Source organism: Durio zibethinus, chromosome 19 (assembly GCF_047325235.1).
Source record: "Durio zibethinus cultivar Kanyao isolate XHJ-2024 chromosome 19, ASM4732523v1, whole genome shotgun sequence".
NCBI classification, from domain to species: domain Eukaryota; kingdom Viridiplantae; phylum Streptophyta; class Magnoliopsida; order Malvales; family Malvaceae; genus Durio; species Durio zibethinus.
Window position 1 is genome coordinate 7,055,863 of NC_143180.1, and position 144,179 is coordinate 7,200,041.

At 29.6% G+C, this 144,179-nt stretch overlaps 9 protein-coding genes, 1 non-coding gene and 3 pseudogenes across 15 annotated transcripts; 10 read left to right on the forward strand and 3 right to left on the reverse strand.

Annotated features, from left to right (window-relative positions):
• The first annotated feature begins 1,987 nt into the window (after positions 1-1,987).
• On the forward strand, positions 1,988-6,364 carry LOC111310352 (serine carboxypeptidase-like). The gene is made up of 9 exons (XM_022909728.2): positions 1,988-2,349; positions 3,417-3,585; positions 3,767-3,886; positions 4,061-4,204; positions 4,322-4,472; positions 4,689-4,777; positions 5,333-5,591; positions 5,700-5,833; positions 5,931-6,364. The coding sequence occupies exons 1-9, from the start codon at positions 2,018-2,020 to the stop codon at positions 6,054-6,056; spliced, it is 1,524 nt and encodes a 507-aa protein (XP_022765463.2). The 5' UTR covers positions 1,988-2,017; the 3' UTR covers positions 6,057-6,364.
• Positions 6,365-7,112: 748 nt separating this feature from the next.
• On the forward strand, positions 7,113-7,709 carry LOC111309860 (uncharacterized). Its single transcript, XM_022908859.2, has one exon. The coding sequence runs from the start codon at positions 7,227-7,229 to the stop codon at positions 7,608-7,610; it is 384 nt and encodes a 127-aa protein (XP_022764594.2). The 5' UTR covers positions 7,113-7,226; the 3' UTR covers positions 7,611-7,709.
• A 4,086-nt stretch (positions 7,710-11,795) lies between these two features.
• Positions 11,796-13,305, forward strand: LOC111310353 (dehydration-responsive element-binding protein 2A-like). Its single transcript, XM_022909731.2, has 2 exons — positions 11,796-12,012; positions 12,275-13,305. Exon 2 carries the CDS (start codon positions 12,416-12,418, stop codon positions 13,190-13,192), a length of 777 nt encoding a protein of 258 aa, XP_022765466.2. The 5' UTR covers positions 11,796-12,012; positions 12,275-12,415; the 3' UTR covers positions 13,193-13,305.
• A 2,136-nt stretch (positions 13,306-15,441) lies between these two features.
• Positions 15,442-15,532, forward strand: TRNAY-GUA (transfer RNA tyrosine (anticodon GUA)). Its single transcript is given in 2 exon segments — positions 15,442-15,478; positions 15,497-15,532. It is a non-coding gene; the product is annotated as a tRNA-Tyr (tRNA).
• A 1,181-nt stretch (positions 15,533-16,713) lies between these two features.
• On the reverse strand, positions 16,714-18,238 carry LOC111309862 (akuammiline synthase 2-like; annotated as a pseudogene).
• Positions 18,239-18,642: 404 nt separating this feature from the next.
• Positions 18,643-21,772, forward strand: LOC111309551 (tRNA pseudouridine synthase 1-like; annotated as a pseudogene).
• An 11,691-nt stretch (positions 21,773-33,463) lies between these two features.
• On the forward strand, positions 33,464-38,364 carry LOC111309863 (ACT domain-containing protein ACR10-like). The gene is made up of 6 exons (XM_022908860.2): positions 33,464-33,911; positions 34,096-34,317; positions 35,517-35,622; positions 36,581-36,920; positions 37,369-37,650; positions 37,748-38,364. The coding sequence occupies exons 1-6, from the start codon at positions 33,758-33,760 to the stop codon at positions 37,883-37,885; spliced, it is 1,242 nt and encodes a 413-aa protein (XP_022764595.1). The 5' UTR covers positions 33,464-33,757; the 3' UTR covers positions 37,886-38,364.
• A 1,064-nt stretch (positions 38,365-39,428) lies between these two features.
• LOC111310354 (glycine-rich RNA-binding protein RZ1C-like) lies at positions 39,429-44,912 on the forward strand. 3 transcript variants are annotated; one of them, XM_089748504.1, is made up of 5 exons: positions 39,443-39,584; positions 39,703-39,850; positions 41,230-43,230; positions 43,773-44,263; positions 44,524-44,912. In XM_089748504.1, exons 4-5 carry the CDS (start codon positions 43,776-43,778, stop codon positions 44,747-44,749), a joined length of 714 nt encoding a protein of 237 aa, XP_089604630.1. In that variant the 5' UTR covers positions 39,443-39,584; positions 39,703-39,850; positions 41,230-43,230; positions 43,773-43,775; the 3' UTR covers positions 44,750-44,912. The 3 variants fall into 3 exon arrangements, with proteins under 3 accessions (XP_022765467.1, XP_089604630.1, XP_089604631.1); XM_089748505.1 differs by having other exon boundaries at positions 41,246-43,230; XM_022909732.2 differs by lacking the exon at positions 41,230-43,230 and having other exon boundaries at positions 39,429-39,584.
• An 11,633-nt stretch (positions 44,913-56,545) lies between these two features.
• LOC111309864 (protein NUCLEAR FUSION DEFECTIVE 4-like) lies at positions 56,546-58,671 on the forward strand. Its single transcript, XM_022908861.2, has one exon. It carries the CDS (start codon positions 56,661-56,663, stop codon positions 58,530-58,532), a length of 1,872 nt encoding a protein of 623 aa, XP_022764596.2. The 5' UTR covers positions 56,546-56,660; the 3' UTR covers positions 58,533-58,671.
• Positions 58,672-79,994: 21,323 nt separating this feature from the next.
• Positions 79,995-82,083, forward strand: LOC111309865 (protein NUCLEAR FUSION DEFECTIVE 4-like). Its single transcript, XM_022908862.2, has one exon. The coding sequence runs from the start codon at positions 80,030-80,032 to the stop codon at positions 81,800-81,802; it is 1,773 nt and encodes a 590-aa protein (XP_022764597.2). The 5' UTR covers positions 79,995-80,029; the 3' UTR covers positions 81,803-82,083.
• On the reverse strand, positions 82,082-90,327 carry LOC111309866 (flotillin-like protein 4; annotated as a pseudogene).
• Positions 90,328-98,141: 7,814 nt separating this feature from the next.
• Positions 98,142-108,652, forward strand: KTF1 (kow domain-containing transcription factor 1). Of its 4 annotated transcripts, none has more exons than XM_022909736.2 (19): positions 98,142-98,483; positions 99,941-100,185; positions 100,299-100,454; positions 100,545-100,703; positions 100,790-100,873; positions 101,817-101,884; positions 101,972-102,307; positions 102,397-102,448; positions 102,516-102,671; positions 102,771-102,914; positions 103,004-103,106; positions 103,206-103,355; positions 103,445-103,499; positions 103,593-103,657; positions 103,968-104,022; positions 104,799-104,835; positions 105,069-105,129; positions 105,223-105,318; positions 105,413-108,652. In XM_022909736.2, the coding sequence occupies exons 1-19, from the start codon at positions 98,294-98,296 to the stop codon at positions 108,268-108,270; spliced, it is 5,070 nt and encodes a 1,689-aa protein (XP_022765471.2). In that variant the 5' UTR covers positions 98,142-98,293; the 3' UTR covers positions 108,271-108,652. The 4 variants fall into 4 exon arrangements, with proteins under 4 accessions (XP_022765471.2, XP_089604632.1, XP_089604633.1 ...); XM_089748506.1 differs by having other exon boundaries at positions 103,611-103,657; XM_089748507.1 differs by lacking the exons at positions 98,142-98,483; positions 99,941-100,185; positions 100,299-100,454; positions 100,545-100,703; positions 100,790-100,873 and adding an exon at positions 101,408-101,494.
• Positions 108,653-110,902: 2,250 nt separating this feature from the next.
• LOC111309867 (Pectin lyase-like superfamily protein) lies at positions 110,903-117,588 on the reverse strand. Its single transcript, XM_022908863.2, has 5 exons — positions 116,923-117,588; positions 115,701-116,381; positions 115,385-115,601; positions 114,690-114,895; positions 110,903-111,228 (listed from the first exon to the last, which is right to left on the reverse strand). Exons 1-5 carry the CDS (start codon positions 117,051-117,053, stop codon positions 110,976-110,978), a joined length of 1,488 nt encoding a protein of 495 aa, XP_022764598.2. The 5' UTR covers positions 117,054-117,588; the 3' UTR covers positions 110,903-110,975.
• Between the last annotated feature and the right edge of the window lie 26,591 nt (positions 117,589-144,179).

Here is a 144,179-nt window from a genome sequence, read left to right on the forward strand (position 1 = left end):
TAAGAAGTGAAGTTATGATTTGAAATTTATGATTTCGGGATAAAATAAATAAATATCTATTTAATTATTTATTTTTTATAAACATAATTTATTTTATCTTTCTTGCATCATTTTTTAAAAATATTTTATTTTTTCATAGCCATTTTTATAATAATATTAAACACTTAAAAATCTTAAATATTGTTTTTTATAATAATTTTTAAGCACTTTTTAAATTTTATTTTTTGTAAATTAAATTTTTTACAACTACAACAATGCTAAACTAAATCTTAGAGGGATTGATCTTCAAGATTAGCATTTAAATTATGTCTGTACCTAAGGTTTCTCTTCTAATCTTATCTTAGCAAAAATAAATGATCTCGAATTAATCATAATGATGATTAAAATTTATAATTATGATGTATTTATATTTCATTGTAAAAAATAACTATGGATTTTATTAAGATTATTTTCGATTGCAAATGCCAAATGGGATTTTAAAATGGGACAAAACCTAGGTAAAATTTATGGACAAAAACGTTTAAAATATGAATTTTTTTAATTTTGATCATATGATAACATCTTTAATTATATTAGATAACTTCTTGTATTTATTAGTTGAATAGTAATTAATTAATGGTATTAAGTTTGGTTAGCTTAAAATTTAGTATTGCATTAGATGTCATCTCAAATTCTTTTCACCAACTTCCGAAAATCAATCTTATTATCTAACTTTACAAGAGAATTTGAATTGATTAACAATTTTAATTTAAAACAAAGGAATTAAAAGAGTTGTACAAAAAAGAATGATGAAAGAAAGAGATATGAAAGAGAACCGAAAATCATGTGGCGTGCACTCTTGCTCTAACGGTGGGCCTCTTTACACGTAATCTCTCCTCATTTCCTTTTCCTTCCTTCACCCCGCAATCTGAAGCGACAGTGACAATCCGAATTAAAAGAAATAAAAATTAATATTAAAAATAATTCTTAAATTATAATAAAATATTTAAATTTTAAATATAATTAATATAATAATTAAATTATAAATTTATTAATTAATATAATATTTATTTTTAATATAAATAATTTTAAATGATGACATGATAAAATAAATTTTTTAAATATAACATTATTTAATAAATTTAAAATTCAGTAACTTATTTTAAAAAAACCCTCAATCAAAAAAATTATTAAAAAATTTTATGTTATTAACTATAAATAAATCTAACCAATATAAAAAATTGATATATTAACACACAAAGTCACATTTTTCATTAGTAGGATAAATTTTTTAAATCCATATCTATTGATATCAATTTTTTTATTTAAAAAAAATTCAAATTTTTTATATTTGAATGTTTAATTTAATTGTGTATGCATGATTCATGTTGATTAGAATCTTTTTTAATTAACAAATTATTAAATATTATTTTTAAATAATAATTGAATGAATCAATTAAAATAAATATAAGTACATAAAAAATTTGAAGGAGTGATTTTACTTGGTTAATTGAATGTATAATTAATATGGTAAAAATGATTTAATTTATCATATCAATTTATTTTATTATTTCACTCTAAACAGAAAATAAATTAATAATCGTTTGAATTCTATGGTATTTTCAATATGATAAGATTAAATTTTTATATTTTTAATTAAATTTAAATGTAAATTTTAATAAAATTAAATTAATATAAATTTTTTATTAATTTAAATTATTATAATTATAATAATTTTTTTAATCGTAACTATAATAAATTTTATTATTATCTTTAATTTCACGGCGTATATAAATATAGCTTTTGTATAAAGTGAATTTAATTAATTTACACTTAATGTCCAAAAAAAAAATCCTTTTCAAAGTTCAAATCTCCGATAAATCCAACTACTATTCCCCATTAAATCAGACCGTCAGTTATCGGAACTTTGTGTTTTTTGGTTTTTTTTTTTTTTTTCTCTCTCTTTCTCTCCCTATATAAATTTTCATTTCTCCTACGATTTCTTTTCACTTCTCTCAGATAGAAAAATACCCCAAAAATGGCGAAACCGAAAATTTTATGTCTATTTTGCTTGTCCCTTCTTTTTCTCATTTCGTATTCCGCTGCCGCTTCCCCCGTACTAGACGACCTACGTCTCGCCGGATCGAGTTTTCCATCTGTGCATGCAAAGAAGTTGATAAGGGAGTTGAATTTGTTTCCTAAAGAGGAAGTCAACGTCGTTGAAGAAGGCCGACTTTCGTTACCGGAGGGTTCGAAGCTGGTGGAGAAGCGGTTCAAGTTCCCGAATTTGGAAGCACCTGGTGGGGTTTCCGTTGAGGATTTGGGTCACCATGCTGGGTATTATCAGCTTGCTAATTCTCATGATGCCAGGTATTTGGATTTTTTTTTATTCTTTCTTTCTTTTTTGATTTTAATGAGGTTTTTTTTTTCCTTTGATTCGGGAAGGGGTAGATTCGAACGATGCTTTTTGAGTAGGGGATCAAGCACCGATCACTGAGTTAAATGCTTGGCTTCATGGGGAGATTTTAAACGCCCTTGAATTGTAGTTATTTTTTTATATTAATTGGTGAATGAGGTGATTACTTAGCTTTTAGATGGCATTGTGGGTTTTTGGGATTTAATAATTCAAAGTTTCAAACCGATGAATTGGAGAATGAGGTGATTATTCTCTTTTATAGGTGAAATTTTGGATTTTTAATTGGATTTTTTTTTTTGTGGGGAATTAGGCAAAATTTTTGCTTGATTCCTATTATTCATGGTTAAAATTAAATTATGAAACTTTTCAAAGTGTCTTTGTTTTTCGATAATTTCATTTGGCCTCTCGGGTTGAATCTCAAAATCCTTGAATGTTTTCGGTTTCTGGGTGAAGTTCTGTATGTAAATTCTCCCGATGCTTGGTAAAATCAAAACACTTCTTTTTTTTTTTTTTTTTTTAATTTTCTTAAAACTGTTTCCTTTCTATTCTCAAACACCCTAGTCTTGCATAAATGTCTGTGCAGTTAAATGTTTTAGTCAGTGAATTTGGTGATTTTACATGTTTTATGGAGGTTAATGGTTGCCATTGGTATTTGCTTTTGTTTTTTTTTTTTTTTAAATATTATCTGCATGTACAAGACAATCACTGGATTTATTAGTTTAAGAATCATATTTTTCGATCATGTTTTCCAGATTGAAGCTTTCTTGTCACGCTACTAGATTAATTAAACCTTAAAACTGTACATACATTCTTCATTTCATGTTCTATTATCAGTTTATACGGTCAATGATTTTTTTTCCTAGTTTTCAATTATTTTTCTGAAATGAATGAAAAAAATTATTAACTACCTTTCCAGTGGGTTTATCATAATTTCTAAAGTGCTTACTTGGTAGATCTGTCCCTTGCTTTTCAACCTCTAAATATTACTTATATTTCCCTTTTCAATTTCTGTTTTTGGCAGAATGTTCTACTTCTTCTTTGAATCACGCAATAGCAAAAAGGACCCTGTTGTAATCTGGTTGACTGGAGGGCCAGGGTGTAGTAGTGAATTGGCTTTGTTTTATGAAAATGGCCCTTTCACCATTTCTGATAACATGTCTCTTGTCTGGAATGAGTTTGGTTGGGACAAGGTACTTGTCTTTTTGATATTCTTCCTTCTTTGGTATTTGGCGTTTGGCCAATTAATTATCACCTTGAATTACAATTAATTTCTTATCTTTCTGAAACTATGTAATATTACAAAGTTTTAAGTTCTAGATGCTAATATTGATGTACTTCTTTTCATCTTTCCTCTTTCTTGGTTGTGTTTAGGCATCAAACCTTCTATATGTGGACCAACCTATTGGTACCGGCTTTAGTTATAGTTCTGACAGAAGGGACATTCGTCATAATGAAGAAGAAGTTAGCAATGACCTATATGACTTCTTACAGGTTAGTCTGTTTACCATTGCATCTTATTTTGGAAGAGGAGGAATTTAGCATAATTATTTACTGTTCACTGAACAATTATTCTCAATATTGTTAAAAGTGAATAAGCGTAATTCATTATGTTGGGGAAAAATGAATACATTTGTTGTTTTGACTGGGCTCTTTTCATTATGTTAGGCATTCTTTGCAGAACACCCTGAGTTTTCAGAGAATGGCTTTTATATAACTGGAGAATCATATGCTGGGCACTACATTCCAGCTTTTGCTGCCCGAGTCCACCGAGGAAACAAAGCTAAAGATGGAATTCATATAAACCTAAAGGTGTGTTACTCATTATATGATGTCAAGCTTCTACATTTTATTTTAGTAATTTCTCAAATTTACAACTTGTTTGGAATCAATTCACTTTGCTTACTTCAACTACGTTGCGGTTAACAGGGATTCGCTATTGGAAATGGCCTGACTGACCCTGCAATCCAGTATAAAGCTTACACAGATTATGCTTTGGACATGGGGGTAATTAAGAAAACTGACTATGATCGTATCAACAAGCTGGTTCCAGTTTGTGAAATGGGAATAAAGCTTTGCGGTAATTTTTCATCTGAAATGGCTTCCTCTTTCTTATGATCATTCTCTACATTTTTACCTCTGTTGTTTCAAAATTCAAAGCCTTGATATATTATTTGATGCTTTTTTTCTTTTTAATTTTGCATTATAATTTAAAAGATATATAACAGATTGAATCATTTCTGCTTATCTCCTCAATGATTTTTCTTTCTGTTTTTTTTTTTTTATTTTTTTTCAGGCACTGATGGTACAATTTCTTGCATGGCTTCTTATTTTGTCTGCAATACCATATTCAATGGCATCATGGCACTTGCTGGTGATACAAATGTAAGATGATTTTTTTTTTCTTAATTTTAATTGGTATCTTGTTCAGGGAGAGCCATGGCTTGTCAATTTTTTTACTTTATTATTTATTCAGTTATTTGCTTTGCTCAAGTAACACGTTAAAATTACCTTTTAATGCTTAGAAATACATTTTGTGAATTATTTGCATAAACGGTTGTGGTCTTTCTTGTTTTGGCTGTAATATCCTGTGTAGTAGAATGTGCTTCTTTTCCTGGCATTATCAAACTTTGTATAAAAGATCTGGAGAAAAGTTTTTGTGCAAACAATGTAATTTGCCTGATTAGAAAAGAGAAAGAAAAACAGTTTATTAATGATAGAGTAAGGCCTGAAATTGGTCTTCATTTCATTGATATTCTTCTTTCTTCAGAATTTTTTCTTTATGAGCAAAGGATATGTAGAAAATTTTTTCCCATTGTTAAACCATGTACTAAGAACAAACTCTTTGCTGTGAATAAGCTGTTGAGAAGTCATCTGCGTCTTGATACCTTATGATTTTTTGGATAAAATTTGAAATGCCCCGATGTTTTCTGTTTGCAGTACTATGATATTAGAAAGAAATGCGAGGGGAGCCTTTGCTACGACTTCTCAAACATGGAAACATTTCTGAACAAGAAATCTGTTAGGGATGCCCTTGGTGTTGGGAATATAGACTTTGTGTCCTGCAGCCCTACAGTGTATCAGGCCATGATGGTCGACTGGATGCGGAATCTCGAAGTTGGCATTCCTGCTCTCCTTGAGGATGGAATAAAGCTTCTTGTATATGCTGGGGAATATGATCTCATCTGCAACTGGCTTGGTAAGTACTTTCTGTTTCATGAGTTAGGGATAAGCGCATATTATACCAGATACATCTAGCTAATTTCTTTGTCAATTTGTATGTGGTCATGTTACTGTACGTGAACAGGCAATTCAAGATGGGTTCATGCAATGCAATGGTCTGGTCAGAAGGAGTTTGTAGCATCACCCGAGGTTCCTTTTGTAGTTAATGGCTCAGAAGCTGGAGTCCTGAAAACTCATGGACCGCTTGGTTTCCTTAAGGTCCTCTCTACGACTCTACCAATGTTATCTGTGTCTTTAATCTAGCTATATCGAATAGTTTGCAGTATGCTGAAATAGCTGTCTGATGATCTAACAGGTTCATGATGCGGGTCGCATGGTTCCGATGGACCAGCCCAAGGCAGCATTAGAGATGTTGAAAAGGTGGACTAAGGGTTCACTAGCTGAAGCTTCTGGTTCAGAGAAACTGGTTGCTGAGATGTGATTTCCATCACTCTCACTGGTTGCATTCAATGTAGTTGGCCTTAGAATGGGAATAACCATAGTAAGGCATCTCCATTGTTTCTGCATCAACCCCCTCCCTCCAAAAAAAGAGTTTCTTTGAATGCCTGTAAATATTTGCATGTGGATGCAATAGAATCCTGGTTATCTTGGTTTTTTTGAAGATTACCTACAAAAAGGAATCAAGGAATTTGTACTTTTCTTGGCTTCTTCTTCTTTATGTAGCTGGTTGAGCGTATGTTTAATAAGTTTTTTGTTTAATAAATAAATACATTGATTTTTGTTTAATAAGTTTTTGCTGAAGAGTTATATTATATTATATATATATATATATATATATATATATATATATGAAGTTGAGAAATTATTCATAAGCGGAACCTAAACACTCCACGGTGAGAATAATAAGGTTCTACAAGTTGGATTAATAAGGTAACATATTTCTTAAGAAGTATATTTAAAAAATAAAAAAATTAATTAAAAAAGAAATGAAATGTGTCAACTTTTTAATCTAATATATAAAATTAAAAATTTATATTGATAGTATATTAAATATTAATTTATATGTTAAAAATTATTTACTATAAAATTAATTTGAGTTTTTGAATTTCACCTGAAATAGTTAAAGCTTGGCAGCACCACCCATGTTAAGATTGGTGAAGCAAATAAATTTAGATATTTAAATTATAATTAATTTTGAATATTTGAGTGCAAAATTAAATCCAGTGCAATTAGAGAGTTGGTAAATTGGGAGGCTTGGCTTGGATATTTTGGGTCTTATTTTGATTAAAAAATTTAAATTATTTCAAATTTGTATTTCTATATTTCACAATTGAATTATTTCAACTCAAATAATTTCGAGTTAAAATTATTGAATTTTAGCTTAATACCCAAATATAATTTGTTATTGTTCTTCACCAGCTGTGCCATAGAATAAATTTTAGTCTTTTGTTATCTCAATTAAAACTTTTTCGTTGATTAAAAATTGAGAATTAAAACAAAAACGAAGAGTCGTGTGCTGCACGCGCGTCTGATTAAAATAACAAAAAAAGCCCTTTATATTGCAATTCAATGACTCATTTAAACAGAACGCCGGTTTCATTAAAAAAAAAATCTATATATTATAGAAATTGAACGGCGATAATCTCCAGCGATGGCTCGACCGACGGCGACGAGCACAACAAGCAGATCATCATCATCATCAACCTCCTCCGTGACCACCACCGTGACGATCGAGAACTCCTCGGGGTCCTTCTCCTCGTCGCGACCTCAAGAAACCCTCGTCCTCGAACTACGCCCTAGGAAAAAGAAAGTAACGTGGGAAAAAGGAACCGTAGACAACGAGTTCATGAACAAGAAAAGTTCCAAGATCTGTTGCGTTTTCCATAAAGAAAAGCCTTTCGACGAAGACGACAGTGATGATGACGACCATGATCATCATCATCATCATCAACATCATCAACATCATCATCGCCATCCATCCAACGGCCATGATTCTTCCAAGGATGTCTGCAGATCCAGCAGCAGCTGCACCTGATTTTGTTTTGAGTATGTTTTTCTGACAGTTAATTATTGATGTAATGAATAAATTTTCATGAAATTAAATTAATATGATTAATTAAATTTGATAGCTAAAGATGAACTTAACCGCTAAGTTACTGCTGAACTGGATTGATGTTTCCCTAATGTTTCGGGATGACTTGAGAGATTATCTGCTTATAAAATCGTTTTCTTCTGATTGATGACATAAGATGAGATAACCCAACTTTCCAAAATTTATTTCTGCTTACTGCTTAGTTGAGTTTGTCCAAGAATTCCAGCATCAGGAGTCAGGACTAAAGGTATGCTTCATAGCTCTGTTTTGTAATACGCATGTTGAATCTTCTGTCCTTTTAGGATACAATACAAAGCTATGTAATTTGCCTGACATTGTTTTTAACTGCTATGTGAGTGTCTGTTCATCTATTTCTTTTTCATTGCTTTTTTTATTTTTCCCTTGACAGACTCCACTTTTCCTCTAGCTTTTGTTTTTTCTGCTATTGATGTAGTGGCAGTTTACTGATCTATTGAGAGGGGGGGGGGGGGGTGCTGTTGGTTTTAGAGAGTTAGAGACTGAGTGAGAGGACTATAGATGGAGGGAGGGAGGAGATATGGAGATTGGAAAAGGGAACAGGGCCAACGGTGTTAGCTAAGTTGGTAAGATTCAAATACTTCGCTTGTAAGGTTTAGATTCGAGTCCCACTGCCAACAATTCTCCTAGGTGGTTAGGTGGGTAATTTGTAAATCCAATGTAAGTTATCCCTAAAACCTATGATGTGTCCTGGCCCTGAAATGGGAAAGCTTCTCCTAATCCTAAACTTTTTTAGTACCAATGAAAGGGGAACAGGGGATGTGGATTGAGGAATTGGTCGTCTGTGAGAGAGGGGTTAGAAAGAGATGATAACAGATCAGTAAAAAAAGGAAGTGTATAACAAAAAGGAGGAGGGTTAAGTGGAGATGTGTAGCTGTTAAAATGTGGAGGGTGGACTGGTGAATTGTTAGGCCGAGGGAAAGGAGAGATCAGAAGGTTGAGAGGATGGGAGTAGGCAGTCATGAAATGGCATCGGCGGCATATGGGGTGGAGGCCAGATTTCATTGGAGGGGTTTGCTGGTTCGTGGCTTTGGTGACAAAGGCTTGTTGATGGGTGTTGGGCGGCAGGGAGAATAGTGTTTGGTAATTTGGAAAAGGTGAGTGCAAACTTTGAGAGGAATGGGACTGGGGCTTGGAAATGTGCCATTCATCAGAGAACGTTTGCATTGCAGTGGAAATGATTAAGAAAGATTAGGAATTGGATATTGAGCTTTGTAACTTTGTTACTTTGTAATCTTAAGTTCAATTTGGATGAGTTTTAATTGGCACTTGAGCTAGACAAGTATCAGTTTAATGGCCTTTAGATTTAGTTTCGACTCAGCAATGCAATGTTTTTCGAATTTCAGTATCATTTTTTGTTTTATTTTGTGCTGATTATTTAAGATCTTTTTCTCTCATGCCAGCAGATGAAGGTTCCAATAAATTGTTGTATTTTTAATGAATTATTTTCAACAAATTGAAGTTCAGTTATCAGAATAAGAATTTTGTGAAAATTTAGCCAGTATTCTTGTATATAAAGTGGCCCAAATTTTGTTTCCAATAACACATTAACACTCAAAACTTTTGTGGTTTTCTCATCAAGGATTTCATAGGAAATTTTGCAGCCATTCTTATGTAAGTTACAAATAAGAAGAATTTTCTATAAAAACTTTTTTTAATTTATTATTTTATTTTTCACCCTTGCCCTTTGATTAATGCCTAAATAGCTGAATCTTTGAATGTACAAATAAGATGAAATTTCTATAAATTAATTATGTTATAATTGGTATTTTATGTTTTAATAATTTATCAAATCGTTTATGATTTAACTTTTTACCATTTATTTTCTTTACAAAATCCCACAATTATTCATAAAAAAGTCTCACTCTATAATGTAAATACGAATTATTCATAAAAGGGCTGACCCTATAATAATAAGGGTAAAAGGCCAAATTTATTGCTTTACTTTTCTTTGGGCAAATTTTATAAGTCATTTTTAAGTAAGTTGGTTTTTAATACAACATTTTTTATAATAAATACAAAATGACAAAATTAATAAAAATAAGGGTTATGATATATATATATATATATATATTTTTTACTAAGTAAATCTTAATTTTAAAATTTGAATATCATATTTATTGAATATAATTTTTTAAAAATAAATTTATGAATCAACTAAATTTATGAACCAACTGAATTAATTTTAAATTTAAAATGTTCTTTTGGTGTTCATTATTGTTTGTCTGATATTAAGTCCAGGTATGAATATAATATTAAAATTGCACCATTTCAAAAAATCAATGGTAAAATTTGATCACAAAGCTAAGTAGAGTAATAAATTTGGCTTTTAAACCTTCTTTCATTAAAAAAAATAAAGGTTAAATTTGATATGCAGAATTAGTAATTTTCAGTTAAGATTTGGGCCGGGAACAAAAAAATATCCATCTAAATTTACGTGGCCTTGCTAGCGATTTTTTGGGAATTCTAAATGCACCTCAGTTAATGTTATACCCATCCCACTTTTATATATACCTCTAAAATTTAATTTTTATTTTCTTATTTTTACTAAATATACCTCATTCCTTGATTTTTATTTTTTATTCCTACCATTTCATTCTTTTTCTCACTGCAATTCCTAAAATCGACTTTTTAAGAAATAAATATTCAAGAAGTTTTGAAAATTTTCGAAAATAAATATTCAAGAAATTTTAAAAATTTTTAGATATTCATTTTCGAAGAGCTCAAAACTTTTCAAATATTTATTTTCAAAAAATTTCATATCTTCTTAGATATTTATTTTTAAGAAGACTCAAAGTTTTTCAAAAATAAATATCCAAAAAAATATGAGGTTTCTTGGATCTCCATATTCGAGAAGCTCGGAGTTCTTAATTTTTTAGGTAAGATAAATCCATCAATAGGGACCTTTAATCTTTTGGTCATTAAGTATTAACGGTTCAATAATATTTGTAATATTTTTATAATTTTAATAGATGTGCATTTGAGAGAAATTACTAAAAGTGAAAAAACACTCGTGTAAATTAGTTACTGTACATGTACGATGGAACATGACTTCCTCATTGCACATGGTGCAATAACCACTTGCACAAGTGCTCTTCGCAAGTAACGATTTCTTTCAAATACACGTTTGTTAGAATTGGATAAATATTGTGACCATTATTTATCAGACAATACTTGGTCGATGATTAAAGGTTTTTACTATTGGATTTATATATTTCATATGTCAAATTTTGAACAGCCTATGCTAATAATATCAGTAGCAGATTGACAATTTTGACATTACCTAATTTTTCGATCACCAATTCTTACTGTCAAATTTATCAACTTATTAATGATATTTTTCAGTAACCTTAATATTAAAGATTTTAATTTTCTTATTATCAACGTTTATAATTAAATAATTTTTAAAAAAAGAATTATGTATTCTTAAAAATAAATTTCCTAGAGTTATACTGTATTCTCATAAATCTATTTTTGATAAAATAATGTAAGTCTTGGAAATAAATTTTCAAGAAATACGTTTTGTTTACAATAATTTATTTTCGATAATTATGTTATTTTCTTCAAAATGAGTTTTTAAGAACATAATTTAACACTGAAAATTTATTTTTAAAAAATATGAGATGATTTTTAAGTATAAAGTTATTGAGAATGTTTTTATTATTCATTAAGGGTAAAATTGATACTTGATATATGAATATTTTTGAAAAAAAAAAATTGGTGACTACTTAGAAGCCCCGTGTTTTCTTCTTTGGTCGGTCTGACCCATATTATTTTGTAACGAAAAAGTCCATCCCCAGCTAACTAACAGTCAAAGTCTAATATCTGCTAGCTAGTGGCAAATTCGAAATTGATGAAGAGAGCAAAAAAGGAAACCAAATCCTTCATAATTCCTTCGATACCAAGTAAACTAGGATAACTAGATAGGTTTGAAGAGATTTGGGTGAAACGTGGCAGATGTCTCCTGGTGACGAAGCATCCTAAAGACACTAAATCTGCCACGTCATCTACAAAAGTTATAAAAAAAATAAAAAAATAAAAATCTCAGAACAGAAATATTTAAATATCCTCTTAGACATCTCCGACACGTCTTCCACTCTTCTCTTCCACATTACTTTGTTTCTGGCTCTCTGTTTCCGGAAACTACAAAAGTAGAGTTCTCTTTGAGAATACAAAACAAAAAAACAAAACCCCAAAATTTTTTTCCAGGAAATTAGAAATCCAGTGTCGTAGGTTAATAGAGAAAAAGCTCAAGAAGGAACGATCTTGTCTTCTTGATCCTTCTGGCTCTTTTTTTTTTTTTGGACAGGTTCGTTTTTAGTTACTTTATTTCTCTTTCCTTTTACTCTCTTTTCATTTTTTTGGTTTTAGTTTTAGGGTTGTTTGAGTTTTGTTGTTAGATTTTGGGGGTTTAAGTTTGGGGTTTAGTTTGGTGCTGTAAGTTTCTTTCTTACTTGTTTTCCAAGAAAATAAAAAGAAATGTTCGGTTTTGGTTTTGCTTGTTCTGTTTCTTTTCATTACTAGAGGTTATTTTCGATATTGATAGTTTTTTTGTTTAATTCCAAATGCAGATTCTTGGGTTTGAAAGCCGTCTGAGTTGCTCTATTTTTAACTTGTAATTATCAAGAGGATTTCAAATACCTTATTTCTTTATTTACTGCATTGTTGCTTGCAAATTCTTCCATTGATATAAATTTGGAGAAATTGAAGACATGGGTTTTGTTGGTGATCAAAATCCAAAGGTGGGTTCATCTCTGTCTTTAGATTCCACAAGAAAAAAGAAGAGACGAGATGGTTTATCAGTTGATGATACTCTCAAGCTCTGGAGTGAAAATCCTGAGGCCAAACAAGCCAGTAAAGCGCCTGCCAAGGGCTCGAAGAAGGGGTGTATGAAAGGGAAAGGAGGGCCTCAAAATCAGAAGTGTAACTACAGAGGTGTTAGGCAGAGGACTTGGGGTAAATGGGTGGCTGAAATCCGAGCGCCTAACGGAGGGAAGAGACTTTGGCTTGGTACTTTTCCTACTGCTTTTGAAGCTGCTTTAGCTTATGATAAAGCTGCCAGGATGATGTATGGTGAGAATGCAATCTTGAATATGCCTCATGTTTCGGATATTTCGGAGGCTACTACTACTTGTACTGGTTCTGACTCCATTGCTGCTGCTGCATCAATCAACTCTGAAATTTGTCACAAATATGTGGGTGGTGAAAGTGAAACAACAAGGATAAACGCTCAGCTTCTTCCTGTTGATTCAGAAGCCCCATCGACCAGTGTCGCAATGATTTTGGAAGGGGATGAAATTCAAGATGCGAGTGATGTCAAAGCTGAAGTGAATACAGAGGCAAAACCTGAAGATGAGTCTATGAAGGAGGCAGATTATAGCTGGATTGACAGAATGGAGTTCGTTGAAGACATTCTAATGGATTTTGGAGGGAATCGTTTTTTAAGCGAGGAAGAGTGTTTTACTTATATAAATGAGCTTATTGGTTGAATTGTATTTTAGAGGTTTACATTTGATATGAAATTGTCAGTGTAGAAATTTTTCCCAAAGAAAAAAAAAGAAAAACTCATACAAAAAATCGCTTCAATCCCAAAAATCTTCTATTCTGAACCCACAATGAAATTTTTCAAGAAATGTATTCGTTTGCCCACCATTCCGTTAAATTTTAGTTAAAACATGGAGTTTAGAAATATCAAATAGTTACAATAGAAAAATGTGAGAATAAATCGTTTTCAACTGATAATGATCGATATAAATAGATTCAATTTGATAAAATCGGATCAGTTAATTTGATTTTAGTAATGATTGATTAAGTAAAATATTAAATGATTAATTTGATTGGTTTTTAATTTTTAAAATTAATAATTAAATCAATTAAATTGACGGATCTTGATTTAAAATTATAAGAGTTTTTTTTGTTAGAAAATTATAAAAGAAATTTTATTAAATAAATTTTTTTATAAAATTATTGTTCAAATTTAATTTTTGTTATCGAATCCACGGATCATATTTTAATTAAATTATTTTAAATTATTAAAAATAAATTATTTCAGTTTTTTTAAAAGAAATTAATTAAATAAGTTTTTAACTTTTTAAAATCCAATCTGCAAAATACAACTGCATATTTTTCTTTATTAGGAAAAAGACGGTTGAAAATGGTTTTAATTGTTATATATATTAAACGCTTTTCAACACCAAAACAAAACTAAATATGAGTATTTTTTCGTTGGTTCAATTAATTTTGAATTGAATTATCTAAAATTTAATTAACATAATTATATTATTTTATTTTTATTAATCAAATTGAATTTATGAATTTTAAAAATTAATCGACTAAATTTAATTTAGTAGGTTCAATTAATTTTTTCGTTAACCTAATAATAAATACATTTAAATTAAATTATATTTTAAGCTATTAATTTCTCATATTTTAAATAAATTAAATAAAATTATTCAACTAAATATTCAAACACCAAAATATTATGTTAAAAACTGTCCCAACTTATAAAATTAAATAATTTATTTCATATATTTTTCATATTATATTGGATTATATTATATTTCAGGTAAGATTTTGGTTAATTGAGGTTTTTAAATCGAATTAAACGAAAATTGAAATTTTTCTAAAATTATTTTCATTAATCAATAAAAATTAATTAAATAATTGATTGATTAATTGAAGTAAATAGCTTTGATCGATTAATTTAATCAAAACCGAATTGTGAACACTCCTAAAATTAAATGTTTATGATAGTAGTATCCTTATCTGTTCCAACTCTTCCTCATCATCATCAGCACCCTCCGGTATCACCTCTTCCTGTAATGCCTCAAAGAGATGTAGTTTATTTTAGCCTTTTGCTATTTTACAACAATGAAAAAAATTAAAATAGTCAAATAATAAAAATAAATTATAAATTATAAAAAAATTTATATTTACATATCAACTAAAATAATTTAATTTATTAAAATTTATCAAAATCAATGAAAATAAAATTATATTATTTAATATTAAATTTAATATAAATAATTATTTTTAAATGTATCATATTTTGATATAATTAAAATATACCGATTAATACAATCACCTTCGCATCGAGTTAACAACATTAAAATAAACTTCTATGCAAGTGAAGTGAAATCATTGGAGCCTTTGCATTTGTCCATCCCTCAAAATTATGTTTTCTATCATTATTTATTATCAACCAAAATTTGTGCAAAATTTTCTTTTCTTTTAATATCTTCTTCATCAATAATTTAACACGTTTAGATTTCTTTTTTCAATTTTTTTTTGAACTATAAAATTGTTATATACTAAATTTGGTAAATTTGACTTTCCATTGATTCTTTATTCTTTATTTATGTATTCTTTTTGTGGGTTAATATATTTGCATTTTTACTGTTTAGCAAAATATGCACATGCTAGGAAGTAGACAATTATCCAGAGATAGTTGCTTTTGATTATATTACTTCTTAATTAATTTGAGTTTTGATTTTCCTAATTAAATTTTTATATCAAATACTATATGTTATTATATTCTTTACTCATTGATATTGTAGAGATACATATTTTTAATTTTTGAATAATTTTTTGTATTTTATGAATAAAAAATTAAAAATAATGTATTTACTTTCATTAATAATTTTCATGGCATAGTGCGAGTTTCTATCTAGGAACTAGTAGTTTTTTTCCTTGTATTTCCGTTTAATTAATTATTTGTAATGTCATCAATCGCAACAAGCCGACCTTAGCTCAGTTGGTAGAGCGGAGGACTGTAGTGGGCTTCCCTCATGGCTATCCTTAGGTCGCTGGTTCGAATCCGGCAGGTCGGATTTTGCAGCCTTTTCATTTAGGTTTTTTCTTTCTTTATAGGAAATGAATATTGTTAAATGAAGTTGATTTTTTTTAAAAAAATTTTAGTACTCAAATAAATCTTCAAACTTTATTTTATAAAACAAACAAGCTCTCAACTTTTTATTACTTGAAATTAAAATTATAATCTTTTATTTCATTGTAATTCTACCCATTAAAGCTTTAAAATGGATGAATAATATTTAATTAATCATTTTTAAAATAGCATTGTTTCAAATATTTATAATTCAAATTCATTCAAATAAATCTAAGTAGGTATTTTTTATAAATTAAATTATTAAATTAAAAAACTTTTAACAAAATTAAATATTCTATATTGTCAAGAATTTAATTACAATAAAAAAAATTATAGCCTTAATTTTATACTATAAAAAATCATAAACTTATTTTCATTTTTAGTAAAAGTTGCAAGGCTTATTTGAGTATTTTCTTTTTCTTGTAATAAAAGGGGCGTAACTAATCATCAGGAGGAAACACCAGTCCAGCCACACATCTTAAACTCTTAACTGTGGGAATGTTCATCTTTCCTCCGAAATCCCATGTATGAGAAGCAAAATGTTTCATGTTCCCTTGTGTACGATCCTCTCTGGAAACATGGATGACATGATGAAATCAAGCACAAAGGGATAACCTAGTGGGATTTCAAACGGCAGAGCTAGGAAGCCAGTTTTCAAGGTACCATCGGTACCATGTCGATGACAACTTTCTTGTCTTTTTTTTCAAAAGATCAGAGAACAGCAAGCATGGGGCAGGAAGTCAAGATGTCAATAAAGTTCTCATGTGCACAGTAATATTAAAATACTCTTTGAGCTGTGTTTGTACAAAGCAAAGTAGCACGTAAATCTCAAATAATACACAGCTCAAGCCATTTACAGCCCAAATGCCTACCAACTGTTTACTGCAACCAATAGTGGAATGAGGTTTGATGACCCCAAAAAAGAGTAAAATATGCTGTATACACCAAGAGAAGGTCCTTTTTGTTTTTCACTTTCCATTCTTTATGATTGGTTGTTTTGAAAAAGTATGAAAAGAAAACAAGGGATTTTCAAATCATCCCCAATTTTGGATGAAATCAATCCCCTTAGTCACGTTCATCAAATGTATAAATGACATAATGTGGATATAAATATGCAATGGAACATAAAAACTATTTATAAACACTATTACTGATAATAGGAGCGTTGAAGATAGTTGACAACAATGCTTAAAATTATCTGAAAGATTCATGCTAATTGCTGAAGTCTTGCTAGCTAGAGTTAGACCATTATTTTAACAGATTAATACTTTATATTAAGCAAAGTGGCAAAAACTATAATTAACTGACAGTCACAGGCTTGAAATCTTCAGGCTTGGAGAAGCAAATTTCACGAATTCAGGATCTTTTTCCAATACTGACATTCTCTTTTCATCTGAGGTTATCCAAGCTTCAATTCCTTTGCCACACTTTGTTTCAACAAAAACAGTGTGGTTCCTGAATGCAGTGCCGACGTTTCCAAACAGACCAAACCATTGTGGAGTTCCTCATCCGAAATCTACTTTGTAAAAACCAAGATTGCACCAGCTGGTGAAGCCAAAAATATCCGGTTTTTCCGACAAAAACATGGTTTCCAGCTGGTTAAAATACTCAGCTATGGATTCAACCCTTGCTCACCCTGTAAAGAATTCAAGTATTCGTCATCGAAAGCCGCAACGGATTCTCTCATCGAGTCAACAAATTCGGACAACTCTGTGCCTGTCTCAGCTAGACTTGTAGCACAACTTGCCCACCAAAAGAGATTTCCAATGGAATTATCCAATATATTAAGCTTCCTTCTTGGTCTCAGGCTCACAGCTTGAACTAATATAGATGGCTTTTGGGATCCTGATATCTCCTTAGATGCCGCCATAGAACATTTCCAGATAAAACCTGATACAGCTTGAATCCGTGATGGTATAGCCTCATGTTCCCGTTTATCCATGGCCCTCAGTTTGGCAATTACTTTGGCATCAAATGTGAATCTCTTTGTAATGTAATTAGCTGCGGTGAACCGGAAGTTTTCCATCATTGACAAGTAATTCTGTGGCATTGGACTTCTTGTTGGAAAGATCAACGATGCCTCAGGTAAACTAGGTATCCAACATTATGATGGGATCCTCTACAGATTGTACTCCAAAAATCACCTCAAAGAAGACCTGTTTGCACATCAGTAATCTTGTGAGACATTCCAAGGCCTAATGCTATCCCACAACAAGCAAATATGGTCACTTGACAAACCAAGAGTGGAACCTCATTGTTCAGTTCCTTGGTGAAGGGCTGGCATGGGAGCAATTTGTTCAATGACTCAATTTCATAATGCTTGAGAAACTCTGATAAGCGACAATTGGCTCGAGCTGATAAAAATGGAACACCTTCATCGAAATGATCGATGAACATGTTATCTTTTATCCTACCCGATAATGGATACAAATCATTGAGGGTCTCTGAAAGAGATCTCTTTAGCTGAGTCAAGATCATGGTACTAGTGAAGTTGGTTTCACTCAAGGAGTAGAATGTGATAGTTGTGGCATAAGTTGTGGGAATGAGCTGATCAAAGAGACTAATTTTGAAAGGCTTGAAGCGATGGATTTCTGGTGAAGATGGTTTGATGATTTCTCTTGAAAAAAATTTGAACTTCTAAGTTCAACATTTTTCAGATATAATAGAACTCTTTACTAAAAGTGTTATTGTGAAGCTATATATATAGAATATATATATATATATATATAGATAGATAGATAGATAGCCTATATACTCTAAATTAAAATCAGATTGAGAGAGGTCCTAGCTACTCAGTCGAAAGTTAATGCCTTCAAAAAATTAATCATAAGATATGACCATTCATCAGTGCAGTAAGCAACATTATTCAAATATAGATAAGATGATGACCATAACGGTATGGTTATTTTGCCAACTATTTAATTTAGCAGTCTTGAATATTAGGGCAAGGGGCATTGAGCAGGAAAGAGGTGATTGGAAAGGATAATCTTTTCACTATACATATATTGGCTGATCACAGCTCATGGAATTTTAATAGCTAAAAAGTCTGATGAGATGCTCAGAAGTCTGATCAAGCACCTGGTGCTCCGCAGCCCTGATCAAGTTCTTGGCAAAGATCCCAAGGCAGTGCATATATTCCTCCCTGGTAGAGTAGTTCTTCCCATACGTTTCCATGAAAAGTTGGAACTTATTATCAATGTAATTTCTTGAGAATTTCCAGTTGAGAGTTGGGATATTGAGATTGTCAGTGACTTGGAGTAAGGTTGGTTCTTATGGGTTTCAAGGAGAGCTAAGCACAGAGAAAGGATTAAGTTGCTGGTTAAGATAAGAATCAAGCTTTTCTCTCCTTTCATTTTCATTCTTCTTCTTCTTCTTCTTGGAGTTTCGTTTAGCACCGTTTTGCTGTAATGATTTAAAAGGGGTTTTGTTGAAGCAGGACACTTAGGGTTAGGCATGATAGGCAGGTGTCGAAGGCTTCTTACGTGCATGCGATGCATGGGTGCCTCGTGTTGTGGTGCCAGAACCTGCTAGAGTAGTTTCTTGCGTTCCTTTGGTCGTTCCTTTTTCTCTTATTCTAAGCTAATTGTTTGGAAACAGTAGTAATTGTTTTTTGCTAAAAACCTGCTAATTAGATCATAATTCCGGAATTAGATATGACATATATTTAATTCACGTCATGTAAAATATTCATAGTTATTTTTTTTATATTAAAACTATTTTAATTTTCATTAAATTTATATATAATTTTTATTAAAATTTAAATTGTATTTTTTATTTTTTATATTATATTTTAAATTATCAAATTTAAATAGAATTAAGTTTATACGATGACCAAAATATCACCTTTATACGATCCTGTTAAACAAAAGCGTTTGTCTCAAAATATGCCATAAAATGTTCATACTGAGAAATGTTGTGTAAGTAGAACTTAAAAAGGTTGAAGAAATACAAAAATGTCATTTTTTGAGTGTTATTTGTTTTTGGGGCAGTGCCCAGCACTATTGAAGTCCATCAAAGATTTTGTAAAACAAAATCTGAACTAGGCTCTTTGAAGATCAGGCTTCACTCGTTAATCCCAAGGGCCAAACTCAATCTCCCCATGCCAGCAGTCCACTACAATGTCCAATCCACCCGCCCACGTCAAAAATGTCGAAACCACCCACCAACCCATTACAATTATTATTAATTAATAATTTTGATAACAAATTATAAAAGTAAAATGATGTTTTAAATTTAATTCCATCTATATTTTCTTAATTAATCAAATATATTAATATTAATTTATTTCTATTTAATTTTAATGATTCAAACTTCCTAATAAATATTTTATTCTATTCTTTTTATTTTTTTATTTTTTACATAATATCAATTGCATTTCTCTTCCATTACATCCATGAATCAAATGTGCCTTAAATATTAAAAATTAAATCATTTTTATAATTTATAAACATGTTGAAAATAAAAAATTATAACGAAAAATTTTTTGGGCCAAAATAATTAGGAAATTTGCAGGAATATTATTGTTGTTATATAATTTATTATTTATATTATATTACATTTATTAACAGTTACATTACAGCAGGTGGAGAGTTCCAAAATGAGGTTACTGATATGGAGGATTCTGGTATATAGAGGATTCTGGGGTTGAGCTAGATAAAGTTGATTTAGAAAAGAAAGCCATGGAGGAAAGGAGTTTTTGTTATGGCGAGGAACAGAAGGAGAGATTTAATAGAATATTGAAGTGGGTCTCACAACTTCCATAACTTCACTACAAGAACGAAAGTTGAAGATCCTGTTGCACGTCGCTATATTGTTTCATTTCAGGCAAACACGGCTATTACTGTTGAGGGCATTGATTTTGTCAAGTGTGAGGTTGTAGGTGAAAGCTTCATGCTTCATCAGTTTTGAAAGATGATTGGAATGGCCGTTTCGGTAATGAGGAATTGTGCTCCTGAGTCACTGATTGAAACTTCATTGCGAAAGTACATAGTTATGTTTTTGCTTGATTGCGTTGCTGTTCTAAATGAATTTTTGTTTTAGTCTTAATATAAATCTTAATAAATTTCAGGAATGTAAACATCAATATACCTATAGCACCTGAGGTTGGTTTGTACTTGAATGAGTGCCTCTTTGAATCATATAACCTAAAATGGAAAGATAGTCATGTAGAGTTGTCTACGAAAGCTTATGTAGAAGAGGCAGACGAATTCAAAATGAAGTTTATATACTCTCATATTGCCTCAACAGAACGTAAGGAAGGAGTTGTGGGCTTATGGTTGCATTCTCTAAACCACAGAAACCATCCTGATTTACGAGTCTGCAATGGAGACATGATGGAGGGGAAGAGTCCTGAGGTGGATAAAAATGCAGACACCAGTGAAGACAAAAGTAATGCTGTGGAAAAAAATGTAGACGCTGGTGAGATATCAAGTGCGTAAGAGTAGAATACGAGACTAAATGAGTAGTTTCATTGCCAAACTCTCTATTTTACGTAATTAATTTTTAGCACGTTATAGTTTGGAACTCTTTGCCTTTTTATTTTCTACTAACTTTTAGCAAGATAGGAAATTTGAAGCTCTTATGGTGCTACTTACAAGGCTTTTCTTTGGATGGAAATGGCGTAGATTCATTTGGTTTCAGTACCAAATTCATCAACATGTCTTGGCCAATTGGATAGTTCTTTTGGATAGGTTGCCAACCAAGAGCAGACTTAGTTCCTGGGGTATGCATTTGGATTTTGTTGAATGCCCTTTCTGTAATCAGGTTGTCGAAACAAGGGTCTGTATTTTCTTCACTTGTGATTATTCAACCAAAAGTAGACTTAGTTCCTAGGGTATGCATTTAGATATTTTTGAATGCCCCTTTTGTAATCAGGTTATCGAAGCAAGGGTCTGTATTTTTTTCACTTGTGATTATTCAGAGTAGCTTTTGGACAATCATGCTTGTAGCATTTATAGGAGAACTGGTGACAAGAATTCTGAATTGCAGTGGGCTAAAGAGAAACTTATTGGAAAAACTCATCCTTTGCCTTGCTTGGAGTTCTTATATTTACCAGTTATGGAGGGAGAGAATAGTAGGCATGCTTTATGGGGAGAAGACGAATTTGATTTCTGTTTTTTGTTCCAGTGTTAACACTGTAAGATCTAGGCTTTTTAAGCTCAGAAATATTGCTGATGATTACTAAAAGGGCTTTATGTAATGCCCGGGGTTTGAGTGACCCTACATTGGCATAGTTTATTGCTGCTGTTTGCGGTCTGGTTTTTTCTTGTATCAGCTGTTTTTTTTCTTTGGCCTCAGCGTTGCTGCTTCTTTACATAATAAAATTCTTACAAAAAAAGGAACTTGTACTTTGAATGTTGACCCTGTCTGATATCAGTTATGTGCATGAGGATGTTTAGTCTTGGAACTTTTTAACTGATCTACCATATACACAACAAGAGAAGAAGATGTTTCATGTTGACCTTGGATTAGGCCTATGATATCTCCTTCTATTCTTTCTTTTTAAAATCCTTTCTTATCTTTTATCTACACCATGGCATTGCAGCAACCAAGTGGAAAGATGACAGCAATGAGCTGTGTGTCGATAATGATCAACGTCCTGATATGTTAATGTGAGCTAATGTTTGTCAGCTGGAAACTTGTTTAAGATCTACTCTTTTTTTTATATTCTCGTGCTCTCATGTTCATGTTCGGTAATCTTCAACCCTTTGATATGCAGTGTTCATGCTCATTCGGGAAGAACTGCCAGTAGAGAGATGATGTTAAGTCTCTTTGCATACAGACTCGTATTCCTACATCAAGGTTGATTATCATGAAATCAGATATGGCTGATATAATCATCATAGTTCTTGAGATTTTGGTTAAAACGAAATTAGTAAGGAGCCCAACTACTCCAAATCAGCTATGTGGCCAAAAAACAGTGATGGTGAATTCTATACTTATTTTAAACCTCAACTTCTTGTTTGCGTATGATGAGATTAATTCAGATGGAAAAGTATATTTGTCAATTTTTTAATTTTACTTGTGAAGTTTTAAAATTTAGATAACAAGTATAACATCATTATATAACTTGTTTATGTTGGGTTTCAATTAGGATTATCTTTCATTGTATAATTTGATTGTAAATAACAACAAAAAAATAAATTTTATATTTATAATTTTAGGATTAATTGTATAAAAAATAAAAATAAAATAAAATCATATTAGATAATAATTTTGAATTTTATTTCGTTGATTATTTTTATATAAATTGATTGTATTATAATTTATTTATATTAGATTTGGATCATTTCAAGTTTGATTCTTTGAGTTTTTTGTCAATTCAAGTTGGGTGGATTCGGATTCAATTGCTATAGAGCTATGTAAACGTACATCGTATCTTGTAAAGCAAAGTGGATGGGAATTGGCAGAACTCATTGGACTGGATAGAGAGAAACTAGACCCACCAACTAAACCTAAAGGACATAGATGTTTCTTCAACTCCATGAATTGATGTTACCCCTACACCAACTAAAATTTGTCTAGCTGCTTGTTTATAGACCATGTCCAAAGACGTTCTGTCCACCTAACCAAGTGTTATAACAAATCAGTTTCAATTTTCTTTTATCATGTATACTTTTGAAAAAAGGGATTTCGAAATGGACGTCTTAAACCACAAAAATACATAAGTTGATGACAATCACAATAATTATAATAATAAAAACTAATATGTACGTCAATCAACAAGTATTACAACATCTATACATCACAACTGAAGTCATAAAGATAAAGCCTAAACATTTACAGGAATTAAAAGGATTAAAGCTAGTTTATTAAACAAAAAAAACAAAGTATCTTTGGGTTTGATATAGCTCTAAACATGAATGTATAGATGAATTGACTTGTGGAATTGACAAAGTCCAATTGTAACGCTAAGAATCAGAAAAGGCGGTCCTATATCTCCTAAGATAGTAGCAATTGGCTTTATTTTCTTTTTCTTTTTCTTTTTTTCACTTTTCTTTAATTTAATGGCAAGATTGACTATTCCAATTGTACTTTTGTAATAGTTTTAATTGCACCATAAATTCATTTAAAAAACAATGCACCATTTTCAAACATCCTTATTTAAGATATCAATTAGCATATTTTGATTTTTTCTTTATACTAGATTCTTATAATTTGAGTTTACAAATAGCTTTGAGACATCTAACAAGGAAAAGAGGAAAAAGATTAATTTATTTTTTATTTATTTTTTTATAAAAATAAAAGTAAATACATTATTTTAATCCTCAAATTAAAACACAAATGTTAAGAATTATTATCTCCCTCAATAATATTAAAATACAAGTTATCAATAAAACTTTTTTTAGAAAACAATTATAAATAAAACTTGAACTTAAAATCATATATATAGAAGAGAATCAACTTTATGTATCCAGCCAACTGAAAAGTAATTTTTTAAAAAGATTATTATTGATCAAATTACGACAAAGATTTATATACTTTGTCAACATTTAAATTTTAATTTTTATATTGTAATTTATTTAAATTTAATTTTTATATTATTTTGATTTGATAATTTTAATATAATTATTAATCCTATCAAATATTTCCTATTAAAAATGTTAATGTAACATTAATTTTGTTAATAAAGTTATTAATTTTAGTGTGGTATTGACTTTATTAGTAAGATAATTTGGATGGATAATATCAATTATTAAATTATACAAATGGTCTATATGCTCATACAAAATTTGAACTTTAGTCGCTTTATTATATTTCATAAAAATTTTATTCTTGTATAAGTGGAATTTGATAATATTGATCAACTAATAATAAAAATCATATTTTTTTGAAATTTTACAAAAATTAGATTTTAATTTTTTTAAAAAAATTAATATTTAAAATTTTTTGAGATTTTCCATATTTTTTAAAATATTAAATTTGATATTTTAAATATCTTAATTTTTTAAAAATCATATTTTATTTTTTTTAAAAAATCAATGTTTTGATTTTTTTAGAAAGTTTTTATAATTTTTTAAAATATTAAATTTATTTTTTGAATTTTTTTGAATTTGATTTGTTAAAATTTTTTTCAAATTTTAATATTTTTATTTAATCAAAATATTTAATTTTATTGTTTTAATTTTTTTGGAATTGTTATAAACATTTTTATATTTTAAATTTGTATGTATTTTAGAAATTTTAATTTTTTTTTTAATTTTTAAAAAGAGTATAAATTTAAAAACTTTTACACACAAATTTTATGTTATTCAAATGAAAGATGAATATGAATCAAAAACTTTTCGTGCTTCGTCATTACTTTGTTTTATTCCAGATTTATATGCTCTTCCACTTTAGATATACCAAATAAAACAAACTTGAAGGACTCGTTTATAATTTTATTTATTTTCATTTAAATATTAAAAAATATAAAATATTTCTAAAAAACAAAAATAATTTTAAAATAGAAAATTATATAAACATTAAAAATTTAAAAACAAAAAATTAAATATTTTGACTAAATAAAAATGTAAAATTTGAAAAATAACAGTTTTCGAAAAAGAATTTTATTTAAAAAATTAAAATATTGAAAAAATAAATTTAACGTTTTAAAAATTAAGAAAAATTCTAAATTATTGAAATATTGAATTTTTAAAAAAATGAAATCATATTTTAAAAATTTTTAACATATGATTTTAAAAGTTAAAATATTTAAAAAATATTAAATTTAATATTTTAAATATATGGAAAATTTTCTTAAAAAAATTAAAATGTTGATCTTTTAAAAAATTAAAATCTAATTTTAAAAAAGCAAAAAAAAAATATAATTCTTATTAGTAATTGGACTAATAGTATCAAATTCAACTTGAACAAGATTTTTATGAATTTTACTATACTATGAAGGCTAAAATTCAAATTTAATATGAGTATAGGATCCATTTATATAATTTGACAACTAATTTCACATATTCACGTTATCACATCAGTAAAATTAATAGTTACATCATTAAATTAACAATTACATCAATATTTTTATGATAAAAATTTAATGAAATTAGTGATTAAATTAAAATTATTAAATCAAAATAAAATAAAATTTAAATTTATATGAATTACAGTATAAATATTAAATTTTAAATTTTGGTAGATTATAGGCACCTCTAATATAATTTAACCATTATTATTTCATGTATTATAGACAAAATTTTTAAATTTTATAAATAAAATTAAAAATATCATTATATTTTTATTATATTAGTTTTTTGAATTTTTAAATATATATACTTAAAAATATATATGTCGGACCGAGATAATATATTTTATTCCCTAAACCCCTTTTTTTACTCCAATGTTATTTTCCTTCCTGCTGAAAAGTAATGTCTTATATCTTTGCAAGAATATGCTAAACTAGTAACAAGTGTGTATCAAAGTCTTGTCTTATGTCACTCTTGTTGTTGAATATGACTTCAAGCAACTTGTTTCACTTGATCCTAATTTACTTGATGCATGATTTGACAATGTCCAAAAATAAATCTAATTTATTTTATGATTTGACAACTTTTTCGAGAGATTAAATCTAATTATTTGAATATTGCTTTTGCTTTGTATGTCACCTAGATATTTTTAAAATTTTAATAAAAATTAAAGAAAAATCCAAAATGAAATCAATTTAACTTTACTACGTGATATTAAAGATTAAAATAAAATATTAAAGATGATTAAGAATAGAATTTACTCATACATACACTTGTGCATATGAAATGTGATAATTCTTTTGTTGAGTTTAAAAATTTCATCTGTGGTATATAAGATAATTTTATTATGTATAGAATAGATAATAGAACATGTGAAAATAATTTAATTTGGTTTGTGAAATTTAAAAATAAAATTAATACAAAATAAAAAAATAAATCAGATTGAGAATCCAAAACTTTGTTACAAATTACAATTAATTAAAATTTTTTATAAAAATTAAAGAAATCTGTTTAAATTTATAATTTTTTTTTAAATCAATGCTACGAATGATTCAAAATTATAATAAAATTTTGAATAAAATATCTAAATTTTAAATATTTTTAATATGATACGTAAATGTTAAATTTATTAAGTAATGAACATTTTACTATAAAATTATTAAAAATTAAATTTTAATCATTAAAATTAAAAATTTAAGATTTTATTAATATATTAAGAAGAATATTAACAAAATTTATAAGTATTTAGTACCCATTGTATAATAAAAAATTCAAATAATGTTGTATCATTTGCCTACAACTGAACCCAACCTAGGTCTCGCTAAGAAAAAAGTCAAGTGAACAGCTTGACGTGGCAGATTCTGATTTCCGGTGCAAAATATGAATGCTGAGACGAATTCATCGAATATTCTCTAGTTCTTAGTGAAAAAGCACGTGCTGGGACAGCTTATAAAGATATCCCACGTGGCGAAATCTTAAGGGATAAGATTTATGGGAGCTGATCGTTAGGTGATCAGAAACTTACCAAATTTACCGTCAATTTATCGCGATAATTATCCAAGTTATCCGGAAACGGTAACATGATGGTATTTTATTCTACGAGTTTTGGAAGTAGCATCGATTTTTATGAAGGCTTTAAAAACTCGCCGTTTTGGGCCGTCTAAATTGTATTGACTCTTGATTATTGACCCTCTTTTTTAGTTAATTGTTTTTTTTTTTTTTTTACAGTTTATAAAAATTGATTTGATTTTAAAATTTTATTTATTTATTTGAAATTTAACGAGATTTAGTTTTAAAATTAACAATCAAATTTAATCAAAATTCAAGGGTTTACCGTTTTTAAACAGTCTAATTTGTCTTGATTGTAAACAACATTTTATTTTTAAATATTTATTTTTATTATCAATTTGTCTCCAAAGTTATTATGTTACTTTAAAAAAAAATACATAATATGATCTATGGCAGAGAGGGTTGATTCATTAATTTATTAAAGTGAATAAATTTAATATAAAATTAAATTAAATTTATACATGATAAAATTTAAAATTTAAGATTTCAAACCATCGTCGTTACTATTAAATGACGGTTTCATTAGCTATTTGATTTTGCTTATACAATGTAATTATTAGAACAAAGCAATTACTAAAAGTCTCAAACTAAACTTGGGGATTGTTGCTTTCCATTGAGCGCCTCAAATCTCTTCAATAGATAGTAAAATTTTGTTAACAAAACGTGTCAATTATGTGATATTATGACAATAATCAATCCTCAAATAATTTCAATCCCGGTTTGGATGAAGTTATGCATCAAACACCAGATATTATTCGGGAATAACGAAGATGACATATCAACGGAAAGCTACTTTACTACTAATAGTACCGGTCACTTGTAGGTTTGATGTGTCCTACCCACCATTCCTCGTTGAAAAGGAAAGAAAATCATATTTTACCTTAATATAGATCTTTTAGATTTATACAAATATCTTGGCTTAGAAGTGTTCAACGGTTCAAGGTCCCCCCTATGGACCGCTATGAATCGATGAGTTTATATCTAACATAGGTAGGTGAAATTTAATGGGTAATTTATGATCCAAAAGTTTTAAGACCGATATTATTAAAGTGATTTTTGAACTTAGATATTTTATGCACCTGCTTCAGATCAAAGAATCAAATTAAATGATCAAATCATATGATTGAATTATTAGACCGAAAATAAATATAAAAATTATGCCTCTTTGCTTTAGCTTTAGCGCTCCTTGACAAATAGCTTGCTCTTCCAAAGCCAGCTTTCCAATTGCTAAACCTTGATAGATTACCTACTAACTAGTTAAAATCAAGTTTCTTTATATCCTTGTAGCTTCTCATATTCATTGTTTTGTTTGAAATAATTAATTTGGCAACTATTGGCTAGTGTCCTAATTGCTTGAGATTAAATAAGTTAGTAAAGATGTGTTTGGTATGTAAGATTATGATAATATATTATAAAATAATATTATGAATAAAATAAAATAAAATAAAATAATATTATTTTATATTATATTTAATATGTACAATAATTAAAATAAGATAATTTATTTATTGATTAAAATTATTTTTTTAAAAATTTATGTAATTTAAATTATTAATGTAATTTTGAAGGATATAATAAGATATATAAATTTAATTCTATAAATTAAAAATAATCTTCTCTACTTTGAGATGATTGAATCATTTTATACTAAAATATGATTAATTCTCTTTATAATATTATAATTTTTTTTAGATATAAACTAAATATAATATAAAATAATTATCATTATATCTTATCCATTTTCTATACACTAAAAATAATATAAAAGATTATCCAAGATTAGAAGTTTTATTATCTAAAATAAAGAAGCATCATTCTATTTATACTAATTAAGTTACTCCTTCAATTGCAACAATGAGAGACTACCTAACAAGACTGCCAAAGCAAATGAAATGGATAAGTTTTCCTTTTATGTTGTAAAAGGGATAATTACTAATTTAAGAAAAAAATTAATATAGGTCTTAGAGTTAAAAGATAACAAAAAAAAAAAAAAGTCGTGGTTTAGCTAATTTGACTCATGACATGACCTTCAAAAGATAGTATTTAATAAGTTTACTATTTAAATTTCAATATTTACTCATTATTCTTAATATTTACAATCTATTTCTTTATTTTCAAATTATGATTTTTTTAATAAAAAAATAAAAAAAATAATATTTTCTTAGCTTTATATGTCAAGAAAATCAAAAGCTAGTTAGAAGGCTGTTTATGTCACTAAACTAAAGCTAGTTTGGGAAGTAAAATTGAATGATTCCCCTGTTACAATCTCATCCTAAATCTTTATTACTTTTAATTGCAAAGATTCAATTGTTTTTTTTTTTTTTTTTTTTTAATTATAGCAAAAATTTTGTATTGATTTAATCAGTTAAGATCGTTATTTTCGACGAAAAAATTTTAAATTTGAATCATATTAATGATCATTTATTGAAATTATTTTGAATGTATGATTTATAATTATTTATCTTAAATTATCAAATACTTAATTTAAAAATTGAATAACTTATTTACCGTGAATTTTTTTTCTTACTAAAAAAAAGTGAAAAAGAAGAAAATAAATTGAGCAATATACTGTGTATAAAATTTAGGAAATTATTTATGTTTGTTTAATACTTATATTGGAGACAGCTTGGCACCATTATCCAATTCAAAACTTCAATTATTAAGATTGTTTTTGTGGGAAAGAATATTCATTTTACACGTGATTAAATTCAAACAAAATCTAGAAAGATATTTCAACAATTAAATTAAATAAAAGTGGAGTTTATGGAATGGATGAAATGAAAGATATCTCTTGCTGTATTACTCGAAACATAGTGAAATTTTCCTAATGTACAAGTAAAAACAGTCACCAAAAGTTGTAAATTATACTAAAACTTTTTCTTTTTATTTTTATTGGGTAAATTATACATTTAATAATTAAAGTTTTTGATATTTTTTATTTTGTTTATCCAACAATGAAAATTTATTATTTGATCATAAATATTGCTAAAATTTAATTTTTTGATCACTCAATCGTTAACCTTTAATAACATATTGATATGGCATTATCATATTATTTAACATTCTTACGTGACGTTGTACACCATCTTACATGCCATGTGGCATTCTAATTTTATTTAAAAAAATCAGATATTTAAATAAAGTTAAATTACATATTTAGTCACTTAATTTATCAAAATTTTTATTTTAACTATCCAACTTTGTAAAGTTCACAATTTGATCACAATTTTTTTTTTAAAATTTAATATAATAAATTGTTTTATTATTTTTATTTATATTGAAATTTATCTTGAGATAATACTTAAATAAGGCTTCAAAATTTATACAAAATAACAAAACTATCTCTTTACCCATTTTTTTTATATTCTCACTTTATCCTTCAATAATTCATAAAATTATAAAACGATCACATTATCTTTTTATTTTATATAATTTTTTATTGATTTTATTTTTTTTATTTTTAATTAAAAATGTCTTTATTTTATTTATTTATTTCATCTAAAAACTTATGATATTTTATTTTTCATCTATTAAAAATATATAAAAATATTATAAAATAAATTTTAATATTCTACAATAATTATGCATAAAGTTTGCTCAATACTATTTCAACTTTTCCTTACAATACTTTTAAAATAGTTCTGCTCAAACAATATTTTTTTAATAGAAGCTTCGGTAGGGTCAAACAGACATTGAAGACACGTAAAAATCGAAACATTCATAATAAAGATTAAAATATTAATAAATTTCATAAATATTTTTGATCAAATTATGAAATTTTCACAATTGAGTAAATAAAATAAAAATTAGTTTTTAAAAAGTTAAGTAGGCAAAACTGTAACTTGATTTATTTTAATATCTGAAATTTATTTTTTTTAAAATTATAATATTACGGAGTGTGTTAGATGATATGATAATGTCATGTGGTTAATGCCCGTTACTTAGTTGATAATCTTTCATAGCTCAGTGATAAAAGATAAAATTTTTAAAATATTAATAACTAAATTATAATTTATTATAATTAAATGATCAAAATAAAAGATTATTAAAATTTTAATAACTAAACATATAATTTATCATTTTTTCTTATTATTGAAACTAAAGTTTAATTTAATGCAAAATCATATCCATTTTTTTTTTTTTTAAGAAATCTTTGTATTCTTTTCTATTTATTCCAAAGGAGGACTTATCTCTTAAGGAAAAAAAAAAAGGAATTTGTAGAAAAAGTTGTAAAACTTATAAGACGAAGAAAAGGACAAAAAAATAAAATAAAATAAAGAGCATAACATTTTTTTTTTATAAAAGCTTCAGTCGAGTCAAACAAATCTTTAAAGAGACATAAAAATCGAAACGTTTATAATGGAGATCAAAATGTTAATAAATTTCATAAATAGATGATCAAATTATGAAAATTTCAAAATTAAGTAATCAAAATAAAAATTAAATTTTAAAATGTAAAATAGATAAAGTGTAACATAATTTATATTTATATCGAAAATTTATTGTTTTAAATTATAATGTTACATTACGTGTTATATGACGTGATAATATCATATGATTAATGTCTAATAATACGATAATACCATGATAGCTAATGGGTAGTCTCTCACAATTTAGTGATAAAAGAATAAATTTTTAAAATATTAATAATTAAATCATAGTTTTTTATAATTAAATGATCAAAATAAAAAGTTACAAAAATTTTTGTGACTAAATATATAATTTATCTTTTTTTATTGTTGAAACTAAAGTTCCATTTATTATAATTTTTTAAGAAATCTTTGTATTATTTTCTAAAAGAGGACTTACCCTTTAGAAAAGTTGGAGATTTGAAAAAAAATATTAAGTAATTTTGAAAAGAGATCTACTACTTAAATTTGGAATCTTAAATCTTAGAAGATGTGAAAGGGACAAAGAAAATAAATAGCATTAAGCATACAAAGTAATGGTAGTTGATATTGAAAAGCAAGAAAGGATTATAATAGAAGAAAAGGCTAGAAAGCTATTTAATAAAAAAAAAATTTTGTTATTACTCAAAAAAGAAAACAAATGAAAATAAAAAATTGTCACCTACCTCCACCCAATTACCAACCCTTGCAAAACTCCCATTCTTTTGGTTTGGTCTTTGATCTCTCTTAAAAAAAAAAAAAAAATTCTAATACTTGTAGAAAATTTCCTTCAAATATTGGTTTTTTTTTTTTTTTTTTTATAAAAGTTTTAGCTTATATCTATCTTTTTTTTTAAAAAAAATTTTTATAAAGCAATTGTTCCCCTCACTCTTTATTTTTTTTGGAATTATGCTACTTGTGCATTAATTTTGTTTTAAATATTTATATTTTTGGACATGATATAGAATTATTAAAAATTTCAAAAATATGATTTATCAATTTATGGATAAATCAATTGTTTATTAAACGAAAAACCACAATCAAATCAATACATTATTACCACATCTTACAAAATAAAGTATTAGAATATCTTTAATTACCAAAAAAATTTGAAATAAAATAGGTAAGAAAAACATTATTTTATTTATTTACTATTTTAGAACATCCAACATTCTAGATTTGAATGACAATTATCAAACCAATTTAGGAAAATTTCAAAATGAGCAATGGTATAGATTATAACAAGGATCATAACTAATGGTGACTTTTTTTTTAATGAATATTTCTAAACAACTCAAGGTATAAATTTTTTGATATTACAAATACAAAAAAAACTATAATTATAATTGAATATTACATCCATATATAAAGAATTACTAAATAATTAATTAATAATTGTGATTGTTAATCATAGAGTTAATCTCCAAAGACATTTAAAAATAAAATCAAAATGTCTTTTGTTGGTCAAACTTTAATTCAATTAATTCATCAATTATTTTTAAAAGATTAAAATTCTAATATATCCATCCCTTTCTTCATTGATCTGTTTTGTAAAAAAAAAAAAAAAAAAGCATTTTGAATAGTGAGAATTTGATATTTTAAACATGTAATTGTTATGTATGAAATTTTTAAAATAAAAAGTTAGAAGAAAAAAAATAATTTCGAACTATATTTCCCAAAATAAGTCTCCACTTACCTTAAAAAATTTTTTCTATCTTTTATTCTGATTATGGATTGAAAAAGGAAAATCAAAAGTGAAGAAATCGCATTGACTTTTGAAGAGTCGGAATCAAATAACAAAAAGGCAAGTGTGAAGATTCAGCTGAAGCAGATCTCACTTGATCAATAAACCCCACATTTTAAACTTTAAAAATATAAAAGAAAATGAAAAAAATTTCCATTTCTTTTCTGTCTTTGTCAACTATCAACAATAAATAGGAGTAAATAAATGCCTTAAAAACTGGCGAGAAATTGAAAAATGCAAAGAAAAGAAAAGAAAAAGGAGAAACACAGAAAGTGAACATAATCTCTTTTCTCTTCTTTTCTCAGATTCTGTCTTGTCTTTTGTTTCTGTTCACTCTTTTTGACGGAATCTCCAATCCGTTTGCCTCAAAGCTGAGCAACAAGAGGCAAGGAAAAGGAAGCCCTTTTTTTTAGCCAAAAAAGAAAGAAGAAACAGAGCAAAAACAGGGCAAAAACAGATCAGAGAACAGAGTGGAGAGAAAGTGAAAGAGAAAAGAAGAAAAGGGGGGAAAGATGGACATTTTGAGAGAAGATGTTGTAGTGATAAGTCCAGCAGAAAAAGCAGGGGATTCCACTGTGATATCAGTGAATTGCCCTGATAAGACTGGGTTAGGCTGTGATTTGTGTAGGATTATTTTACTCTTTGGTTTAAGCATTGCTAGAGGAGGTAAGCTTCATTTACTCACCATTTTTTTTTTCTTTTTGGAGTTGTAGCAAAAATATAACTGATGGGTCATTGTGATTTTCTTTGTTTTTGATCTTCATGGGAATTTATAACTGGTTGATGGTATAAGGGATTTGGAAGTATAAGTCAATAAGTGATTGTCTCTTTTTTCTTTTTTGTGAATTAGATTTTTCAACAGATGGGAAATGGTGCTACATAGTGCTTTGGGTGGTTGGGAAAACAAAAACACGGTGGGATTTACTGGAAAAAAGGCTATTGGAAGTGTGTCCATCATATTTTTCAACATCTGGGATCAACTATTACAGATATGCAAACCAGCAGTCAAAGCCATTGAATGTGTTTCTTCTGAAGTTTTGGTGTTCATCTGATAGGAAAGGACTATTACATGGTAAACTTTCTTTTATTATATTTAGTTATTTATTTTTTTGGGTACAAAGAGGGGCACAGCACGGAAATAATGGGAAGGATTTGAAGTCTAGATCGGCTGGATGCCACATTTTATATTTAATCTTTAATGAAGGAAAATTTGCTGCCAGATTTAGCAATTGGTTAGCCATCTTTAATTTAATTGTTATACTGGTATTTGTTTTGGAATTATTCTGAACATTGGGCATTGTTTTGCCTCATTGCTTAATGTCTAAAGTGAGATTTGGTCCTCTCTTTTAGATGCATGATGATAGAACAGAAGGATTTTTGCAGCTAATCCAGTTGTGCTGCAATTAAGAAAAGTTACTTGATTAAATTGAGATGGATTACCTTTTGTAGTTGTTTATTAACTGGAAATATGTTCATGAGAATGAAGTATTTTTGAGAAGGATTTTTCTCTTTGGGATTTATTTTGCCGTTGGATTAAGATTGTAGGGTTAATTTTATTGTTTTCCAAGATGTTAAAAAAGCCAAAATTCATGGCAAGATTAATGGGAATTTTATGAGTTTTGATGAAAAGCAATATGTAAGTATTAAAATGTGGACTTTATTTCAACCTTGTAGCTGGATCTGGGGGAGAGAAAGGAAAAATAGGAATTTTTAAAAGGATAACCTATGTTGCTCTGATTCTTCATTTTCCTTGAAGTACCTGTGTCCGACACATATCCAGATGTTATTATGGGGGTAATGTGGAAAAACTTGGAAAAAATTGAACGTACCCTTGTCAAAAACATATTCGTATCCAACACTCACCCCCCAAGTCCGAAAATAGGGATCAAAATGACACGTGAGCAAATTTTTTTAAAGGGAAACAGGTATCGCTATGACTCTTCCCAAAACAACCAGCCTCTTAGACTACTTTACCAATCTGTTCCTCTTAATGAACTACCCCTCATAGTCAAGTGATTTATTCACTCTTTTAAGCAAGGAGGTCCATAGTGGGAAGCACAGCTACATGTCCTCTAGCCTCTGCTTTTTTTCCTTTTAAGTTTATTTTAAATAAGTCAATTGCTTTTCCTTGCTTAATTGCTTATGGTTACTGTGCCATAATGGAGTGTGGTTGTTGATTTTTGAGATTCATCAAGAGTTCTGTTGTGTTTATGGTAATTGGTATGTCCATGTCTTTTAGTTAATATAAATTTCCCTTTTCTGTTTCCATAGATGTAACTCGGGTCCTTTTTGACCTGGAGCTTACGATAAAGAGAGTGAAGGTATCCACCATTCCAGATGGAAAAGTGATGGACCTCTTTTTCATCACTGATACCAGGTTTGTCAGCCTTGTGAACTTTTTGTTTAACTTGAAAGTTGTAGTTGATCTTCTTCTTCAATTTTCCTTTTTGCACTGTAGCTTGGTTCTTTTAGATCTATTTGATTGTTCAGTACATATAGGCAAACTTAATAGAGTATTTGATTATTAAGGGTGTAAATCTTTTCACAATGGTTTCTCCACAACCAGCATCAGCTGGCTGGGGGATGATGTAATTCTGATAAATGGCATGTGCTTTCATGATAATAGAGTACTTGGTTATTGAGGGTGTGTCTTGATTCGATCCGGCTTCATTACATCTTTAGTTTCACTACTGCTTTGTATCCCTGATGTTGCCATATGACTATATCCCTAAAGTTATACTTGATCTTTCTTCATTAAATTCAATGGAACCTTTTATAATTCATTGCATATGAACCTTAAATTGATGATATTTTGTAGTTAAAGAAAAGATTTTATTAATTAATGCATTGGACCTCCGAGTAGGACTTTTTATATAAATAAAAAAATTCCCTTATGTGTAATTTATCTAACATTAAGAGGAATAAAATTTATTTTGATGGATGAGATAGAACCACTTTGCTGTCTGTGATGGAGTGAAAGTGTGTTTCAATATTAGGAAAGAAGAGAAGATATTTGCATAGCTTCCAGTATCACCCCTGAACTCTCCTGGAACTTGTACCATTATGTCAATTGTCAGGGGCAATGTATGCATTTGCTGTTTCCTGATATATATTTGTGTGTGTCATGTACTGAGACTTAAGCTCCAGCTAGAACTCCCACTAGTCTCTGAGAGAACCTTGGGCCTGGACTAGCACATGGCTGTGACATGTGCAGGTGTGTCAATGGTAGATTGATAAGCAAAAAATTTGACATAGCTGCCGGAACATGCTATATAAGAGAGAGATTATTGAAATGCCATTTTAACTTGGTTCTTTTCCCCTTTTTTATAATTTAGGGAGCTTCTTCATACAAAAGAACGACAGGGTCAAACAATTCTTCACTTGAAAAGTGCACTAGGTGATATATTGGAAAGTTGTGAGATTGAATCAGTTGGCCCAGAAATAACTGCATGTTCACAAGGCACTTCATTTCTTCCTTCTGCAATCACAGAAGACATGTTCAGTTTAGAGCTGCCTGCTGAACGATATCCCGGTGGATTACTTGCCTCAAACCCCATATCAATTACAGTGGATAACACCCTTAGCCCTTCCCACACGCTTATTCAAGTCCTCTGCCAGGACCACAAAGGTCTAATATATGATATCATGAGAACCCTCAAGGACTACAATATCCAGGTATATATATCTTAAAATATAAACTTTCGTATTAAAATTTTTTTCTTTTTTGCATTTCTGAGCCTCTAAGTGCTGTTCTTTGTATTTGCTTACCATGGGTAAATCTGAAGAAGGAAAGCCATGATAAGTTAAATGGTCCATTCCTTGTCATTTTTGATGGGTTTATGCTTTAAAATTGCATTATATTACCTTCTGAAAATGCTTGAAATTTCATTTAGACATTGTAGTTCCGTGTTCCATGATGGAACATGGTCATAAAGGGTTGTATCATAACTGCAAAAGGTTCCAAGAATATATTGCATGTCTTAACACTTGCAACCCTTTCTCTGATCTCCGGCTGCGATCTCTTTTGTAATAATAATAATAAAAAAAAGACTGTCATTTAGTTTCTCTTTGATTGCCCAATTACCTATAGATGATCCCTTTAGAAATTAATATTTCATATCAGGTTTCTTATGGAAGATTCTTTGCGAACGGAAAAGGTGGGTGTGAGTTAGACTTCATAGTTCAAGCCGATGGCAAGAAGATTGTTGACCCCAAAAAGCAAGATGCATTATGCTCTCGTCTGAGGATGGAGCTTTGGCGTCCTCTTAGACTGGCAGTGGTGAGCCGGGGCCCTGACACTGAGCTACTTGTAGCAAACCCTGTTGAATTGTCCGGCAGAGGCCGGCCTCTTGTTTTTCATGACATAACCCTTGCTCTCAAGAATCTCAACACCCAAATCTTTTCGGTATTAGCCTCTATATCCATCATTATTGTTTGTCATAAGTGATTGTTGCCCCCAATATCTAACTGCAATTTTGGGTTTTTACCTTCAAATTTCCCAGGTTGAGATAGGGAGACACATGATCTGCGATCGCGAATGGGAAGTATACAGGATCCTACTTGACGAAGGAGACAGTTATACTGTGCCAAGGAATAAGATTGAGGAGGGTGTTAGAAAAATGTTAATGGGATGGGAATAGATTAAGATCAGTAAATCTGCCTAGAAGCCTTCAGCTCGCCATAGCCAGTGTACAGCATATCTTTTTTAGTCTTTGTTACTAGCTAGATATCAGCGGTAAGTTGGAAAGTAGCCTTAAAAGAAATGAAAAGATGTTTTCCTTCTCAAAAAAAGGAAAAGAAAATTGCCAGGATTTTTTGTTTCCCCTTTGTGCATAGCCGAGCAGTTGAAGCTCCAGGGTTCAGTTTATGTGATCAAATATAGCAGCAATTACTTTTAGAACAACCAGACGAGGCTGGATGTAGTTCGGGATAGTAGAAAGGATTGTAAGTGCTAAGATTTAAAAGTCGTACGGTCAGTGGCTTCCAAAATTGAGTGTTTTGGTAGAAAGCAAACTCTTCGTAACTGGTGGAGTGAACCAATTCAACGATGTCTAAGAATTTCATGTACTAGCCAGTAAATATTTTATTTTCATATTGAAATGAAAATGCATTAGGGTTGAAAAAGAATCAAGAAAATTAAAAATTGATTCGAATTATTTAGTTTAATTTTTTTATTCGATTTGAATTAATTTTAGATATTAAATATATATATTATATTTAAAGCGGATTTTAAATTGAAAAGTAAAAAATTAAAAAAAATCAAATCAAATTAAATTATATATTTTTATTAATTTTTAGATATATTAAAATTGTTTTATATATAAATCTTTTTAAATATATTAAAATTTTATTAAAATAATTTATAAAAAATTAAAAAATTTAAATTTAAAAATCGATAAATTAAATTGAATTGATAGAATTCAATTAGGATTGGATTAATGTCAAGAGGCTAGCTTGGAATCGGATTAAATTTTAAAAATTTATAATATTATGCATTATAAAAAAATAAAATCAAATTTGATTCGAATCGAATTATTATCATTTTTAATATGTATTTTCACTTTTTGTTTAATAATAAAAAAAGTAAAAATGAAAACTAAAAACATTTAATCAAAATTACTAAATAACTAAAATAAATTAAATAAAAATGATAAAGCTACATTGAAGTAAATCATGCGTTTTCCTGTGTATAACACCATGTTTGCCTTAAGTAAATTTAAAAATTTTAAATACGACATAATTGTATAATAAAAAAATAATATGATTTAAAATTTTAATAAAAATTATATGTAGATTTGATAAAAACTATAAGAAGTGTGTATTTGGTGTGTTGATACGAATTATAAAAATATAATTTTGATGCTTTGCATATGTTTGACACAAAATAAATAAATATAAATATGTAAATAATTTTTGTATTTTACATATATTTAATAAAAAATAAATATATATAAAGGGAGAGATCAACTTATACAAAAAAAAATTATATTTTTTTAATTATTGATTTTAAGAGATCCAAAAATGAGATTAAATCTTTTTTTTCACTTATTTTCTCATCTTTTACATATATTAAAATTAGTTTTGTATTAATATAAGTTTATTATTTCCTTAAATATAAATATACAAATTATTGGATTCCTAGGAAGTACAGTGGCCAGTCCATAACATAAAGGCTCAATCTTCCTCTTACAAGTATTGTACCTTTAGGCCCATTCCTAAAAAGTACAACAACCAAGGGGAAAATCTTTTTACCCTTTCATAATTGTCTAGGGTTTCTCATAAAATTCCCCCCCAAAAAAAGTTTTCAGAATTTCACTGAAACACCAAAAGCCAACAGAGGTAGACCAAAAAACAATTTTCTTCCCTTTTTTTTCGTGGGAAAGTTAGGATTTTCTCAGGAGACAAGCAGACGTTTTGTTATATTTTAAAGAATTTTCTTTATTCTCTTATTTTGCAGGTTTTTAAAGAAAGAGAAAAGGAATTTTACGTGAGGGATGGCGGGGAAAGAAGAGAACCGAATATTTGTGGGAGGATTATCATGGGATGTCTCGGAACGAGAGCTTGAGCATGCGTTTAGTCGCTTTGGCAAAATCCTTGAATCGCAGGTACCCTTATTTTTTTAAAAAATTAAAATAAAATGTTTTCCTTTTCTTATTTCTGTCTTTTTTTTTTTTTTTGCATTATTTTTTATTGCCTAGAAAATTGAAGAGTAATTGAGAAATTAGCTAGTTTTGAAGTTTGTGGGAAAAAGGGTTGTTGAATGTGCCTTCACTTTGGTTGAATATTCTATTTTTAGTTGTTGAATTTAAGTTATTTCAGTGCTTAGGCAAATTGGTTTTCTTTGGTTCTTCTTTTTTTTTTTGAATTGTATTGTGTTTAGTTTCAATATTGAAGTTTGTGTTGGAGCTTTTATATCATTTTAGTTTCAAATTGGGTTTTGTCATTTTAAGTGATACTATCATTCTCAAAATTCTAATTTTGGGTCTATGATTTTGATTTACTATGTTCTGTATGTGAGAATTTTCTTCTCAAGTAGGTCAATTGCAGTGAATTGCTGAATTTGCTCGGTAACTTGTATTTTTGTCAAGTGAAAAAATAGGTGCATCTAGTTGTTGAACATGGTCTTTCAATATTTTATTTTTTGGATTTGGTTGAAAAAGAAAATGAAAAAGTTTTGGTTTTTCTGCATCTAATTTTTGAAGTGCATGTCAAGTATGAGTGCAATTCTCTTTATCTTCTCCTTTTTTTTGTTTGACTTTCATCTCAAAAGAAATTGTTTTTGTAATTATTCAATCTTGTTTTGTTCTATTGTTGGTGTCAGAAACTTGTGCCCTGGACATGCTTTTCAAAAGTGAACAGTTTTCATAGAGCTGGTGTTTCATAACCTTCATATACTTAACACAATGTATGCAGGCAAAAACTCAGACTTCAATCTTTTATCTAGATTTACGTGACTTTAATATATTCACTAGCACAAGATTTTAACACCCAGTTGAACTTTACTTTTTTCCTTGCCTAAACTTGGTTATGTGAATATTATTCCTGTATTTAACCCAAAGCATTAACAAGATTTGTAACAATAAAAGGCAAAAGAGAGAACTAAACTATTGAGAAGCGAAACTCATATTTTGCCATTATTGACACTTCTTTGACTATATTTTGTTACTTTTCTTTTTTTTAATGATATGTTGCCTCTTTTTTGGAAGATGGTTATCATGTCAAACTCTCCTTGATAATTTAAACATGCCACCATAACAAGTCTCTTATCTATGTTTTACACAATTGTTGCTGATAGAGAGAAACTGCTTGCATATGTCAATTGTAGAACCTTTTTTACAAGCTTATGTGATATTGGGCTGTAACTAATATGTTTGTTTTGCTTTTCTTTCTCTTTTCATTATCATATTAATTTTTGTTACTTGTCTCTTATCTTGTTGAAATGCTGGTAAATACATTTTGACATGCTGTGGATCGGTTCTTTAAGGAGTGTTTTTGGTCAGGGTGACTGCATCAAGTTGTTGAAGTGCAAAGTCATCTGTATTTCTGATGTTCAAGCACAATGAATTCATTTAAATTTAAGGGTATGGTTCATGGAGGGGGGCTGAAGTTAAAACAGAGTCTTTTAAATTATTTATTGAGAAACAGATCTATTTGGAGTAAAGGATCCTTGCATGAAGCCATAAGCCATAAGTTTTTGCTTTCTTTGTGAAATTTACTTTTGAAGAGCCAAAAATGATCATTGAGGCTGTCTAAAGAAATATTTCTTGTTTCTTAAGTGGCTGTCTGTGCTAAAGCATCACAATGAAGAATTTTTTGGAGTTAGCTTCCGAAAAATTTATGGCAAGACCAATGCCCTTGTTCATCATGGACAAGAAATGAGTACTGATTTGTATCATTTTGCCTTCCAAGAGGACCCAGAGGGTTGTCAGGCAATTTTTTACTTTTGTAGGGTATATGAAGCATTTGTGTACCTTTCTTTGTGGTGAAGTACTTGTGGAGCCTTATGTTGCCATACAATTCTAACGTGCCTGACCTTTTTAGTTATGGAGTGTGCTTGTGTGTCATCTTTGTCTCTACTCTCTAGCCTCCTGTTTTCTGGGCCATAATGTTCTGAATGATGGCTAAGATTCAACGCAATTGTGTTTTGCTAATGCACGATTATGCAGTTTTCCTGAGGTAAAAGTTACCTGCTTTTGGATGGGATTGACATCATTGTTTCTGCTGACGTGGTGAGCCCTTGGTTCAAGATCCAGCTTTTGTGCCTCACTTTGTCAAGATTTCTCTTTTGATTTGCTTTGAATTTCCCAATTGATTCAGAAATGAAGTCAGTACTGGATTAGTTTTGAACATGTTCAGGAAAGGTTTCACTATTTTCATTGGAGTATTGATGCACTTGTGTTAATCTTTCCTCTTATCTAACCTTCTAAACTAGTTAAAAGTGAGTTTCAGATCAGTCTTAAGACCTAATCCATGAATATTCATATAGGGAGCTCAAATCTTACATTTGCATGCTTGTATCACTATTCAGCCAATTGATATATTAAACCCCAATTTCTTGTTCTTTTGCTCGTCTCCAATGGAAGCCTCAGGAACTAGATTGTATTTATTCTGAGATCCAAATGTGTTCTTCTACTAGGACTGCATCTGTATGACAGATAATAGATCCAGCACTCTCTGTAGGATTCAGTTGGATGCTTGTAGCATTGCAGTGACTTCATTATCTCCTTCAGATTTGATAACAAGAGCCTTTTCTAAGTTATCTACTTGTGCGACCCAAAAATGCTGGACCTGTAAGATATTGGTCTCAATATTTATGGCAGTCGGCTGAGCCAGCTTTTCGATTTCTCGTCCTAAACTGATGGCACATGGATTTGAGAAATACACCTTTATAGTGTAGCTTATGTCTGCAAATATAATCTAAGTTCACCAGGATATGCATTTCTTTAGCAAGTCATGTCGCGGGGGCGATTGTTCTCTTGATTTTAATAAGTTTTGCTACTCTGACCATGTGTCATTGATCCTATTGGCATCCCTGCTGACTGGATTAGCCAATCGCTATAAGCAGCTAGTTTGGGTTTGGTTTCCAAATTGAAGAAAACTTGTGATGAGGCGTGATGATGTATCTGCTTCTTATGTGATCTATAGATTGCAGACAAACCAGTTGATATGAGAAATGTTTTTTAGCTTGGCAAAGATTGATTTTGGCTAGCACCGGTTTAATCAGGATGTCCAATTTGTATTAAAAGGAGAGAGGAAGAGAGAAAAGGAAAATCAGAAAGAAAACCATTTTTATGACCGTATGTGGATTATGATAACTTATGCATAAACTGTTATGTCAGATCATGTGGGAAATGAGGTCAGGTCAGAATACTCCTATTTTATCAGATCAGAAAAAGGAAAAATGTGCTGTATCTTCTGTTTTGTTTTAAGAATCTTTGCAATATCAAACACATGTTGATGCCTTACCCACTATAACAAGGAGAAAGTAAGTTATGTTTCGTTCTTTCCTTTCCCTTACTATTTAGTACAAGTACTATTTGTGCAGACCATGGTTCTGAAATCCACTTATTTCATTTCCATGGTTGAAGTTGATGAATTTTTATTGGAAATATATTTTGTTTTTATGAGTTTTACAATTTACCCAATAACACCATGTTCCTTTCACTTTTTTTCTTCTTGAATAAAATTGAACTATCTGGTTTTGTAAGTGATAGATGCACAATAGATCTGACACATAATTGTCTGGAGTGATGTTCTTCAAATTTATTAAATGTCTCAAGCTGCAGAGCATGGATTCATCATGAGCTTAGGCTTCTGATCTACCTCTAGTAGTCTTATCCGTAGGGTATTTTGTGCATGTTATTTTTTTTTTCCATCCTATAGTGTACAAATGATGTATGCTACTTATTTGTTTCTTCCATGATAAAATGCTAGTGTATGTTGTATAATATATATGTAATATGTTGTACTTGCTTTACATTTTCTTTGTTTGGCATTAGCTTTTTGTTTGTGTTTGTATGTCTGTAGATCATGTTGGAAAGAGATACGGGACGCCCGCGTGGATTTGGATTTATTACATTTTCTGATCACCGGTCCATGGATGAAGCTATCAGGGAGATGCATGGACGAGAGCTTGGAGAACGCATCATCTCAGTGAACAAGGCTCAACCTAAAATGGGTGAAGATCTTGACCATGGCTATAGAGGAGGTTACTCATCAAGGGGCAGGGGAGGCTATGCAGGTGGAGATAGGCCTGTAGGACAGGATGAATGCTTCAAATGTGGGCGCTTTGGGCACTGGGCCCGAGATTGCCCTTCAACTGGTGGTGGCCGAGGTGGGAGTGGCGGCATGTTTTCTTCACGCTCAAGGTATGGAGGGGCTGATGACCGTGGTGATCGCTTCAGAGATCGTGATCGGTATGTGGATGACCGTTATGATGGTGGACGCTATGGAGACAGGAACCGTTTTGACAGCAGAGATGATAGATATGGAAGCCGTGATCGTTATCTTGGTGACAGGTATAAGGTTCTACCTAATGTTATTGCGGAATGAGAAATTCTCTGCACATTTTCACGTCATCTGTCTTACCTATCTTTAATTTTTTGGTTAATACTATCGCTGTTAGACTGATTTTAACATGTGCTTTGAAAAGTACTTCGGTATGATGTTGTGACATTATATTAGGTTTTACACTCTAGCCTTAAAACCCTACTCCTATTCATGCGGAATCCAGATTTGCTTTTCTTAGGAGATTCTAATTCTTCCGCGATCTATGCAGGTATGCCCCCACTGGAGATCGATTTGATCGTAATGGTGGTTCAGATCGTTTACCTCAGAATGGTTACGGCAAAGAAAGAGGGTATCGAGATGTTGCTTCAAGAGGTAATGATAGGTATGCAAGTGGAGGGCCAGCACGCAATGATGGAAGAGGCTACAGGAACAGGGCTGGTCCTTATGATCGTCCGGGCAGGGGAGGCCGCCCTTCTTCCTTTGACCGCTATTAAGTGTTGTCATGATTTTCATTCAACTTTAGGTCTGAACAGTGTGCTAGGTACTTGTTTTGTCGATCAATCATGTAGGATGCGGGAATTTCTATGAATGGTAGGATTTAACTTATGCAAGTTTGCTTAATTATAGAACCTGTTCTCTCAGTTCACTTATTTTTCACTACATCAGTACATTTTCATTTAGTCATCAAAACTGAGGTAAAATGGTATTCGAGTATTTGATTCAATGGAAAGCGTATCTATTCTCTTTTTTCTAGGGGCAGGTTCGAATCTCAATAGCTGGTGCATATTTTCTCCTGTTTAAGAAGTGGGTCCAAATCCCTTTCCCTCGGAATAAGTAAACTTGTTTGGTTAAAGGTCTATTTGACATTGTTGTTATGATCGAAAAAAAATTCGGTTCGAAAAAATTGTGTTGAAACAAAAATTATTGTGAAGAAATAAAAAATAAGTTATTTTTATTAAAAATAAATAATTGAGAATTCGATAATTTTTTCTTTAAATTATAAATTATAAATTTAATTGTACATTTCAATTAGCTTTTGCAGTAAATTCATTTTTAATTGTCAAAAAGTGCTTTTACCATAAATTATAATATGTTTAGCATTGTGTTTGCATCCAAAAGTTGCATTTTAAAATTCAGACGTAATCTTATCAGAGGCTTAAATTTAGGAATGAGAGTTGGAAGTTCATGGCCTGGCCTGCTTCCATGTATTTTGTCCCCATCAACAAATCTTGGAAATTTATGACTGTGAAGATGGAAATTCAAACCGTTTCCAACAACCCAATTTGGAATTTTGAATGCCAATACTTTACTTAAATTATTATAATCAAATGGATACTCTGCCTCCAACCTTTTCAACTAAGAAGATGAGTGTACACTACAAAAATACACGTGTGAGTTCTTTCCTCTTTGTGTGAGCACTTTGACTATTGATTGTTTGCTGACAAAATTTAGTAGAATAGTTGTATAGGTGTGCTCGACTTGCTTTCCCTCTTCCTTCTGTTATATTTTTTTATATTATATTTTATCCTTCTGGAAAAGCAAGCAATGTAGAATTAGGGAGTTGCCTACGAATTTTAGCGTGTCGACTTTGAAGCAAGACAAGAAAAACGGTGCAATAAGATTGTTTCTTTTTCGAATTGATGATGCAAGCGGTGCGTAATATTGATGTTTCCTGGATTTTATGACCAGTTGCTTTTTTTTTTAATAAAATAAATTTTAATATAAAATAGATATAATAATTTATGTATTTATATTTAATTTATATAAAATATAAAATTTATTGTGTTATAATTAATATTGATAAATAAAATAAAAATATTTTTAAAATTTTTTTATCATATTTATATATAATTTTTATAAAAATTTTAGATCGTATTATTTTTATATTTTTATTATATTACTGTATATTATTAAAAATTATTAAATGATGAATATAAATATAAAAGATATCAAGAAAAAAATTACAGATATTTAAATTTTAAACTCTAAATTTAATAAATTTTACTAAATACATATTTTAAGTACCATTTGCCGAATTATTTTTTGCATCATAAAATATCATATTATCCAATAGTTCTGTTTTATGATTTTATCTGAAAAGTGGATAATAAATAAAAAACATAATCATTTATTTTTTATGAGTAGTTAATTGATGTGAGATACTTCAACATTTTTTCATAAACAAAATCTATGCAAATTGTATTCCTTAATCCATGTCTCATTTATAAATCTTGTTTCTATCTTTCGATTTTATTTTCGATGAAAATTCAAATTTTTTTTTAATCCTTTATTCAATGAGTTAAAAAAAAATTTATTTCTCTCATCATGAAGTATCATATTGTCGCACAATCCTAAAATATGATAGTTTGACTAGACACATATGACATGGAGGTAATAAATAATAATTAAATTTATAATAATTTTATTTCTTATGATTAGTTAGTCTTATTATAGGATAATCTACTCACATATGACATGGAGGTAATAAATAATAATTAAATTTATAATAACTATTTCTTATGAGTAGTGAGTCTTATTATAGGATAATTTATTGTTTCTCTATAAATAAAATCTAAGAAAATCATACTCGTAATCTTTAATCTTTCCTTATCCTATATGAACAAGAAGCTTCTATGTTAATATATATCCGTTGAGATTTTTAAATATAAAGGCATTTCACACCAAAATCAACATGAAATAAATTATACACGCAAAAGAAATAACATTTAATATGAATTGATATCAATTGCTTACATGCACGGATAAGAAATAAAAAATCATTATAAATATAAATATTACAAAGAATATAACACGCATAAAAAAATTATTTCTAAATGCAAAACAAACCTAATTTGTAAGCTTTTTAGTGTTTTAATGGATAAATGTATGCAGATAATAGATTGATTACAACTTTCATTAATTTTAAAAGCTAAAATCCATCCACCCTTTCCTTTACTTGATCTCCAAAAATTTATATTCGCTAAAAATTATTATCTATTAATATATCTATCCGTTAAATAAACTTAATCACTAAATAAATAAAATTCCATCGAAATGCAAACAGATTTCAATTAGAATTTGAGTCACCATTTAAAACTATCCTATATAACAAAAGGAATTTATTCAAGACAAGATAGGGATCTTTTACTTTGCCTGTTGGATTCGTTGTCCACATGGTTTGGACTGAGAAACCTGTGGTTATCCTCCAAAGCGGTACACATCCTAAATGTGTAGGTCATTAAGCATTTCTAGCGGGCAATAACTCATGTGATAAGTAGAAAATCAAGTTTTTGATGAGGAAAATTCAAAACAGATGTAACAATTTAGCAATGAGACCACAACTTTTGAAATTCATGCGTGCAACTGGTCCTCGATGACAAAGATGCTTTCTTGTTTTCTAGTTCTTTTGTTATTTCCATATAGAATATTCAACAATGTCCCCTTTATGATTTGTGGGGGTAGGATGAAAAAAAGGATTGCAAAAGATGCCGTTGAGACACTGGCATTGACCTTTTGGTTCCAAAAAGATATAGGCAATTGATCTATAAATGAAAAATGTGTTGCATTGACAAAGAAGTGATATCTCAGTTCACTAACAGCCTCCACATTTTGGTAATGCATTGCTGCTATATGATACTTGGAATCCTAGCAAGTTGTCTTCTTTTTGTTTTCGAATTTGACAATGTGATGATGAAATTCAATCTTCGTGGCATAATAATATAGAAGTTTTATTCTATACATCATGGTAGAGTTTTTTTTTTTACTCTGCAAGCATAGTTAGAATTCTGTCACATATCTTTTTATTTATCGTATCAGTGAAGTTTAATTAAAAATTTCAACAATGTTCTAAAAGAATTTTTTTTTTCATAATCTCGTGGGAGAATTTTTGTAGGATAATTATGGCTCTTCTATAATTTTTCATTTTTGGACAAAAATGTTAGGTATCTTTAATAAAATTTTTAATATGATTATTGATATTTTTAATTGAACTGCACATGAACTAGAACAAGGGATAGTTTAAGTAGAAAGTTTAATTGCAAATTGAGCTGATTCTGTACGTTAGAATCAATATTTAGTTTCAAGATCACATGCATTAGAAAAAGGGGTTTCTTCAGTTCAAATCTTTGAATAATTTTTGCTTAATGTCCATTGACAGCTAATCCAAATTCATTTTTCTCAAGAATCTAAGCCCTTACCATTAAATCAATATCAGAAGAAATATTCATCGTTTAATCTCCTTATATCATATTCTATCAGCATTTTTCTTTATTTTTTCTAAAGAATCTGCACGTTTTTTTAAGTCTTGTTTAGTTTTAAAAGTATTCCCACCATTTCAAGAGTTTGGTTTAGACTGAAATTGCTAGATTCATCCAGTGAAGCAGGTTCTTCATTTTATTCATTTTTTTTTCCTGCCAAATACATGCAGTTCATTTTGCCATTGATATATATATATATATATCATTTTCCAAGTCCTTTTCCAGATGGAATCTTCAATTGGAATATTAACGTCAAACCCTTTTTTCTTCTAAGCTAACATCAAGTTTAAAAATATGATACGTCATAGAACATATAATCGTAAAACACGTATAATTTGAATTTAAATAAATATTTGAAATAAAAATTCAAATTTAAGACGTGTAAATTTACGTCTCATTTTTAAACCATATTTTCTAATTTTCCACTAAAAGATGATATGTTCAAAGTCATCGTGTGTGTTGTAATAATTCAATTGCTTTCGATTATTGATCTTGCTTGTACGACATATACGGTTGACTAAAAATTGCATGTTCAACAGTTCAAGACGGTTTGGTAGCCTCTCAAATCCCACTTGAAGGCTACTTCCAGCCAGATCAAATCCATAAATCCATTTAAATAACTGTAAATAAACAATCAATCCCATTATTTTGTGGGACGTGTAACATACATATGATCAAATTGTTTCAACAAATTCTGGTCATTAACTATAGTTTTTTGTTTGAAAATCTGATAAGGCCGTAGGGCATCCTCAAATAAACTATACGTGATTATTACAGTTAAGAATACATTTCTAATTGATGGTGATGTTTGGTATTTTGTTCATACTTATCAGTTTTTGTAGTATATATGATTTTAAGTAATTAATATCAATGAAAAGATGAAGGAATTGCACATATGTATTATTGTTACACTTCTTATGCCGTACACTCTACGGTAAACATGATTAGAGGTAAGTATAAACCGGGTCCAACCAATTTGATTGATTAGTTTGGTTTTAATAATGATCAATTAAATAAAGTAGTTTAGTTGATTAATTTGATAAATTTTTTATTTTTAAAATTAATAACCGAATAAATTGAATTAATCGATCTCTCATCACTTTAACATATATTCAATGAGAGATATATCTATAATATTTTTAAAAAAATCATGGATGATAATTTTTTATCGTAGAGGACAATGAAATTAAGCAAAAGTTTAAAAACTATAGGTGGAATCTTATTGGATTTCAATAATACATGAACCTTTACATTCTAAGTCTGATTATCTGGAGAGATAATTAACAATTTGGTAAAAAAAATAAACTATAGGTTTGCCATATAATAAGTAGTTTTGCTCAATATTTTATGAAGTAAAAAAAACATTATCTTTGAGATACTTGCTGGGTCAAATATTCAAATTAAATCCCTAATGTGAAGTAACAATTTTGAAGATTACATACTAAGGCTGTAGCCTTTTCAGGCTAGTAACAAAAAAATAATTGAGGGATCCCAAAGAAGGAAACAAAAAAAAAAATTGACGATGGGTCGAATAAAATATTATTGTGGAACTTATGGGTCTCAATTGATGAAAAGTTGACCTAGAAATAAATTATTTGAAACATAACAACTTGGGTTTTTATTTTTGTTTAATAATAATATTATTAATGCTTTATAAAGAGTTTTTAAATAATATAAATTGTAAGTTGTAACCAAATGAAAAAAAAAAGTTTTCATAGTATGAAAACATATTTAAACAAAACAGGAGTTTGAAGCTATATATATGAATTGGCCAGGTATGACCTCTCTTTTCATTTAGATGATTTTAGATTTAATTTTAGGATACTCAAAAGTCTACCAATTAATTCCTCTTAAAAAATTGAGGACAATAATTTAAAGGTCCATTGATACTTAAATCATAAACTATTGACTATTACTTAACAATTTTAATTGCTTTTCACATGTTCTAATTAGTTAACCCTATTGAAACATTATATTATAATTAAGCTATTATAATATTGCTTAATTTCCACTAGACTATTGGAATTGCGAGTAGAAGTATTTATGGATCAGATCATGTCCTGATTGAAGAATCTTATTAAAGCAATATTATATGATAATTCAGTTAGTTTGACTTTCATCACATGATTATAAAGATCAATTGCACAAGTTTAATGGTGAAAAAATAAGTAATTAGGATCAATGATGAATACATTCATATGTTCCCAAATTGATTTTTGATGTAGATAATTTAAATTCAAATGATATCGATAGCCTGTAATATGATGTATAGTCTAAATTCAAGCGATATCGATATCTTGTAATATAACATATCAGTTATTCGTATTTATAGTTGTAGTAAAAAGTATATATAGATATTCATTGATCTCATTCAATGAGTTTTGCTTAATTTGACTTAGTCACATAATTATAAGATTAATTGCACAATAATGATAACTTGATCATATGTACTACATGATGTTAACATTAACATACGTAAATACTTTAAAAAGTTTTAATTAATAAATAATTAATTGATCAAGCAAATAAGGAAGGATGGACGGCTGGGGCAAGTAAGTATCGAGGAAGCTTCCTTTAAACAGCTGTCCCCTTTCCCCAAAAATGGATATTCTTCTTTAACCATTTTTATTATGATCACGATGACGATGATATTTGTAGACACCAGTTTTATCTGGATCTATTAATTTTTATTTTAGATTAACATTAATAATTTTAATAATAATAATAATAATAATAATAAATAAATATATATATTTTTTAAAAAATAATTATTAATTATTATTAAAACAAAAGAAAGAGAAAATATGAAAAAGAAAAAAAAAACAGAAAGTAGGGTGGCTGGTGGGGTCTCGACCAGCCCCTTAACTAGCCCCTGACCAGCCCACTTATAGTCACCCTACAACCACCCAGATCCCCTTTTTGAACTCCTTAAAAACTCCTTACTTCTTCAAAACGAAGCTCTCTCGGACTCTTTTCCCAAAAAGCTCTCTCAAACTCCCCTTTCCGAAAGCTCTTTTGAACACACAGCCTCCCTTTCAACAAGCTTTTAAATACCCAAAATCCTAGCCTCCCACACTAAAAAAAACCCAAGCCTCTCATGAAAACCCATATCTAAACAGCAAACTAAAAAACAGAAACAAAAAAACAAAGACAAACAGTCCTCCTCGTAAGGAAGAACCTCAGCGTCGAGCTCCCTACAAGAACAAAAAAAATCAGATCAGCTTTCGTTTTACAAAAAAAAAAATAGCAAAGTTAGAAAAGTTCAAACCCCGATCTAAGCCGATCGGGGATTGTTCTCCCGAAAAGGACCTCAGATCTGAACTCAAGAGGTTGAGAGGAGCATTGCGATGTATTTTGGTAATTTTTTGGCTACCGGTGACCACCGACAGCGATCGCCGACGACGACCTAGGTGGCGGCCGACGAGGTGGTCCGGGGACCGGACGACGAGAGCTCTGGAGCTTTTCCCAAAGCTCTCCCCCCCCTTTTTTTTTTTTTTTTCTGAAAACAGAAACCAAATGAACAAAATTTTTTTTTCGGTTATATATAAAAAACAAAGAACCAAAACGACGTCGTTTCGACCAAGAAGATCCGCGCGTTGACTCGGATCCGACCCGAAATCCCTGCAACCCGACTCGTGAACCCGTTCTTTCAACGGCTGCTGATTGGTCCAATTGAACCGATTTGAGCCGGAGTGAATCGTAGACAGTTCAACCCAACCAGGCGCCAAATCGACCCTTTTTCAGTCCAACCGAGCTGGTCGTTGACCGGCCTAGTTCAGGTAAAAATTTTTTTTTTTTGAATTTTTTAAATTTTTTTATATTATTATTTTTGTTATTTTGAGTTTGTTTTATTTATTCTTGCATGATAAATTTTTAAATTTGTTATAATAAATGTCTCATTATTTTAATAATAATAAAAATGAAAACGATTTAAAATATATATTAAAAATGTTCAAAAAAATATTTATTTATTATTATTATTTTCCCTGTTTAGATGTTGGAGGGAATAAAAAATATTTTTCTAAAAAATAATTCCTTCTAGATATTGGAAATTATTATTAATAAATTTTCATAAAAAAATAATAAATATAAGAAAATTTTAAATTAATTTTAAAAAATTATTAAAATCAAAGTTGCTTCGAAAATCTGCCTAGATGTTAGAGATTTTTAGAGATGTTCGTATTTTCTTAAAAAAGCGAAACCTTAAACACTAATTCTTAATTTTCAAAATCCTAAGTTTCTAAAACCCCTAAAATCCAAAATCTCCTAAAATTCAAAATCCAAAAATTCAAAATCCAAAAATTTGAAACCCCTAAAAATCCAAAATCCTTTAAATCTTTTAAATCCAAACCACTTAAAATCCGAAACCCTTAAAATCCAAAACCCCAAAAAATTTGAAATTCTAAACCTTTAAACTCTTAAATCAAAATCCTAAAATTCAAAATCCCTAAAATCCAAACCTTTAAATCAAAACCCCAAACCTCAAAATCAAAACCTTAAAATCTTCAAACTCTAAAATCAAAACCTTAAACCTTCAATATTCTAAAATTCAAGCTTTAAAACCCTCTAAACCTTAAAACCAAACCTCCAAAACATCTATTCAAGCCCTTACTCAAAACCTCTTAAAAATCCTAAGGACATGTGTGAAAATTCCATTTGAAGCAATTTGTTCCCGAATGTCGCCTAGATGATGAGGTATTTAAGAAATTTTACTTCGTTAAGTCTTTTCACACGATTTCTTAATTCGCACTAATAATAAGATTAATAAATAAAAATTATAACAGTAAATCGGGATCTTAAATATAAACAGTCGCACCTAAGCTCTGCCTAGATGTTGGAGAGTCGGGGTGGTTTCATTATACTTAAGAATCCAACTTTTAAATTACATTTCATTTTATATGACATTCATTGACATACGTACGTTAGCGTGTTATTATCAGTAGTTATTTGCACTATTCTGTCTTTAATTTTTATTTACTACTTGGTAATAAAATATTTTATAATAAAAAAGAAGAATACTTAAAAAAAATCTTTTTGTGATATTATAAAATAAAATAAAAATAACATTCCGAAAGAAATAATTCTTGGTACTTTGCTTAAATATTGGAAAGTCACTAACAATTATTTTTTACAAAGATTGTTATTTCATTTTAAAGATTATTGTGTTAAATCTTAAGCGAAAATAGTTATTTTAAATTCTACTTAGATGTTGAAGAATTTTAAGATAATTCTTTAACTTAAAGATTTTCTCAATATTTTTAAATAAAAATTTTTAGTAAAATTTTATTTTTTCAAATGAAGGGAATTAGTGTTAAATTTCAAATTAAAATTATTTTTATCCAACATCGAAAATAACGCGTAATTAAATGGTACCAATTTATGGGTGTTGTGGGGGTGTTAATCCTTCCACACACGTAACCGACTCTTGGACTCAACCTAATTTTTCGTAGACCGAAATTCATCTTTTTGATAAACTTTAAACCCGTTTTTATAGTTTTATTAAAAAGATAAACTTTTAGGTGGTTAATCACACTCTAACAAAGATTGATGACGACTCCATTTTATTGTTCTCGATTTTAAAATTTATTTTACGTCTGACGATCCCAAAATCGTTATGACAATATTCTAAAATCTTATTTGTATTTTTAAATTTCGAATCCATCCCAGAATTTCTTTTATTTCCAAAGGGTTGAAAATGCTGTTTTTTTCTTTTTTTTTTTAATTAATATTTGATGGATGCATAAGGTGTATTTAAAGCTTTCACAAGGTTCTGAAAACAACGTTGTCATTTTTTCATAGGCATTAACTATGAAGTTCGATGAATTCAGACAAAACATAAGTTAACTTTTTTAGCTGTAATGCAGGTTTTTTTTTTTTTTTTTTTTGAGATTTATTTGTAGGAGTCATTGTCTTCAGCTATTACACTGAATTTTCTCAAGGACCAACCTGTAATTAAAACTCTTTAGGTAATGAATTTCACAAAATTTCTCGTTAAAATTTAAAATAATTGAATAAAAACTTAAATTAAATATCAATATTGATGTACTTGGTAAACTATTTCGATAAATAGATCAAATTTTTAACACAAAATTTTTATTAAATAACCTATTTATGTAATGTATTTAACATGTGAAATTTATTTAAATTTTGTATTATTCTGTTCGGCAAGCTCTATCAATCAATCTAGTGGTTTGATTTTTTTAATTAAAATTTGATTAAATTAATTTTAATAAAAAATTTACTTTGCCAACATCACATAAGAAACTTCATTCAAATCTCATTTTTCAAGTTGTTTCTAGGATAAAACACACCATCTTCCGTACAAGTTTTTAATTTTTAAATTACAAATAAATTTTTGTTTTTTTATAGAAAGAAACATCCAAAATAGACTTAGAAAGAAATATATTTTAAAATAATTAATGAAATATTAATTTCTTAAAAGGTATAGTTGTTTGTAGAGGTGTTCATGGGTTGATTTGGCTGGCCTTTCAAAACCCTTATCCAAGGTTTGGTTCATGAACTTTTAAATATATTTTAAAATTAAATTAAAAATAATTTTATCAATTAAATAATAGTGAGAAAACTTTATCTAAGGTCCCCCAAACTGAGTTAGAGGAATATCCTAAGGTCTAATTTTTTGTTTCTTCTAAATATTTATCTAAAATCATATTTTAAAATAAACCAGCTGGGTGTTCATTCCAAAGAAGAATTACATTTGTTGTAATTTCTTCCAATTTTAAAGTATATTATGTACCCAAATATAAATAATAAATTTTTGGGCATAATTTTGCAAAAAAGAGGATTCAATCTCCACTCTTTTCATTGAAAATACATTCATTTTCCTTTTCAAACTTCAAAAAAATTCATGTTCAGATTTTTTTTTCTCTAAAACTTATAGTGAATTAAAAACAAAATGTACCCATTTTGTTAGGCCCGAAAAAAAAAAAAAAATATATATATATATATATATATAAGTAATTAAGGTGAAAATTACTGCTATACTATAATATAATATTGAAATTTTCATTGCACTTCACTTTTATGGAATTTTATCATTGAACTATAATTTCATTAATTTTTTAAGAAAAAAAATAACAAATTGGAAATATTTTATAATATTCTATTAATGTAATAAATGCCAATAAATTATCATTAATTCTATTATCTTTTAAAAAAATTAAAAAATATAAAAATATAACAATAAAATTCATGGAAATTAAATTCAATAACAAATAAGAATGTTAACTCATGATACAATGACATATTTGATTTAATCCTGAAATACAATTATAATGAAAAAAAAAAGTTTGTGTTAAGCCTAGGTGATTAAATGGGAGAAAAGAATGGTGGTGTTATTGCAGCAGCAAACGTCAAAGCCGGCAGGGACATTGATTCCTATGATATTTCCCTTCACAAATTCTACTCTACTCCTACTGCTCAACCCCCAAATGAAAAATGAACCAAAAAGGAAGGAAAGAAGAGGAAAGAAAAAGAAAAAAACAAATTAACAGCTTGTGTCGAAATTGGCGGCTTATAGATATTCCTCGAGTATGTAAAAAAAAAAAAAAAAGGCAAAAATTACTCCCAAATCCCAATCTTTACCATTATGATAAATAATATTTAATTTTGGATAATATTTCAAATAAAGAATATTTTTTGGGATTTACCCATAAATAAATTCCTCTTCCTTCCATTTATATTTAAGGATTTATAATTAATGTATTGAATGCTATAGTGAATTACATAATAATATTTTTGTGTATTTATTTTTTAATAATTTTTAGCATTAATTGTATTTATTTTTAAAAATTTTAAGCTTTTAAAATTATTTTTCTATGAAATATAATTCACTAACTGTTTATAACAAGTATATATTAATCGTGCGTCAAACATAAATTTTGTGTTTTAATCATTGTCTCGGATCACAAATTGTAATTAATAATTTATCCAAAGTTTCCTTGAGACTCTCCAAGTCAACTATTGAATCTCTCCAAAGACTGTTTTATACTCCAATTTCTCTCTTTGCTTGCATTTGCACTCACGGGCACTCTTTTTTCCTTGTCTATATATTAAGAAATAAGTTCACAACGAAACTCTAAATCATTAATCTTTTGTTGAGACACTCCAGCAAAAGAGAGTTTTTGCAAAAATGGTGGTTGCGGGGCCAGGTTTTGGTGGTGGTGGAATGCCAAACATGAGGAGCTTTGCTGTTCAGATCCTAACAGGACCATGGCTAATGGTTTTCGGATCATTGTTGATCATGTCTGCTGCTGGTGCAACCTACATGTTTGGCCTCTACTCCAATGAAATTAAAACATCGTTAGGATATGATCAAAGCACCCTCAATTTGCTCAGTTTCTTCAAGGATTTAGGCACCAATGTTGGAGTCCTTGCAGGCCTGATGGCAGAGGTCACACCCCCCTGGTTTGTGCTATCCGTTGGGGCAGTACTCAATTTTTTTGGGTACTTCATGATTTGGTTGGCCGTTACCAAAAGGATTCCTACACCTCAAGTTTGGCACATGTGTTTGTATATTTGTATCGGTGCCAATTCTCAAGCTTTCGCTAACACAGGATCTCTTGTCACCTGTGTCAAGAATTTCCCTGAAAGCCGGGGAGTTGTTCTGGGAATCCTGAAAGGTTATGTTGGCCTGAGTGGTGCAATCATAACTCAATTGTACCATGCTTTTTATGGTGATGATTCAAAGGCCTTGATTTTGCTTATTGGTTGGCTTCCTGCTGCTATCTCACTTTGTTTTGTCAGAACAATTCGGATCATGAAGGTGGCTCACCAGACTAACGAGGTCAAAGTTTTTTACAAATTTCTCTACATCTCTCTTGGCCTTGCTTCTTTCCTGATGATTATTATCATTATAGAGAAAAGATTCGTTTTCATACGGCCTGAATATGGTGGCAGTGCTGCCATGGTTGTTTTCTTGCTGTTTTTGCCACTTGGGGTTGTGATTATGGAAGAATACAAGCTTTGGGAGGCCAAGAATAGGGCCTTAAACGATCCTTCTCCATTGAAAATTGTCACTGAGAAGCCAAGTTCCGAGGTGTCCACGGAGAACACTGAGGTTCCCTCATCATCAAGCACAGCAAAGATTTTAGCCGATAACGAGTCAAGCAATGATCAAGCCAATGTTTCCTGCTGGAAAACAGCATTCAAGCCACCAAACAGAGGGGAAGACTACACAATTTTACAGGCACTTTTCAGCCTTGACATGTTCATTCTTTTCATAGCTACAATTTGTGGGATTGGGGGTACCTTAACAGCAGTTGACAATTTGGGACAGCTTGGAACCTCCTTGGGGTACCCTAATAGAAGCATAAGCACATTTGTATCCCTTGTGAGTATATGGAATTATCTTGGCAGAGTTACATCAGGTTTCGTATCAGAAATTTTCTTGGACAAGTACAAGTTTCCTAGACCTCTAATGCTCACCTTGATCATGCTTTTCTCATGCGTTGGTCACCTTTTGATAGCCTTCGGTGTCCCTTTTGGACTTTATATTGCATCAGTAATCATTGGGTTCTGTTTTGGGGCTCAATGGCCACTACTTTTTGCTATAATATCCGAAATATTTGGCCTCAAGTACTATTCTACATTGTACAATTTTGGGTCAGTTGCCAGCCCTATTGGGTCCTATATACTTAATGTAAGAGTGGCTGGAAATTTGTATGATAAAGAGGCTAGGAAGCAAATGGCAGCTCTGGGATTGGTAAGGAAGGCTGGCGAGGATCTGAATTGCAATGGGGTTCACTGCTTCAAATTGTCCTTCATTATAATTACAGCTGCCACATTGTTTGGAACTGTTGTCTCAATTTTTTTGGTACTTAGGACAAGAAAATTTTATAAGAGTGACATTTACAAAAAGTTCCGAGAGCAGGTGAAAGCTGCGGAGACGGAGATGGCGGCTAACGGAGAAGTAACTGGGTTGCCGAAGGTAAAGGCTTCCAGAAACGGCGTTGGACCGGAGGCTACCGTAGACGGTGTTGGACCGGAGGCTAAGGCAGGGTAGGGATATTTTACTATTGTGTAACTTCTAACAAGTGGGGTATAGATATAGCTAAAAAAACCTATGGGAGATAGTCTCATTGAATTTGGTATGGTGCTTGTGTTCAACCAAAGAAAAAGTAATCCTGGGTTTTTTTTTTTTTTTAAAATAAAATTTACGGGGTTTTAAATAAATCAAAGAAAGTCAGAAACTTGGCAACTGCCATCTTGACCATACAAGTTTCAATTTATTTTATGGTTCCCTACACGTACCTCCGTTAATAGTATGATTCAACGTGTTAAAAAATATTACCACTTGAATATTCCTAATTGACAGCAAAGATGAGTTCTTTGAAGCAAGAAATCCTCATTGGCCGATGATCAGCTGCCAGGTTTTAGATAATATTTTGTTATCCATGCATCACCTTAAAACTTCAATTATCTGAATTTTTTTTTTTTACAAAAAAGTCATTTGAATTTTGAAGATAGTTTAGAGTTTGCATATACTAAGATTTAATATTAAAAAAAATTATTTTTTAGAAATAATTATATAAATTAATTAAATTAATTTTCGATTTCAACCTTTTTTATTTTAATACGACATAATAATTAGTTTTTTGAGGACATGTTTCTTGTAAGAATGAAAAATTATATTATAATAATTTTTTCCTATACAATGGAATCCTATGACAACTTTCCAATGACTCCAAATCCGTAGATTTCCTCGTTGATGAATTGAACATTAACCTATCATTTTCTTAGGGGAAAAAAAAAAAAAAAGTAGTTCAAAAGAATAGAAAAAAACTTTGCAAGATTCCAAAATTTTTTCTTTCCTTTAACTTTCCACGCTCCTTCCCACAGTAACATCCATGAGAAAATAGATTAAATTTTGATCACAAAATTTAAAAGATTTTATTGATTTTGTCTCATAATTAACTGTTTTTCCTATAAAAATCTTCTACCCGTCATGCTACGTTGTCCACAATGGTATATCCTATGTATGCCAACTGCTTATACTTCTTGTTTTTAGAGCATTCTAAATTTGATATAATATTGCATATGCCGAATCAAGTTATGTTTAAGAATATCAATTTTACTCAAATTTAATAAAAAATTTATTTATTTTTTAATAAAAATGAGTATAAGTATGAAATTTTGGAATGAAAACGAAAATATGTATAATTTTAAAAATATTCATCCGATATAAAGATAAAAACAAATAATATTATATTCATTCCGTACCTATATCAAATATATTTATATATAATTCTATATATTTAAAAACTTAGCTTTTAATTTTTCTTTGCTTATTGCACTTTAACTCATCTTCTTTTGATCAAATCTGTTAATAAAATACATTATTTTAGCTAATCACATGAATTATTACACTATCTTTTATCCAAAACGTCATTGAAAAATGATAAAAAGACTCGTGGAAGTCTAATAAAAGGGGCAAAACATCACATTTAAACAAGAATCAATCAATAATTGATCGGGATATTTCCCAAGTAGGGAAAGATCCATCTCCCAAAATAAATTTATAGGCTTTGAACTTGGGGTGAGGTTAACTATTTGCTGCTTAATCCCGTCCAGGCAGATGCTTATTGCATGTACAAGGCCTCAATATCTTTCGAAACTGAATTTGGCAATAGGTAGGACAAAACAAAATGTACTGAATAAAATGCAAATTGAATGGTATTAAAACAAAAAAAATAAAAATAAAAAAGCAATCGAGCCACTTAAATGACTTCTACAAGTAAAACACTTGAAGTCAAAATGGTTTTCACAGAATATGAATACATCAAAACTACAGGTATATATTACACACATAGTGATGATTTTGAAATTGAAAAAGAGTTGCAATATGTGTATATTACATACTCATTGATAAAAAAAATTTTATGTATTAAGTTTAAATTAAATTATTTATTATTATTGTTGTTGTTGTTATTGTTAATATTATTATTATTATGATAAATGTTTTTTTTATTTGATTTTCAATAGGTTTTTTTATGATGTATTTATGTGTTGATCAAGTGAAATTTTCAAGAAAACATCATTTGAATTATCATTTGTATTAAACTTCTTTTTTATAAATTTTATTTGTTGATTTTTTATGATTTATATTTATATTTGCATTAATGTGTGTCGCATTTTATTTGATATATTTATTGTTTAGTTTTTACTTACTTTAAAGAATATTGAAATGTTTATTTTTTTTTAATAAAATGGATACGAAAAATATTTATAACCGTTACATACTTATAATGATGAGGATGAAGATGAAGATGGAAACAAATTATATAATCTGAGATGGAGAAGATTCTATTTTTTCCAAACTCATCCCATTGGCATCCCTAGCTGTGATTATAATCATATTTTGTATATAAACTTTGAAGAATCCTTTGTTATGAAAATGAACTTTTGTTCTTTTCTTTAATTTAGACGTCAATATAAAAATAATTAGTTATCGTAAGTTGTATAATTTATGAATAGATTTATTAAATTTTTATTTCAATGATTAATGTTCAATGTCTACAATTTTAAGTATAAAAATATAAAAATAATTAGTCATCGTGACAAATTAATCTGCCTTTGAACTTAATGCGGAATAGACAGCACAAGCAGCCTAAATGTCTTTGGTACGAAGTTGAAGAGAACTTATAGTAGTAGAGAAAATTATGGGAGAATAAAATAAGAGTACACACTATACAATGCGTCAAAGGAAAATCATCAAGAAAAATGGGCTGCAGCCTACAATTTTAGCTGGGTTTTCGGCTAGTCAAAACCAAACCCACAAGCTGTAAGGCCAAGCCATTGCCGAATTAGATCTGAGGGGTGGTGGGCCCCAAATATTTATTCACCTTGACTTATTGTTCTTTTATATCTAAGATTATCAAAAATTTAAATTTTGATAATTGAAATTAAAAACCAAACCTTATTATCATACAATTATTGACTAAGGAAAAAAAAGTGCAACACCAAACTTCACAAAAAGTCACTTATCCTAATATTACTCTCGCTTTCGAAAATGTAATTTGCCACTAATAATTTAAATTAGATGAGTGCTTGCATGTTGTTGCAAGTAAAAAAAAAATTTTGTTTTGTCATACTTATTTATTAGTTTATTATTAAAAATTTCACTTAATTTTGTTAAAATAGGAAAAAATGACAAAAGATAAAAAAATCAAGTAATATATATTTTAAATAATCATATCAAATTGTCGCGTATTAAAAAAAATTTTAAATACATATCTTTTAAAATATCAAATATTAAAAAAAAGTAGAAATTAAATAGCAAAAGAAAAGAAAAATAAAATAAAGAGTCAACTGACTTAACATATAGCATACTAACATATTTATTGATATTAAGTGGGTCTTCAAAAAATATAAAAAATAATTTATTAAATATAAAAAAGAAGGAAAGAAAAAATGAAAAATAAAAGCATGTGACATATCATAAGTATCAAGTAACAAAAGGATGTTCATTTGGTTGGTTCAGTTAATTCCGAATCAAATTATTCAAAATCGAATTAACTAAATTATATTATTTTGTTATCATTAATCGAACAAAATTTATTAATTTTAAAAATTAATAGACTGAATTTAATTTGATCAGTTTGGTTAACTGAATAATAAATACATTTAAGTTAAATTATATTTTAAACTATTAATTTCTCATATTTTAACAAATTAAATAAAATTATCCAACAACATATTCTAGTATCAAATTATTATGTTAAAAACTTTAACCATTTATGAAATAAAATGATCAATTTCATGTATTTTTCATTTGATATTTGGATTATATTATATTCTCGGTTAAAATTTTGATTAATTCGATTTGAAAACCGAATTAACTGAAAACTAAAATACTTCTAAAATTATTTTCATTAATTGATCAAAATTAATTTGATGATTGATTGATTAATCAAATTAAATTAGATTGGTTGATTAATTCGATTAAAACCGAATTATGAACACTTTTATCAAGTAGGTCCAATAAAAAAATATAATCTTAAAAAATCTTTGTGAAATATTTTTTAAATTTAAAAAGGATAAAAAAGAAAAACCAAAAAAGAAAGTTTGGTATAAGCGGGTGTCAAAAAAGTAAAATCTTTAAAAATATATTTTATACTTTTGAAAAACTTTTAATAAATAATTTAAAAGAAAAAGTTTAAAAACCTAAAAAAAAAAGAAAAAAATTTAAAAAAAATGTTAAAATGGCACGTGATAGCCAAAAGTAATAGTATTGTTAACCATGCATTACCCAAGTGGATTATAAAAAAACTTTAAAAATCCTTATTAAATATTTTTAAAAATAAAAAGTTAAAAAAGAGTAAGAAAGAAAAGTAAAAAAAGAAAATTTAGTATAAGTGGGTTCCATAAATAAAAAAAATACAATCTTTTAAAAAATATTTTTTATAATTTTAAAAAATATATGAAAAAAGAAAAAGCAAATAAATGACATACTATTGATATTAAGTGGATCTTAAAAAAAAAATAAAAAGCGTTTTATTAATTTTTTTAAAATTTAAAAATGAAAAAAAATTAAAAAGGATAAAAAAAATAAAAGCAAAAAAAAGTTTGATGTAAGTAGATCTCAAACATAAAAAATAAAAAATTTAAAAATTTTATACTATTATAATTTTAAAAATATTTATTAAAGAATTAAAAAAAGTAAAAAAAAATACCCAAAAAATTAAAAAAACATGAAAAACATAAAAACAACACGTGATAACCAAAGGAAGCAAAACTGTCGATCATATATCACTCAAGTGGGTACATTTCACCTACAATTTCTTTTATTACAATATTGTAATTATCTAATCATAGTAAAGAATTATGTTGATGTCCACCACTTATAAATATAAGTTCCATATAAAATTTTGATGAGTGCCACATAATTTTAAATTATGATTGAGTAATTGTATTATAATAATTGTAGTTGATATGCTTCTCACTTAAGTAAATCTTAAAAAAAATTAAATTTAAAAAAATCTTAAAGTTAATAGCATGTGTGTTCCCTAAACTTTGGGTAGATTCTATATTTGTCCTTAAAATTTGAAAAGTTCTAATTGAGTCATCAATTGCTTAAACGTGTGTCAATGTGATCTCTCTGTCTGATGGATCATCTAAATTGATGGTAACTCTTACATGGTATGACACATAATCTTTCAAACTTATATTCATGGAATTATTTAAATGTTTGAACAGATTATGTGGATATTAAACTTTTTAGTAGATTCATGAAGAGAGAGAATGGTTTAGAAGATTATTTAGCAAATTCATAAGAAGAGAGAACGGTCTAAGTTTCATTTTCTTCAAGAGTAGGTTGACCACATTCGGTATGTCTTTTCCCTTGTTTTTTCCTTTTTTGTTAAATGAAATTAGGGCTAGGGCTAGGGTTTTTGTTTTATTTCACATTTTGATTTTGTAGGAAATAGGAGAGGTTGGACTTCTTGATTCTGGACTTGCCATTTGGAAATGTGCCAGTAGCTCTGTTATTGGAGGCAGCGAAAGTGGAAGGTTTAAGGTTTTTGAAGAAGCTCTCCCAACATCTAAAGCTATTGATGCTTCTGCCAAGCAATCTTCTTTTATAATAAAAAGATTTCAATTTTGCTCAGCCAATCATAATATTTCATTAATAAAAGGATTTCAATACAAAATGCCATATCCTTGCATAAAAATAAAGATTCATGGCTATAGACACCTGATTTTATCTGAGTATTTGAAATGGTCCATGATTGCTTAAATCAAATTTGATACAATTTAATTTAAGTCAATTGCATTTGAAAGCTTAAAGGTCCAATTCAAAATTTCACATGTACTAAAACCCGATCTAATTCACTTTCGAGTCATTTGAGCTTAAAGGCCCAATACAAGTTCAAATCTTTTTTAAGACCCAAAGTCCAACTAAAGGCCTATTTACAATCTTAAACCCAAATTCAATTGGAATTTTGATTAATTTAAAAATAATACTAAAAATAATCAATCAAAAAATGAATAAAAAATTAAAAGTTAATAAAACTGAGGGTTAGCTACCAATTTTTTAGCCTTCCATCACTTTTTCTCCTCCTAAAAATGTCACATTCTCTGCTAATATGGTAGCCCTATTTTCAGCTAAACAATTTCACCTCAATACCATAGCCTTTCCTCCATTGAAAAACCACAAGAAAAAAAAAACACAAAAAACCACCTGAAACCAACCTACCAAAAAAAAAAGAAAAAGGGAAAAAATAAAAAAAAAACAAACCACAATCCTTATAGAGGGGAGGAGCTTTAACGTAAGTGCTAAAAAAAGGCTAAAAAATTAAAAAAAATTTGGCCAAAACCTTTAAGATTATATCTAAGAATTTGGTGTTAATTTTAGGCAAAATAAGGGCCAAATTAGGAATTATAAGGTTGAGAGGATTTTTTGTAGTTTTTTTTGAAAAATTTTGATAATTAACGGTGGCACCGATAACGACCGACAAAGTCATAATGGTGTGAGGAATGGCGGTCGACATGGCTACCTTTCACCAAAAACTAGGTTTGAGGGTTTATGGGTTTCTTTTGTAAAAAAAAATGCTTTATCCTTTAGAGTGAGAAAGCAAAAAAAGAAAATAACTAAAAAAATAGGTTTTATAGCTTAAAAAAAAAAGAAGAAAAATGATGTTGTTTCAAAGGGAGAGGATCCATATGTGGACTTGGATTCGACCCAGGACCCATAACTGGCTCTGCTGATCGATTATTGACCAGTCTAATTGAATCAATAGTGAACTAGTCCAATCGTCCCTAAACAGCTAAAAAATTGACCAAATTATAGGAGAAAGCTTCTAGATCATGTGAAATCGCCCAAATTGCTCATGTTGTTGACCAGGTCATTGATTGGTTCAGTTCAGTATTTTTTTTAATTTTTATTTTAATTTACTTCTTTATATTTTCACTATTATTATTTTTTTCAATTTTTTATGTTCCAAAATAAATATTTTTCTATGAAAAAAAATTTTAAATTCTATTTTTTAAATAAAATGAAATAAAATAATAAAAAACATAAAAAAATGAAAATATTCGAGGCTGAGATATTAGGAAAGTCTAAGTAGTGATTCTTTAAAATCTTTAGGTGAGATTTTTTTTAAAAAAAAAATAATACTAAAGTAATGGAGTATTTAGAAAAGTATTCAATACAAAAGATTTTTTATTTATTTAACTCTTCTAAAAAGTATATATGACTTAATAATGATAAAGAAAATAATGAAAAGGAAAAGTGACCTTTTTAATAATAAAATTAATATAATGATATGTGAATTTTACTTGTGAGGATTAATCATTTTTTGCTTTCAAAAAACAATAATAAAGAAAAAAATTAAGAATAGGATTAAAGTTAAAATAATATAAAATCACAATAAAAAAAAGGAGGAAACAAAATGAAATTCTTTGAGGATGAGATCTTAAAGAAGTCTGATTAGTGATTCTTTAAGAATATCTAGGTAAGAAAATTTATCTAAAATGTCACCAATATACTGGAGCATTTAGTATAATTTTTTATAAAGATTTTTTTTTAATAAATAGAATAAGAAATGATTTTTTAGAATTAAATCATAGGTATTATATTTTATGCATCATAAATATTGATTCTAAAGATAAATATGAACCACTGAGGATAAGATTTTTAAGAAATTTGAATAGTGATTTTAAAAAAATTCTTTAGTGAGAAAGTTTTTTTTTAATATTGTTAGAGTATTGGAATATCTTTAGGGATTTTTCAATATATAAGGTTCTTATTTATTTTTCAAGTAAACAACTAAAAAATAAAAGTTATTTTTTTATTATGATAAAGAAAATTAAGAAAATTAATTTTAAATACTAAAGGTAAGGTCACTTTTGTCAAGATTAAAGGATAACATATGGTAAATGGTACTGTTTTTAGAACAGATGCTATGAGAGTGTTAATCTTTTCTCATGTTAAACCATACTCTTGAGTCGAAACCTTTTTTGTAAACTCTAAAGTGGTCTTTTTAATTATTTTTAATTAATTTTAAGATTTATTTAAAAAAGTAAGTTTTAATAGTTGATCAATTACATCTAAACAAAAAAGATTGAGAGTGACTTAATGTATTGTTAAATTCATATAATGGCCCCAAAACCATTACAACAGTTTAGTGATTCTATTGGATATTTTATTTTTTTTGAGAGTCATGCTAAAAATTAATTATGTATTATCTTTAATTTTGATTTAATGGTCATAATTGGTATTTAACCTTAGTTTCCTTAATCTTGATTTTATTTTACTTTTTTAAAACAACAATAACAATAAAAGGAAAACAAAACAAAAAAAAAAAAAAGGAGAGAAAACTTGCATTTCATTTTAACCACATCATTTATTTATTATTTGCTCATTTATATTTTGTATGTATTATTATTGTTATTATAAGGCACTTAAAATAAGGATTATGATACTCTGTGCCCTCATTTACACACGACACATTCGTATCATGCATGAGTTTTATACCTAGACTCCAATCTTTTTAGGAGAAAGTAAAGTGCCTATACTCTCATAAGGTGATAATTTTTTTAATGACAAGCGAAATACTCTCACTCAAATTGAACTATTTTCATTTGTAACCTATAATGGATAAGGATCGAGGAGTTTTACTAGTTCGACAAGGATGACAATAAGGAATACTTTGAAAAACTTTAGATATGTGGCAATCCAAACCAAGCATTTAATAAGTCATAAGGAGCCAACCCTAGGTAGAGCCATGTTGATCTTTTGGTACAAAAAAAAAAAAACTAGAATTAAGACATGTGAATGAATTTTTTTTTTTTGACAACATTTTTTCTTGGATTAATAATAAAATAGTTATATATTTCTATAAAATTAAAGCAAAAATGTTATAAAAAAGCATTCTATTTATTTTTGTTTAATTTAAATTATTGTGTGTTTGTCTAAATTTCAAAAACAAACTTTTTTTCTCTTTCTTTCAAAAACAAACTTTTTTTTCCATTTGAAAAAGTTGTAACTTTTTTTTTTTTGTTTTTTTTTTCTAAAAAAAAACAAAAGGATAATTTTTTTTAGTAAAGTTTTTTTTAAATTGGATTTTATCTTAAGACTAAAAGAAAAACTACCATAGTTCGAAAATGGTAGAAATATTTTTGTCATTATTATTTAAAACAAAACTTTCTTTTTCTTTTGAAAAATGAAGGAAGATACTCTTGTAAAGAAGGGTTGATTTTAATCTACTAAGATTTTTTTAGACCATGTATATATGGAAATTTATCTTGCTTTGCCTTACATTTTTTATTTTTAAATTCATTGTAGCATTCATGCATATCATGCATCAATTGTGTATTTGTAAATAGCTTTTTCTTTTGTTTTTAAAGGTTTACAAGTGAAAAAGGGTTTTTTTAAAAAAAGGATTTTAAGTTCTTTTCAATACTTTTTTGTCATAAAAAATATAAAATGAAATATATATATTTGTCATGGCATGAGTAAATAAATAGTACAAAAGCCTAATTTTGAAATTGTGGAATAAAGGTTTAAGGATAGTTTAATTTTTTAAGTTTCGAAACCAATTTGTTCGTCACTTGCATAGTAAATGCTCACAAATTAGAACTATGAAAAATGAACAAACAACCAGGACGAAAATAATGGAAAAAGCTCAATGAGATATGCATGAATGGATGGCTAAAATGCAAAAAGAAATGAAGAGGTAAATGATGGAGTTGAAGGAGTTGATGGGAGGAATGGCTAAAAGAAATTGTGTTGTTGAAATCTCTATTACAAGAGAAAAAAATCAACCCCAAAAAAATAATAATGTTAGAAAAGAGTTACTTTCTCAATGAATGTATCCACTACCTACAGATGGGTAGCCTTACCCCTTCATTAATATTAATTTGCTAGCGAACGAACAACAAAATCATGGACAATTTGGACGGAATCCAAAATGTAACCTTATCAACCCATTATTCATTCTGAGCCTAGATGACCTCAAAAGCAAGAGAAATTAAGGGGCATAACAAATGCAGGTGAAAAAAAAGATTTTACACAAATATGACTTACTAAAATAAAGACTAAAAGTTATGGAATAAGGGATACTTTTGGTAGTATCGATGTAATGAACTTAATTTAATCCCTGATCTAGTGATTCTGCTGAAGTTTAAAACTCTTGATTTTGAAAAGTATGATGGAATTAGGTGTCCACCGACCTATATTATAATGTTTTACTGCAAGATGGTAGGCTACATGTACAATGATAAGTTTTTAATCCACTATTTTTAGGACAACCTTACTAGATCTGCAGTTAGTGGTATATCTAATTGGATAGGAGTCACATACATTCTTGGAATGACTTCGTTATAGCTCAATACAAACATGTATTAGACATGGTTTCTGATAGGCTGTTGCTACAAAATATAGAAAAAAAAACCAATAATACACCCATAAATGGAAGGATGTTACCATTCAAATACAATCACCTTTGGCTAAAAAAGAGACAACAGTATTATTCGTTAACACCCTTCAAGCCCTATAATATGACAAGATGATTGGGAATGTCATAAAAAATTTTTTCGACATAGTAATTTTAAGGGAGATGATAAAGAATGCAATCAAGAGTGAAAGGCTCGAAGAAAAAGCTGTAAAGAAAGAAAATGCTTTCAAGAAAAATGGTGAAGATGTTCAAGTCGTAATAAAGGGCAATAAGTTAGAGGCTTTACCCTGCATCACTCTCACCCATTCTATCATCTTCATTACCCTCATGTAAATAGTGTTTCAACAAATCCATACCCATACCAACCAATCTCATAAGCATGATCTCAATCAAGTCTTTATCAAACACCTACTCATGCACTATCACCCACCATTCAGGTTAACAACTTTATGGGCAATAAAAAAAGACTATAGAATAACCAAAACATAACTTACCTCGATTCAATTCCTATGTTTTACACTAAGTTATTTCCTTAACTCCTTGAGAATGATCTTATTGCATTTGTACATTTAGACCCACTAAAACCTTCATACCCCAAGTGGTAAACGTTAATGCTCAATGCAAAGATCATTATGGGAATATGAGGCATTTGATAGAAAATTGTCATAATTTTAAACATAATATGCAAAGTTTAATCAAGGATGTCTTGTTGCATTTTGATGAAAAAGCACAGTCAAGTGTTAGTGGGGAATCATTTGCCTGATCACCTTAGAGCATGAAATGACATATGTTGATTACTCTTTTATTACTCATTTGGAAGTAATGGTTTGCTTAAATGTTTATGCTTGAAAGTTTCAAGAAACTTTTTAGACTTTTATTTTGTTTTTATCATTTCAATGAAATGGCAATGATGCATTTTTCATTTCCTCTTTTGTTCAAATCGTTATTCTATGCTTTTGTGTACCTTTTTATATATATATATATATATATTTTCTTTCACCTATTATCAAATCTTAAGTAATGAATGTTCAAACAATTAGAATGATAATTTGGGATTCAATGTTGAAAACTCATGAGATTAATGAAGCAAAAAGAGTTAGCATTGGCAAAAAAAAGAGAGTTGTTTTGCAAGGATGTAATCATTAGATAATATATGTCCATAAGCGCGTTCTTTATCAATATATGTTTTTCAACGAGGGTATTCATGTTTAAAATGAGAAATTGTCATATTTCTTTCACCTTTTATACATGAATAAGATTACCCATTCGTTACCTTTTTTAAGCTTAGTATGATTCTTTAAAAAATAAAAATAAAAAAGTCACCAAAGATCATTTTTTACCTTTCCTACATGAATAAAATTACCTATTTGTTACATCTTTTAAACTTATTATGATTCTTTAAAAAAAAAAAAAAAACCCACTAATGATCATTCTTCACAATGGGGGTCAATTTTAGGAAAAAAGACCTTTTCACTGAGAAAAAAAAAAAGGTCACATAAGATTTTAAAAGTAAAAAAAAAAAAACACATACCACACAAAAACAAAAAATATACATTAAAAAAAGGCCTATTGTATTTGAATCATTCTAGAAAAAGAAAAATGTTTAAAAAATGAAATGAATGAAAATTAGAAATAAAGAGATGCTTATGAAGAATGTGACACAATGTCATGGTATTCTATTTGATGAAAAATGATCCTATGTTTTGCAGCTCTCTAAACATGTATGTCTTAAGTCTATTTCTTCATAACCTTTTACCATAGCCCATATTACATGCCTTAAAAGTTCATTTTGATCGAATATGATTACTTGAGTTGAAGAAACATATGTTGAACTAAAGAATGCTTGTGGTATCAATCAAGGATAATTGGTTATAATCCTTAATGTTTAGGGGTTGATTTGACATTTGAAAAAAGATTGTGATGAATGAAAACTAAAAAAGAAAGCAAAAACAAAAAATGAAAAAAAATATGACAAATGAAAAATGAAAGAAAAAAAGAGAGAAGAAAACAAGATGACTCAAATTGAAAACCTGAAATGACGATTTGGTAGAAAAATACTTGTGTTGAAACAAAAATTAGGGTAAGATAAATGAACTTAGAATGAAAGAACAATAGCATATGGAGATCCTGCGAAACTAGGGTAAGGTTGAATGAACTTAGAATGATCGTAAAAGTAAATGGAATGAGTTTTTGAGAAAGAATTCAGAATTCAAAATTGTCTAACTATTCATTATTTGAATGTTGTTACCCATCCAAACATTTGTCATTATGAGTTACTTTTGCCTATTTTTTATTCTTTGCCAAATTTATTTTATCCTTTTTAGTAATGAACACCTTTTTTCTTTATTTTTTTTTGGCCTTGATTGTTTTTCATCAAAATGAATAGAGGTAGTGGATGATTGTATTATATTTATCATGAAATTGGGATGATGATGAAAAAGTGAATGATAATGTCCATAAAAGACCCTTGCATTAATTTGAAAAGCAATAAGAATAGAGGAGAATATGAAGGAGGATTGGTACCCAAGGCGTGTACATTAAAGACGAAACTTTTGGAAAAACACCAACATCACCATGGAGAAGAATCAGTTAACTATGAAAATGTGAGTGTTGTAAGTTAAAAATGAAAGAACACAATGAAAAAAGAAAGAAGAGTATTGCAAGCTTTTTTTTTTACCATACTTAGGGGTATATGACATTCATTTTCATTGATGCTTGCATTTACGATGTGACATTAATTTTCATTTATACTTGTGTTTAGAAGATGACATTGATTTTTATTGATATGTGCACTTAGAACATGATATTAACTTTAATTGATTCTTGCATTCAAGGCATTCATTGCATGTAAGAAGGATAGAAATATTGACATTAATTTTCATTTATACTTGTGTTTAGAAGATGACATTGATTTTTATTGATATGTGCACTTAGAACATGATATTAACTTTAATTGATTCTTGCATTCAAGGCATTCATTGCATGTAAGAAGGATAGAAATATTGACTCTTGATTAAAAAAAAAGGAAAAACCTTTGAAAGAATAATTGAAAATTTTACCTCTTAAATGAAAATAATTTTCTAAAATGAGATTTTTGACACTCAATTAAGAACCTTTTTAGGATAAAATTTTTAACCTTTAGTTATGGAAAATTTTGTTGAAAGATTGAACACTTAAAGTAGGAATAATTATCAAGATATGTTAAACATTGGTAAAAGAAAACGATGAATTTTTTTTCTTTTTTTTTTTTTTTAAAGAGCACTTTTCAAGATGAGTTTTTGATATTTTATTTGCAAGTCTTTAAACTCATTTGCAAACCTTGGAACTTAGTTGCTAATATTTGAAATCATTTATAAAAACTTTTGGTGTAGACCCTAAACCTTTGATGCAAAAATCTTGATACGAATCATGAAGAGCATCAATATGAACTTTAAAGACCTTTCAATGTGAATCCCGAACCATCATTACGAATTTCGAAGCCTTTTGATGTAAAAATCTTGATGCGAAACTCGAGAACCTTTCGGTATAAATTCAAACATTTTATGAAGCAAATTTTAAACATTTTGATGTGAACCCAAACCCTTGATACGAATCTCAAGAACCTTTTGGTGTGAATTTTGAACCTTTGATGCGAATCTCAAAGACTTTTGATGCAAAAACCTTGATGCGAAACTCAATGACCTTTCAGTATAAATCCCAAACCTTTTATGAAAAAATCTCAATGCAAATCTTGAATTTTTTAGTGTGAATCTCAAACCTGCTATGCAAAACCCTTAATGCGAATTTAAAGAACCTTTCGATATGAATCCTAAACCTTCGATACGAATCTTGAATATTTTTTATGTGAGCCTTGATGCGAATCTCGAGAACCTTTTATTGTGAATCCCGAACCTGTTATGCAAAACCCTCAATGCAAATCTCGAAGGCCTTGATGTGAATTTATTTTAAAAAAAATCATGAAGCTTCTAGTGAGTCAACCTAATTTATTGTTATTTAAAAAAATATAAACAACAAAACTAAAAAAAAAGTATTTAGGTTGATAGACCTAGATAAACTTATTATTTATATCTTTATCTTATTCTTGCCTCTCAGTAATGTGCAAAGATAGGCAACTATAGATATTAAATTTTGTTTGAATATTTGAAATTGTTAACAATTGCTCAAATCAAATTCGATGCAATTTAATTTAAGTCGATTGTATTTGAAAGCTTAAAGGTCCAATTCAAAATTTCACATGGACTGAAACCTAATCTAATTCAATTTCGAGTCATTTGAGTTTAAAGGACTAATATAAGTTCAAATCTTTTTTAAGGCCCAAAGTCTAATTAAAAGCCTAATTACAATCTTAAAGTCCAATTCAATTGGAATTTTGATTAATTTAAAAATAATACTAAAAACAATAAATCAAAATAAAAAATGAATAAAAATTCAAAAGTTAAAAAAAAATCAGGGGTCAACTGCCAATTTTTAGACTCCTCTCACTTTTCCTCATCCCAATAATGTCACTTTCTCCTTCAATCTACTAGCCCTTTTTTCATCTCAACAATTCACCTTCCATTTTCACCTCTGACACCATAGCACAAATCTATCTAAACACATGAACTGAAATTGCAGTGACTATTGCTGCAATACCAGTCCAAAAATCTAATCTTTTTAGACTAAAATTAATTTTTCAACAAAAGGGTGAATAAGGCAAATTGTGATCTGGGATTTCTCTGGATAAAACCTCAAAATTCACAACATAGGGAGGGAGGGATTTTTTTGAAAAAAATAAGAGAAGAAACACGAGGCAAAAATACACATAAGGGGAACACATTTTTTAGAGACCAAAAAACACCAACCAAAGCTTAGCTTTTGTCAACTTTGCCTTCATGCACTGTCCATCGTAACCAACCACTAGCAAAACCACCCTTCACCACTATAGCCTTTCCCTCATAAAAAAAAAAACCACAAAAAAACCACCTGAAACTAACCCACCAAAAAAAAAAAAAAAACAAAACAAAAATCAAATAACCCACAGTTCTCATTGAATGAGGAACCTCAGTGCCAGTGTAAAAAGAAAAGGGCCAGAAAATAAAAAAAGTCTTTTTGGTCGAAACCTTCAAGGTTAGATTTAGGAATTTAAGGTTAGTTTTAGGCAAAATAAAAGGCCAAATTGGGAGTCAAAAGGTCTAAAAGATTTTTTTTGGCTTTTTAAAAAAGTTTTGACAACTAACGACGACACGATGGTGTGAGAAATGGTGGCTGAGACGGCTACATTCCACCGAAAACTGGGCTTGAGAGTTTTTGGGTTTCTTTTGTAAAAAAAGAAGCTATCTCTTTTAGAGAGAGAAAGTAAAAAAAATAACAAAAAAAAATTCTGGGTTTTTTAGCTTAACAAAATGAAGGAAGAGTAATGATGCCGTTTCAAGTGGATAGGATTTGCTCGTGGACCCAAATTTGACTTGGGATTTGCACACTTAACCCATAATTGACTTTGTTAACTAATTATTGACCGATCTAATTGAACCAATAATGAATCAATCCAAACTGCCCTAAACTGCTCAAAAATCTATCGAACTACAAGAGAAAACTTTTGGATTACTCCAAATTGCCCAAATTATCTAGACCGTTGAACGGTCTGGTTCAAGTATTTTTTATTTTTTTAATTTTTATGTTAATTTACTTCTTTAATTTTTCACTATTATTATTTTTTGGTACTTTTTATGTTTCAAAATAAATATTTTATTTATGAAAACAAATTTTAAATTTTTAATAATTTTGAATTCCATTTTTTAAATAAAATAAAAAATAATAAAAAATAAAAATCTCCGAAGATGAGATATTTAGAAAGTCTAAGTAGTGATTCTTTAAAATTTTTATGTGAGAATATTTTTCTAAAAATATTATCAATGAAATGAAGTATTTAGAAAAATATTCAATACAAAAGATTTTTCATTTATTTAATTCTCCTAAAAAATATATATGACTTAATAATGATAAAAAAAAAGATGAAAGGGAAAGGTGAGCTTTTTTAATAGTAAAATTAATATAATGATACATGAATTTTACTTGTGAAGATTAATCATTTTTTTCTTTCAAAAAAAAAATAAGAAAAATTTAAGGATAAGATTAAAGTTAAAATAAAATAAAATAACAATAAAAAAGGAGGAAACAAAATGAAAATATCTGATGATGAGATTTTAAAAAAATTCAAGTAGTGATTTTTTAAGAATTTTTAGGTGAAAAAATTTATCTAAAATGTTGTAAATGTACTAGGGGATTTAGTATAATTTTTGATAAAATTTTTTCATTTTTTTTAATAAATAGAATAAGAAACGATTTTTTAGAATTAAATCATAGGTATTATATTTTATGCATTATAAATGTTGATTTTGATGGTAAATATGAACCACCAAGAATGACATGATTGAGAAATTATAGTAGTGATTCTTAAGAAATCATTAGATGAGAAAATTCTTCTTAATATTGCTAGAATATTAGAATTTTTTTAGATATTTTTCAACATGCAAGATTCTTATATATTTTTTAAATAAACAACTAAAAAATAGGAATATGTTTTTTATAATGACAAAATAAATTAATTTTAAATGCCAAAAATAATCACTTTTATCAAGATTAAAATATAACATATGATTAATTAGTACCGTTTTTAGAATGTGCCTATAAAAGTGTTAATCCTTCCCATACATAACTATACTTTTGAGCTCAAACCGTTATTGCAAATTAAAAAATTATTTTTTTAATAAATTTTAAAATTTATTTTAAAAAATAAATTTTAATAAGTAACTAATCCCACATAATAAAAAAAATTTAATAATGACTCCCTGTGTATTTAAATTTGACTAGCGGCCCAAAATCATTATGAGAATGGCAATTGTTAATAAAAAATTCTTCCAAACAAACAAAATGTGAATCCCATAAAGGCACCCTATTAAATTAAGTTTGAAATTGAAAGGATCCATCAACACCCATTTTTGCTAGAAAAGAATCACTCGCCTTCCTGTAAATATGGACAAAATCCACATTCCAGTGATAGCACAGAGCCAATCTATCTCATAAAATAATCCAATATTTCCATGATCTTGAATCCTTGTTACATACCCAACAAATAGCCACCTTTGGATGATATTCAATAATTAGAGAATTTTTTATTTAACCCATGGCAAAACGTTAATACCTCCCAGGCTGTTTTAATAGCCAATATTCATGCAGTGTTAGAATCTCGTTCCTCAAGTCCTCTTATAGTCATATATCACCCTTTGTAACATGGTGCCTACACGTTGAGAATTCAACATTGGCAAATTTTGTTCCATCCATTTCCCTTTAATTACAAGAAACCGATTCTTGATAATCCCTGAGCTTTTATTGGAAAAACTCCTATCTCACCTGGCAAGCAGACCTGCGAACTCCCCTAGACTGGACTACACAACCTATCACAATCACTAAATGGTCAAAATTCTTCCAATATGTCGAACACCACACGAAACCAATTTTTTCTTCAAGAAACACCATTTTAGTTATTTTGGGATCTAATTTACCACCTCACTGATTAAGCTTTCATATTATAATAAATGCCTCGAACATCCCAAGACATAATGTTCATTTTGAACGGAGGCACTCAATTTAAAGCATCCACCACAAAACAAAATTTCACAATTGAAATAGAAAAGAACTAGATCCCAACAGACATCAACTCAATATCTCACCATAAAACAAGTTCTCAACAACTTCAAATCACCAGCAAAATAAAGAGCAAAGTCAAAGCAGATGAAGATACTCGACCATTTTATCAGGTCTAAGACCGTAACATTTTCTTCAGTTTTTCAATCACCAGTTCGTCATCTATTATTGATAATCCAAGCTGCTTTCCCACTTTCCAAATTTCTTCAGCTTCCTTTGACAGATTGGTCTCTTCATCTAGGAAGCAAATCACTTTATTCTTGTTCCTGAAATCCTGTCTGAGATAGACCTATTTGCAATCGAAACCTCACTGTTTGAACCTCTATTCGCTGTCAACCATTTCTTCCCTTTTTTTGTAATCTTTTTTCCTTTCCTATTTACTCTACCTATTAACTTTTCCTCAATCTTTTCATATAGCCACCGCTTCTTTACCCTACGTTGAACAGACTTTCCCCTCTTTACCTCTTCATTCTGTTTCGTTTCTGCCACAAACGAGATTTCAGAATCTTTTTTATCCTATCGGAATGATAAACTTATGACCTTTGGTCTACTGCACCTTGAAATGATAAATGTCAGAATGTTTCCTCTAAACTTTCTGAAAAGGAGAGAGTTGCCAAGTTTCGTGAAATGTAAAAGGATGCTGAGTTGCATGAAGAGCAAAGATTGAAGGCTTGAAGCGGTTGAAAAAGGCTAAGAAGAATGATGCTCAGGAAGCTACCCTGTCCAGCACATCTGCTGGCAGAAACATGTTTTTAATTCGTGAACATGTTTGTTTCTATTTGTTTATGATCGTATACGAAGCTTAACAAATGATCTTTAATAATATTTTTATATTTGTTTATTAAATATATCACACACAATCAAAACTTTGATCGGTTTGTTTATATTTATAAATAAATTTATTTAAAATTCGTTAATATATTATTTGTTTATTGTTTGTTTATAATAATAATAATAAATTTTTATTTTTATTTTTTATCATGATCATATTTTAATGTTCGATTAAGGTTTATTTAAATTTGTTTGATAAAGTATTCAATGAACAAGTTCATTAAAAAACTTAATAAAAACTCATTTAATCTTTTTCAAGTTAATACTTTTGAGCTTTAATATCTTTTAATTAAGTTCAAAACACAACTTAATATTGCAGCCTTAATAAGTATATATTACATATACTAAAATCATCCATAATTTTTATAAAAATTATTATTGTAAATTAAATTTTGATGGACCCAAAAATGATCACTAGTGATAAAAATGAGACTTGAAAGTAAATCCATCAGCATCCTACATCAAAAGAACAAGTAAAAAGTAAAGAGCTATGGCTTCTATGAAAGGAAGTCCTCTCCATCCCACATCCAAAAAACAAGAGTAAAGAGCCATAGTTTCTATAAAAGAAAGTCCTCCCACCTACCTTTTCCCCGCAAGCCAAAAGTCAATCACGTGCTGGACCCACATAAAGTGAGCTAGACATAGGCTTTTTGTTGGGTTAAAGTCAATTAATATTTTTTTAGCTTAAGTTTAGGCTCGTTTTAGACTTCGAGCACGGCTTGATACTTGGCTAAATTAAATCAGCTGAGCTCGAACAAAGGATTTTTAGTTCATGCGAAACTTGGTTTGATTTTGGACTGAAGTTAAAGATTCAGTTCAGCTCGTTTATAGTAATATTTATTTGATTTGATTTTTTATTATTATTTATAAATATGTTTATTTATATATATATTAATAAATATGTTCATTTAATATTCGTGAACGAATTTATTTAATTTAATTAAATTAAATATAAATTAAATATAAATATTTTATTATTTAAATAAATTAAATTCGAACGAATAAATTAATTTTTTTACTAAATATAAATCGAATTTAAATATCTCTAAAAATAAATAAATAAATTATTTACATATTATTAGTTCATATTTTATCCATTTACAACAATAAGAGAGCCAAAGCACTTGAGAAGAGCATGTGAAGTTGGAGGACCATCGTAGTCTCCATGAGGACTTCACTAGAAAATCTCTTCAATTTTCATTAGGTAACCTTTCTTTTTCCTTATTTTTTTGGTTTTAGATCTAAATTCCTTCTTTTCTCTTAATTTGAAATTGTATAGCTTTTCTTTATACTTAAAAAAAATCTCAGATGATAAAGCTGATGAAATGAAGTTGGATTTTTTCTTCTTAGATGAGAATAGAGATTATTTATGCTCACGAGGAAGAAGATGCCGATATGGACTATAATGCTGACATAGAATTCAATTAAATTAAAATATCTTTATTTGAAAATAAAGTTTAAATGTACCTTATTTTAAGAATTAAGATTTTCAATTACCTTTCATAACAAAAGTAATTGTTTTATTTATAGATAAAAGATAATTAATAAATTATAACAGATATGTGCATGTTTTTTAGTTGTGTAAAGGAGGTTTTAGAATTCAATGGTTAACCCATTTTAGAAATCTTCTTTAATTTTCTCTTATTATTTCTTTTTCGCTATGAATTCTCTCCATGGAAAGCAAAAGCTTTAAATTTCAATTTAAAATAGCAAAAAAGGCTTTGCATCTAGCAATTATTTTTTCTACAATGATCTAAAATTAGTTCAATGTATAGGCAATAATAATCATTATTATTATTAATAATATAAAATAATTAACATATAATATCAAGAACAACACATATGATAAAATGATTAATATATATAATAATCATTATTATTTTTAATAATATAAAATAATTAACATATAATATCAAGAACAACACATATGATAAAATGATTAATATATATATATATATAATAAATGAACACTGACTCCTTCCAAATTGAAAAAAAAAATGCAATCTTTCCCAAACTATTTCCGAATTTCATTTGCTGTATAACTTGATAGTAAAATTTTAAAAACCATTTTCAATTTAGAAAAAATAAAAAAAGAAAATCAATAATACTAATGAAATTCCAATTAAACTATATGAATTTATATTTTTAAATTTCACAAACAAAAATAAAAAGTTGTCATGTGTGTGTGTGTGTTTTTTTTTTAGGTATTTGAAGTTGTCAAAATTTAACCCGAAACTAAAAATCCTGCACACTATCTATTTTTGTATTAATACATTAGTTTTTTATATTTTTAAATATATCCTAAATGCCTCAAACTCCCTCTTTCTAGCGTATGAGATAAGTGATAAAAGTAAACTACTTAGCACTCACAACAGGTTAGCTTTCCCACATATCCAGGACTCATTCCAAACTGAAACTAATCTGATTTTTCTCAAACTATATGATTTTTAAGGATAAGAAGTTCATTTTTTTTTTCCCATAAGATTTTATCTTCTATATTATCTTATATATATCAGCTTTTATCTTTTAATGTTTTACTAATCTGATAATATAACAGAAACTTCAATTTTCAACAGAGTTTACAAGCCACACCATGGCTACCACTACCAGCAACAATGGCGGTGACTTCTGTCGTTTCTTGCTTCAAGTCATCACTGGAAGATGGTTCATGATGTTTGCATCTTTTTTAATCATGGCAGGTGCCGGTGCAACATATCTGTTTGGTGTTTATTCCAAAGATATTAAAGCAGCCTTAGGCTATGATCAGTCCACACTCAACCTTATGAGCACATTCAAGGACCTTGGAGCCAATGTTGGAGTCCTCTCCGGCCTCCTGGCTGAGGTAGCACCGACATGGTTTGTTTTGCTAGTTGGTTCAGTCATGAATTTCACAGGGTATTTCATGATATGGTTAGCTGTGACCAAAAGAATTGCTAACCCAAAGGTATGGCAAATGTGTGCATATATTTGTATTGGTGCAAATTCACAAAACTTTGCCAATACTGGTTCACTTGTTACTTGTGTGAAAAACTTCCCAGAAAGTAGAGGGATGATGTTAGGGCTTATGAAAGGTTTTGTAGGGCTGAGTGGTGCAATTTTTACACAGCTTTATCATGCTATCTATGGCAATGATTCAAAGTCTTTGATTCTGCTTATTGGTTGGTTACCGGCTGCGATTTCTTTGATTTTTGTTTACAACATTAGGGTAATGAAGATTTCTACACATCCAAATGAACTTAAAGTGTTTTACGAATATCTGGCAATTTCAATTGCTCTAGCTTTGTTGATCATGGTACTAACTGTTGTTCAGAAAAAGGTTACTTTTTCTCATGCTGCTTATGTAATATGCGCAGTTGCAGTCTGTTTGATATTGTTTTTACCCTTTTTCATTGCTGTAAGAGAAGAATTTTACACTTGGAAGAATAAAAAACAAGTTACTGCCCCTATTAGTACCATTGTGGAGGCGCCACCTCCCGAGACGGTGTCAAAATCTGAGATAGAACCTGAATGTACAGAGACCAAGATAGAGAAGAAGAGTCAGGAAGCCTCAGTCTGCACAAATGTTTTCAAGCCACCTAAAAGAGGTGAAGATTACTCCATTTTCCAAGCTCTTCTTAGTATAGACATGATTCTCCTTTTTGTTGGTACATTCTGTGGATTGGGTTGCAGCTTAACAGCAGTTGACAATCTAGGCCAAATTGGTGAATCCTTAGGTTATCCACATCATACCATCTCTACATTCGTTTCGCTTCTTAGCATATGGAATTTTTTTGGTAGAGTTTTCGCCGGATTTGTCTCTGAAATCATTCTTTTGAAGTTCAAAATACCTAGGCCTGTAATAATGGCACTTGCCCTTTTCGTAGCCGCAATTGGAGATATACTTGTTGCCTTCCCTTGGCCTGGTTCTGTTTATCTTGCTTCTTTGTTGTTAGGATTCGCATTTGGTGCACAACTAACATTGCTCTTCATCATTGTGTCTGAGCTTTTTGGATTGAAATATTACTCAACTCTTTTCAACTGTGCTCAATTAGCCAGCCCTCTTGGGTCATTTGCACTTAATGTGAGAATTGTTGGGAAACTTTATGATAAAGAAGCATTGAAGCAGCTGGCTGCAAAGGGGATGACAAGATCAATGGTGAAGGAATTGACTTGCATTGGAAAACAATGCTACAGACTATCTTTCTCAATTCTTGCCGCTGCTAACATCTTTGGATTTCTTGTCATACTGATTTTGGTTCTCAGAACTCGTAAATACTATGCAGGAGATATCTACAAGAGATTCAGGGATGAAATGGCAGCAAATGAAAAGGATATGGCTTTGAAATCAGCACAGGGGAATCCAAGTGGTGAAAGACAAGGGCAGTAACAGAATAGATCAGTTCACTGTACTTTGTTTCATTTATGCATTTTTCTGTCATTTCTGGAAATATTTTTTTTCCTTTATTTGTTAAGTTTTAAATTTGTTGCTTGTGCAACAATGAACTTTCTGCCAAAGCTTGTTTAGATATTGTAATGGCACTGCCCCAAAGGGGCACTTTGCTCTTGCTGATTATAATAGATCAGTGATTAAGGTTATAAAATAGTTGAATTATATATCTAAAAATCATCAAACATTTGAAAATTTTGAATTTTTTTTATACAAATGAGGCAGAGGCTGGGGGGAAGGGTATGCAGGTGCCATTGAAAAAATTTAAACTTTTACTTATCAAGAAAGGATAAATTAAAGCCTTGGGCATTTGCGAGTTCCATTAGTCCTTCATCCTCCTTTTGTTTTGCATACAATTTTCCATCAGCAACTTGTTGATGAGCGTAAAGTGCAGCATCTGCAATTGCCTTTTCTTCTGCAGCCAGTTTTTCCTTCTCATACAGACTTGCCTCTGCATTCTTTTGTTTCTTGTACAGCTCCCAGTTTGCTTCTTGCACCTTCATTTAGAAATAAACAAAGGATATTTCGAAATTCACATCCTATATTTTCCAGTACTCAAATTAAATCCCTATATATACATAGGGTGGCTGTTGGCTTACAAATGTAACTGAGACACCCCATGGATTGTTAAGAACTAAGAACACATTGAAAATCGTATGGAATACCTCACTTAGAGGAGGAGAGAAGCCTTCAATGGAAATGGCATTTATCTCACGAAACAACAGCAAAAGTAATACTGTTTCATGGACTCTGAAAGTTTTTTCCAAAGATCCAAGCAGACGGCACCTATCCAATTTTTTCGTTAGAAGTTACTCAAAATGAAGCAATATATTTCTTCCTCTTGATGCTATTGACATTTCAGAGTATGATTTATTGACTTAATTCACATTGGAAAATGCCATGAATCATTTCAGAGTTACTTATAGTTTTATCTAGTTTTTCAGAAGGCATTTCTAGTTGATGCCTCAAATTCAAAAGGCCTAAAAGTAAAGCAAATGATCTACAAAAGTCTCCATGCATATTCAAGCTGGGGATAAAACCTCAAAATTACATTGACATCAAAGAAGTTCAAAATGGTTTCAAGCGCATCGATCCATCATACCATTGCATTACCAGAATGCACAACAATCAATCCCATGGGCAGAATGCAATTTGACTAATGGTGTGGATTCATCTATAAATTTGGAAAAAATAACAAGGTAATGCAACAAACAAAATTCTAACTCAACCGACAGAAAAATAGAACATCAATTTGATTAATGAGCAAATCATCAATTTCATATCTTCCCAACATACAGAATACACAGAACAGAACTAAATATTGTACAATCATCCGAAATCCCAATGCATGTTAGCGGATGTTTACACTTTGAACTGTATAATTAATCATGCATTAATATGACCAACATCAATTCAAAGCTGTGTTTCATAAATGAACAATTCTAATCAAACCAAACAAAATAAACTAGTAGAATATCAAAATTCACGATTGTTTCATATTCCACACTAATTTTAGTAAGAAACTCATGTTAGAATTTTTCGATAAGTGGGTTACTATTAATTAGTAATTTTATAATTTAATAAATCGGCTATTAATTTTAATCATAATACGAGACAAGTATGAAAGCCTAAATAATTAATTGTAATCACTTACGTGTGAATTTTATACATCTTATTGGGTCAATATGATTTGGCGATTATGTAGTCCTTTGACCCATTAAACTTTTGATGAAAAGATTTCTAAGGGTTTTAATAAAATTTGGTTAAGGTCTCCTCTTCACTTATAATTAGCGATGTCTATGCATTAAGAGCCACCTGTAACAAAAGAGTGAAGAGGAATACCCAGTCTCTTCAAGAATTGGTGTTGCTTCTGCTTATCATCTATGATTGCCCAAATATATACAAAATATGATTAAATTTGGTGTTTTAATATTCGCATATGATTTTTTGAATTTAAAATTATGTTTACATGTAGTATTAGAGTCTAGCACGTGATATTACGACCCAAAATATTATTTTTAAATTTATTTTGAATTAAAAACATTGTTTTTGGGTCAAATTTGTGATTATGGAATTCCATGTTCTAATCATTGTTTTTGAAAATTATGTTAATGTTTTTGTTCCTATTTGCGTAAGGATTGAAATTATATCAACAATTTTTTGTAACTCATTTGGGAGAGAGCGAAATCAAGATTCAAAGTTTAGGTTCAAAATTTGAACAAAATTCAAAATTTAATTAAAACCTTAATATTTTATGTGTCTTAGTCCAAATTGGTTGTTAAATATTGTTATCCATGTGTTTTAAGATTGAAACATGCATTTTAAATGCATGAAATTTGAGTTTTAATTGATCAATTGGAAAGAAACCATAAACGGATTGTGTATTTCAAAAATTTTTACTTAAATTGATGTTGATTCATGTTATTTTAATGCAATTTGAAGCATCAATTTTGTAAATATATGTTTTGATTAAAGTTTAGAGCATTTAATTGCATTAATGAAAAAAGGAAAAGATGAAAAACTAATGAAAAAATCAAGTAGTAAAAATAGGTCAATAGTAGATATCAACTTAAAATTTTATTTTTAAAATTCATGGCAATTTGTGTGTTTTTTATGCATATTATGGCATGAATTTTGTAAATCTATTTGTTAATCATGTTTAAAGTTTAATTGCAAAAAAAAAAAAAAATCAAATTGGTTTAAAAAATCGAAATGTATACAAATCAAATGAAATTTGACCCATTTAGGTAGACTCAAACCGGTTAAATAAAGAAGATAAATAGTGGAGTCATGAATAGTATTGACTCGATGAATAGTACTGAGTTAGCACAATACTGAGTTTATAAATAGTGCCAAAATCAATAAATTGACCAGTTTGAACCTATTTGGAGTCCCTTTTTTATGCCATTTGTTTGTTTTGTTAGTTCTGAAATTTTGTGCTACATGTATTTATTATTTTTTTGGATTTTTAAATGGTATAAAATATTTATTATATAATATTTATGTATAATTAAATAATTATTATATTTTATGTACATGAATTCTTTTTTTATTTTATAATAAAATATTTTGGCATGCTTAGAATCTATTGAAAGTATGTACTCTCTTTTTATGCTATTTAAGATTTACATACTCTCAGCCTAAATTTTATGTGCATAATTATATAAATGTAATAAATTTTGTTTTTACTAATTTTTGGTTATTCATTTAAAATGCAACATGCACTATTTTGAAAGACAAGTTAGGTTTTAACTCCATGAGGTTTTGGTATAGTTAATATTAATTTGGTAATTTATTTTATAATTTAATATAATTATTAAATAATAGTAAATTATTATTTACATGAAATAATTGAAGTTTAAAATTGTCGTCTTAATTTATTTTTTTCCGTGACTATGTTGACATTATGTATTATTGTTGATTCATGAAAATTTTATTTTTAGTACATGATACATAAGAATAAAGTATTAAATAGAAATATTAAATTATCCATAAAATTCAAAACAATTAATTTAAATGCAATAAATTACTTATTGATCTAGTGAGACACATTCGGTTTAAGTATCTCACAAAAAAATATCATAACTAAAATGATTTATCGAAATATGCATTAATTATTATTGTCTCACACAAGATCAATCAATTTTTAATGACCTAAAGAGATACATCATAGTCAAATATCTTGCAAGAAAATGTTAAAATGCATACACTCAATTAAGTCTGCAAACTAAAATTATGAGCAATTTAAATTTCTCAATATGAGAAATATAATTGGTTAATGTTGGTGTTTGACTGTCAAAAGAGCTCACTCATTCAAACTTACAAGATTTTTTTATGTGCAGAAATGGGTATATTTTTAAATTACCTTATACAATTATCTGTTCAAAGGGAGTTATTGTGTTTGATAATTTGGAGTAAACATGAAGCATTATGGTTGATGGTATACTGCTCTAGAAGGTTTGTTTGTCCAAAGGGGACAAGCTTTTACAATATTTTGCTTTTATAAGATACTTATTAAATCAAGTATACTCTTATAAGATATTAATTGTTTCTAATTATGATATTTTGAGAAAGCAACAAATAAAATTTTATTTCTTAATAAATATTTAGAGCATGCTTTTGTTATCATAAAACTCAACAAATATTATCATAAAGATCCTAGGTAATAAAAAAATGAGTTATGAAAGTAAGTTTCAGTCTATAAAAGTAAGCAAAAATTAGTTTTGCAAATTTTAAAGTTTTGAATGAAATGTATTGTTATTAAGGCTTTCTAGATTAACTTACCTTAATGTTTATATCACAACTTATACTTGGTAATATTGAAAATATAATATTTCTCACATGAACATTATCATATACATGAGATTGATTTATACTATAAATATTATGTGTATACAATTGCCTACAAAAATTATATATTATTGACATTCATTATATCTTATTATGTTGAGATTTATGGTATGAAATTTATGTAATTTGTTGAATTTCATATAAATATTAAGTGCCTATTTTGGTAGATATTCTTTTGGCTAGTCAATTTTTAATTTTAAAATTTCTTGTAGTCGTGCGTGAAAGATTGAAATGTCATAATAAAATATTATTAATTGTTAAAACAATTTACTTAATAATGTGGCACGCTAAGTGTTTATATTGATTGAAAGCATTATGGAACATGACTTGAAAACTTTTAAGGTGAATAAAATGATAATGGGTATTATAAGTTTTAATTTTAATGATCCATAAAGGTACATTTAAATTAGTATCTTGTTTAGAGTGATCACATGTGTAAATAGACATAAAAAAATCAACATAATTATAATGATTATGAAATTTCTTATGTTGTTATAGGATTGTCTTTAAGTTACTACATGTGATTACTTACCTAAAGAGGGTGATTATATGTTTTTAATTTAAAAATAATTATTAAACATTTTTGTAAAGTGAAAAAATACATAGACCTAGAGAATTTATTTGCTCGAATGGGATAGATTTTCAAAAGTGTTTGTATTTTTTCATTGATGTATGATTTCACAAAGTTCTGATATTTTCTTTAAAAGAATGTCTAAGATTAAGATTATTATAAAGTACCTTGGCTATTATTGATAAAACTAGTAAATATGTTGAACTGATTAAAGTCTTATCTATTTGGATCATGATTGGCCTTCAATATTATTGGATAATTGTCATCATAAGTTAATGTTTGCCATTATCGATAAGTTCTTGGATCTTTTCTACAACATAATAAATCTATAAATTTTAGTCACTTTAATTTATTATATATAAGGATATACATTTGTTAGACAATATCTTATAATAGCCAAGAGATTAGCTTCCACACAAAAAAGTTTTAAATCTATTATAATATCTCAATTTTTCTCAAGTAAAATTGAAAGTTGTTGACATATAATTGCATTTAATAAATATTTATTTTTGGTGATTAACTCTCAATTAAGATATTAATTTGATTATCTTAGTTACCATTATCAAGCCTAGTAGTTATCAATTTTAAAATGCATATTCTTGTTATTTGTTGATAATATACTGTAAAGAAAATTTAATATTTTCTTTTGAGGAACTTACACTTGAGGGGAAGAATATTGTTTTACACTTATCACATATGTGAGAGTTTTGAGAAATGAAGTTTTGTGCAAATAAGTAAACTATTTGTTTTGTTTTTATTAGTTCAACTCCTTCCTTAATAATCTTCCCTAAATTTGGTTGGTTTATAATTTTCTCTCATTTCACATCATTTGTATTGAACTATATATGAATTAATTTTAAGAGTTATTTTTAAAAAATGATAATATAAATGTTTTGATATTTTTATCATTATTATTTTATTAAGGCCAAAACTATTCTTTTAACGAAAGTGAAAATTAGAGGGAGTTTTTGCATATATTTTAAAGTAATAAGAACTCATAAATGCCTTAAAATTATTGTTTTAGAGATATCATATGTGTTAAGGTTAGTGGGAGCTAATAGGTTATTGGTTTGGTCACATTCTTGACATAATAGATCAGTAATTAAATTAATATCAAATTCATTAAAAATGATCTCATGTTAAAACATTGAGAATTTTGTGTTGTATGAACATATAAATATGAAAATTTGTTTGTAATATATTAGTAATTTGTAAATGAATTATTAAAGTGACATCATGGAAGTCCAAAAATAATAGTGGTTATTACATTTGGCATAAGAGCAGACAATATATAATTTCTTATAACTTAATTTATTGAAGTGCTTTTATTTATTATTCAGTTTGATTGAGCATATTTGTGATTCACTAGATTAGTAAGAGTCATTGTGATATGATTATAGATGACATATTTTATTTATGTGAGGATTATGGTATTACCAAGTTCATAATATGGATATTTACGAGTATAAAAAATATAACTTGTTAAGGTATTGAGTTGATTATAGCAATAATGCATTGCAAATTTGCTTTTGAAGCCATTACTATTTTTTGTTTCTTTACTTTATTAAATGCATCGCATATGATTACTAATTACTTATAAGATATAGTTTAAGATGAATAAGTCCATAAGGAACCATAAAGTTAAGTGGATACAACTGTTTTATATATACATCATAGTTGATATTTGTATATATGTTTATTATTGCATGTGCATATCTTATATTAACATGTCATATTATAAATCCTTAAGATTGGGTATCTATCTTAAGTACAATTTTAGTGTCATATGGGAATGTCTCATAAAGGATACCATTAAGTTATTTCAAGGATTAAGAAGAGACATATAAGCACATTTAGATGCCATGAAAATTTCTCAGCAAATTTAGAGAAATTGGTAAGAGGACTGATAATGAAAATAACACATTGAGATCGTATTTAGGTTTTTTTTTTTTTTTGTTACATAGCCACACTAAGATACATTGTCAGTAGAGTCCCTGCTACTTGTAACCATAGATTAGTCTTATGTCAATAAGAAACAAAAAGGTTTCCATGATTTGGTATTGATAGTTTTATTAAAGAGGATCATCAAAATGTTATCTTAAGGGCTAACTTATTTTTTAAAGTTATGGCCACATTAAAGTAAAGTTAATCAGTCTAGAGTCTTATTTCTAAATTATGTTTTCTTAAAATCAAACAACCCAATTAATATTGACCAAGTAGGAAAATATTAGAATTTTTCAATAAGTGGGCTATTATTAATTGTTGATTTTATAGTTTAATAAAATTGGTTAATAAATTTAATCCTAATACAAGACAAGCATAAGAGCCCAAATAATTAATTGTGATCACTTACGTGTGAGCTTTATATATTTTATTAGGTCAGTGTGATTTGGTAGTTGTGTAGGCCTTTAACTCGATAAACTTTTGATAGAGAGGTTTTTAGGGTTTTAATAAAAATTGGATAAGGTTCCTTCTTTACTTTCAATTAACGGTATCTACCCATTGAAAGTTGTTTGTAAGATAAGAGCAAAGAGAAAAGCCTAGTCTCTTCAAGAATTGATGTTGTTTTTACTTATTATCTATGACTACCCAAATAAGTATCCAATATAGTTAAATTTGGTGTTCTATTACTCGCATATAGTTCTTTGGATTTAAAATTATGCTTACAACTCAGCCTTAAGCTTCAATATCATGGTCACAGTATTCATCCTCTCCACTTCTATTTACAATTAAGCTTCCTCTAATGCCACAACCTTTGACACTTTCAGCTCGCCCAACCTACCTTTATCTTAGCCAAATTAGCATTTGACTCTGCTATTTTAGCCTCTCTTTGGTTAAGAAAAACCTTAACCTCAGTTTTCACCCTTATCTCTTTTTTTTTTCTTTTTTTCTGATTCGATATAATCTTTATTTCAATATCAACCCTTGTAGCATTTTGCTTCTTTTGCCATTCCTTTAACTTTGCTCCAACCTCTCTTTTCATCTTTGCTTCAGCTACATTAACCTTAGCTTGGTTAGTGGCTTCCATTTAACTCTTTTAACCCAAGTAAGAAAATACTTATAGCCAGGCACATCAATAAGCTGTTGAAGATTAGCATTATAGATAAAAAGCCTAAAATAGTTTAGCTCAAGTTGAACCTTCTCAAAAACCTAAAGTTTAAACTTTTTGGTTCTTTTAAAAATCTTTTCAATTGTTATAGAAGTAATAATAACCCTACTTTCTCCTTCAATAACACATTGAATGAGTTTTTTGACAAAGTGAGGGATTCTTTATGGTAAGAAGACATAAGCCTAGCATACTTGATAAAGCTATCATTGTCATTGGCTCGAGGACCAACATTGAAAAAAGTTGGGAAGATGAAAATGAGCTTCTCAATGCTCATGGCTTGTACTTGGAAGGTGTAGTTTACCAGAGTGACATAAAAAATGTTGCTAAAATTGGCATGGCAGTACCTATGCAACCATGCCTTTTTAGCAAGCTTGATGTCTCAGATGCCAGCGCCGATAAAACTAGATATTGGTATGCTTCAACCACCTTATACATAATAATTACTTTAAGATTTTCAATGAGAAATGAAAAAATGATGGTTAATTGTTGAGGAAAAGAAGAGAATGTTTGTGTTAGAATATAATGTAGGCTTAGCTTTAGAGGGTTCCAAATTCCAATGTAATTGGACAAATTTTTAAAATAAAAGTTTTGTAGTGTTTTAAAAAATTTACATTAAATTTATAAATAAATAAATAATATTCAAATTTAAATTTTGTAAAACCTTCCGAATTCAACTAATTTTTTCTTTCTCTTTTATATGACTTAGAATAGTAATTGAGATTTTAATTTTGACATGATTTCAAAATTTTTATTTTCGCTAAAAAAACTAATTTAAGAACAAAATTAAAAAATTGATAAATGTGGAATTTAGTTTAATTAATTTATATAATTACTTGTAAAAGTTAACATTTAGCAAGTCTGAAATTCAAATTATAATACTTGCAACTTTTTACCTTATTTCCAAGCAGCAACTTTTTTATATAAAAAAACTAAATGTGATGTTTTTTATTCTCAAACTGTAATTTTTTTATAGATTAATCTTTTAAAAAAATTTATAATGATATGAATTAAATGTTTTTTAATGTTTATATTAAATTTTTATATTGAAAACATTGTAATAGAAAAATAAAATTACCATAAAAAATAACATTAGACACAAACTTTTATACAATTAATGCGTGGATATTTTTATAATATCCATCAGAGATATTTTAAGATTTTATTTAGACTTAATCTTTTTTTTAATCATTTAAAAAGTACATACTTTTACATTAATATGGTGCATTCAAAATTTTACTTTAATTTTATTGTACATATCAAACATTAATTGATAAAGAAAAGAAATTTTTTCTTATCAACTTGTATAACATTGTGAGTATGCATGCATATATTTCTTACCATTGAAATTATTTAATTAAAATAAAAATAAATAATAAGATAAAAATTACATTATAAAATTCATTTTCATTTGACGATTATAGGTTAGTTTAACATTAATGTGATAATTAGAAAAAAAAAAAAACTTTTTGAGTTGAAAAAAATGCATTTAAAATGTGTGGTAAAAAAGTTTAATTAAAAACTTTAAGTATTTAATATTATTGTGAAAAAATTTAGAGTAATTGAAATATTTAAAAATATGCATATAATAATAAAATATTAAAAATATATGGTAACACAGTGATTTTTTATCTCAAATACTTTTTTACCGCAAAAACACTTCTTAAATAGTTTTTTGGTTTGTATTGCAAAACTAGACTTTTAAATTGAAAAATATTTTTTATTATTTAACATTGAAATTAAATAAAAATAATTGTTAAATACAAAAACTACTTTCAATATCGATACTTAAAAGATAAATACATGGATGGTATATATACAAACATAGTTATATATACTTATTTAGCGGAAGTGAAAGCAAAAACTTGACTTGAATTATTGGTCATTGTAGATACTTATTTGTCAAATCTCGTTTTAACCTAAATATATTTTTGTTTTTATTTTTATTTATTTATAAATTTTTTATTTTTAGTTTTTTCTCTTTTTTCTGGTTTTTTTTTGGCAAAAAAATTTTCGTGCTTTAAATGCACATGTACCACCATTCATTAATTCCAACCTCTTACAAGTCCATAATCACCTGACACCTACCTAACTTGGCAATATGAAATCGAGTGACTAAAAGTTACTAACCAAATCTTCAAGTTTTTCATAAAAATCTCATGAAATATGGGATTTGAATAAAAAAAAAACTCTATAAATGGAGATTTCTAAACAATATAAAGGGGAACCCAAGTAGAACCTAGAAGAGCATATCCTTATCAAAAGAAAAATAAAAAAAAAATTTAAACTTAAAATCTTTGCCAAAATTTTTCATACCTTTTTTGTTTTCATTTCTCTGCCTTTACCAAAAAAAATCTACCACAGATCCTACAGCCAGAGAAAAAAAAAAAGCCTAACTATCTATGACCTAAAACCCTTAAAACAAACCCCACAAGGAAAAAAAAAAGAGAAACCATAGAAAAAAGAACTCACGAAAAAAGAAAACAAAAAGAAGCTTTACAAAAAATAAAATTTTTATGTTAAAACCCAAGAAAACCAAAATAAAAAATAAAAAAATAAAAAACCCACAAACCCTGGGAATGGGAACCAACAGTGTAAAAAAAAGCATAAAAAAGTAAAAAATAAAAAAAAATTGGCCAAAACTTAGCAAGAGAATTTGAGATTTTAGTAGTCATTTTTTTTATGAATATGAGGCTAGTTTCAGAGCAGAGAAGGATAAATGGAGTTGTTTGTTCTATTTTTGGGCTTTTTTTGGTCACCAACAACAATGGTGGCACGATGGCAATTGTTGTAAGGACTGGCTGTTTTCTGGATAGAGGTTGTGAAATTTTTTTATCTGAAGGTTTTTTTTTTTTTAAGCAGAAGAGGAAATGAACTAATAAAAATTGGCCCTTTTATAAAAACAAAAACCACAAAACAATACTGTTTAGGGCCCAGAGGATCAGTGCATAGATGCAGATATGACCAGGAGTCTATGCAACCTAACTCGCGACCCATTCCTCATTTAGCCATTGATCAATCCAATTAAACCGATCCTGAACAGGACCAAACAGCCTTTAAACAACTCTAAATTAGATAAAATCGCAATAAACCACCTTAGATTGCTAGAAAACCAATTTGAACCATTAACTGCCCTTAAATCTGTTTGAACCACATTTATACTGTTGATCGACCTTTACAAGTTTTTTTTTGTTGAATTTTTATTTATGTTTTATATATTATTTGAATAATATGAATGTTTAGAATTTGAACTTACTATAATATAAAATATTTATATGACAAAATATTTAAATTAAAATTTATTTACATAATAATTTTACCCTAAAATTTAATAAATTTTAAGAAAATTTTAAATAATAAATGAAAAAATGAAATAGAGATAAATGCATTTTAAAAAAATAATGACAATAAATTTTCAAACAATTGCGAATGTACAACTTATAAAAAGAAACCTTTTAAATTTTACTAGAATAATGGTGAATTTAAAAAAAATTCTAAAAATATTTATTTTGAACAAAAACAAAAAATAAAATAACAAAGGTCACAAATAAATAAACAAATAAATAATAATAATAATAAATGTTATAAAATTTTAATAAAAAATAAATAAGAACAATAGTAGCATTCTGAAGAAAATTATGAATGAGTAGTTTCTAAAAAATAAAATAAAATAAAAATATTTTGATTAAAATTATTCTAGAAAGATAGATAATTTATGATTTAAATTATTTTTAAAATAATAAAAAGTATTCATGAAATTCTAAAGATTACAAACGAGTGATCTTTAGAAGAAATTTTTAAAGAATAAAATATTTTTAAAATTTACCAAAATGATAAAAAAAAATTTAGAATAAAATTTTTTTATAAAATTATAAAAAGGTTTAAAAAAATATAAAAATTTTATCAATCCAACGATAGAGCCTCTTTAAGGAAACGAATAAGTTTATTGAATACTCTTATGATGAGAAAATTTTTCTAGAGATTTTATTAGAATTATGCAAAATCTTATGAAATTTTTTAATATTTAAGTAATTAAATTAAATAAAAAATAAAACAAAACCAAAGACCATTTAATTAAAGACCAACTTAGTGCAACACAAAGTTAGTTAGTACTATTTTTGGATGGGTGTTATGGAGATGCTAATCCTTCTCCACACGTAATCATACTCTTGAGCTTAGCTCTGCAATGTAGACTAAAACTTATCATTTTTATGAAGTCTTAATTGAACTTAGGATTTCTTTAAAAGAGATAATTTTAATTTGGTGGCCAATTGTTTCTCAACAAAAAAGAGTAGTGGTGACTCCTAATATATTACGTCTAGCAATCAAGTCCTAGGACTAATACGTTATGATAACTTAATGACTCGATTGGGAAATCATGCCATGAGAGTTGAGTTAAGGAGTAACTTTATGTTGCCTTAGGATTTATAATTTGTTATTATTTTTGTGTTTATTTAATCCTTCAAATTATCTTATTTTACTAATGTTATTATTTTCTTATAGACTTATATTTGTAATGGGAAAAATCAAATGTCTAATTTGTCATGCAAAATGATTATATGCTCATTCATACATACTATACATGCATATGCATACATAAGCTCTTGACTTAAGCTTAGTCCTTTTTAAGAGGAAGTATAGTACTTACCACCTTCATGAGGTGATAACCTCCACACAGGCTAGCGAAATATTTCAACTCAGATTAAACCATTTTCGTTTGTAACTTATAATGAGTAAAGATTGAGATACCTTGCTAGTCCAGTATGGATGACAGTGAGGAACAATTTGGAAGCCTTTTAGCCTGTCTAATATCCAAGTCCAGCATATAAAAAACCTAAGGAACTTGCTTTAAGATAGAGCCATACCTATTTGTTGTGTAGAGCTATGACCCAATCTAAAACACATGAAGGAACATCCCTTAACAATAAAATTTGACATTATAATTTACATTGTTCTGTCTTATTCATTTTATTTTCATGCATTTACATCTATTGATCTTTATATAATGAGGTATTTGCGACATAGCAATTGCTGACGAGTTGATTTTACTTGCATCCATGGAAAGTTTACTGTAAGCTAAGATTAAACCCATCCAATGTAAGACTTCTAATAGTTTAAAAAGTTAGATGCAATGATACCTAATTCAAAGAGGGAAATTATTTGCTAAGAGATTATGTGTCTACTCTTTCAAAAAAGATATGTTTCGATCTTAGATAAAATAACTTCACCGAGTTGACTAGCATTTGAGAGCATTGAAATGAAACAAGACAAAAGGCTTTTCGTAAAAAGTGTGAGGATTTGGCATTACTCCTTTAAGATGCTGTCGATAGTAATTTGGTCTAAACCATAGTACAATTTTAGGATATTTTGCACAAATGCTTCATGTTTAATAAAATGGATATGGTGTCAACAATTGAAGAGTATTTAGTTTTGCTTCGTCTCAATCATTCAAACCCAGATAAGATCTATTGGAAAAATAAAAAGTTAGACTATCGCGTAAAGCTTGCTTGCATAATAGAGGTCAATGCACAAGAGGTTGACAAACATGTAAAGTCAAAAAATGAAAGCATTTATATACTTTGGGATTTTTTACAAGATCATCTTATTAAGCGTATAAATGATGATCAAGGCATGAATATGATGGCTTTGGCTCTTTATAGGATAGTGATATTTCTTAAATTCTTAAGATACATTGAAGCCACGGTGGTAGATTTCTTTTATCAAGTGGAGAATCAAATAAATGTGACACAAGTAATTTTAGCTAAAATTATTCGATTTTTTAATCATTAACGGTAAAAAGGTGATGGGTGCTTCATCGAATACTTACAGTTGTTGTATATTTGGATAAAAAACCACTTTATATGCAAATAGGCTAAATTTCATAAGCCATACTACACCACCAACATACTTATCAAAGAGTTCTACAAAAGTAAATTGCTAGTGCCAAAGTCAAAGAATGAATGGATCTCAAATTTACGCAAGTTTACAAGTTAAGATGTTATTTGGAGAGCACCACTTTATATGCAAATAGGCTAAATTTCATAAGCCATACTACACCACCAACATACTTATCAAAGAGTTTTACAAAAGTAAATTGCTAGTGCCAAAGTCAAAGAATGAATGGATCTAAATTTTACGCAAGTTTACAAGTTAAGATGTTATTTGGAGAGCACCATGGATGCCATATGACTCGGTATTATTTAGTTATGAGAATCAATCTTGGATCCCTCTTTTAGGTTTATGAGATGCTGTCAGTTATGCCCTAACAATGGTGTGAAGGCAATCGGGCTATGAATAATTTATCCTAATGACATATGAGCTTGGTCAATTAAAATTTGCATATATTGATGCAGGTACTTGAATAAGATAAAGGATATTACCAAAGCTAGGAAGCAAACTGTCTAGGTGTAAAAAAGAAAACACACAGATGATATCGCTTCAAAATATTTTATTTAGCATATTAAGTAAGCCAAAAACATCTTGCTCCCTTTAGATGAAATTTCTAATGCCCTAATTAAACCTATGCCATGAGATCCTTTGCTAAACATGAAAATTGCTAAACAAAAACTCCAAAAAGATAAGGATGAATTGAACAATGAGAATAAAAGACTTCGTCAAGAGATGAAAAAATTAGAAGATGATTTGAAGAGACAAAACAATGAGATCCAAAAGATTGGTCAAGAGTGAAATAGATAGAAAAAAATGTTTCAAGATTCGAGCCATACACTTTCATTTACTATCACTAAGCTAAGGTACCTTTAAAAAGAAATCAGGCAGTCCCAAATCAAGATACAAAAGTGAAAAAAAGAATATCATAAAGTTAAATAAGAGAAATACTCACTCCAAGCTTTTGTCAATGAATTAGGAGAACAGTTGTATGGCCAACAAATGTTGATAAGAAAAATTGATTGATGAATATAGGTAGTTTCTAGTATATGCTCAATTTTGGGATAAGGGAGAAAGATAGAGACAAGCGTTCTTGGCAAAACAAGAGCATTTGAAGCATCTATTTGAACAAATTAATAAAGTTGTTTGCAAAGCAATAGAAATGAAAGAATGAATGAAAGAACTAAAATCAGGAATGTATCCAACAAGATAATGTTGGCAACATCTGCTAAACTTCTTGGATAAGGTGCAAGATCAGTACCGACAGATCAAGGATTTTCTTTAAAAACTATAAATGTTAAAACTCTTCATGGATGTATTTTGAAATAATAAATTATATTGGTAAATATGCGTTATTGTAATTAATACTTATATAAAAAAATATAAAAAATATGTTTGCAATTAATTAGGCCTTTTATTTTAGGTTTGAATTTCTAGCATTACATGACTTATATATTCGTTACATAAATTATTTTTAATTAAATACTAAAATTATGGATATCAAATAGTCAATGTTTTTAAAACATATTTCTTATTTATATTGTTCATGTTTAGTGTTTAAAATTAAGAATTAAATTTATTTGAAAGTGATTTAAGATAATTGAATTATAACATATTTATAAAAGATAATAATATTTTATATTTAAAAGAAAATAATATATCTAATTTAATCAAAATAAATATCTTTTAAATTATAAAGTTTATATAAAAATAAATCAAAATAATTAATACATGACATATGGCAATTATTCAAGATCATCCACGCGTTAAAAGAATAAATCATTTACATTAGATTTTTCCTTTTTGTATTAAAATTTTTTACTTTTATATATTTATATAATATGTATTAAAAAATTACTATATTAATAGTAAAAGATATAAAAATATATTCTCGAGTAATTAACTTTTTATTTAATTTTTATTTTTATTTGTATTATTTATCAAATTAATTATAGCTTATTAGTATAAAATAAAATATTTAATATTTAAAAATAATAAATGTAATTAATTTACTCTACCTAATTAAGTAATAAAAATGTTATTATAAAAATAATAAAAATATTTTAAATAAAATAAAATATATTTATTAAAAAATGTATAATGGTTTTATTAAAAAATATATAATGGTTTTTTAAATTTATTCACATATTAAAATATAAATTATTTATATTAGATTATTCTTTCATAAAAAATTTTAATATTTATATATTTATATATTTATATAATACAGGTATTTAATACATACAAGGACAGAGGTAACTTTGAGTCCGGGCCTGTTAGCATTTTTGGCAAAACAGAAAACTGAAGAGGGGCATAATCGTAAAAAGTCGTCTCTTTTTATTTCAGCTTTGCAGTACACTACCACCAATGCAATCAGTCACGCTTTCATTTCACTCACAAAAGTCACTTCAAAAGGGGAAGAAAACCCTCAACGGAAGCGATATTCTCTCTGATTTTTCATTTATGTAGAAAATTAGAAGAACAAAAAGAAAATCTGATGCATTGCGACTGAAACGATATGTCGTCGAAGGGGAAGGAGAAGGCGAAGGAGGTGGTTTCCGGGAAACGGAAGGTCAGCGCAGGAAGAATCGGAAGTGGAGCCGAGGAGAGCCGTCGGAAACGGAAGAACCCTGGAGTCCTTCAGTTCTTTGAAGACGCTGCTGATTTCGATTATAATGACTCTAGCGATGACAGCGATTTCGATAATTGTATGGTTGATCGTTCTTCGTTTTGGTTATTTTTAGGGGTTTTTTTCTTTATTTTCTGGTCTTGCATGTCACTGTTTGCGAGTTTTCTAAGGCTTAGGGGTTTTAAGCTTTGATTTTGTTGTGCATTTTCTTTTTATGGTTTTTAGGGTTTTTAGGTTGTGGAAATGTTTGATTTTATACCATCATTTTGGTTATTTGTTTTTTTTTTATCTCTTTTGTGGGAATTTTTTATTTTTTAATATGTTTAATAATGTGGAAGATTATTGTTAAGTAAAACTCGTTATGACTTTTTGTAAGAGGTTGTTTTTTAATTAACTGAGAAATGATGTGATGGAATCTTTTCCTTTTCAATTTTTTTTTGTGGATTATTTTTAAAAACGTTTGTTTTCATTCTTTGTGTTTTTGTGAAAGTGATGAATTTTTTTGTGCTTTCTGCATGAATAATCATTTTATGGAGTATGGTTGTGAAAGTCAAAGAGGCACAAATTCAGTAGTTTTCAAGTTCTCTTTCTCATATTATTTATAGGGTTTTTAAGTGAACATGAAGATGATTGATAGGTTGAGCATTGTCCAAAAGGCTTATTTAGTAAAGAACTGAGTGAATGTGAAATCACTTTTTAGGGATATTTATATTTCAAAGGAGATTTCGACGTTTATTGGACTTTATTTTATTGAGCATGAGGATCTTTCTTAGAGAAGATTTTTGTTGTTTGAATTTAGGGATTTTGGGGTTGAGTTTGTCTGTGGTTGCTTTTGTCAATTGCATGAATTTCTTTTCAGTTAATATGGTGATGGTTTGTGGGTTGAGCTTTTTCAAGGAGATAACTGTTCAAAGATCTGGGATGATCTTTCATATCTTATTTGGTAAAGGAGTGATGATTTGGGCTTCATTTTCAGAAGATATTTGTTCTATGAAAGGGTTTGAGGTGTATTTACATTGTTACATCATACATGAGTGGCCTTCTCGAAGAATTTTTTTCTTTTGGGTTTAGGGCTTTTAAATATGAGGTTGTTTATGAGTTTCTTGTTCTTTCTTCATATTTTATTCAAATTGTGTGATGTGTGAAATTTAACCCTCACCTGTTCTTCTAAGATGTCTTTCCAACATTTTACATCCCTCGCCTTTTTGGACCTTCCAAGATCAACATGATTCTCACCACAAGAAAGCTACACTTTTCACATCCTGACAACTTATTAATGACCTGAAAGTGCCATATATAATGAAACATATTAATCTCAGTTTATAAATAACTGTTGGGTTGTTCAAACTCCATGTATCAAAATTTTGCATTCTAGTTAAGAAATCCTTTCGTATTGAATTCTAGTTTGATTACATAATATAATTCTGTTTCCTTATGAGCTTACTTAAGGTGTTCTTGCATTATTATTGCATAATCAACCTGGCTTATTATTGCCTTTTATCTTCCTATCCCCTTATTTTTTGGTGTTGACATCAGATTTTATGGAAGAACAACCAGATCTTAATGGAAATAACAAGTCTGAAAAAACCCATAACCTTCCATTTGTTCCCAAGGAAGAGGTGATTGAGGAAGAATTTGATAAAATGATGGAGGAGCGATACAGGGATGGTGCTGGGTTTGTGACATATGCTGAAGATTCCTATGAAGCCAAGGGATCAATTGACAGAAACTCTACCGTGTCTTCTTCCAAGGATCCTACTATATGGAAAGTTAAATGTGTGGTATGATTGATGTGTTGTTAAAATGACATGTTCTATTGAAAATTTGAATTTTGCCTTCATCTCCCCCTACCGTTTCTCATTTACTTGTTTCACCTAAAATTTGTTACATGTAGGTTGGACGTGAAAGGCATTCAGCTTTCTGTCTCATGCAGAAGTTTATTGACATGAAATCACTAGGCAATAAATTACAGATAATATCAGCATTCTCTGTTGATCACATCAAGGGCTTTTTTTACATTGAAGCTGACAGACAATGTGACGTTAATGAGGTCAATTATGCTTTAAGACCCCAGAGAATGTTATGGCTCAATTATTTTCTATTAGTGTCTGTATCTAACATACCTTTTGTTCCATTTTAGGCATGTAAAGGACTTACTTATATTTATTCTTCTCGAGTGGCGCCTGTTCCAAGCAATGAAGTTTACCATTTACTTACCGTCAGAACTAAACATAGTGAAGTCTCCCAGGGCATGTGGGCTCGGGTAAAGAATGGGAAGTATAAGGGGGACCTTGCCCAGGTAGATGTGTTTCAGATAGTCAAATTAAGTTTGCTTTATGCCCTATCTAAATTTTTCATTGGTTTGTGTCAAATTTCTTTATATAGGTTGTTGCTGTAAACAATGAACGGAAAAGAGCAACAGTAAAGCTCATTCCAAGAATTGATCTGCAGGCGATGGCTGCAAAATTTGTAATAATACTGATTATCTACTTAGTTTCCTTGTTTTCTGCTGTTATTTGAAGCACTGGTTGATATCTTGTTATTGGTTACTTTGTAATCATTCTAAAATGAGCAGTTTTTCTGGAAGAACCTAACAAAGCTAGATGAAGATTCAATTGACATAGCTGTTATTTCTAGCAATGGTTGGACTAATATTAGCAATTCTCTTTCAGAGGAAAGATTTACCAGAATATAATAATTTCTTTTTGTCCTAATGCATCCTTGATTCTTGTGATGAATCATGTTTGTAATGAAGAGAAATTGAGATATAGCTTCTATTTAGTAATTGCTTTGGTTACTTGCTTCGTACTATATAACAAAAGAAAATGGTAAAAAGTAAGGTCATAATTGATTAAAAATGAACAAATGACTAAGATATAACACCAATCACGTTATATAAAAGCAGGATCTTGCATTTTTTATTTAAAAAAGTTGCTTTTTTTTTCTTCAAATGCATTGTTTGTTTTGTATCTAAATGCACTTTTTTCTTCTTGTTTTTGGAAGCAAAAGGCAGTGGCAAAAGCAACAATTAAATGGTATCTTAAATGACTTGAGGTTCCTGTAGGATGTGGAAGTTCTGTGTACTTTATGGTAAATTGAAGCCGTTTCTAGATTTTGCTATATTTTATGTCAACGCAGGCAGTTTTTACCTGTGTCACTTTTGTTGCCCTTTCCATCTGTGCTATAGCTTCAGTGGGCAATACTAACCACAGTGCTCCACTTTGGTTCTTATTTTTTTGAAGGCATTGTATTTTTTAATTATAAAGTTGTGGTTCACAAGCTAGTGTTATATTGTTTCGTTTCATAGGGTTGTGCATAATTGTTTGTTGGGAGAATTGAGATGTATTTTTCTTGCTACAGAGACTTATATGCACAATATTTTTCATCAAATCACTGATTTTTTATGTTACAGGGTGGTGGAGTTTCCATCAATCGAACTGTTACACCAGCACCAAAATTGATAAGTTCATCTGAACTCGAGTAATACACCTGATCTACACACAATTATATCTTTTATGGTTTACATAGCATTTGAAATTTTTAAATTGATGTTTGACCTTGATGCAGGGAGTTTCGACCTCTCATTCAATATAGACGTGACCGTGATACAGGCATTGGTTATCAGATACTAGATGGCATGATGCTCAAGGATGGATATCTGTATAAAAAAGTATCTATAGATTCATTAAGCTGCTGGGGTGTTATTCCTACAGAGGAGGAGCTCCTAAAGTTTAGCCATTCTGATCATAATGAATCTGATGATCTGGAGTGGCTTTCACAACTTTATGGTGAAAAAAAGAGAAAGAAGACCATTACAAATGATAAAGGAGGTGAGAAAGGAGAGGGCTCATCAGGGTTTGACATGGAGAATAGCTTTGAACTGTATAACCTTGTCTGTTTCGGGTAATTCTTGAACATAATTCTGTCACAGTAGTAACCTTGTATAAACTACTTGTTGATCTTCTTTGTGTTAATTTTCATTTCCATTGCAGCCGGAAAGATTTTGGGCTTATTGTTGGCATGGAAAAAGATGACCGTTACAAGGTACATAGATTATGTTATTTACTTCATGTGAAAATTATTGGCTGCTTACCTGCTATGCACGTACCAGATTTTAAAAGAGGCTTCAGAAGGACCAGTTGTCGTGACTGTTGAGCAGCGCGAGTTAAAGAGTGGGCCTTTGGATACAAAGTTTACTGCTTTAGATCAGCACTCAAAGACCATATCCATTGGTGACACTGTTAAAGTCTTGGAAGGTCAACATGAGGTTTGACAGCAATCTCCAATCGCATACTCATTCTAAATGTTTATCTTTGTTTAATGGAGTAGATATATATGCTAATATGTTGCATGTCTTATGTTGCAGGGTAAGCAAGGGATTGTTAAACAAATATACCGAGGGACCATATTTTTGTATGATGAGAATGAGACAGATAATGGTGGTTATTTCTGCTGTAAATCCCAAATGTGTGAGAAAATCAAGCAAGTTTTCGAAGCATGCAGTGAGAAGGTTTTAAGTGAAATGAACATAGACCTCCCTCTCTCTCTCCTTCATATGAAATTCTCATGATCTATAATGAATTTTCTATTTTTAATCAGGGTGGTGAGCCTGTTACTACAGACTTTGGGGATTTTATGTCATCTCCTAAGTCCCCATCGTCGCCCAAAAAACCATGGCAAGAAAAGGAAACTAGAAGTCATTGTATGTTTTGGAAAGTCCCATTCTCTATTTTTGGCAGTCAATAGCGATCATTTATTCGAATATCTAGGCATTGACACTAATTAATCATTTCAAATGCAGTCGACAGAGGGAACAGAGATGGAATGTTCTCTGTTGGCCAAACCTTAAGAATACGGGTGGGCCCTCTGAAAGGGTACCTTTGCCGTGTACTTGCTGTGCGATATTCAGATGTTACTGTGAAGCTGGATTCTAAGCAGAAGGTTCTTGCAGGTCCGTAAATTAATAGATAATCTGTTTTATGTGGATTATGGGTTTATACTTTCTGTAATGATGTTATTAGTTTCTTGATGTTTCTGTAGTTAAAAATGAGCATCTTGCTGAGGTCCAAGGGAAGAGCTTTGCTGCAAATACAAGGTACGTGGATTTTTAACTGTGATTAATTTATGTATAACCTTTGTGACAGCCATCTTAAAATGTTTTAATGTGCTATTACTCTTCCTTTAAAAGTGGTCATGACGGGTCCAGTTCATTCAAACCATTTGATATTCTTGGAACAGAAGGCTCGTCTGGAGGTGAGAGATTCTCTATCCTAGATTTGTCAAAGTATTAACTTATACACATACGCCTTATGATTTTCTTTTTGATCAATTATCTTCTCTGTAAATCTGGCATGAATTTTCATTGATGGTATGCTTGAGTAAAAAGTTATTATTTATAACACAAAGCTTGGGTTTTACAATTTATAATTGTTAACCCAAATGAATTAATTCCATGAGGGTATTTTTTTCCTCCTCATTTCCATGCTTGCTTTTTCCATGTTATCCTTGATCTGACAGTAATCTGATATGCTCTATCTCTTTCTCTACTTTCTCTTTTTGGAAGATTGGTTGGGTACTGCGGGAACATCAGCTGAGGGTGGTGGATGGAATGCTGAAAGGTAAAAACTATCAAACTGTGGCCTTTAGAGGAAAAAACTATAGAGACGGTTGTTTGTTTGTAATGGTAGAATAGTTCTATTATCAGTAAACTTGGATGCCTTCTTACTGTGCTTGTATGGATGCCTAATTTTGGATAGGATAAGAATTTGAGTTTGGAAATATAGTCTACATGTCATATCTGGAAAAGTAAAATAAGTAATGTCAATCTGTGCTTTCTATTGTCTGAATAACTAGGCTCACATTTTATGGCATTTGACTTTGAATTCTTGTTGAACTCCATGATTTGGGGTTGGCACAGTATCTGCTTATTTTATATGATTTTTACATTTGCTAAACAGGGCTTAATCCTGCCATTCCATTTTATTACCCAATTCAAATTGTGTGCTATGCTAGCATCCATCTCACTCTTTCAATTGTTGGTTTACTGGATGATGGTGTATTGTAGTAATAAAACCTCAATGATTCCTGTTGTGATAAAAGTAGCTTCAACCATGGTGAGTGAAAATGTAGAGTAGAATTCATGTTCAAGGATGGAAAAAGATTTTTGATAAAAAATCTCTTCTCCATTTTAGGAGCTTTACTCATGACAATTTACTGTAACATTTCCTCCCCCCTCCCCCTTCCCCCTGGCTCCTGGTTACCAAAGTTCTGCTAGTTGTCCTCACCCCCTAAAGTTCAGCTTTGGTTGATGGGCCCTCTCAGACCTTTTTCTTTCTCTTCATCTTGGATGTGCTGTTGTTTCTGCAATCTGACACTGTTCTGCACTTTTCTGCAGGAGCTCCTGGCCTAGTTTCTCTGGGCCTGGCCATTTGGTTTGTCCTTAACTTAATTCTCTCTCCCTCTCTCTCTCTCTCTCTCACACACACACACACACACAAACACACATATTACACATACATTTACACGCATATGCTTGCACAACGCTGACGTGCACACAATGCCATCCATCCAATTACATCCACCAAATGTACATAATATGCATTCAACACGAGCAATGTGTAAACATTCAAGGACATAGTTATATGAGTTCTTGTAATGGTTGCAGCACCAGTCAGAACCCAATCATTCAAATCTATTTGGTTCTGGTGACACTAATCTGAATAAAGGTATGATTAATGCACTATTATTGGCAAGTGTGTGATGCCTGAAAAAGAATTTATCACATGTTTAAAGGTAATCACTTTCACTTTCTGCTCTAGATGGTGAAGACAGTGCCTGGGATTGCAAGGTGACTTCAAACCAGAATTCATCTTGGGGTGCAGCAATTGGTTCTGGGGATAATGATAAAAAAACAGGTATTACCGATACATCTTGTTTGCAAATAAGATGTAACTGTTATACATAATTTACTTTGTGCTTAAAGCCTATCCTTTTTGTTGTTTATTGTAGATGGTGCTTCTACTGCTTGGGAAAACAAGGCAAGCACAAAGGAGAATTCAGCTTGGGCTACAGGTGGCAGTGACCAAGTTGTTAGTTGGGACAGTTGGAATAAAGCTGCTTCCAAGCCTGGCTCTGGCAGTGATACATCTGATGCTTGGGGTAAAGCTATAACCTTTAGTGGAGATCCATCAGGTGCTTCCAAAGATGTTGGAGGCAGCTGGGGTCAAGCAAAACTTGAAATTGGAAATCCTTCTGATTCCTCAAATTTCCCCTCTTGGGAGAAAGATACAAATACAAATGCTGCTAAGGACAGTTGGAAAAAATCTGAAAGTTGGGATAAAGGGAAGAATGCTACTCAAAGCTCATCTGGTGCGTGGGATAATGTAAATGCTGAAAAAAATCAAGTAAATTTGTGGGGCAAAGGTAAAGGTATGGTTGAGGCAGGTTCATGGGAGAAGAGCGAAAAGTCTAGTGAGGGCCATTGGAACAATAATGCTTTAGGGTCAAATCAACAGGAAAGTTGGGGTAAAAAGAAGGATGTTAGTGGTAGTGAAGACGGTTCTTGGGGTAAAGCTGCAGAGAAATGGAGCAATAAAGATGGTTCTGGTAGAAGCAAGGGAAATTGGGGAAGTTCAACAATTGCAGCAGAAGATGCTAAGGGAGGTTGGCGAAGTGCAGATGGATCTTTAACCAAATCAGAAGCAGTGAACGCCGATGAATCAAGTGGCTGGAAGAAATCCAATGATTTTGGTGGGAACCAATCTACAAACCGGAACAGCAGGAAAGATGCAAGTGAATGTGCAACAGGCTGGACTAAAGATGGATCCCAGAATCAATTTGATGGCTGGAATAAAGGAAAGGTTGCTGATGTAGGAACTTCTTGGGGCAAACAGGATGGAGGTTCATCATGGAGCAAACAACTCAGGGGATCATCATGGGGTGAACAGCCTCCCGCAAATGTAGGGAATGATTCCAAGGGATGCAAGAGCCAAAATGATGGTTGGAATAAACCAAGAAGTTCAGGCAGCAATCAGGGATCTGCTGGTTGGGACACCGGGAAGATGGAAAGTACAAATGGTACAACTGTTGAGGATTCTGGTTGGGCTAAGAGAGGCAATTGGAACTCCAAATCTGGTAGTGGAGCAGGCCAGGATACTAATCGGGCTAGGAATAATGATTTGGACTTGGTATCTGGTCATGCAACCAAAGATTCCAGTTGGGGGAAGAAAAGTGACTGGAACTCAGGATCTGCAATGGCAAATCAGGATTCAAACTGGGGTAAGAAAAGCAGTTGGGGTTCTGGAAATATTGATGCTGGCCAAGACACTGGTGGGAGAAAAAGGGACAGTTGGAATTCTGGTTCTGGTAATGCCAACCAGGATCCTGGTTGGGCTAAGAAAAATGATTCGGACTTTGGATCTGGTGATGCAACCAAAGATTCTAGTTGTGGAAAGAAAAGCGACTGGAAATCAGGATCTGCAGATGCAAATCAGGATTCAAACTGGGGTAAAAAAAGCAGTTGGGGTGCTGGTACTATTGATGCCAGCCAAGACTCTGGTTGGAGCAAAAGGGGTGGTTGGGACTCTGGTTCTAGTAGTGCAAACCAGGATTCTGGTTGGGCTAAGAAAAATGATTCTGATTTTGGATCTGGTGATTCAACCAAAGATTCTGGTTGGGGGAAGAAAAGTGACTGGAACTCTGGATCTGCAGATGCAAATCAGGATTCAACCTGGGGTAAGAAAAGCAGTTGGGGTACTGGAACTGTTGATTCTGGCCAAGACTCTGGTTGGGATAAAAAAGGCAATTGGAACCCTGGTTCCAGTAGTGCAGGCCAGGATTCAGGTTGGGGCAAGAAAAGCAACTGGAATTCAGGATCTGGAGAAGCAAATCAGGATTCTGGTTGGAAACCGAAAAGCAATTGGAAGTCTGGAACTGAAAATGAAGACCAAAATGAGCCTTTTAGTAATAGGGGAAGTGGTGGAAGTTGGAGGGGAGGTTTTGGTGGTAGAGATGGCTCAGATAGAGGCTTTAGAGGTAGATGGGATACAGACAGAGGAGGTTTTCGGGGTAGAGGTAGATCAGATAGAGGAGGCTATGGAGGACGAGGGAGATCTGACAGAGGAGGTTTTGGTGGTAGAGGCGGTGATGGAGGAGGCTATGGAGGTAGAGGTGGTGATAGAGGTGGCTATGGAGGTAGAAGCGGTGATAGGGAAGGCTTTGGAGGTAGAGGACGTGGAAGGAGGGATCAATATGGGGTTTGGAACAATGGTAGTGATTTTGGTGAAAATAAGTCTTTTGGCTGGAACAAAGAGGCAAACAATGGTGAAGGGTGGAAAAATAATGAAGCAAAGTGTAACCAACGCTGGAATGGTGGAACTGATCCTGGAGGTAAGACTTGGAATCAATCCAATGCTGATCAAGGAGGCCAATCTTCCTGTTGGAATCAATCCAAAGATGCAAAAGAAGGTAGCTGGAATAAAGGCACTGGTTCAACTAATGAATCTGGTGGGAGTCAGGATAACAAATGGAAGTCATCCAATTCATCTGATGGGACCAAATGGTCTAGCTGGAACCAGTCAACTGGCAGCAAGGAAGTTAAACAAAGTAACAATCAAGGACATGGCTGGGATAAAAGTTTAACTAATGCTGGCGGATCGGATAACCAAGGATCAAGCTGGGACAGAGGAACAGGCTCTGCTGATCAAGCTAGGACTTGGAATCAATCAAATGCTGCCGATGAATGCCTATCTTCTGGTCAGAATGAGTCAAAAGATGTAGAAGAAACTAGTGGAAATCAAGATCCATGGGGTAAGGCAGCATCAAGTTCTTGGGGACCAGGGAGTGGTGGTGGCAAGGGAGGATGGTAATTATCTGTGAAGTACTTTCATCTTGCTTACGAGATGGTTTAAGTGCTGTAGATATTTTCATTTGTTCTCTTTCTCACAGTCGGGTTCTAAAACTGCCATGCTTTCCTGCAATGATTTCACATTTTCGACTCCGTAGAGATCTTAACAAAGCAGGAAAGGCGCATGTTTTGTTTTCAGGCATTCAGTGAGCTGACTAGTGAAGACATTTTCTGTAGTTACAGTAACCGGTTTATGTTTATGTTCCTTTTAGTTGGTAATGCTTTTGTTCCCTTTCGTGCATTTCTTGTCTTATTATGTAGTGCTCCTCTTTGGGCATGGATGATGCTCAAAGTACATGAACCATATTATGATGTCAACAATCTCAGGGTTCTATGTTTTCACAGGTTGTCATGTGTTTCATTTCTATGTTTTCTTTTGCATTAAGCTTCTGCTGTCGCCTGTTTGAGATGAAAAGATGGTTCAGAATAATTTTGATTTTTTACTGGAAAAGAATTTACTGGTTCGAAAAACGTGTATTTGTGCTAAAATGTCCCACAAAATAAGCTTCGAAAACAATACTAGATGTGCATTGCTGGTGAACAAAACTATTTTGGTGTTTTTCATAAAAACCAGGTCTACAAATTACAAGCCGTGTTTCTCTGTCTGTCAACTATTAATCAATTCCCTAAATTGTAAATCCTTGCGAAATAATAATGCCGAAAAGGCATTTTAATACTTGGTTTCAAAAATAATACAAAACCACGAAGAGATATGGCCATGTTAGATCAGCCGGTAGAACCCGTGGCTTCAATTCCCACAGACGGCGCCTGGTTTCTAATTTTCAAATCACCTCAATTCTTTCATTTCTACCTTTTGCCACGTTAAACAATGGTTCAAGCCTTAAAAGTTTTTTGGTGCAATTTCTTAAAGATCAATGACCACAAATTTCTTGGTTCTTTGCCTCTGTTGTAAGACTTCCTACTCTAAATGATTTTTTTAAGATTTATTAGAGGAAGATATAGTGTAATAAAAGAAGTAAAGAAAAGATAAGACGAATTGAAAGATTTGAAACAAAAAAAAAAGTGGTATGACTAAAATAAGGAAGAGATATAACATTTTAGTTCCTTGATACCTGTTACCGCTCATTCTATAAAACTAATAAAGTATAAAAAAGGTCGCAGTTTGAGGATAGCAGAAAGAATTATAAGCGTTGGAAATTCAAAATTTAAATTTATTAAATATTATATTTTAAGATTTTTATATAAATCAAATAAAATTTAAAAAAATTATTTCTTTGTTTCCATGGTCTGTCTGTCGTTGCCACCCACTTGATTGGGGTTTTTTGTTGGATTAACATTGAAATTGGGCTACAATCCCATTCAATTATAACATTTTTGTCGCTAAAAACAGTGTTAACGGCCTTAACAACAATTTTGGGTCAATTACTCAATGTTATGGGCCACTTTTGAAACTAAAGCCTATTATTCCAATTTTTTTCCTTGATCATATTATAGAAAATAAAAAATTATATCATTATCGTAAGGAAAAAAAAAAAAAAACAAAGAACTCGAACCTTAATTTAATTATTTTATATAATTATTTTTTTAAAAAAAATATTTAATTAATTTAGAGTTAAAATTTCAAACATTCGTAATCCTTTCCTCTATCCCTAAGAATGATATAATGAACAATAATATGTAGTAAGTCCTTGCGATAGTGCTTGAAACTGTCTCTCGGAAGTGATTTGAACCGGATTATAATATACTACTAATATTTTTAAAATTTTAACTTTAACATTGCTGAATAATATTTTAACTCAATGCATTAAAAATTATCAAATTAATCATCACCCACTGTATTAAATAGAAGCATATTACCATAAATAATGTGTTAACCACTCTTAAAGACACTATAGTTAAACCCATATCTTTAAAATCGATCAAAATATAATAATGTTTTTTAAATGTTTTTAATACCTGACAAGAATATGTAATAATATACAATGCACTATAAATAATTTAATGGTTTAAAATTTTTCCTCCTATATTATTTGTTTCCTTCATCTTGGCCATGATTGAGAATTAGATTTGGAATCACTTGGCCACCAAACCCCATTGAAAAGTTCTTTCATGCCAGTAATGTAAAACTCAACTACCTTTTGTGGTCTATAATTGGATTCTTTTAGAAATATAAGACAATGTTATTATAACATGTAAAATCGAATATTTCATTTATAAGATTTAAATTTTGATTTTTGGTCATCGAATAGTCATATAATTTTTTTTTTTTTCGAAATTTTAAAATACTTCATTTGGAATTTAGGATCTGTCCTGACTGTAAAATAATATAATCTTCTCTCACCTTAATTTTTTTAGGGAAAAAATTGCACATTTTAATTATACAAAGAAAAGCCAATGAAAAATTAATAAGAAAAAACCAAAAGGATAACTAAAAGGAAAATTGCAAAAACAATGGGGACCAAAGGCACTGAATTTGATGTGGGATCCAACATCCCACCCCATCCAACCACATCATATTCAAATCCTCTCAAAACTTTTTTTTTTTTTCTCTTTTCCTACATTTCAACATGTATGTGTCAGTGTGCATCTATTGTATGCATTTAACTAAATCGGATAGGGACTAACAACCAAACTAATCAAAGAAATCTTTTCCTTTCTTTCATTTCTTATCTAAAACTATCATTGATTCCCTTTCTTTTGTAATTTCTATAACAATAATAATGATAATATCGATGATAGTAGAGAACCTTGGTTGGTGATAGAATACAAAATCAAAATAATTAGAAGAAACAAACATATTGAGGCTATGGATGTGGATGGTGGGGGCGGTGGCGCGCCGCTCCCGAATATCATTCCAAAGAAGTCACCGCCATCACCGGATCCTACACTACCTGTGTTGGTAGCGCCGCTGCTGCTGGACCCGGTGTACCCTGGATAAGAAATGCTCCCAGTCTCTTCCCTGTACAAATAATTCAACATGCAAAAAACTCATACAACATATATATAACAAATGGTAGTTCATTAGATAATAATATTATAAATGTAATGTTGTGCCAGATTCCAAGTTTTTTTTTTTTTTTTTGTTTACAGGGCAAGTAGTTCTTAGGATTTGCCTAATGTATCCTTCTCTGGATCAATCTAAAAGGGCTTTTTTACGCCAAATCTAACGGATTACCTTATTATGACTTTCCCACGGATATATATGATCAAAAACAACATTTTCAAGGTACCAACCAATAGCAGCATACGTTCAAGAGGGCAATAGGGATAGGAAGCTGCTGAAGTGGGTCAGACATGGGGAAGGAGAATCTTGTGGGGGCAATTTGGTTCTTTAGAATAGAACTTTTCATGACTCATTTGAATGGCAGTTACCATTTTGAGATGCAAATGCAAAGAGACAAACTCAAAAATGTTCTTGAAAAACAGTATGGTCCTGACCTAAAATTTTAAGGCTCTATAATAATTAGAAAATCAAATTGGATGCTGATTATGAAGTTCATAAAAAAGACTTACATCAATGAGGAATAAATTGAAAAGGTTAAGCCATGTAAGAGTATGATTAAAACGCAATGAAGTTACAATCCTTGATTAAGGATTAAAAGACTCAGAACTGCCAAAAAGAAGAGAACAAGGTTTAGTTGCCAAATTGCATAAAAAACCATTTGCATTTCCATGATAAGATTTGGTTGTGACCTATTTAAGAGTAGAGATGTAAACACACAGAATGTTCGGTGAATAATTCATAAACAAATTCAATTTCTGTTTGTTGATTAAGTTTGACATAAGATAATGAACAATTCGCTAATTAAATAAACAGATCATGAGCATAATAAAATTCTTTCATGTTCAGTTCATTTACACAACTGTTTAAGAGGTGTTTTCATGCTAAGACTAATTATTTAGAAAGCATCAAAACTCGACAGACACTTCTCCTAACCTCAATCAACAAAAGTGAAAGGTTTCATTTCAAAATTTATGGCAAGAATTCAGTATATCCTATTGCTAGGAAAAGGACAACTAGCAAAACGACCTTGAATTAGCATACAACCATACTGACAATTATAGAAAACCTCTCTAATAATTTCTTGAACTAATAATAGTCAATGCATCCTTAATCACCAAGAAATATCATGTATGCAAACAATGACAACAATTGTATCCATCATTATTAACCGGTATCATTGATCAAAATAACTAAAGGATGGTGCTTTTTTCACTTGCTCCTAGCCCTCAACTTCATTTCTTACTTCCAAAACCACCCTATCAACCAGATTCATAGTTCATCCACCACCACCGCAAGTGGTGACCAACCCAAGGTGCTGGGGTCCGACCTATGTAGTTTACACACTCCCTAGGACAAAGGTTGGTGCCAGAGGTAACATGCATAACAGAAGCATGGAAGAGGGCCTAGAAAATTGCCAATAAGTCAGATGGAAGCCCCTCCTTTTCTTACTACGAATGCAGCTACTTGTTCATGTCCAGTACATATCAACATCAAACTGTGCGGCCCACACTGATACAATTAAAAACATGATAGGTCCTACTCTTTACTAGCTGGAAACCAGATCAGATGGAATAAAAACTGAGTCACCTGGCCGTCTTTATGAGTAGAATACCAGAAGATGACATGGGTGGGTCCTTACTAATATTCCTAGAGGAAAAAGTTTTTCTTTTTTTTAATATAGATAATTAAAATTTGAACTTTAATCACAGATAAGTAATAAATCTTGTAACTGTTTGAAGATTTAACTGTCGGAGAAAGAAAAATAGGATTAATTTATGAAAATTATAATAATTATGATAAAAAAGTGACATGTCAATGACTAAAAAAAGGGTAAGATCAAATATTAGATTTTATCTTTAATCAAAGGAAGTTGAAACGTATAAATATTTTAATCGTCTCTCACTGCTGACAGTTTTCTTATATGTGATTTGTAAATTTAATATAAATTTTTTTTTTAAATTTACAACTTTTGCAATCCCGAAATTAAAAAAAAAAAAAAAAACTCCTTTCACTCTAAACTTTAAAAAAAAAGAAAGTTCTTTTTACAAACATTTTAATCTTGACCTCTAATCAACTTGAAAAGTTTTGACTTTACAAAGGGTAATTTCAATGATTAGACTAGGGAGTTAGGGGCTTATGGTTTGTGGTAAATGTTGTCAAGTGCCAACCCATGGTTCGCATAGGCCAAAACTGGTCTCAAGATGAAAAAATAGATAAAAGAGACACAGTAACCAAAGAGAATCCAAAGGTTAAAAAACAAGAGTCAAAGAGTACATACAGCATTAAAAGAATGCAGTGCTGTTAATGGTAACCTAAAAAAAGAACGGCCTTACCCATGCATGTGGAAAGGCACATGGACTAGGACAAATGAAGGGTTGTAATAAGGCTGAAAGCAGGTCTCAGTGTCGGACAGATTCCCCTACACACGCATGATCACGTGCATCTATGAAGAAAAAGAGGGTCTAAAAGAATGGCAGCTATTAATTACGAACAAAACTTCCCCTTCCAAACCCAAGAATATTTTTTTTAGTTGTCTCTAAACTCAAGAACTAAGCGTTGTTTAACACTAAAAAAGCCAAATCGGGAAAAAAAAAAAAAAGAAGTTACCCCTCCGTAACTGAAAGCTGAACTTGGGTTTTATTAGAACTTTGTCTGACCAATAAATTCAATATAATAATATTATATGAAAAATATTTAAAAAATAACACATTTAAAATTTTAATAAAAATTATATATAAATTTAATAAAAATTAAAAAATATGTTTAATATTTAATATATCAATACAAATTATAATACAAAAATTTTATATTTATATATATATAACATTAAATAAACATAATACTAATACATAAATTAACCAATGTTCAAAACATGATTGATACCTTCTTCATAATCTAAAGTTTTTAAAAATTTAAGAGCAAATTTTAATTAACTTCAGACCTCACGCCCAAGTACTAAAGAAATATTATTAGTATTAGAGATGACAAAATCCAAAATAGAATGAATTTTTATTCGTCTCAAATTTGATTTGATTTTATATTTATAATATTTAAAATTTTTTATTTTTATATTTAAATTTGATTCGATATGATATTATATAAAGTTATATTTAATTTTATTAAATTCGAAATTAATAAAATATTATTTTTAATATAAAATAAAATAAATATAATATATAAATATAAAAATAAAAATTTTAAAAATAATTTTTTATATAAAAAATCGAATTAAATCGATACGATTTTACCCCGATCCCGACCTTTTATCGCTATTACAGGAAATCCGATTTCAAACCATTAGTTGAGCTGTCATCTCCAATTAATTAATACGACTGACAGTTAAAATAAGGGACAGGTAATTCAGTTAATAGGCTGAGAACCAAATAAAGGGCATTATTAGGATTTCAGATATTTACCTAGCGTCACCAAAAACGCCAGCATTGAAAGTGAGTTGTTCAATGAGGGCAGCGGATTTGGGCTCTACACTGGAAGCTTTAGCATACTGAGCACTTAGGCCAGCTCCAGAGGGCACAAAATAAGCTCCATTTACCATTATGTCCCCATCTGTTCTCCAGTTCCAATATGTCCATTCTTTCTCGTCTGTGTCCACTCTCTTTGTCACCTATTTACAAAACCACACACCCTCAGGACATTGAATTACACGCGCCTAAAAGGCAAGTTAACATATGTATAACAAAGTACTAGAGTTTTGCGCCTGTTATGGCTCCTTAGACGCAATTGGGTTGTTTCCATGCTCTTTTTTACAAAATAAATAAATAAATAAATAAAAGGCAGACTCCACCGTACGAGGGAGGAGGCAGTCATCTTGTCTACAAATTTAAACACCTTTTTAATCAATTTTCTTTTCACTATCAAAACTTGCTGACTTCTCTCTCTCCAATACTACACTGTCCCCATTTCCACGCGCCACCGCTGAGAGTGGGGATTATGGACGAGCCCCACTTGCAAAAATATTCCTTTCCCAAAACACAAGTCAACAAAGTTCACGAAATCATTAATCAATCATAAATTTACTTTCATCTCTTTAACTCAGAACAATCTAAACCAAAATCTAAAAATAAAAGAAAATTGACCAATAAAAAATAGTTACCTCTTTAGCATTGGGGTCCGCTGGTGCAGTATATCGATTCCCTTGGCTATTGATGGTAGGGTTAGCACTACCACCGATAGCATACATTTCCCATGCAGTAAAATCATTATTCACCACGTGTATGTACCCTCGCCTGCACCTTGGCATTCTTTGCACCAATGCTTCTCCGAAGTGATTAAAGGCTATAGTCACCTGCATTCCTGAGTCAGGCAAGTACCTGAAAAAACAGGAAAAAAAAATTAAGAAATCTAAAGCAAGACTCGTTTAATGCATTGAAATTCTGGAATTGAGAATGAAGAGATGGAAGTGGAAGTACCTGTCTTCATGGCCCAAAAGCATAACTTCATCATGGTGAGAAAAATAGCTATTGCTAATGGTAATGCCAGTGGACCCCATAATGGCATCAATCAATCCATCAGTACAATAACTAAGGGAGCAATGATCAATCCAGAGCTTCTGGGAACCAAAAATGGAAATACCGTCACCATCAGATCTTCCTCTCCAACCAACACGAGTTGGAGATGAAGCAATGACAGTGTTCCCTGAAGGTTTACAATGGTGAACATGGATGTTATGAATGATGACGTGAGACACATACTGCAAAGTTATGCACCCATTTCCAGTTATATGAACGTTGTAGCCACGGCCATCAACGGTTTTGTAAGAGTTGAAAATGAGCTCGTGTTTGAGTTTGATGACCATGTTTGTTGAGAATATGATCCAAAGGGGTTCATTTTGAATAACAGCATGACGGAGAGTGCCTGGTTTGGGGTTAGCAGGATCATTGTCGGAGGAATCGGTGACTGTGTAGATAGGGCCACCTTTGCCGCCTAGTGTGCCTTGCGCAAAGCCAATGGAGCAGTCGGCTAAACGTTGACGGTTGTTGTACCAGTTGGGGTCGCATCGCCAGCAGTCGTCTATGGGGTTTCCGGTTAGGCATTGGTCTTTTTCGATTACAGACAGGGCTTGTCTTCTTGATAAGGACACTTTCAACCTCCTACAAGGAATAGAGGAAAGATTTTGAGTAAATGTATGCAGATTTTTTGAGAGAAACAGGGGAGAGAAACAGAGTATTCTGTTTATTAAAATGTGGTATAAGAGAAAATGGAGCTTCATTTTTCTGTCAGAATCCGTCAAAACAAAGAAAAAGAAGAGTTTTGGGTTACAAAACTCTAAATTTGGCAAGAATAAGATGGGATTGAGTTTTCCTTTATCTGAAAATGCTTTAGGAGAAATCTTTTTTTTTTAGCTATTTAGGAGAAACCTTTTGAGTAGGAAACAAGGAAGAAAACAGAGTAGAACAGAAAATGGTATCCAAGAAAATGGCGGACTTCATGTTTTTTAGTCAATATCCTTCAAAAATATTAGACCCACAAGACTAAAATCTTGAAATGTCCAACACCCAAAAAGTGGGGTTTTGGGTTATAAAACTCAAAAATGGGAAACAAAAAATGGGATTTGTTTCTTCTTTTCAAAAATAAAATCTCAAAAGAAACCCAAAATGCAAACACGCCCCAGAAAGTTTGAACAGGGCTTACCTTTGAACATCTTGAACAACAGAATCAGGGTCAGGGTGCTGGTGAGGGAGGCTAAGATTGAAGGAAGCTCTGGCAAAAGAACAGACAGAACCCAAGATGCATATTAAGAGAATGCAGGTGACAGGGGCCATCTTGGAAGGGAAGTGAACGACAAAAATGGAAAAGAGTGTTTGGTTTCCCCCTTTTTTTCCTCCTGCAAAAAGGTCTGTTCTTTGAACAAACTTAGGAGGTTGCTGATCCTTGGAAAATGTGAAGTGATTTATTAAGTATCAAAACAATGTCATAATATGACAGAATAATTTAAACCAAAAAAATTTTTTTTTTTTGTTTTTTTCTCTTTCTTTTCCATTGGTTTATCTAAGCAGAAAGGTTAAGAAAAAGGAAGAAAATTGCGGCGGTAATGGGAGAGCAAGAGCAAGCAGAGAGAGAAGAATAACCTTGCCCGTGCTCTCTGTTTCCCCTGTTTTTTTCTAATCTTGCAGACTCTCTCACATGCCTACCTTGCTCTCTAATTATTCTAAAACAGATGAAATAATGAAAACAATAACTATAAAAATGGGGTTAATCCAGGAAAAGAAGAAAACAGGGGAAGCTTATCCAAAATGCTGAAAAGCATTTTTGGTTCCCTTAAAACAAAGGTGATCTTTTGCCTATGTTTGAGGATTTAGATTGTTTACCGTAAGGGTTTGCAGGTATATATTGGTCCTTTGTTTCACCCAATAAGCAAAGCAGCCCAACAAGTGTGTACGGAGAAGAAGGTTGGATTATTCGATACTAGGCAAAAGGGTAAAAAAAAAAAAAACCCTAGTACAAAAATTTAATAATTATTTAAAGTAATTGATATTTTATTATAATTAATTAATTTTTAATTTTTTTATTATAATTAATTAAGTTTTTAAATATTTATTTTCATTTAATTAAATTTTTAAACATATATTTTCACTTTAATTGAGCCCTTAACTTAAAGAAAATTAATATTAATAATTAATCAATTTTTATCTATTAAGATTTCAATTGATAAAAAAGATATTTTATGGTATAATTAATTACACAATAAGAATTGAGATGATTATTAATTTTTTATTTGATGTCATTTTTATCCCTTTAGTCTTAATTAGATATTCAAAGTAAACTTTCTTTTTTTTTTCTTTAGCTTTGAATGAAACCTCTTTTTATTTTAGTGAAAATTGGAAGGTTGGCTTTTGCAGTTAAGTGGTGCTATTTGCACCATAACTTTCTATTTCACATCTCACTAGTACTAACACGCATTAATTTTTTTTCATGTAAACTTAAACACCCATCTCCTCATGCCCCATTTCTTCTTCAACTGAAAATCCTAAACCCTTTAGGGATTAAGCCTTAAATCAAGCTCCAATTACCTATTTAATATTAGATAGCTTAAAATCAAAGATAAATTATTTTTTTGTTTTTTTCATTTAATTTTGTGTTTAGTTTTAAAAAATTTAAAATTTTAAGTTTAGGGTGAGATTCAAGCATTCCGAAAATAAATTTTTAAAAATTATTGAAGGTTTCCGGAAATGGATGTTCAGAAACTTTTTCAATATATCGAAAATTCATTTTTTGAATCCCTTAAAAGCTTTTGGATATCTACAACTAAAAAACTTCTAAGAATTTTTTAAAGTGTATTTTTGATTTCTCAACAATTTTCAGACATTCATTTTTAAAAGTCTTCATAAACTTCCGAAAATAGATTTTTGGTACACAATAATTTTCAGCCACCAATAGAGACCAATAACTTTCCAATACACAAAAATTGACATTATTATGTCATCAGTAAATTAACAAATACTCTAATAAGGATCTCTAATCTTTCAACTACCAAGCACTATTTGTTTAATAACATATATAACATTTTTTCAATTTTGACAAATGTGTATTTGAGAGGAATCGTTAAGTGTGAAGAGGCATTCGTACAAGTTGGTTGCTGCACCATATACAATGGAGCATGATTACCTTATCACACATGGTACAGTAGCCATTTGCATGAATGCCTCTTCATAATTAGGGTTTTCTTATATATGCACGTTTGTTAGAATTGAAAAAATATTACAAATATTATTGAACAGTTAATAAGGTCGAAAGATTAGAAATTTCTACTATTAGATTTAAACAACCCAAACATTAGAAAAATCATTACAGACCCATTTAAAAATCACAACAAGGGATATTTGATATTTTCATGCTAAATATTGATAAAAAAAATCAAAACAAAGAAACATAAGTAAAAATTTACTTCCAAAAATGCATTGCTAGATAATTGCAATGCTTTTCAAAAATGCATTTTCGATATAATGAAAAAATTTTCAAAAATAAATTCTTGATACTTTAAAAAACTTTTTGAAAATTCATTTCCGATAATCTACTAAGAAAATGTGTAAATGATAAAAAAAAAAAATAACTAATGGATATTTAAATAAATTTTTTTAAAAATTAACTTTTTAGGGTGCAAATAGCAGCACTCTCGCGATTTGCCTAGTGGCCTAGCTGGCTCTTATGGAAAGTCCCCCACTCTTTGAAAAAAAAAATTCAAATTGTCAATTCAATCTCATAGAAAGTCCTCTTTGAATATTTGTAATATTTAATATGAATAATTGGTGAGTCTTAATCTAATTTTTAAAATTTTATATATTATATACATATAAAAATATAATATAATATTAATTTATGTATTTTAAAATTTGGTTAAATTTAAAATTTAGATCAAATTTCAATTCTTTTCTTTAAATTAATAAAAAACAAATCAAATCAAATAGTTTGAACTTTTATGAATTAAGTTTGAAAAAATAAAAGTAAATCTCGAACAAGTTTAAGTTACTTGAATCTAAATTTTCATCAGTTGAACTTAATTGGAACTTGATTTGTTTCATTCGATTCAATTACATTTTTATTGTTATCTCTTTAGTGAATAAATTTAAAAATAAACTTAACTTTCTAGATTTCAGTTTTGTTTCTTTATATTTGAATTTATTTGATTGAATTCAGGTGAGATAATAAATTTTGGAGCCATTTATCCTATATATTTACCCTATATATTTATATATATATATTTAATAAATTACTTTTTTATTTAATAACATAAATTTTATTTTATATGCATTAGAACTAATATTTTATATTTAAATATATATAACTTACATAAATATGTAAGATAAAAATAAAAAAATAAAAAATATTTTTATTTTTTTAAAATGTTACAAGCAACTATTCATATCATTAAATACTCACGAAATAAGGATGAAAATGAATTTAAAATTATCATTGAGTATGGTACGAGATTGGTATAATATAAAAATCAAAATGTAAATGAAGAATATTCTACCCAACTCATAGCATACCTATTGACATCCTTAATTCATTCTATTGGTGTCTAAAAAGTAATATTAAAGTTAAAGAAGAGAATTTTGAGATTTTGCCAACAATTACGTGTCCTGTTGATAGAGTATTGGATTTTTAATTCTAGTTATCAAGTTTAAACTTTGGTATACTCAAATAAAAAAATTAGTTTTTTACAAAATAATTCATAGCTTTGAGATAGTTAAATTTATTACAGGTATTAAAATTTGAACTCTAAATTTGTTATATATTATATAAGATATTTTTAGTTATTTAAAAGCATTGTAAATTGATGCAAAAAAGATATTATTATTATTATTATTATTATTATTATTATTATTATTATTATTATTATTATAACTTTAATCATTTTCCTTAAAGGTGTGGCAAAATCTTTCATAAATCACGTAAGTTACAATCATTATTATTTAAAAAAAAAAACTATTTTACAATTTACAAATCCATGGTTTTTGAAGGTGAGAAAAATGTTGTCCAATACTTGGTTTTCGTTCTTCCTTTCCCATTAACAAGTTTTGAAATTATATCTGATGTCCAATTGACCGCAGCAGGTTTTAAGGCTATCATTTATCATCAACCTAAACATGAAAAAAATCACACTTTTTCATTAAAAGTTAATAAGAAACATAACGACGAAAAATGAAAATTATCTAGATGGAATTTTGTCAATAATGTGTAAATATAGCTTCAATTGGACCATTCAGAATAGTTTGTGCACCTCATGATTAGCGTTATGCTGTACACCAATTTTTTTAATAAAAAATGTTAAGTTTTAACTAGTAATTATTGTGCTTATTGATTTTTTTTAATAAATGATGATCCAAGGCTAACCTAGCTCTCTATATGCAATTAATATAAAAAATATATATTTTTAAATCTGCAAAATAAATGGGAATAAGAACCAATGAATTAAAAAATGTATGATCTATATAAAATAAAAACAAATATTTCATTTGTTAAAACGATACCATGTAAATTTATCAGTACAATACATGGAATGGAATGGTGTTACAATAAAGACATGGGAACCGACCTTTGATCCTCTTATGCTGTTTGTCGGAGCAAGAGAGCAAAGAAGGGGGAAGGCAAGACGGGCCGGTGGATGCTACAATATTTTATTATTATCGGCATGACGTAAAACAACATTCTTCCATGTAACTTCCTCTATTTGTTTATGTTTCTTAGAATAAGGTTTTTTTTTTTTTTTTTTTTGGGGGGGGGGGGGGGTGGGGTTCTTATCCACCGCATGTTCTAAGAATTATATGCACAATTCACTTATCCAAAAACCAACATCAATGCTTTCTACCCTTTATTTATTTATTTACTTATTATTTTACCTATTTCTTTTTATTTTGGTTTGGACAATTAAAAAAAAGAAAAGTATTTATGAGTTGAACCAAACCAAACCAAACCAAACTCGGTTGACACTTTCAAATCCTTACTCGAATGCTCAACTCACCCCGCTCATGGACGTTTGAATAGGCTCAATAATTATAAAAATATTAAAATGTATTATTGAATTTAATAATATTCATGATTCGAGTGAGTATGTAGTCCTAAAGTTAGGATAACATCACCATCCATACAGGATTGATCGTGAAATTTTTTGATCATGGACCGATCCATCATTCCATAGAATCGAGGATCAACCATGTAGGACCAGCTTGGAGCCACTTAAGATCGATCCAAGATTTTAAAATTTTTCAAAACATATAATTAAAAAAAATTTTTTTACCAGGGCGGATTTAAACATGATAGATTGGAAGATTGGAGTTGGAGTATTCATGCATTAATGGCCTACCACATTGGAGCTGGTAACCAGGTTAAACCGTGGATAGCTCCCCTCATGTAGTCAGTACCTACATGCTTTTGTATGCATACAGGAACTAGCAAGTCATGATATCTTAATCCTACCATCGTGTTCTTTATTCTAGATTTTGACATCTCAATTCCTCAAGGTAAGTGTTGGGGCATTAGATGATCAAAAGGATACAATAATTTTTTTTTTTATTTGAAGCCTTTAACAGACAATCAAGAGCATTTTTATTATTTGTGCTGACTTAAGATGTCAAGTCGATTTGATATGCTCAGTATCACATCAGCTTGACACTATCCTTATTATCCCCTAATGGTCCCCCACAACTTAACTAATAATATGAAGGTCCAAAAACCATTAAAGCAAGTTGAACCTACTCATTTTCCTTTTTTTTTTTTTTTTTTTGACTTGAATCTTCCTAACTTATGTATCAGAGTGCAAACGCAGGGAACATACCCTACTTTTACCTCTGACCGCCCTTCTTTTTTGTCTTTCCAAGAAAACATTAAGGTCAAAGCTCAGCATCAACATTTGACGCGTTAGGTAAATGACTCTTTTCTCTCGCTAGTCGAGCATAAAGCAATGCTACCAAAGAAAAGAACCTTAGAGGAAGGAAAGACAGCCATCCTAGCTAAAACAAAACCCCCCACCATAGTCAGTATTCCATCTTACCAGCCTAACCAAAGGTGACCTCCATCATAGAACAATTTCAAGCCCTAACTAAACAGATACAAGCCTTTAAATAGATGTTACAAATCATAACTCTATCCCACGTTTTAAAAGTGCCTGACTTAATCACACCTAGCTGAGGAGCCACTATCAAACAACTAAGCTACGAAGAGATGTAAGCTTCATTGACCTCTAAAGAAAAAGAGCACACAATCCTAACCCATTACCCTAGCCATAATTCAGCATAGGCTACAACCCAAAAATCTAAACAAACAAACCTCGAATCCCAACCAAACAGAAATTTAAAAGCTCAGATGTAGACTATGAAAAAATAGCTAAAAATGAAAGTAGTAACTTTAGAGGATGAACTTAAGTTCTTGGAGACCTCACCTTTCATTGAAGAAATTGATAGAGCCATTCCTTTCAAAGGATTTAAGATGCCGACTTTAGAAACTTACGATGATACTTCAGACCCTTTTGATCATTTATAACTTTATAGAACTAACATGATGATGTAGAGGGCAGACAAGGCTCTAAGTGCAAAGGTCTAGACTACATTAAGAGGGGCAGCTTGGTCCTGACACAACAACCTAGAACCAAGGTCAGTCATGACATTCAATGAGCTCAACTATTCTTCTCTATCCAAATTTGTAAGTAGTTGAAGAGTGAAAAATATGACCTTAAGTTTGATGTTAATCCACCAAGAAAAGAATGAAACTCTGAAGAGTTATATCATGTGCTTTAACGTAAAAGCTCATCAAGTTAAAAACCTGGAGCAGACGTTTGCTATCATCACCCTAATGAGTGAACTCAATGACAAAGAGTACCATCTGAAGTTAACTTTAGAATCGCTTAATACTCTAGCTGACATAGTATTGAAGACTGAGAAATACATAAATGCTAAAGCTACAATAAAAACTAACTGAGGTGAAAGAGGTTCACCCTTCTCTTCGATGGTTGAGGTGAGAAAGACTTATCCCCCATTTTCAATTGTAAAAAAAAGACAAGGATTTCTATGATTTTTCCCAAAAAAAAAAAAGATGACATAAGGCTAGAAACCCTAATAAAAAAAAAAGCTACACTATATTATATACCTCATAAGAGAGGATTCTAATGCAAATTGAAAGAAACTCTGACCTTAGATAGCCAAGCCACTGAGACAGAACATGAAGAGAGATTTGACCAAAAGATATACCTTTTACATAGATATAGGTCATAACACTGAATATTGTGTCGACTTAAAAAATGAGATTGAAGCTCTAATAAGATGCAATCAATTGAAGAAATTTATGAGACAAAGAAGATAAGACCAATCTAGAATGGACTATAAGTAAGACCACAGAGCACTTATCCAAGGCAGGGGGAAAGAAAAATAGAACATGGAAGAAAAAAAGCTAGAGAAGACGAGACGATCTAAGAAGATGGCTAAATTGATAATAACAGGCCAATTGCTAGGATAATTAATATGATCACTAGAGGTAGCTCTACCTCAGACAAGAAAAAGTTTAACCCAGCCATGGTTATGAAAGTAAAAACCTCAACAAAAAGAGAAAAAGACTAGAGAGACGAGCATATCTCATTTAGCTCAAAAGATTATGAAAGAATCCAACACCCATATGATGATGCTATAATAATCACAATTTTAGTGTACAACTATGTAGTCAAAAGAATCATATTTGATAATGGGAGTTCGACTAACATCATGTACTACGGTTGCATAAAGAAAATAAAAATTAATGAAAATTAGTTAAAGTCGATCACTACCACACTTATGGGGTTTGGGAATGAGCAAGTGCCAATAAAAAAATATCACTTCAGTTATAAAATTCATGGTTGTAGACATCCCATCAGCTTATAACATGATATTAGGCCAACTTAGCTAGTTTATTATGCGGCTTATAGACTTAGCTCCTTATTTGTAATGAAATTCTCAACACATGATAGGGTTGAAAAAGTTTGGAGAGACTAGCCTATGGCATTGTAGTGTTATGCCACAATAATAAAGGACATGACTAGGAAACAGATAAGCAGTTTGGTAAAAACTGAAGTTAAAAGCAAAAAAAGATAACCACCAAAAATTAATAAAAAGAAAAAAATCACCGGTGAGAGCACAAAACATAAGAACAACCTGACAAAAATGTGCTCTTAAGTCATTTTAAGTTCTTAAGCTTTAACAAAAAAAAAAAAAACTTTTGTTCTATCTTTCAAATTTTTTAAGATAACACCAAAAGCAACCGAGCTTTTAGGCCGACGTAAACAACCATATGTCATTTGAACCAAGCTAATACATCGATCAAAATACAATATGAAATGAAAAATACACACAAATTTCATTACATATATATTCAACAAGTTATTCATAGCATTCTAATTATCATGTCAAGATCTATTTTCACATAAAATGATCCTGACTTAATTGAACAAAAAGAGATCATTGATCAAGAACTAGACCCAAATGAAAATTAACCTGAATCAATTGAGGATCTTGTAACAGTTCCATTACGGGTAGCATCTCTTAAAAGTATATGTAGATCAAAACTAAGCTTTAACATAATGATAAGTTAATTTAACTCCTAAAAGATAATGCTAACTTGTTCACTTAAACACCATCGATATGATCGATATTAATATCGAAATGATGGTTCATACTTTGGATACTAACCTCAAGATAAAACCAGTTCAACAAAAGAAGAGAATTTTTACCCCTATAAGACAACAGGCTATCGAGGAGAAGGTTGACAAATTATTGCAAGCTAACTTTATCAAGAACATTTACTACCCTAAATAGATAGTCAATGTAGTCATGGTCAAAAAGCATAACGAAAAATAGAGGATATATGTTGACTTTATCGACTTAAATAAACCTGCGTAAAAGATAGCTTTCCTCTTTCTAGCATAATTGATTAGTCGATAAAAATGCTGAGCATGGCTTCCTCAGCTTTATGGACATTTATTCTAGTTATAATCATATCAAAATGCTAAAAGACTACGAGGAAAAAACAACCTTTATCAAGGATAAATGCCTTTATTGTTACAAGGTAATGCATTTCGAATTAAAGAATGTATGAGTGACCTACCAAAGGTTGGTAAATAAGGTGTTTAAAAACTAGAATAATAGCCATATTGAGGTATATGTGGATGATATGATAATTAAGAGTAAAAAGTTGACCAAGCATCTGGAAGACTTTAAAGAGATCTTTAATACTTTAAAAAAGTATAATACCTAAGCAAATGTGCTTTCAAGGTAATATCAGGTAAGTTCCTCAATTACATAATCAACAATAAAGATATAAAGGTGAACCTAAAAAAAGTTCAGACAATCATGAATATGAAAGCACTGACCTCAATAAATTAAAGACAAAGATTAACTGGTATAATAGCCGCACTTAGCTGATTCATGTCTAGGTTGATAGAATGATGTCTGTCATTTTTTAAAATCTTCAGAAACATCTCCAACTTTAGGTAAAATCCTTAATGTCAAAAAACTTTTGAAAAACTCAAAGAGTTTTTATCCTTCCCACTTATTCTATCTAAACCAAAGCCCAACAAAACCTTGTACTTATACATGGCCAACCCAGATCAGGTTGTCAGCTCAGTCTTAATCTAAAAAAAAAAAAGAAACAAAGATTGGTTTATTTTATAAGTAAGATAATAACAGGCTAGAGATTAATTACAAAGGCATAGAAAAGCTAGCTTATACCATTGTCACATCAACTAGAAACTCAGGCCATACTTTCAAGCCCATACAATTCATGTACTGACGATCAGCTACTAAGATAGATTTTATGAAAGCTTGAAATGTCATAAAGATTAATTAAATGGGTGGTAGAGCTCAACAAATTTAACCTATACATACTACCCAGATTGACTTTAAAATCATAAGTACTAGCAGACTTTATCGTAGAGCTCACTTTGATACACCTAGAAAGATAATTCAAAGAAAAGAGAGAAACTCTGAATAAAGATGATTGAAAACTCTATGTTGATGGATTGGCCACAAGCCATAATTGAGGAGTCGACCTCATTTGATCAACCCAAAAGGGCTATAATACCCATATGCTTTGAGATTTAAGTTTAGGGTATCCAATAATGGGACGAAATGTGAAGCATTGATAGCCGGTTAAAAGTTAGCAACCGAGCTAAACGTTCAACACATAATCACATATAGCAACTCTCGACTGGTGTTTGGTCAAATAAATAAAGAGTTCAAAGCTTGAGAAAATGGGATTCAAAAGTATCTCGACAAATTGTTAGCCTTTATAGCTAGTTTCAAGAAAATCGAGATAAAAAAGATCTTAAGGTCATAGAATTCACTAGCAAACTCATTGTTTAAGTTGGCTTTAAAAATAACAATGGAAAGCTTGAACCAAGTCATGGTAGAAAAGCTAACACATAAAAACACCAAAGACAAGCTTATAGGATATATCATAAAGAAAGAAACTTACATGACTTCAATTAAGGCATATTTGACCATAAAAGTACTGTCTGATAAAAGAATCTAAACTAAAGTTTGATAAGAAAGGCCCCTCGATACACAATGATTGAAAAAAAATTATACCAAAAATCTTTTAGGCTACCTTACTTAAGATGTGTTGATAAGAAAAAGGCAGACTACATTTTACAAGAAATCCATGAAAAAATATGTGAAAGCCACTTCAAACCTTAACCATTAGCCTACAAAGTGCTTAGACAGGATTATTATTGGGCCACCATTATGAAAGATATAACCAAACTGGTAAAGAGATGCAACAAGTGTTACAGATTCACTCACACACAATATCTCTTTCAATCGAGCTTATTTCTGTTATTAGTCTGTGGCCCTTCATGCAATAAGAATGAATGTCCTCAAACCATTCACCCTTGCCATAGGTCAATGGAAATTCATTTTAGTTGTAGTAGATTACTTCATAAAATGACTTAAAACTGAGGCTTTGACTACCACCACAGAAGCCCAAGTTAAGAAATTTTTATGGAAAAACATAGTCTGTAGTTTTGGCTTACCTCAATCTATAATAATAGATAATGACAAACAATTCAAAAATTCATTCAAGGAATAATGTTCAAACCTTCATATCAACTTCAGGTTTATCTCGATTACCCACTCTCAGTCTAATGGGCAAATCAAAGCTATGAATAAGATAATATTAGAAGCCTTATAAAAAAAACTCGACACAGCGAAAGAAAATGGGTTGACAAGCTATTAGGAATGCTATGGGTCTTGAAGATGACCATGAAGGTACCTACTAGTAAAACCCTATTCTATTTGGCATTTAGAACAAAGGCTATGGTATTTGTTAAAATCGACCTTTCATAAGAGTCGAACTAGGGTTAAAAGAGGAAAATGAAAAAGTGCTTAGGGCCAACCTCGACTTCGTCAAATAATAGAGGGATATAGCCTTAACATGATAATAATTTATCAGTAAAAAGTGTCCAACTATTATAATAAAAAGGTTCAGCATAAGCACATCGAAAAGGGTGACTGGTACTTAAAAAAATTAATACTTCAAGAGTAGACGATCGAGGTAGCAAATTAGCCCTGATTTGGGAAAGAACATATGTTGTTAAAAAAATCGTCAATGATGCAACCTACAAATTATAGGACCTGAATGGCAACATCATCTTAAAGATGTGGGATGTGGAATGTAGATAACCTAAAGGTTTATTACCAGCAGTTCGATTTAAATTAAGCTCACACTTTTATTTTATTTTGTACTTGAATACATGAGTTAAATTATTCTCAGTGAGCTTACACCTCTTCGATTTAACAAAATTTAACCTAAAACTTAGATGAATTCTCAAGTTAATTTAATCTAAGTAATCATGTAAATTCTTAGTTCAATTATCCATGCTCAATTTAGTTAACCATGCTCAAACTTGTGCAAATAAAGAAAAAATCATAATATAATTGAGTTGAAGCTTAAATAGAATAAAAAATTTTCTTATTTCATTTATGCTAAGTAAATTAGTTGTTGGTCATGCAAATTATCCCAACCCAAGTTCATTACAAAAAATCAATCTCGTACATTAACAAAAAATTTACAAAATAAAAAAAAAAGTCAAAAGAATTATTCATCAACAACATCAATAACAGCAGCAATAAGGGCAACACCCTCATCAGAAAGAGTAGCAGCAATGACTTTATCCTTTTCAGCCTCCAACACCTTGTCTTCAAGCCCTAAAACTACTTTCAGCTTGGCCTTTAAGGCCTTATCATCATCTTTCTCTTCCTCTTTCTCATCATTTTCAAATTAATTTGGATGAGTCTTCGATCTGACATTTTTTATATCAATATCGAAAGGTTGAGGTTGAGAGCAAGGAATTTGAACTGCACCATGTCCTTAGCTAGTTGAAAGACCCCGATCATGTTCTTCTTGAAAAATTGCACCTTCATCTAAAAGCACTCATTAGAGGCTTTGAACTCTTCCATCACCTTTTTTTTTCAAGTTCTCCAACTTTTTTTCCTTGGTCTCAAGCTTAGACCTAATATATATCAGCTTGAGCATAATTAAGTTTAAGCTTGGTTTACTTATTCATTGAGTCAACTGAGGCTTTGTCAATCAAGACATCCTTCAGCTTCCCTATCAATTCTTTAATTTTTTTCTCTACTCAGCTTCTTTTTTGTAAAATGCATTGAAACTAAATCAAACATTGTTTAAACACTTTTTAAGATAGTTTTAAAGATTTTTTCTATTTTTAGTTCACTTATCACGTCCTCGAGGATCATGTCGAGGTCATAAATAGTATATACAAGGACCTCAATGAGTTCATCCTACACCACAAGCCTTTTTTCCCCATCGTCACTTTTTTCGATCAAGGTGCTCTTTTTCTTTCATTTTTTCTCGAAACCTTTCTCGTTAGAATCTTTATCACCAAAAGACTTTAACTCTTAAGTTAGAGTAAGATTTCAAGGAAGAGTAGTGAATAAGGATAACTCAATCTCGAAGAAAGAAGAACGAAGTGGAAACCTTTTAAAATAGGAAAAGATATCAATTAAAATTGACTGATAGGGGATGGAAGTGACAACGAATGTGTCGATAGAAGAAGAGTAGAAGAATAAAGTTGATAAAATAAGAAGAAATAACCGATGATGAAAGAAGGTTGGCCATAAAAGATGGATCGACTTAAGAGATAGGGAAATAAGGTAGATTTCACAAGTCAAAGTCCATTTTAGCACACAATTCTTTCGTGTAAAGAACCTATTCCCCTCTTACCTGAACATTCTTTTTATTTTGTCATTGTCCTTCCTTAGATATTGAATTGAACTAGTAGGTTGTCCTCTTATAATTATAGCTTTTGATAATTGATAGGATCATATCATCATCTTACTGCCCACGCTGAGCTCCCTTAGGTTCTACTTGATAACTTTCGACCTCTCCAAAACTCATACTAGAAGACATGGTTAAGAATACGTACCAAAGAAGGTGTAAAAAAACTTTAAAGGTTGAAAAGCTTTTGAGATTGAAAAATTTAGGTCGGATCGAAAGCAAAAAAAGCAGAAAGATGAAAAATTAAAACCCTAGCAGCTTTTTATATAGACACGTCATAGATCAAATAAAAAACATAAGTCATGTCATGTGTCAAAGCACAAGTGGAAAAATATCTTATCATCTCCCCACTTTAAATTTTTTACTCAAATTACCTCTCTTCTCATTTAATGCTATTAGACCAACTTAATTAGATGAACCTCAGGTTAGACTAACTGAATCGGGTGACTTTTTTAGGCAAACCAAGAGCTCGGTTCACCCTTAGAGTTTAAAATAGAGGCTTAAATCTAAGTTTTTGAAATAAAACACAAGTTTCATCATGGCCACATGAACTCTAGCACTAACCTTGAATCATTTTAAATAATTATCACCTCGGTAACCCTTAAACTAGTTATGCACTCAACCCAAGATGCACGCATGAAAGTAGGCAAGCACAAGGTAGACTACAGCTCAAAGCTAGTTATCCCCTAAGATCGACCTCCATTTATAATGTCAGCTTCAAAGATTCAAACTTTTAGATTATCTTCTTCAACCAATCTATCTTACACTAAGGACATTGATCATGCATTTAACAATCTGATACTCAGACATCTAATGGAGGGATAAAGTGTTTGGGCTTTAGATGGTCAAAATGGTACTCTCTTTGAAGACAACTAAAGGTATTTTTATTATTTGTGTCAACCTAACATGTCATGTCAGTCTAACATACTCAATACCACATCAGCTTGGCATTGTCCTTATTTTCCCTTGATGGTCTTCCATAGCTTACTTATAAATATGAAGGTTCAGGCACTATTAAGGCAAGTTAAACCTACTCTTTTTCTTTCATTCTTACTTCATTTTCGACTTGAATCTTTCAAACTTTTGTGTCAAAGTGCAAACGCAAGGAACACACCCTACCTTTATCTCTAACCATTCTTCTCTTCTGTCTTTTCAAAAAAACCCTAAGGTCAAAGCTCGACACCAACAATAAGGGTATTTAATTAACATCTTCAGCAGCCTTTTAAATTTGGGTAATAAAAGAGGTTAATCGTAATTAATTAATGAGTAATGGGAGAGAAATATATAGTTATTGGTATGAGTCAGTCTTTCTTTACTTATTAAGACATATTCCACTAATTAAACTATTAATTTCCATTGGCCTAAAAAAATTGTTAATTTTCAAAACCAGCATTATGTGGATAAAGGGGTATTTTTTTCAGATAAAAGTCTCAAATTAAAAATTTTTTTTACTTTAATTAAAAATAAAAATTAATATCATTTATAGTAGTACAGCATAAAGTTTAAAAATTTAAAGTAGTATTACCCACATCTAATAAATATTTAATTTTTTATGATCTTATATTCAAATTGAACCCCTCTGTAGACACCTTAATCTGTCTGGGGGTCTACATTTGATTTTTACTAATAAAAATAAATTTAAAAAATTAAAATGGGTAGTTAAGTTTGATTAGGATTATGTGTTTGAATTTGAGTTAAAATTGAAGGTTGAAAAGAATTGAAATTCCTGTTCGGATTAAGGTTCACTGATCTTATAAATATCACAGAAACACAACAAGTAAAAAGTAGTAAAAAAAAATTTAAAAAATTTTTTTGGTTTAAAAAAAATGATTTTTTTGGAAAAATCTTGAAAATTCCTAGATTTCAGTGAAAATTTTCAGTTTTCGATGAATTTTTTAGAGTCGATTGAATTTTTTTTTGAACTTTTCGACTCCAATTAAATTTTTTGGCAAGCATCCCAAAATTCGGTTGAAGATTTCGGCAAACTTAAATTTTTCAATGAACGTCCGGTGAACCAACCCAGATTCCAATGACTTTTTTTGAGAATCTGATGAAGATTCAATCGAAGTTCTTCGATTTTTAGAGAGAAAAAGAGAAAAAAAAAAGGGGAAAAGAGAAGAGAAGAGAAATATGAGAAAAAAGATTGGATTTTACCATTTATATCGATCCTAAAATGACGTCATTTTGGCCTTAAAAAACCTTAAGATCCATGTGTTTTACTGCTGGATAACCCAACCCATAACGTGACCTGCACCAACAACCCATTTTCTTGGCCTTGGGGCTGAGCTGAGCCACTCCGCAAGCCCCCGAGCTGAGTCATTAAGTCGTATTATGTGCTTGAAGCTAAACCGCTCCGAGCTACTCCAGCATAGCCGTTTCATTTTTTTTTTGGCATTTTTTTTATTTATGTGTTTGATTTTTTTTGCATGATTAAATTTAATAAAAAATAAAATATTTTTTTGAGAATATGTATTAATTATCCAATTATGGAATTTATAGAAATTTTAAATGGTAAATTTCTATAAAATTCATAGGTGAGGAATTTTTCCAACTTTATCCCAAATGGTGGAATAATTTAGATAAAGTTTCAATAACAATAATTAATATTTATTTTCAAATAAAAAAAAGAAAAATAAAAAATACTAATTAAAATTTTGAAAAAATACAAATTACCCAAGGATGAGATTTTTAAAAATTTCAAATGGTAAATTCCTAAGAAATCTTTATGTGAGAAATTTTTCCTAAATTTATCCCAAATGGTGGAATAATTTAGATAAATTTTCAATAAAAGTAATTTGTATTCTTTTCCAAATAAAATTTTGGTTGAAAATATGTGATAATTATCTAGTGATGAGATTTTTTGAAATTTCAAATGGTAAATTTCTAAGAAATTTTTAGGTGAAAAATTTCTTTAAATTTGTCCCAAATAGTAGAAGAATTTAAATAAAATTTTAATAAAAAAATAATTGTAATATTATTTTCTTTCTGAAAACAAAAAAAAAAAGAATTTCTAAATAGGCTCAAATGGTGAAAAATTTAGAAATTTCGAAGAGAAAGAAAATATTTCTAAATTGACCAAAATGGTGAAAAATTTAGAAATCCAAAAAAACTAAAAAAAAAAAAAAAGAAAGAGAGAATTTCTAAATAGGCCCAAATGATGAAAAATTTAGAAATTTAAAAAGAAAAAATATTTCTAATTTGGCCCAAATTGTGAAATAATTATATATATTTTTGACAAAAAAGAATACTAAATAAATCTTTTTTTGACAATGGAGCCCTTTCAAGGAAATAAATGAGATCTTTGAATACTGTTGAGGTGAAAAAATATTTTTAAAAATTCTACTAAATTGATGAAAGAACCTTAAGAATTATTTTCAATATTTAACATAAAAATTTAAAACCATTAGAATCAAGATCTTAGGATAAATTTAAAATAAAATGATACCATCCTTTGGGATGGGCATGTGGAGGTGCTATAACCTTCTCCATATGTAACCAAACTTTAAAACTCTGTTCTAGTTAGTAGACCCAAACCTATTCTTTTAGGAATCTTTAGTCAAGCTTAGGAGCTTCTTAAAAGAATAGATTCCTTAGGTAGCCGATCATACCTAGTTAAAAAAGATTGGTAGTGATTCCATTTGTTATGTCTAGCTATAGATTTTTGAATCTATATGTTATGATAGTTTGACGACTCCATTGGGGATAGTCATAGAGAGTCAAGCAATAAACTTTTAAATTTATCCTATTCTTTGGTCTAATGATTTTAATTGTAATGATTTGTGTTATCTGTTTACTAATATTTTTGTCTTTTATTTTTAGAACACAAAATCTATATGTTCCTTTACACACACTATCACATGCATTACATGAGTTTTATACTCGGGCTTTACCCCTTTTAAGAGGGAATAATGTACCTATGCTCTCGTGAGATGATAATCTCCATAATGGCTAGCGAAATACTCTCACTCAAATTAAATTTTTTTCATTGATAGCATGTGATGGGTGAAGATTAAAACACCTTAGTAGTCTGTGATAGACAATGATGTAAGGAACAATTTGGGAATCGTTAGTGGTCAATATCACTTAACACATATATAGTGTACATTTAAGAGGCCAGTCCTAAGATAGAGCCATTCCTACCTGTTGATAGATGTATCCTAAAGTTAGGACACAAGAAAGAACAGTTTGTGATCTAACCATTTTGTTTGTTTAACTTTGTGCATTTACATTATCATGCCATGCATCATTTTCATTGTCATATTTAACATTGTGCATCTGTATCATTTTCATGTTAGATTTCATCCATGAAAATGTACATTTTATTCATGCATCAATATATTACACATAAAGCATATCATTTTTTATCATAATTGTGGTGCTTAAGATTCAAGGATAGTTTCACCAAGTAAGAACCTCACTCACCAATATAATACAAGAGCTCGAGCCAAACAAATGAAACAAAAAAATTTAATCATCTTAAGAGGATAAAGAAAGCTCAAGAGAAGCTGAAATGAGAGTTAAGCAAGATTTTAGAAGCCTTGAACAAGTTAAATAAGGGGAAGGAAATAAAAAGAAATACTAGTCAGTAGGATCATCCATCATAAGAGGTGGATAACCCTTTATACCCTTCTGGTTTTGGGTCGTAACAAGCTCAATCCGCATAAGATCCATCACCATAGCAATTCATATATCCAGTAGGATATACATATCTTGGAATGCTATCAACTTCAAACCCAAGGTAGTATCAGAGTTATATAAATCTTGTCTTTGCTGAGAAAGTAATAGAATTAGTACCAATCCCTAACTTAGATGATCCAAAAAAGAAAGAGAAACTTAAGCCTAAAGAGAAAGGGATTAAAAGGTAAACAGAAGATGAACTTATTAAAGGAAAGGTTATGAGTCATAAAAGATATTAGTTTTTATGGTTCAGTAGATGTTATTGGGCTCTGTTTAGTCTCAGATGTGGTTATTCCTCTAAAGTTTAAGGTCTTAGAGTTTGAAAAGTATGATGGTACAAAATGCCCAAAGATCCATATTACCATGTATTATCAGAAGATGGCAGCCCGTGCTAATAACAAAAAAATGTTAATGCATATTTTTCAAGATAGTCTTACGAGCTCTACTGCTAGGTGATATGTCTAGCTGGATAAAACATACATTCTTAGAGTGATATGACCTATGACTTCATTAATCAATACTGACATATCATAGATTTAGCTCATTGTAGACACCCAATTTGATTCAAGTCCGGATCAATTGGGCCTGGTCCAAATGGGTAAGCCCATTTTTTTTTTAGTTTATTTTTGTATTTTTCATTTTTATTTTATTTACATTTTTATTATTGTTATTATTTTTTTATATATTTTTTTCTTTTATTTTTATCTTATGTATTTATTATTTATTTATTTATTACTACTATTTATTAATATATATATCCTTATTATTATTTTTTTCTGTTAATATTTATATATATTTATCTAATTATATGTTATAATTTATCTATTATTTAATTTTAATTTATTTATTAATTTTTTGGTTTATCTGATTTATTTTTATTAATATTTTTATTTTATTTTTTTATTTTTTTCTGATTTATTCGGTTAAAGATTGGATTGAGATTCAACTAGAGTCCATATTGGATTCAATGATTAAATTTTGATCCAAAGAGGAGTTGAGATTGATCAGAAACTCTTCTGATCAATCTCTATAAAATGACCCTCAGGATCAAAGGAAAAACACATAGAAAATAGAAAAAAAAAGAGTACTGGTTGAGAGAAAAAGAGACACAGAGAAGATTTAAAGGCTATGAAGGTTCTGGTGCATTTAGAACAGCTCTAAGAATCAGCAAAAATTTTCAGAGAATTTTTACGATTTTTTTTAATAGAAATTTTTGGAAAATTCTATATTTCGATTGAAGTTTCCAGTCAACTTTCCAGTTTCTGGCAACATTTTTAGAAATCAATCAGTTTTTCGATGAACTTTTGATGAAAAACTTAGATTCCAGTGAAAATTTTTAGAATTCGATGAATATTCAACTGGAGTTCTTCGGATATTCTAGAGAGAAAAAAGAGAAGAGAAAGAAAGAGAGAGATGGAATATGCTCGATCTGCTGAAAAAATAAAGGAATCAGCTTTATATACCCTCTCAAAACGACGTCGTTTTTGCATTAAGTAACTTAGAAGATCCTCGCGTTTTACGAAGATATCCCGAGCGTCGACCCGTTTTTCGACCCGCTAGTGATCTGCCTTTCCGAGTCGTTAGCCGAGCTGAGTCGACACTTCGAGCCGCGTTCTCCGAGCCGTTTTTCTTCTTTAAGCCGAGGCGTACTAGGTTTTTTTTTATACATTTTATTTATTTATTATTATTATTAGATTAGGTTTATTTAATAGTCTTTTATTTTTATCTTTATTTTATTTTTATTTTTGTTTTACTTTTTTTTATTTTTTTATTTTTTATTTTCACTTTATTTTGTTTTATTATTTTATTTTCTTTAAATAAAATAAAAAAATATTTTTGGGGAAAGGTTGAAAGTATCAATTTTTCTTGAAAACAAACTTTTCAAAAAAAAAATATTTTGGGGAAAAGTTAAAAGTATCAATTTTTTCTTGTACAAAAGCAATCATTTTTTCTCTTTTTTATTTCTTTTGAATTTTCTTTAATGTTAAATAATCTGACGATGGAGCTTCTGCAAGTGAAACAATAGTTTTTTTTAACATACTCTTGAGGTAAGGAGATTTTCTCAATTTTATGCTAAAAGTATTAGAGTTAATTGAGAACAATTTTCAACAACTAATTACTTGATAAATTTTTAAGGCTTATTGGATAACACAAAATTAAGCTGATACCATCTTTTGATAGGCGTTGTGAGGGTGCTATAACTTTTCTCACACATAACCGAACTTTCGAACCCTGTTCTGATTAGTAGACCCGAACATATTCTTCTAAGGACCCTTGAACTTAGGTGTTCCCTGAAAGGATAGATTTCTTAGGTGACTAATCGCACCTAGATAAAAAAGATTGGTGGCGACTCCCTTCAAGTTAATGTCTAGCGATAGATTCTCGGATCTAGACGTTATGACACTCATGATCATCTTTCTTTACAAAATATAACAAAAAAAGGTAAATAAATCATTCAAAGAATATACCCAAAGGTAGAGGGATGTACATTTTCAAGTGCAGCCTCATTTGACTAAGAAAAAAACCACAGAGTTGTTTGTCAGCACTTTTCAAATTTTCTTATTATGAAAAGATAATAGGAAATGCAACAAAGAATTTCGTTAACATGGAAATCATAGGCAAAATCATTTAAAATGCCATTTTAAAATGACACGTTGAAAGGAAGAGAAACCAATAAGGCATCAAAGAAAAAAGAGACTGAAGTTCAAGTCGTAAACTTTGACAAACAGTCCAGGGGTTATCAACCTTATTCATCATAATGTTACTTCTCATACTATCCTGTTGTGAATAATACCTCATCATACCCATACTAGCCAGCCCATTACCATTTTATCCATTAACATACCAACCCATTTTCAGCCCCCAAACTCTCATATATAGCCTTAATATTCAACCTTTCACAAGACCCTAAATTCGTCCTGCTAGCCCAGTAAATAATTCACAAGAGCTATAAATTACTTAAGAAAAACTCGTATTTAACACAATTCTTATGACTTATATGGAGTTATATCGAGAGCTCTATAACAACTACTTGATTGCCCCTAACTGTTTAGAGCTACTCAAGCCACTCTATCCTAAATGGTATAATCATATAGCCCATTGTGACTATCACTATGAAATTATTGGTTATTCTATAGAGAATTACACTACCTTAAAGCATAAAGTGCAACATTTGATCAATGATGGGATGATAAATTTTAATACAAAGGGGATAATAATGCCTAATGTTAGTAGCAATCCATTATCCAATCACAATATCAATGCTTCAAGTGAAGATCAAGAATGAGTGTAACAAATCAAATGGGCAGGATGTCTATAAAAATCCTTTACTTGATTACGTAAGGCATAATTTTGAAAAGAAAAAGGATGTTAAGGCTAGTTAAATGTTGTTTGTCATTCTAGGTTTTCTTTTAGAATAATGTTAGGATTTTTTTTATGTAATAGGATTTCATTTGTTATCATAAAAGGCAAGGATAATACATTTTATTACATTTTTTTTTCATTCAACCATTGTTCCATGCTTTGTTACCTTTCATAATTTTTCATTCCCATTCTCCAATTTTTTATGGTGAATATTTAGACAATGATAAAAATAATTTTGGGATTTAATTTTGAAGACTCATTCACATTGTTCTAACGAAACTATTTAAGCAAAAGAAGCTAGCTATTAGCAAATGTGGAATAGATATGTCTTAAAAATATGCAATTCTTGATAAAGATCTATGAGTTTATTTTGGTTTAATAGATGATCCTCAAAAAAAGCATTCACATTTGAAATGAAAAATAGTCATATTTTTTTTACCATTCGAAAAACCATTCATTGCTACCCCTTTGAGCCTGTTGTAATTTTTTTTTTTTAAATTCTGACCAAGGATCACCCTTCACACTAAAAGATAATTTTAAAAAAAAGAGTCCAAGGATCACTAAAGGTCTCAAAGATAGAAAGCAAAAAAAAAGAAAGAAAAACAAAATGAAGTAAAGAGAGAAAAAAAACTGAATGCCATAAATGAATTGGGGCAAAGTAATGAGAATCTTTTTATAAGGAATGAAATGAATAGAAGAAGAAAAAGTAGTGAAATGATGCAGAGTGGGACAAAATGCCAAGTTGTATCAAATGATGAGAAATTATCCTTTGGTTTTGAACCCTTTTGAACACATATTTTGAGCCTATTTTATCCATTTCTTTCATGACCTTCACTATGGCCTACATTTTAACCTTTAAAAGTTCATTTGAATTAAATGTGAGTGCTTAAATTAAGTGATCATATGTTAGGCTAAGGTATGCTCGTGATGAAACAACGGAATCATGCTACATTACTCTAGAAATTGATGTTTGAGAGATATCACTAATGGATGAAAAAATATAAAAAATAAAAAAGAGAAAGAAAAAAAATAAAAAAAAATAAAAAATGAAAAAAAAATGAAAGAATGGAAAAAAAAATGAAAATGAGAGAAAAATAAGACTCAAATTGAAATTTCGAAAGGGTAATTTGGGTAAAAAAAATCTAAGTTGAAAGTCGGATAGACAGTTCACATGTATGAAAAATCAAAGACATTTGAATATCCCTCAAAGCTTGGACAAAGTTCAATGAGCTTAAAATTGATCTCAAAAGTCAATGGAATGAGTTTTTGAAAATGAATTCTGGATTAATGTTGAGAATTGTCTAAGTATTCATTATTCAGACATTAAGATACCATTCAATACCATTTTCTGTTGATATGCTTTGAATTTTATTCCTTTGTCCATTTGTTTTTATACCAAATCATTTTTTATTAATTACTTTTCTCTCTATTTACTTTGTGCTCTTTTATTCTTGCATCCCTAGAATGAATCGAGAAAATATATGATTGCATTATATTTGTCATGATTTAAAATGATAGTGAATGAATGATAATGTTCATGAAAGATTTTTGTATTCTTTTGAAAAAAAATCCAAGATGATAGGGGGCACAAATGAAAAGATGGTAAAAACTTGAAAAGATGATTTGAAAGCATATACGATGATGAATATGGTGATGAATTGATTGACATAACCTGTGAATGGTGATCAAGTGATGAACATAATGTGAATCAAATGACAGAATTCATTTTGAAATGGTTAATGTTGAGAAGCTTGTGAATAGTGATCAAGTGATGAACATAATATGGATCAATTGATAGAATTTATTCTAAAATAGCTAGTATTGAAAAGCCTATGAATTGTGGTGACAATTGTATGGATCAATGGATAAAATTTATTCTGAAATTGCTAATGCTAAAAAGCTTATGAATTACGATCAGGTATCAATTAGAAAGATGAGAGATGATGGAGTTTTGAGAACTATATTACCATAATTAATTAGAATTTCACGATATGGACGTCCACATTACATGCATTACGTTTGTATTATTGTTTGGAGAATATTTGAAACATTAGTTTGGCTATGTTTTTGCATTATGCAGTAAACATTTGAATCATGGTTGAGAATATGACATTATGAGAATTTAGATTGTTGCATTTACATCATTAAGAAAGCATTTGCATCATTGATCATGACATACAAAATTTTAACTTTGGTAAAAGTTTTAAAGTCGTCTAAAAAAGAATTTTTGATTCTTTGGATGAAGTTTTAAATGAGAATCTTCGAGTCTCAAATGAAAATCTTTGAGTATCAAATGAAAATCTTTGAGATGTAAAACTTTAAAATTTATCAGATGTGAATCTTTGAACTCGAATGAGAAGTTTTGAACTTTTGTATGTGAATCTCCAAAATTCAAATGAAAAGGCTTAAACATTTTGGATGTAAACCCCAAATTTGTCAAGTGTGAACCTTTGAACTCAAATAAGAAGCTTTGAACTTTGGGATGTGAATCTCCAAAATTCAAATAAGAATCTTTAAATGTTGGATGCGAGTCTTGCAATTTGCAAATACAAATCTTTAGATCTTGCAAATTTGAACTCTTGTGAAACTGAAATTTTGAGAATCAAATTTCAGTGAATTCTTGTGAAGTTGAAAGGTTCTTACGAATCTGAACCTTTGAATTTCGAACTCAAACTGTGAATCTTTGAGTTTCCATTATAAATTTCATCAAACCTAATTATGACTTCTCTAGACATGAATGTAGATGAGTCTTTTTATTTTTTCAAAGTTGTTGTGTCTCTGTTTAGAGGAGGCTTCTATTTTTCAAATTGTGCCTCTATTTAGAGAAGCCTTTTATTTTTCAAAATAGTTGTGCCTCTGTTTAGAATAGCTTTATTTATTTTCAAAAGTTGTGGAACCTCTGTTTAAAGGAGTTTTATGCAAGGAGTCTGAGTAAAAAAAAATTTAAAAAAAATGTTGAGTTGATTGGGTTGTTTACGTCTTTACACAATTCATGTTTCATAAAAAATGTATAAATAGAGGTAGTTGTAGACATCCCAATTTGTCCGGGGGTCTACATTTTATTTTTACTAATAAAAAATAAATAAATAACGAAAATGGGTAGTTGAGTTTGATTGAGATTATGTGTTTAAATTTGAGTTGAAATTGAAGGTTAAAGGAATTAGAATTTTTGTTCAGATTAGAGTTCTCTGATCCTATAAATACCCACACAGATCACAAAAACACAGCATGTAGAAAGTAGTCAAAAAAAATTTTGAAGATTTTTAGGTTTAGAAAAAAAAAAGGATTTTTAAAAAAAATCTAAAAAATTCCCAGATTCGGATGAAAATTTTCAATTTTTAGTGAATTTTTTTACGCCGGTTGAATTTTTCAGCAAACATCCCATAATTCAATTAAAGATTTTGGCAAGCTTGAATTTTTTAGTGAATGTCCGATGAACCAACTCAGGTTTTGGTGACTTTTTTCAAAATTCGATGAAGATTCAACCGAAGTTTTTTTATTTTTAAAGAAAGAGGGAGAGAAAAGAAAGGGGAAGAGAGGAGGGGAAAGGATAAATTTAAAAGAAAATATCAGATTCTACCTTTTATACCGGTCTCAAAATGATGTCATTTTAACCTTAAAAAGCCCTAAGATCCATACGTTTTACTGCTGGGTAACCTGACCTGTAATGTGACCCTCACCGATAACCTATTTCCTTAACTTTGAGGTTGAGCCAAGCCAAGCTGTTCCACAAGCCCCTGAGCCCAGTTCTTAAGCCGCATTCTGTACCTGAAGCCGAGCCGCTCCAGCCTAGCTATTTTATTTTTTATTTTTTTATTTATGTGTTTGTTTTTTTTTGCATAATTAAATTTAATAAAAAAATAAAATATTTTTTTGAGAATAAGTATTAATTATCCAATGATGGAATTTATAAAAATTTCAACTGGTAAATTTTTATAAAATTTCTAGATGAGAAATTTTGCCTAAATTTGTCCAAAATGGTGAAATAATTAAATAAAGTTTCAATAACAATAATTAATATTTATTTTTAGATAAAAAAATAAAAAATATTAATAAAAATTTTGAAAAAATACAAATTACCCAAAGATGAGATTCTTAGAAATTTCAAATGGTAAATTCTTAAGAAATCTTTCGATGAGAAATTTTCTCTAAATTTATCCTAAATTGTGAAATAATTTAGATGAAATTTCAATAATAGTAATTGTATTCTTTTTCAAATAAAATTTTGGTTGAAAATATGTGATAATTATCTAATTACGAGATTCTTCGAAATTTCAAATGGTAAATTCTTAAGAAATCTCTAGGTAAAAATATTTTTAAAATTTGCCCCAAATGATGGAAGAATTTAAATGAAATTTCAATAAAAAAATAATTGTCAGATTATTTTCTTTCTAAAAAGAAACAAAGAAAAAAAATTTTCTAAATAGGCCCAAAAGGTGAAAATTTTAAAAATTTTGAAAAGAAAAAAAATATTTTTAAACTGACCCAAATGGTAAAAAATTTAGAAATCCAAAAAAATATAATAAAAAATTTTCTAAATATGCCCAAATGGTGAAAATTTTAAAAATTCAAAAAGAGAGAATATTTCTAATTTGGCTTAAATGGTGGAATAATTATATATATTTTCAACAAAAAAGAATAATAAATAAACCTTTTTCCCACGACAGAGCCTTTTCAAGGAAACAAATGAGATCCTTGAATACTCTTGAGGTAAGAGAAGATTTTTTTGAATTCTATCAAATTGATGAAAGAATCTTAAAAATTATTTTCAATATTTAACATAAAAATTTAAAATCATTAGAATCAAGACCCTAAGATAAATTTAAAATAAAATGATGACATCCTTTGGATGGATATATGAGGGTACTATAACATTCCTCATATATATTCAAACTCTCGAACTCTGTTTTGGTTAGTAGACCCAAACTTATTCTTTTAGGAATCTTTAGTCAAGCTTAGGAGCTCCTTAAAAAGATAGATTATTTAGATGGTCAATCACATTTATTTAAAAAAAATTTGTGACGACTCCATTTGTTAAGTTTAGTTATAAATTTTCATATTTATATGTTATAACACTCTCTATTTACTGTTAATTAGTTTTAAATTGGATGCTTATGAAAATTCCCAGAGGTAGGATTTCTTTCTATTGTCCTTTTCAAATCTATAACGTAATAAGTTTCTTTCATCTTTGCCTACACATAATAGAGTCTGTTGAAGTGATATTATTTCACATCCAATAAATATGTAATTTTTTATAATCTTATATTCAAATTAGATCCTTCCACTTACGATCAATTGATAATAAATTGGACGCTTAACTCACACAAATGATTTTTTTGTATAATTAAAAATATAAATTAGGGAGTCAGCACACATAAATATTGATTAACATTTTAAATAAAACTCATATGCATGTATGGTGTAACAAATATAAATATAAATATGAATATTTTAAAATTTTTCGTAAATGTAAAATGATTCATAATTTTTTATATATTAGAAGTTGTCAAATATTAAACTCTAATTATTAAAATTAAAAGTTCAGCAGCAATAAATGGTTCAACTGATCTAAATAATTCATAGTTAAAGAATAAACAAGAGATCATTCAACCCTACTTTGGGATCTAGGATATAGTCATATGCATGCATCCATCGTTCTCAAGAAAAAAGAAAAATGAACAGCAAAGTATTCTAAAAATTTCTGTGGTTGGAAAACACTTTTGACTTGGATTAAACCATCATATATTAATTAGAATTCTAAAAATTGATGTGATAATACCATAATATATTACAAGTCATGGTACTTATTCAATAAATTCGGCTATATAAGTGACAAGAAAAAGGATAATAAAAACAAATAAAAAGGTTGCTTTATTATTATTATTATGCAAATGGGAAGGTAATTTTAATTTTGTTTTCTCATCTTTCGGAAAGTTTCCTTAAAATCGCCGGCCAAGCATATTTGACGATGAAAGTCATGGGTTTTGATAAAGGTGATAATGATATTTATTTATTTATTTTGAGCAGAAGGTGGAAATGATATTTATAAATATTAGGACAAAAGTGATTGAGTTGCCTTTAAAAAAGAAAAAAAG

What these genes read in the sequence shown, in the direction of transcription:
- LOC111310352 (XM_022909728.2), top strand. Translation starts at nt 2,018, where the DNA reads ATGGCGAAACCGAAAATTTTATGTCTATTTTGCTTGTCCCTTCTTTTT. An exon ending in AATGGGAATAAAGCTTTGCG is followed by an intron (nt 4,473 to 4,688) that starts GTAATTTTTCAT and finishes ATTTTTTTTCAG; the next exon opens with GCACTGATGGTACAATTTCT. An exon ending in TCTCATCTGCAACTGGCTTG is followed by an intron (nt 5,592 to 5,699) that starts GTAAGTACTTTC and finishes GTACGTGAACAG; the next exon opens with GCAATTCAAGATGGGTTCAT.
- LOC111309860 (XM_022908859.2), top strand. Translation starts at nt 7,227, where the DNA reads ATGGCTCGACCGACGGCGACGAGCACAACAAGCAGATCATCATCATCA.
- LOC111310353 (XM_022909731.2), top strand. Translation starts at nt 12,416, where the DNA reads ATGGGTTTTGTTGGTGATCAAAATCCAAAGGTGGGTTCATCTCTGTCT.
- LOC111309863 (XM_022908860.2), top strand. Translation starts at nt 33,758, where the DNA reads ATGGACATTTTGAGAGAAGATGTTGTAGTGATAAGTCCAGCAGAAAAA. An exon ending in TAGGAAAGGACTATTACATG is followed by an intron (nt 34,318 to 35,516) that starts GTAAACTTTCTT and finishes CTGTTTCCATAG; the next exon opens with ATGTAACTCGGGTCCTTTTT. An exon ending in TTTTTCATCACTGATACCAG is followed by an intron (nt 35,623 to 36,580) that starts GTTTGTCAGCCT and finishes TTTATAATTTAG; the next exon opens with GGAGCTTCTTCATACAAAAG.
- LOC111310354 (XM_022909732.2), top strand. Translation starts at nt 39,740, where the DNA reads ATGGCGGGGAAAGAAGAGAACCGAATATTTGTGGGAGGATTATCATGG. An exon ending in GCAAAATCCTTGAATCGCAG is followed by an intron (nt 39,851 to 43,772) that starts GTACCCTTATTT and finishes GTATGTCTGTAG; the next exon opens with ATCATGTTGGAAAGAGATAC. An exon ending in GATCGTTATCTTGGTGACAG is followed by an intron (nt 44,264 to 44,523) that starts GTATAAGGTTCT and finishes CGATCTATGCAG; the next exon opens with GTATGCCCCCACTGGAGATC.
- LOC111309864 (XM_022908861.2), top strand. Translation starts at nt 56,661, where the DNA reads ATGGTGGTTGCGGGGCCAGGTTTTGGTGGTGGTGGAATGCCAAACATG.
- LOC111309865 (XM_022908862.2), top strand. Translation starts at nt 80,030, where the DNA reads ATGGCTACCACTACCAGCAACAATGGCGGTGACTTCTGTCGTTTCTTG.
- KTF1 (XM_022909736.2), top strand. Translation starts at nt 98,294, where the DNA reads ATGTCGTCGAAGGGGAAGGAGAAGGCGAAGGAGGTGGTTTCCGGGAAA. An exon ending in TATAACCTTGTCTGTTTCGG is followed by an intron (nt 102,308 to 102,396) that starts GTAATTCTTGAA and finishes TTTCCATTGCAG; the next exon opens with CCGGAAAGATTTTGGGCTTA. An exon ending in TAAGCAGAAGGTTCTTGCAG is followed by an intron (nt 103,356 to 103,444) that starts GTCCGTAAATTA and finishes ATGTTTCTGTAG; the next exon opens with TTAAAAATGAGCATCTTGCT.
- LOC111309867 (XM_022908863.2), bottom strand. Translation starts at nt 117,053, where the DNA reads ATGGCCCCTGTCACCTGCATTCTCTTAATATGCATCTTGGGTTCTGTC. An exon ending in CTTTTGGGCCATGAAGACAG is followed by an intron (nt 115,602 to 115,700) that starts GTACTTCCACTT and finishes CTGTTTTTTCAG; the next exon opens with GTACTTGCCTGACTCAGGAA. An exon ending in GGCGTTTTTGGTGACGCTAG is followed by an intron (nt 111,229 to 114,689) that starts GTAAATATCTGA and finishes TTATTTGTACAG; the next exon opens with GGAAGAGACTGGGAGCATTT.